Source organism: Ammodytes marinus (assembly GCF_949987685.1).
Source record: "Ammodytes marinus genome assembly, chromosome: 6".
NCBI classification, from domain to species: domain Eukaryota; kingdom Metazoa; phylum Chordata; class Actinopteri; order Uranoscopiformes; family Ammodytidae; genus Ammodytes; species Ammodytes marinus.
Window position 1 is genome coordinate 24,539,954 of NC_137235.1, and position 144,179 is coordinate 24,684,132.

At 42.0% G+C, this 144,179-nt stretch overlaps 8 protein-coding genes across 10 annotated transcripts in view; 3 read left to right on the forward strand and 5 right to left on the reverse strand.

The window, feature by feature from the left end:
• cpz (carboxypeptidase Z) overlaps nucleotides 1-8,493 on the reverse strand; it is an 11,168-nt gene extending 2,675 nt beyond the window's left edge. The window contains exons 1-11 of one of the 3 annotated variants that reach the window (XM_080028730.1): nucleotides 8,393-8,493; nucleotides 8,222-8,271; nucleotides 7,657-7,689; nucleotides 5,580-5,631; nucleotides 5,105-5,427; nucleotides 4,460-4,669; nucleotides 3,630-3,826; nucleotides 1,104-1,265; nucleotides 834-992; nucleotides 426-561; nucleotides 199-338 (exon numbers count right to left, since the gene is read on the reverse strand). In XM_080028730.1, coding sequence (XP_079884856.1) covers nucleotides 199-338; nucleotides 426-561; nucleotides 834-992; nucleotides 1,104-1,265; nucleotides 3,630-3,826; nucleotides 4,460-4,669; nucleotides 5,105-5,427; nucleotides 5,580-5,631; nucleotides 7,657-7,689; nucleotides 8,222-8,271; nucleotides 8,393-8,457 — 1,527 coding nt within the window. In that variant the 5' untranslated portion in view covers nucleotides 8,458-8,493. Of the gene's footprint in view, nucleotides 1-198; nucleotides 339-425; nucleotides 562-833; nucleotides 993-1,103; nucleotides 1,266-3,590; nucleotides 3,827-4,459; nucleotides 4,670-5,104; nucleotides 5,428-5,566; nucleotides 5,632-7,656; nucleotides 7,690-8,221; nucleotides 8,272-8,392 lie in introns of those variants that run through there. The other 2 variants (XM_080028729.1, XM_080028731.1) reach the window with 2 other exon arrangements.
• A 1,377-nt stretch (nucleotides 8,494-9,870) lies between these two features.
• On the reverse strand, nucleotides 9,871-12,133 carry LOC307252488 (G-protein coupled receptor 26-like; the record flags this gene model as incomplete). Its single annotated transcript, XM_080030162.1, has 3 exons — nucleotides 9,871-10,114; nucleotides 10,851-10,964; nucleotides 11,439-12,133. 3 exons carry the CDS (start codon nucleotides 12,131-12,133, stop codon nucleotides 9,871-9,873), a joined length of 1,053 nt encoding a protein of 350 aa, XP_079886288.1.
• Nucleotides 12,134-31,145: 19,012 nt separating this feature from the next.
• htra3a (HtrA serine peptidase 3a) lies at nucleotides 31,146-37,389 on the reverse strand (the record flags this gene model as incomplete). Its single annotated transcript, XM_080028860.1, has 10 exons — nucleotides 31,146-31,314; nucleotides 31,664-31,759; nucleotides 31,956-32,004; nucleotides 32,183-32,233; nucleotides 32,360-32,471; nucleotides 32,890-32,940; nucleotides 33,226-33,420; nucleotides 35,298-35,523; nucleotides 35,939-36,044; nucleotides 36,957-37,389. The coding sequence occupies 10 exons, from the start codon at nucleotides 37,387-37,389 to the stop codon at nucleotides 31,146-31,148; spliced, it is 1,488 nt and encodes a 495-aa protein (XP_079884986.1).
• A 2,225-nt stretch (nucleotides 37,390-39,614) lies between these two features.
• Nucleotides 39,615-54,044, reverse strand: pi4k2b (phosphatidylinositol 4-kinase type 2 beta). Its single transcript, XM_080030149.1, has 11 exons — nucleotides 53,506-54,044; nucleotides 48,395-48,543; nucleotides 47,780-47,860; nucleotides 47,534-47,653; nucleotides 46,525-46,656; nucleotides 45,656-45,809; nucleotides 43,968-44,056; nucleotides 43,205-43,307; nucleotides 42,567-42,700; nucleotides 42,367-42,426; nucleotides 39,615-40,984 (listed from the first exon to the last, which is right to left on the reverse strand). Exons 1-11 carry the CDS (start codon nucleotides 53,855-53,857, stop codon nucleotides 40,811-40,813), a joined length of 1,548 nt encoding a protein of 515 aa, XP_079886275.1. The 5' UTR covers nucleotides 53,858-54,044; the 3' UTR covers nucleotides 39,615-40,810.
• A 3,722-nt stretch (nucleotides 54,045-57,766) lies between these two features.
• LOC307252151 (cysteine-rich protein 1) lies at nucleotides 57,767-59,860 on the reverse strand. Its single transcript, XM_080029734.1, has 4 exons — nucleotides 59,681-59,860; nucleotides 58,365-58,459; nucleotides 58,200-58,254; nucleotides 57,767-57,990 (listed from the first exon to the last, which is right to left on the reverse strand). The coding sequence occupies exons 1-4, from the start codon at nucleotides 59,721-59,723 to the stop codon at nucleotides 57,980-57,982; spliced, it is 204 nt and encodes a 67-aa protein (XP_079885860.1). The 5' UTR covers nucleotides 59,724-59,860; the 3' UTR covers nucleotides 57,767-57,979.
• Nucleotides 59,861-68,769: 8,909 nt separating this feature from the next.
• Nucleotides 68,770-96,596, forward strand: rnf38 (ring finger protein 38). Its single transcript, XM_080028982.1, has 13 exons — nucleotides 68,770-68,873; nucleotides 69,852-70,554; nucleotides 85,035-85,096; nucleotides 89,625-89,827; nucleotides 90,285-90,690; nucleotides 91,098-91,262; nucleotides 91,602-91,772; nucleotides 92,233-92,418; nucleotides 92,750-92,853; nucleotides 92,970-93,054; nucleotides 93,193-93,314; nucleotides 93,427-93,526; nucleotides 94,022-96,596. The coding sequence occupies exons 2-13, from the start codon at nucleotides 69,945-69,947 to the stop codon at nucleotides 94,082-94,084; spliced, it is 2,277 nt and encodes a 758-aa protein (XP_079885108.1). The 5' UTR covers nucleotides 68,770-68,873; nucleotides 69,852-69,944; the 3' UTR covers nucleotides 94,085-96,596.
• A 676-nt stretch (nucleotides 96,597-97,272) lies between these two features.
• LOC307251494 (excitatory amino acid transporter 3-like) lies at nucleotides 97,273-105,868 on the forward strand (the record flags this gene model as incomplete). Its single annotated transcript, XM_080028861.1, has 11 exons — nucleotides 97,273-97,357; nucleotides 100,760-100,900; nucleotides 101,145-101,237; nucleotides 101,433-101,553; nucleotides 102,791-102,877; nucleotides 103,259-103,369; nucleotides 103,511-103,633; nucleotides 104,484-104,675; nucleotides 104,838-104,972; nucleotides 105,097-105,213; nucleotides 105,754-105,868. The coding sequence occupies 11 exons, from the start codon at nucleotides 97,273-97,275 to the stop codon at nucleotides 105,866-105,868; spliced, it is 1,320 nt and encodes a 439-aa protein (XP_079884987.1).
• An 11,552-nt stretch (nucleotides 105,869-117,420) lies between these two features.
• chrnb5a (cholinergic receptor, nicotinic, beta 5a) lies at nucleotides 117,421-130,993 on the forward strand (the record flags this gene model as incomplete). Its single annotated transcript, XM_080029598.1, has 7 exons — nucleotides 117,421-117,466; nucleotides 121,901-122,046; nucleotides 125,287-125,331; nucleotides 125,450-125,559; nucleotides 126,012-126,538; nucleotides 128,726-129,225; nucleotides 130,844-130,993. 7 exons carry the CDS (start codon nucleotides 117,421-117,423, stop codon nucleotides 130,991-130,993), a joined length of 1,524 nt encoding a protein of 507 aa, XP_079885724.1.
• Between the last annotated feature and the right edge of the window lie 13,186 nt (nucleotides 130,994-144,179).

Consider the following 144,179-nt stretch of genomic DNA (forward strand, 5'->3'; position numbering starts at 1 on the left):
CACCTACATGCATGTATAGTCCCTATGCTTATGGGGACACACATATTATATGTTGTTAACTATTTCTGTCCTTTCTTGTCTGTGTGTTCTAACCAGCAAATTTGACTTGGCAAGTGGCAATTATTTAAAATGATCATTCTCAATTATTCATCCTTCCACTATCACTTTCTCAAGTTAACAAGCCTTTCTAACACGTACAGACTCCAGGAAACTGAGCAGAGCTTCCTTATTCCTTTTCCATTCCGGGTAAAGATCAGCCACTGAGGGGAACTTGTCACAGCCGAGCTCCACAGTGATCTCCAGACAATTGGTGTGCAAGTAGTTGAAGTCCGACATACCTGCAAGCAAGATATGTGCAATGTGAGAGGGATCCAATACAATGCATGAATGGTTCTCTCTGTGATTCAAAATATGTTGTGTCTCACCACCAGCAAAGCTGTACCACGTTGCCCCATTGATGATGCCCCTGGTTCGGTAAAAGGAGGCTCCACACCTCTCAGTGTCATTGTTTGCCATGGTTGCATGGGCGTCTGCGTAGGTACGAGCCAGCTGCTTCAAGGCCTGAGTGTTGGGAGATGATCATGGTAAGTGTATACGGTTCAACATGTGCTGTAGACAATGGTTTGATGGAAAACCAATAACATTTGCAATAAATAAACTAAGTGACGATACTGCATTACAAGTTAACAACTTAAAAATATTATTTAAAGATGAAGAAAAAAAGATAAGCGTCGGCTGACGGGGAATATGCCAATCCAGCAGCACTGTCAACCCCAACCTTTTTATGCACCTTCGATGAGACATCCATCTATCCTCCCTCCCTCCCTCCCTACCTGCTCATCTGGAGTGGGTGAGAACATGCGCTCCTCATGCGGATGTCTAGAGAAGTCAAAGGGATAGGACACCACCAGCTCCCCTCCATGGAGACTGGCAGACTGGACGAATGGCAACGAGCGGATCCACTTCATCACTGCGTAGGTCTCTGGTGCCACCTACAGGCCAAAGGCAAGATTGGATTGATATGGTATTCAGGCTTAAACACAGCATCTTACCATGACACTTTTCCATAGATCTGATTATAATAGAAAAGCTATCCCCTTTACCTTCGTAAACCAGTAGGAGTCGGGGATGGGGATGTGGTCAATGCGGTAGTGCCTGCTGCGGCGGTTCCGGTAGAACATGGAGGTGAGGTCCGGGAAATTACGGTTGAGGTCAATATTCTGAGCGTTAGTCCGTCCATTGGTCCAACCATTCAACAAGTGGCCCTGAAACATTTAGGTTCAAACAGCAGAGAGCATTAAAGAGTGTTAAAAAATGTTACATTAAATATTCTGGACTGATAAAAAGAGATGTTAAAGATGATGTTTAGACAATAGCAGGAGCAGTGATTATGTCAGGAAAATATAGAGCAAATGATATGGACATTAGAGTAATTATAAGAAAGTACATATTAGACTATCTTTGTTAATTCTGTTGTTAACATGTAGACAAGACCACATATCCGTCATGAGAAAAGGTAGCAAATCAAATGACCAGGAAACCATTAGTCATTTACCTTAGAGGTGAGCAGAAAATAAATTGCACCTATAATTTATCCATCCAAACAATCATAAAGGGATATTTTTTTTGAATGATGTAAATTAGTATGCATATCATTTAATATAAACGCATATGTTGCCATATACATGACAAATATGGTAAAAATGTTGAGGTTTCAATTTAATATTAAACACACTAAGTACAATTGGAAAAAATACAGTGCATGCAATATACAGTATACTGTATGTAGATTAGAAAGAGAAAAAAAATGCATACATTTGAAATGTGATCTTATAAGTAAAAGGCTCAATATGATGCACACATTCATTAATGTTTGTCTGCCATGTATGTGTTGTGAATAGCCAACACCGGTGCATAAATGTCAAATGGTAAAATTGTAATCTGTAATCGTAACATTCAAATTAGTGCATGCCGTTGCTTATGCCCGTAAACATCTTAACACATGCATACAGTGTGTTATAGAATGCCTACCACAAGTCTTATAGGCTTCATACATTTTGGATTGCACATCACATGCATGGTTATAAATGATCTTCATAGTGTGAGTATACAGTATATGCATGCAGAGCTTGTCGGAGGCACAGCGACATAGCCAGAGACATAAGTTATTAAAAACACAACACACAGTATTGTTACACAGAGCATTAGAAGGCTCAAGAGACGCCATTGTAGAAGTCCCACTCTGTCTGCAGAAAATTGCTCTCAGTCGTATACACATCCTGCTACATAATAATGTAGAGTAGAATCAACATAGCAGAGGGACATCTACAATTGCTAAACTAACTCATGAAGTGATGATTAGTAAATGGATTAGTAGAATACGCTTGTTAGTAGAAAATAGAGTAGAAGGCTTGAGTACTCTAATTACATGATATAACCCTATAGATCTACCAGCAGATTCCAAAAATATAATATATAAATATAACCCTAGACATTACTGCTTGTCCTCTTGAGTAGATTATGTTCTTTAAAGGTGGAGACAGCGATTCTGGAGAAGGCTTGTTGAAAAAATCACCTTTTTAATTTTAAACACTAAAAAGACCAAAGCAATGTCCATAGATTTTAGAAAGTCACAACAATCCACTGACACTTTTATCAATGGGGAGACTATTCAGGTTGTTACAAACTACAAATACCTTGGCATTGTACTGGACAACAAGCTTAAATGGGACTCATGGACTGATCTTTTGCACACTAAGACACAGCAAAGGATGTACTTTCTAAAGAAAATGCTTGTTTTTAATGTCAATAACAAAATGCTCCAAATGTTTTATACTGCATTCATTGAAAGTGTTTTAACCTTCTGTATTGTCTGCTGGTTTGGAAATGCCACCGAGTCACAGAAAAAGACAATCAGAAACCACAAGCCATAAAAGCCTTAAATCAGTCAAAATAAGCTATGTCCAGCTGGCCTGGTCATGTCCAAAGGTGTATAGTGCATTGTAGTGTGTAATGTATGTTCTTCATGTTATGTCTGTCAGTGTCTGATGTATGGACTATCTGTTTGTGTCATTTGTCTGATGTTATGTCATGAAGTGTGACTGTGCCGCAAACCCAACTGCCCCACGGGGACAATAAAGTTTTCTACTACTTTTGTCAAAATAGACAAAAAGTGATCTGGACAACAAGCATTCTCCAGCATTGCTGACTCCACCTTTAATACTAAAAAAAAAATATTAAATTACCCTCGAATAGACTAAGTAAATTAAGTGTGATCTTAGAGCAGAGCAAAGGCTTTTTCTTTATCCTACAGCATTCAATGGACAGCCTGTGTGTTGTCCACAGTTAACACAGTCCACCACACAGTTAACTTACAACATTGTCATCGCGTTGCTCCATGGTGACCCATTTCACAACCCACAAACAACATTGTAAAAAAAATAAAAAATAAACTTTGCAATGCTCAATACTCCCCCTCAGCAGAGTACCTCATTCCTCCACCTCCACACAACAGACCGGGGACACAGACAGTGGGGTTGAGAACGGATACTAGGCGCTTTGTCTTTTTCCTATATGTTAACCATATTTACTTCCTGGTTGCTGAGCTCCGGGTCATTGTTATCCTCTACCTCTGAGGCGGCCAACTCATAGCCGTCTGGATTCATGGAGGCCAGGATGTGGACGCGGGTGGTGTTGACGATGGCCTGAATCCGTTGGTTCCCCAGGTTGTACTCTGAACACAGGTACTGGGCCAGGTAGATGAGCAGCTGGCGGCCCAGCACCTCATTGCCGTGCATGTTCCCCACTAGCTTGATCTCTGGCTCCACTAACAGTTTTACAGACACAAGCAAACATGGTTAACGCGGCATTAGTATTTTTATTTTTATTTTTTCCATGTGGGCATTTTTTTGTAGCAGAACAAGCTGTTAACAAATTCTACTCATTTTATCTCCTAGGAAAAGTTGTTGCCCTATTCACACATCTAGCAGACATGTAGCAACGTTAACCTGCATTTGGAGTTGTGTTTGTGTCCCCCAGATGAATATTAATTTTATTTATTTATTTATTGTTCTTTGTTTCTGTATATACTCCAGAGGGAAATATCTGGCGAAAAGTTGCTGCCAGTAGTAACAATACATTATAAAGGCCCTATGCCAGATCTCCAGAAACATGCATCAGGAAAACTAATGAATGTTAATGTTGCTCGGTCAGTATCTCCTGGATGTAAAAATATTTGAACATTAGAAGCTGGTATCTCAATGTTGTGTTTATAGCTATAGCTTACACTGCCTTCAAGTGGCCAAAAATCAGTTAATGCAGTTTTTTAAGCTCTTCTTTACTAAATCTAGGTTAGCAGATCATGAAGAAGAGATAAGTGGACATTGTATTACACTGGACTTACTTTACAATAAGGAAGAGGTTATCACAATACCACACAGGTGTTTTCCCTTATACTCACAAAGATCGTGCTGTCCTGGGTTTTTGCTGAACTCGATGGCCAGTAGATCCCTGCCTTCTGAGCTGCGTCCGATGCTGTAGACGTGGGAGATGTGGGAGCACTTGGCTGCCGTTCTCTTCAGCAAGCTGTACATCTGGGCGTTGGAGTAGTAGGTGAACTGGATGATGGTGCTGGGTTCTTCAGGTGTGGCCCTCTCCAGCTCCTGCCTGGCTGGAGGCGGGATACCCAGATTTATGGAACGAGAAAGATAATAAGTCGGTTTCATGGAGCAGTAGGTATGCATTGGTTTAGAGGTGGAGTCAAAATCAGTGAATATCTCCTCACCTGATACCTGATGTTACTTTGTGTGTGTGTGTGCTCCAGTGCTAATATATACAGCCTAGGCTCTGTAAACTGGTACATAAACAAAGGGTATGTAAACAATCGGGGCCCACCGTAGCTATAACACGTCCGTTTACAGAGCCTAGCCTGTTTATTAACACTGGATTTTTGTTTCAGCTCACAAACAGCTGCGGACAGGTAGCGGATCGTGAGGAGATATTCACTGATTTTTAAACAAAAAAGTGATTTTGATGGACAAGCCTTCTCCAGAAACTGCCGACTCCACTTTTTAAAAACAGTACACCACAACAGTGTGACCGTTACCTCTCAGCGCCGCCAGCGGGTCATAGCAGCCCTCGCGGTCGCTGGCGAAGAAGCGGTCACAATCCAGGAAGTAGGGCCAGGCCATTTCGATGGATTCAAAGGCGTGGCTGCAGTCCTTCCTCAGGGCCTCGCATGTGCTGCGGCAGGGTTTGATCATCTTGTCGTCCCGGCACGGCGAGGCGATCACAGAACAGCCTACCAGACGAATCTCGGGGGAGCACTCCCCGTTTAGCAAGCCATGGATGACACTCAGGAGGAGGTACTCGGCCCCGGACTCTGCCTCCATGTGGCTCCGGTGGCCAAGGATGTTGGGGTACATGGTCCTGGAACGGCAGCATTTTCTTTTTTACAGAAGTTGTTAAACATATCAGCTAAGAAGAGCTAAGTTTGAAATGTGTGTCCGGTACAAGTATTTCACTGGCCTGGCACTGATTGCCTCAGCCACATTAGTAGGCTACCAACCTCTACGACCCACCTAGAGTAGTCCATGTCATTGCAGTAGCCCAGGTTCAGCTCGGTGCAGGTAGCTGTGGGAGAGACAAGGCAGAGACAGCTGAGAACTTTTTTTCAAATTGAAACTTTTTCTTAACTCATATTTTGTAGGGGGCGCCCTTAGCTCAGTTGGTAGGGAGTCCCCCCATGGGCCTCGGCCAGCAGCGGACCCGGGTTCGATTCCAGCCCGCGGTAGTTCTCTGCATGTCACTCTCCTCTCTGCCCCATTTCAACTCTGTCTCTACACTATCAATAAAGCATACAATCTTTAAAAACATCTTTAAAAAATATATATATTATATTTTGTACATCTTGTGCAAGTTTACTGCTTGATCTAGAACTGGTTTTGATTTTCTCAATCTTGATCCTGAACTTGATCTAGGTTCATCGGACTCATATTCATCTTGTATTTTTATGGGCTGTGCTGAAAGATCTGACATCTTTTAGATGGGCATAAGTCATTTTAGAAAAACAGAAGAATGAAGAAGAAATAAGTCTATCCATCTATCTATCTATCTATCTATCTATCTATCTATCTATCTATCTATCTATCTATCTGTCTATCTGTCTGTCTGTCTGTCTGTCTGTCTGTCTGTCTGTCTGTCTGTCTGTCTGTCTGTCTGTCTGTCTGTCTGTCTGTCTGTCTGTCTGTCTGTCTGTCTGTCTGTCTATCTATCTATCTATCTATCTATCTATCTATCTATCTATCTATCTATCTATCTATCTATCTATGATGACACCTGGCTGGTACAACACCTGGTGTTAACAGCACCAGTGTGTTTTTTTAAAAAATGTTATGAGGAGAGGAGGCCTGTTGCATCTTGCAGTGGCTCTTGGTATTTCTAGCTTGCATATCCAGCCCTGAAGGTCATGTCTCAGATCACTGCCTGTACCTGTCATGTCACATCCTTTTCGTATGGGCCTATCTTACTGTTTTTCTCAGTCGCTTTGGTGCTTTTCTCACATCACTATTAACATTTGCACAGCAGTTAGTGCATTTCTCAAAACAATTAGTGCAAACTGCAAAACCTAGTGGATAACCTGCAAAAGTACGTCACTTGCTCAAAATGGATAGTCTATTCCTCAAAAGCAAGTATTCATGTCAATGAAACTGCCAGTGTCATCAAAATGAGAAGTCTTGACACATCGTTTATGAACAAGATAGTCAAATGGCTTTGTCATGTTTTCATTATGACAGTTTATTCTCTCAGTGTTTTCCAATGCAAAAAAAAGGTCAGAACTCGGTGACACTACCTGAAAATGCTCAAGACAGCACTATACACTACTTGTACAGCCATTTGAAAACTACAGTAAAGTTACACATTGCTGTGGTTAGGGGAGTAAGTGAGTACAAGACACTGAATACGTATGTTTCACATTTTTACTGTATATGCTCTTTGCAATTCTACAGCATTGTGCAAAAGAAAAATACACTTCAGTCACTTATTTAGAACAAACATAAAAAAACACCCTTTTGGTAGAGCTGTGCACAAATGTGAACAATATAACAGGACATATTGTAACTGAGCATATATAGGTAAATCATTCTGGCACATCCAGACGTTCCTGTCTGTCTGGCCACATATTTTCATCTAAATCACAACGGATATTATCCCTTGCAATGCAGCGAGAAAAGTATATGATAAAGAAAAGGTATACAATTTGCTTGACAGAATTTGATAACTAGTTCAACAATTTTGTATGTAATGACTCAAGCAATGAAATGAAGACTATTAGTTGTATTGGCAAAGACTATTCAGCATCCATAAGTATAGTTCATTTTGACTGACATGACATAAGCAAATGACAATGTTATAAAACAGCAGAGAAATGTATGAAAGCAACTGATACATGTCCAAAAGCATTTGCAATTTGTTCAGAGGAAGGAGAAATTGCTACTATGATGTGCTCAAATGACTAAATGTTGTACTAATAGTTATGAGAATTTTCGTTCTGATATGAGAAAAGCACCAAAGCAACTGAGAAAAACTGTAACTGTCCTATATATAATTTACTGTAAGGTTCTAAAGTGCACAATGTGAAATGAAATAGCCACCTACGTTTTTCTTCGAACACGTTGTTGCTGCATCTTCCTGCAAGAAAAGGCAAGTCGAACAACAGACGTTATGAACAGATGAGCGAGTCTCAAATAAAACGCTAGGAGGCGACATCTTCCAAATGAAGGGGACAAGCCACAGCACGGGATTCGCGTTATGACTGTTTATAAAAAGGCTAAGTGGTTCAAAAGCTGCAGGTGAGAATTTGTCTACGGAAGTCAACATGAAAGTATTTCATACGCAATAAAGCTTTTCAAGATTGAGGGTAATTATACTTCAAGAAAAAAAACAGCATTAGGCTACACAACAGCATTTAAATTAAAGTTAGTTTAAATTAGGGTGCGTGTTTAACGGTCAAAGTTCTGCACCTCATCTCTATCAGTTGTAGGCTATTGACAATGTGCGTCGAAGAGTTCAGTATAAGTCACAAATATTCCAAATTGCTCATTCAAACGAGTTAAAGTTGCGTCTTCCAACGCGTCAGCCCCCACACTTTGTAGCTTTGCTTTCCTACAGTAGCCTACGCATATTTCTATGAATCATTAGTTTAAAGTTGAAGTGACCTTACCCAGAAGCTCGTCTCCTGGATGACATGTCTGCTGCGGGGCGCACCAACAACTTTTCGCCAAGGAGAGAAACAGCAGCAAAAGTCCTAAATGCATGTTGTTGGGGTGCAGTAAGCTGCGCCGTGTGATGTGGCAGTGTGTGTGTGTTTGAAGCTGCAAACTTCTCCGCTCACCAGACAGGAGGATAATTACCACCCGCGCAGCACGGCAACCTCCTTCTTTTGTCTGCACCGAGCATCCCTGACCCGAAAAAATAAAAAAACGTGAGGCGCGCCAGGATTATGGCTCACTGCTGTGAGCTACGAGCGAGCGACGATCATATTTCACTGTGTGTGTGTGTGTGTGTGTGTGTGTGTGTGTGTGTGTGTGTGTGAGTGTGTGCGCGCGTGCATGTGTGTGTGTGGGAGCACGATAAGGAGGTAACGTGGCTTGTGGGGGTGGGAGTGAAGGAAGCTTTGGGTTTGTTTGACATAATAGGGCTCCTAAGCCTGATCATCATGCATTTCAATGCAATACTATTTATCTACATCATCAGCTTGCGAAACTTAGTCAACCTTGATGGCCTTGCTCTTTTATTTTTGTAATGATCTATTAATAAGACTATTACAGGGATGTATAATGTGAATGTAGAATTGGTTCACAACATATAGAGTCATAATAAATATGAAGGGTAACCACCAGGTCACTAAAGGTGGAGTCAGTGATTCAAGGAGAATACTTGTTGTCAAGATCACTTTTTGTCAAAATCAGTTAAGATCTCCTCTTAATCCGCTACCTGTCTGTACTGTGTGTGTGCTGAAAAGTATGGTGTTAATATACAGCCTATGCTCTGTAAATGGATATGTAAGCAAAGGGTATGTAAACAAAGGGGGCCCACCAAGCAACATGCCCATTTACAGGACCTATGCCGTGCATTAACACTGGATTTTTTTCTACACACACACACACACACACACACACACACACACACACACACACACACACACACACACACACACAGTATGGACAGATCGTGAGAAGATATTCACAGAATCGGGGTAAGAAATAAAATATCCCATAGTCTGTCTGTGGCAGTGGACTTTATTATTTAATCTGTGCTTTTGCTGTGATTTTACATCTTTAAATAATTGTACAGTCTTTGTGTTCAAAATGACTTCCATTTACACACATTTATCAGCTTCAAAACAGTCTTCAGAATGAACATTTCTCCCGTTTTTCCACTGAAACATTAAGACCACTTCCCAAAAACAAATTCAAAGTTACTTCAAACATACATTTACATTAATGATAGTAATAAACACAGTGTCATGGGCGTCATGTGGTGTATCCTTGGCAATTACTCAGCAGGAAAACTGACCCGCCCTATGGAAACAGCAGTCTGTAGAGTCTATGAAGGCCTTTGGCACACTTCAGGCTCCAGTGTAGTCTCATCCATCGTTAAAATACTTCTCCATTCTCCTAGCTGGACGACACTCTGGCTTAAATAGACCCGCGGTCCGCCCCTGGGCTAAAGTGCCCTTGAGCAAGACACTGACTCCCTTTGCATCTTCAAGGCTGCAGAGCTCTTCAGAGAACCTGACCTCTGGCCCTCCCACAGAAGGGATTCAGGTGCTGAATATTAATAACCATTTGAATGATTTGCACATGGAGCTCAGGTAATTCTGACAATGCCGTTGTCATCTGTGGTGTCTAGCGTGCTGCTGGTGCTGTGGACAGACAGAGAGTAATGGTCTTTCTTCAGGAAGCGGCTGATGATGCTGACCAGGACCTTCCTGTACTCCTGCCTCAGCAGACAGTAGACAAAGGGGTCGCTGGAGGTCTTGGCGTAGGACAGACATTTGACAGAGATTCCCCAGTACCGGGGAACGTGCACACAGGGCAACAACTCCACCAACCTGCAGGACAGATGCAAGCAGAAGACCGTCAATTCAGTTGGTCCTGACATAGTGAATATGGAAGCACATTTCTGTCCAACACACATTAACAATAACAAAAAAAACACTACATTCATATTTTAAAATGATTCGTTTATTTATGAGATAATAGGCCATAATAAGGAGTTAGTATTTAATCGTATGTAATCAGTTGTATTCTCTTTATTATGGGAAAACACTTGGAAAGAGACTTACTAGTAGTTGGCCTAAATGGGCTTCCATAGACATAGTTTGTGCATTAGCAATCTTTAATCCCGAAATATATATTTTAATTCAGCCTTTTACATTTTAGCTGATAACTTAAAAAAAAATGTATGTGCTAAGTGCCAATTGTCTATCAATTCAATGAATTGCAATTAATTAATCCGAATAACTGCAACTTCAACACTTGCTGCACTCTTTTGTATTGGGACATACGAAAATATTAGGAGTACTTTGCAATATTACAACATCTCAAATCTTAGAGACTTGAGCTTGAGGTCAAATTTCAAGGCTCTTGTAGTTAAATTATTTATTGGGTTTTTTTCACTCATTGTTGTATCATTGACTCGTCATCAGACACACCACAAGAGTGATGCGGTGAGACGTTTTTTAGGGCCGTTACGGTAAAAGCATCTAGAGCCGGATGAGTGTTGTGGGAAGTTATACAAGCCCTTATGATGAGAGAGAGACAGTTAGCTCCTGAGCAGTGTGTTACCTTGTTATGACATAGGGGGAGAAGCACAGGATGAAGGAGCCGATGAAGATGCCTATTTTCTTGGTGGCGCGCCGCCCCCTCTTTTTCTGCTCAGCTAGACACCTTTCCTTCACACTGACAAACAGACAGAAAAGAAAAATATTTACTCACGTGTGTTGACATGGCAGATGATATATTTATCCTTGATATAATTAGCTTTACAGAACAGGGTGTGCAGCCCTGAGTATTTTAAAGCTAAAGTGCGTAACTTCGGTCACCCCCATGAGGAATTCTGCGTATTTACAACAACAGGTCCAGGTTTTTTTCTTAGAAGTAGAATCAGCAACAAAAACATTTCTCAGGCACTTCTTCAGATTTTTCTGAGCTCCTGCGCCAGTGTCTGGGGGGCGACACCAGTTTGTAAACGATGACATACTGAGAAATACAGAGAGAGTTTTGTGGATCTGATAGGCCGCCTAACTCATTTGGCAATGGTTTGAATGTAACTGCCATTGAAAGAGTTACGCACTATAGCTTTAAGCTCCCCATTGAAACAAGTCAAACTGTAGAGGGCTCAACAACAGCATCGAGTTGTAGGCTATCTCTTACCTGGGGTGCATATCAACAAACAGAAGCAGGGCCTGCATTGTGATCACGTCAATCCTCTTGCAGTGAGACCGGGCCACTCTCAGAACTTTCAGGTAGGCGAAGCACAGCACGAGGAGGCAGAGCGCAAAGCTGCCGCAGTGGAACAGCGCCGTGAACGTCGCATAGGCGGCGAGCCGCTTCCCCCCCACCCCCACCCCAAGCCCCGTCTCCCCGTCCAGCTGAACGGTGCACGAGGCGTAAGTGTGGCTGTAACCTCCCCAGTCCATCAGCAGCTGTGTCAGGGCGAAGGTGAGCGCGTGCATCCAGGAGTACGCTACGATAATGAAGGCGTCCCGGTGGCGCATCTTGCTGGAGTAACTCAGGGGGAACACCACCGCTATCCACCTGTCCATGCTCAGCGCGGCCATGCTCAACATGGCATTAGTGGTGAGAAAAGTCTCGGCGAAACTCACGCCTTGACAGAACGGGTCCCCGAAGGGCTGTGCGCCTTTGGCCACTCCGAGGAACGTTGCGGGCATGTTGATGATGGTGAGGAGGATGTTGGAGAAGGAGAGGTTCAGGGTGAAGACGCCCGACACGTGGGATCTCAAGTCGGCGCTCTGGGTGAAACATAGCAGCACTGACAAGTTAGTCAACAGCGAGACGACAGCTATCACCACAATGGACATTTCCAGTAGGAACTCCGGTATGCTCATCTCTCAGAAGTTAACAGCAGCACACTGCTCCTGCCCCCCACCAGCTGTGATCGATGGTCATTTTCCCGGCACACATGCCAGAAAAAGAGACACTTGCGAGCTCGAGAGACGCGCGGAGAGAGCTGTCCAGTGCTGAAATGCCCCAAAACAAGCCTTTCCTATCAGTGGCAATTTAACCCCATTAGATGTTGCTTAACTCATCCAGTGATTAAATTAGTGTTGTTTTATTTCTCCAGTAGTAACCCCCCTTGTCGGTTAGTCCAAAGTGAAAAGCTGTGTAAATGAGGACTTCAGATTGCCAAGTGTGCTGTGTTTACTCTCGAACATGCGCACTCTCTTGCGCCGCCTCTCTCGCTGGGGATGCCGAGCACCCTGCACGTGCAGTGGGTTTCTGGCTCATGTGACGTTTGAACAATGTTCATGCGAGCAGGAGTTACATTCAGAGATGGGGGTGGGTGTCGTCATGTTTGCACAGAAGAAGAAGAAAAAGATGATGAGAGTGTTTTTTGTTCCTCCATAAAAGTGATGGCTTTGGAAATATAAAATTTAGCATCTGTACATCTTCAAATATTGTTGTGTGTGTGTGTGTGTGTGTGTGTGTGTGTGTGTGTGTGTGTGTGTGTGTGTGTGTGTGTGTGTGTGTGTGTGTGTGTGTGTGTGTGTGTGTGTGTGTGTGTGTATGTGTCTGTGACATTGAGTTACTCTTTGTGTCCTCTCTATGAAAAACAATGTATATGCCTTCCAGTTGACCAACATGAGCCACTGTTAAACTGTGACCACAGTGAAAGATTTAGTGCTCCCACCCACACACGCGCACCCACACACGCACACAAGCTCATCTCCATAGCAACACCAAATCTCTAGTTGCTTTAAAACTCTTTGAACTTGGTTTTCTTCGGCTCTGATTTGTGTTCTCCCCTCAAATGCCTGGAAGAAACCAATGGCCAGAGTGCGTTAGTGTAAACACAATCCTTGAACATAGCCGGGGCTGTCTATACTAATAATAATTTACATTACAAATGCAGTTTGAGTAGGGGACAAGGAAATAAATAATGCATTGAAGGGGGGACATGTGCAGGAAGGATAGATGGAGGGATGTTTGCCTGCACTTACCTCTCCAGAACAATCTAACAGACATTTTTATTCTCTTTCTCTTTCTATGCACCCTCTCTGAATTATAATGCAAATGTGTTCGTGATAATAATACGACAACAAGCCTTACAGTTATAGATATGTGCATGCTTTTGTGCATCAATGTGTAGGTTTTATCATAGACTCATTCCTAATGCCCAAATAGAAACAAAGTAAACAAAACACACATCATACAATGTTATATGTATGTCTTTTTAATCAATGCATCACACTCTTCCATAACTCAAGCAAAATGAAACAACGGATGTTGTCCCTATTCTTGGCAGGATAGCTTCATGTCATATTTATTACATATTGTATGTGCGTGTGTATGACTCATTTTGATTGAGCCATTTTACGTTTCCCACAGTGTTCACCTCTGCAAGCGATGCCAGCGTGTCAGAGCACGTGTGAGCCAATGCGTGGGCAGCTCTTCCCTCAGTTTGTGAACATTGTGTGTCTCTGTCTATGGGCATGAAGGTGGGCTGTGTTGCCTTTCTTTCCCTCAGCTCCCCAGATGTTGTTTATCCCTGCCGTACCCACCGGCTCCATTTATGCTTAATCATTAACGAGCTCTGTGAAATATGCACTAATATAATACGCCTAAAATGAGCTGTCTCATTCTCTGCTTTTTGTTTTGTTTTGTCATTCTGCTGTCCTCAGTGGTAACGCTGACCTTGAGAGTGTTGCCTTAATGGCTATAGTGCTGTGAAGGAAAAAAAACCTTTTTCTTGCTAAGAAGGCGAAAGAGAGAGAGAGAGACAGAGAGAGAGAGAGAGAGAGAAGAACGAGGGGGAAAAAGAGGGGGAAAAGAGGAAGAGAGGGAACAAGACATCGCCCTCCCAGCCAGAAAGGAACCCTCGCGGTGGGCACGTGTTTCCTCTGGAATCCCAGAGCTATGAAAGCTGTTACACAAGCAACAGAATGCTGATGGCAGAAGCACTTAAAGAAAGTCCAGTTATAGAAGGACATCAGGGGTCCATCCCACTTCCCCCCATCGCCACTGCCCCTGGCCTTATGACTCAGTGTGTGCACCATTACATGACATCACAATTCCCACGGTTGACAACGCAATGTGGAGCTCCCTCATTGCCTCTATTTATTTCCATTTGAGTTGGAAAATGATTTTACTCTCTGTCAACCAGTCCACGCATCCATCTGTCTTCGGCCCATGCCTTCCACTGCACGCAAGCCAACCGTGGTTCCCCTGTAGGAGAAGCTTGTAAAGAAGGTTTGCCATTTTTAAAGGAGAAGTAAGTGATATGGTCCTTTAAGCTAACTTCCTGTCAGTGGCCGCAGTCCCTCGTCCCTACGTCACCACCACATGCCCAGCCGTCTTTGTCAGATAATGCCGCGATGGAGAGCAGCGGGTCATCGTTCACGGGCACAGAGACCCGCCTCTTTATTGAGATCTGTTTCATGATTGGATAAAAAACAAGCGGAACACTCGACATTGTATCTGGCAATTACTGCAAAGCTGAATGACTGGGAGACCTGTGTTATGAACTGCCCATACTGTTTTAGTTATTGCTGTATGAATATAGAGTGATTTAACACGTATATTAACTAAAAATATCACTTACTTCTCCTTTAATCTGAAAATCAACATTTAAAATCACCCTTGGAGGTGGAATCAGCAATTCTGGAGGATGCGTTTGTCAAAGCCCCTTTTTATCAAAATCCCTGAATATCTCCTCACGATTTGCTATCTATACTGTGTGTGCACTGAAAAAAATCCAGTGTTAATACACTGCCCAGGCTTTACTGTTTACATACCAGTTTACAGAGCCTCAGCACACACACTGGTTGCATATCGCTAGTAGATATTAACACATTTTGACAAAAAGTGATTTTGACAACAAGCGTTCTCCAGAATAGATAACACAACCCAGCCTCTTCTCTTCTCTTCTCTTTCCTTTTTTTTTTTTTTTTTTTTTTTGCAGCAGGAGTGACCCTGATCTGTCCACTCAGTTCAAGTCAATTGTACTGTTGAAAGTCCTGAGAGCCAGGCATTTTGTGGAGGTGATGGGAGCACACCCCCTGCCAGCATGATACCTAACTAGGACCACGGAAATGAGAGGCGAATGAGTGATGTGATAAAAGATCAAGGGATGATGATAGGAAAATGCAAAGAAGAGAAAGAATGGAAACAAATGTGATGAGGGTGGTGGGAAGAGGAGTGTTTGTGGAGCATGGGAGTCCGGGTGTATAAATAGTTCTTAGCCCTGTGAGCTACTGAGCAGAAACGCTAACTCACACAGACGCTCACATGTCCACACACACACACATAGACTCACTTTCATCCACGTTCTCTGTCACTCTCAACCTCCCTCCCTGCCTGCCTGCCTCTCTCTCTCTCTCTCTCTCCTGTTTGATCTCACTCTCAGTCACGTGCTGACAGTATGGAGCTATGCTGGGGGATGAGCGTGTGCCAGTGTGTGTGTGATGCTATGAAGATGTGAGAGACTTTTGTTTTTCTCCACATCTTTGATTTGATGACATTAACAATAACTGTCAAACGTGAACATTCTAACAGCTTTGTTAAGGAAACATGGCTGATGGTCGACATACACACACACACACACACACACACACACACACACACAGAGAGATTAGCTCGACACTGAGAGGAATATTTCACTTTAGGCATGCACACCACGATATTTAAAAAATGACTTAAATCAATTATATGAATTTATTCTGGCTTTTTCCCCAGTAAAGTACATTAATTATGTATTTGAATGGAAAACATAATGAATTATATATGCTGTGGCTCAGCATGAATGTTTATTAAGTAAATGGAATTATTTGTATCAGTTCACACACACATGAAGGACATTCGTATATTCCATTAAAGGTGCAGAAATAAAAAGTTCTAGATTGCAACACTCCCTCGATAACCCCGCCCTTTCAAATAAATACAGAAGCTACAGTGGCCTTCAAGGACAAGAAACTAGTTACTCAAGATGGCATCATCCAACACTGCCTCAAGTCTTTCCACAATATCAAGTGAGGAGCAGAAAATCAATTTAGTTATTTATTCGATGGTACTTCTTCTTTATCTACCAACAGGTGCATTTCCCCAGGACACACACTAAAAAATGCATATGGCGTTAAGTATGTCCATTCTGTGCTACTGTACGGTCTCTGTGTAGGGTGCCTTACTCCTATGTAGATATAAAAGGCTCATTCTGAGGAAATAAAAGAAATAAAAACATTTATTTTCGAGCGATTATACACTAATTAAAACATACAAATAAATATTATATTCCATTTTAGTAGATTCTGAAAAATGCCAATACATTCTACACACTGCACCTTTAAGCAGGGCAGTTGAATTGAGTTGGTCTTGTTTGACTCCACAGCATAAATCTGGCCATTGTTTGTCGAGATATCTGACTCTTGTCCAAAAGGTTAACAGGAATTCTGAAAGACGGAGTGACTGATGGACCAACCAATCCACATCCCATCTTTTTACATCATTCCACCAGTGGGGGGGAAAAAACGGTGTTGTTTTTGTTTCTGCAAAAATTAAAACGGTCAAGAATAGTGTCAAACTCAATCTTTTTTTGTACGTGCAGAGTTAAGAGTTGATAGGCAGAGTTCCTCCAGTTCACTGTTCTGTGGGCTGATTTGGATCTGGGCAATCACAGAACATGTGGTTTCTACTTTGCAGTTATCTACTTTGCTAGTTAGTGTAAACATACAAGCCAGCCAAGGAAAGCTGAACTCTGTAATCTTGGAAATAAAGTTTTTTTGTTTTTTGGCTTTCCTTGGCTGGCTTGTTTTTTTTGTTATTTTCACAGATGTGGACTCCAGACATCTCCGTTTCTGCCGTGAAAAGGCGATTTCTGCCTATTTTTTTCCCACTTTGTGCTAATATGCACACCTGGCACTCCACCGGTGATGTTGGTGAAAAGTCAGCCTAGGCTAGAGAGTCAGGCCAAAGAAATAAATATTCCAACACTCAAGTTTAGAGGAACCTTTCCCAGCCGAACTTACGTAAATGCTGATATCCAAATGTGTGCTAACTCTACCCAGAGAATGCCAGGCTTTCAGCGAAGGCACAGCAGACATTATTCTCATTAAAAGACTACAACTACAGTAGCAGGCAATTATTCTGTTTCATTCAAACATTAAATAAACTGCACAGACGGGACAGCCGATTAAAACTGGTTACGCACATTACTATAACACACCCACACACACAATCTACGAACCTAACCAACTCAAATACATAAAAAAAATATGCCAGCACATGCACACAAACACACAAACACACACACACACACACACACACACACACACACACACACACACACACACAGAACACACACACACTCAGAGGTCATTAGATGAAGAAATGCAGCTGTGTCATTATGAATTCCAAAATAAATATCTCAGTAAGAAGGAAGAGGAGTGGAGGAAAAACTCTGCAGACTGGATTTATATTTAAAAAAAAAGAGACAGAGAAAAAGCATGAGTCAGCAGTCTGCCAGAAAGGGGGAGTTAAGAGACAGAGAAAGGGCTCACAGGATTCGGCTATCACTGGAGCCCTGACAAAATAATTTCTGTGCTCATTTTGCTGGGTTAGTGTGTGTGTGTGTGTGTGTGTGTGTGTGTGTGTGTGTGTGTGTGTGTGTGTGTGTGTGTGTGTGTGTGTGTGTGTGTGTGTGTGTGTGTGTGTGTGTGTGTGCGTGTGTGTGCAAACGTTTGTGAGTGTGTGTGTGTGTGTGTGTGTGTGTGTGTGTGTGTGTGTGTGTGTGCGTGTGCGTGTGTGTGCAAGCGTTTGTGAGTGAGTGTGTGTGTGTGTGTGTGTGTGTGTGTGTGTGTGTGTGTGTGTGTGTGTGTGTGATTTTACTCGGCATGGTGTATATGAGGCCATCCAGTCCTGAGGAATTTTGTGTTATACCACAGCAAAGCATTGGCTTCCGTCTGGCTTGAAAGAGATTTGTTCAACAGTTTTGCCCACAGCATGTCGGAAATACTTTAATCTCGAAAGAATAATTCAACATTTTGGGAAACTGGCTTTTTGACTTACTTGTCAGGATTTAGATGAGAAGATTGATACCTCTGTCTTGGTTGTGCTCCATTGAGCATTGGTCTGCAGCCAGCAGGCAGTTAGCCTATGGAAACAGCTAGCCTGAATTAAAAAAGGAAAAAAGAAGCCATCTAGAGCCTTCAAGTGCACTATTTAACATTAATAATACATATTCTCTATTTTATGTAATTAAATAAATAAGAAAAATCATATTCTTAGCTTCAGACCTTTGAATGCAAGGTCAAGGTTAGACAAATGCTTGAGGCTCTAGCTGAATTTTCATTGTATCACAGATATACAGATTAGTAGCACTTTTTACACATCCAGTAGCTTCAGATCACGTTAACATAATTGTGGAGTCACCTAACGATTGTAGCCTGAGTCAAATTTTAACCCCTCTTTTAGCTCTATTCCTTTTTTTTGTCTCCACCAACTCCTGGGGGAAATATCTGGCTGTTTAAATGCTCCACACTTCACATGCTAGCCACTAACTGTCTTTGAGGAGGAAGGGGCACATTCTCTTCCAACATGCTGCCATTGCTGACCATATTTTGTGGTTTTACTTCAATACTTTTACTTTTAAGGCTTAAGGTTAGAGATTGTGAAAGGAAACAGTGTAGATTCATTTTCCTTTTGAGAAAAAAAAGTATAATGAAAGAAGAGAGAGAACTGAGAGTACAGGAAAGGTTAGACAGACGGGGAGAGGAGCTAAAAAAGTGTGAAAAATATCTCCCAGTGCATAAAGTATTGTCCTCCCTTATTTGTATCATCATTCCTTTCTCTTTTTTTGACAAAACACTGCTTTGAATATACTAAAAGGACAAATAGAAAGAGAGACAGAGAGAGAGAGAGAGAGAGAGAGAGAGAGAGAGAGAGAGAGAGACAGTCAAAAAAGGAGAGGAGTCATCCAGTCCCTCACCTCAGTCCAATAAAAACCTGCAAATGACTGAGGATATACTGGAGTATTTCCAGTGGAAAACTCAATGAAAACAGACAATACCTTTGCCAGGAATGTCTGGAATTCAAGCCCTTGTGAAAAAATATATTTCGCCTTTGGAAAATGAAAGATTCAGCGTCTTTCATGAGTATACTCACGGACTATCCTTGCATACACAGCTTTGCATTGTTTATTTGATCACATTTTTGGGGGGCACATAATAGATTGCACACATAATACTCAACACAACAACATATGGTTCTACTTAGCTTTTTTCCAACACTAATTGTCTAGTTGTGGAGCCTCATTGTGTTAGAGACTTTGCCTTTAGCTGCTGTATGCTGAGGTTGTATGTGTATGTGTATGTGTATGTATGTGTGTGTGTGTGTGTGTGTGTGCGCGTGTGTGTGTGTGCGTGTGTGTGTGTGCGTGTGTGTGTGCGTGTGTGTGTGTGTGCGTGTGTGTGTGTGCGTGTGTGTGTGTGTGTGTGTGTGTGTGTGTGTGCGCATGTGCTCTGGCATATTATTTTATGTGTTTGAGTTGGTTAGGTTCGTAGATTGTGTGTGTGGGTGTGTTATAGTAATGTGTGTTACCAGTTTTATGTGTGTATGTGTATGTGTATGTGTATGTGTATGTGTATGTGTATGTGTATGTGTATGTGTATGTGTATGTGTATGTGTGTGCGTGCGTGCGTGCGTGTGTGTGTGTGTGTGTGTGTGTGTGTGCGTGTGCGTGCCGGTGGGTTGAAATGACTTTCTTCTCTTCTCATCTTTCATCACAGTGCAGTTGCCCACAGTTGTGTTTGGTCTGCAAGGCGGTGAGTCATCCAGTGGGAGTTGGATTTCAGACACATGGAAGTAGTTAGCAGTACAGGCAGTCCTACTGTAAGGCCACAGTTTAACACAGTTTTTTATTTTTTTGTATTGAGGCCAATGTGTCTATAGCTCTGCTGCCACGCCAGATGCCCCTTCGATATGCAGTCTGCGCCTCCAAACTTCCTCCAACTCTGAATGTAGGCTAGTATTGTCTGGTATAGTAACGCTGCTGGAGATTCCATTGAGCCCACATATTGTAAAATATTAACTTTTTTGGAAAATGTATTCTCCTTGGAAATCTTCCCAGTCTAGTGTTATTCACTCGATCCCTTGACCACAGGAAAACCCGCAGGCACACACACACACACACACACACACACACACACACACACACACACACACACACACACACACACACACACACATACACACACACACACACACACACACACACACACACACACACACACACACACACACACACACACACACACACACACACACACAGACTTTTAGCTGTAACACAGTTTGTGCCGAAATAATAGGAAGCGTCACAATCAAATTGCAAAAGTATTAGCATTAACATATACTTTAAGTACCAAAAGTAAAAGTATACGTAAATCTACATATAATTTAAATATAAATAACATTACTTGATTATGATTACTGATGCATTCATGTGTATTACCTTGAGGTTGCAGCCGGTAAATGTGGGGCTTATTACAACTCTATATAGCGCTGTGTATCTTAATCCATAATACTATATCACGATGTTTTACAATAATACTATATCACACTTTCTTTGTTGGGTTACTTCGCGCATACATTTTTCTCTTCTATATATAATTGTTGAAATGAGGCTGGTGTAATTGTTGTGCATATGACAAATTAACTGAATCTCGAATCTTGATTACAGTTTGCACTAATAATAAGAATCTGTTGAGAAACTGATAAATACAGCTGCAGTACAACTTGTCCATCTGAGATGCAGTCCAGCAGAAGGATGGAGTAGCATAACCTGATGGATTTATTTAAGTAAAATACTTGAGCATTACAGCAGAGCGCTTACATTAAGTAAAGGCCAAGGAGCTTTTTCTCTGTTATTACCAGCTCAATGTTTCAGCTAATAGCAGTGCGAGGGTAATTGGAGTGACATATAAAATGCATGTGTGTGTATGTGTGTTTGTTTGCAACCAGCAAGGAGATGAGACGGCAATTAGCATCCATCAATGGCGCTCAAAATGTCATCAGGCTCTGAGGTCACCGATGACACACACTTTGACACCATATATAGGGCATTATGAGTGTGTCCTCCTATATCATAAATGTCCCTCAGTGTTTATCTCTCTCCCTCTCTGAATGATAAACAAAGCATTATGAGAACATTTTGGCTGAGCTGAAGGTCCACTACCCCCCATTGTAATTAACTACATGAAAAATAGGAAGAGAAGGACTTTTGAATATGAACAATGATGCATGAAGTCCAAACAAATGAATGCGTTTGATCTCTACACCATTTTCCCTTCACATTTTGATAATAATAGTCATTCGGACACACTTTGGTGAAGGAGCTGACTATTAATAGCAAATGTTTAGACAGTAAGAGCTGATGGAAAAAAAAAATCTGCGGTTTGAGGGAGCTCTCAAAGAATCTGGGCAGCAACCAGGATCGTGCTTGGACAGTTAATCCCCCCTAATAACATTCAATCTTGGTTAAATCAACAATACAAAATAGCACAGGGGCAGAAGAAAACCGTGTTGGCATGGGTTAAATGAACAGAGTAAGCAGCATCTACTGTACACCATACATCTGGATTCTAGCTGGACAACTGGGAATGAGCCAATCGTTGTGAAGTATTATTGAAAACAGCTACAACCGCTAAATCAACCAAGACAAGCGTGACTTCGGTGCTGTGTTAACAAATGCTATCCTTCATTTGGTATCCAGAATGAATGATTCATTTTCAACCTTTCAAAACCAATAGTCTGAGCCTATCTGCCATGTCAGAATTTTAATTAAGGTGTTTTTGAATCCTGTTTGTTACACAGAAATACATGACATCACCTTGTTCCAACAGAGTCCCGCCCACTTCAAAACAGTGAGAAGGGGAGACCGGAAGTGACCTGCAAGCGCAATGGTCGGAGGACTCTAAGGCTCTCACGAACTATCCCTCATTTGACCAAATAAGTCAGGTTTTATACCCAGCACTAGCACTTTGCGAGTCAGTGAAATTAGCAGACATGTCGTGGAACAAAATGCAAAGTGGCACGCCGCCGAAAAATCCACCACTGAAGCGTAAACAAACGGAGAACATGTCCGCAGAAGCTAACGCCGTTAGCGAAGCCATCGAGCTAGCGTTAGCTAAACAACAAGATGGTCTCGAGGCAATTGTAAAGCGGGCAGTACACTGCGCTATGGAAGAGATGAAAAGCTCCGTGGATAAGCTACGTGAAAATATGGAGGCACATACGGAAGCAGTCAAGGGACTTGTTGGTAAAGTTGAACGTGTGCAGGCTGACACCAGAGCCCTGAAACGGGAGGTGACGAACAACAGCTCTGACTTGGAGAAAATGCGCTTTAAAATAGCTGCACTGGAGGATCAAGATCGGAGAAACAACGTGAGGATAACGGGGATTGCGGCCAAGAGAGAAGGAAATGATGCCGTTGCCTTCTTACATGATATGCTGCCAAAGTGGATTCCATCAATTGGCACCTCAAAAATACAGATAGAGCGGGCTCACAGGATTTACAACGCAAAGAACGACGGCCAGACCACAATGATCTTCAAGGTGCTCAGATACCAAGACCGCAATTCCATTTTACAAGGAGCTCGTGAAGCAAGGAAAAAGGCGCCCATCCAAGACGCGGGGAAGACAATACGATTCTACGCGGACTACAGCGCGTTCACCAACGAGCGACGTAAAGCATATGCCGGGGTGATGAAGGAGCTCCACGACAGAGGTATCCCAGGTTTCCTGATCTACCCGGCCACCCTAAGGATGACGTTCAATGGCGAGCAACGCGCATTTTCTTCAGCACAAGAGGCCGAGCAGTTCCTAAGAAAGGAGACGGGCGAGAGGACCGGAGCGACCAGCCGACGCCAGCTGTTTCTTGCCGCGGAGACCACGTCTCAGCACCGGGAGGACGAGGATGATATGGATCAGAATGATGCGTCAGCCCGACGCTGAAAATAAATGTTTTTTCCAACTACTAGAGGCCGAAGTTTTTGGTTTGGTTAGGCTATATAAGGCTGGAGGAATTCACACTAAGGTAATGCTGTGATGACTTTGCTATGTAGAGGAAATAACAATGCCAGAGCGGCTATAAAAAACTGTATTCTACTTGAAAGTTAATGTGAAAACAGGATTCGCACTGTTCGTTTAAAGGGTTGCAATATATGTGTGATGGTTTATAATTTCAGAGTTTACTGGTAACACACACAACCAATGCTATAGGTTTAAGCTATAGGATATTTTCTCTGTTTTCCTAATGGAGGGTAATGTTATGAACCCCCTTTTTCATGTGCATATTTTTGGTTATTTTTCGAGAACCTGACTATGGAAATATTTTATTTTTTGCTATATAAGAGGGATGGGTATGAGCTTAGGAGAACTTGCAGAACTGCGTTATGTGGATGTCATCCGTCGCAGAAACACCGTTCAGAGGGAGGGGAGGCGGCAGGGGAGGGGGGGAGGGACATTATCTCGGTGGTGCCTTTCATGTCAGAGAAATACCTTCTATATTTACATTTAAAGCTATAAGGACTGTGTTTGATAATGGTTAAATTATCAATTTTGAGCTATAATGTAAGGGGCCTAAACGCTAAAGTTAAAAGAACAAAATGCCTAGATTTTCTAGGTCGTAAACAGGTTGATATTGCACTTATTCAAGAAACTCACTTAAGAGCAGAAGATGTTCCCCGCTTCCAGAACAGAAGATACAAGGTGATTGCTTCTGATAGTGGTAGCTCTAACTCTAGGGGGACTATTATTCTAATAAGAAGGAACTTGAACTTTACTGTTGAAAAGATAAGTAAGGGAACATCTGGTCGCATTGCATACTTCTGCACATCCATTTATGGTAAGAAAATAGCATTTGTGTCAATTTATGCACCAGCAATCTTCGATTGCAACTTCTTTCCTGAGTTAACCAAGGAATTGCTATCGCTATCAGAATATGAGTTGATTATAGGTGGGGATATGAATGCAATGTGTGACTTAAACCTAGATAAATCTACTTTGCCAGCCTCTCATGGTCAAAAGTTAGCATCAGTGGCTCTAAACACTATGATTGAAAACCTAAATTTGCTCGACGTGTGGCGGATTCAGAACCCGGCCATTAAGGACTACACATGTTTTTCAGCTTGCCATAAATCCTACTCGAGGATTGATTACCTTCTGGCTTCTCGTAATTTGAGAGAATGCACAGACCCCATCCAAATTTTACCCGCAACTTTGTCCGACCATAATCCATTGATAATGACAGTAGATCTAAGCCATAGGTTTAAGAAGACACCTAGGTGGCGTTTTAATACAACATTGTTGCAAGATCAAGAGTTTAATACACAATTTAGGGGAAAGGCCATAGAATTTATAGAAAATAATAAAAACTCAGTGAAAGATCCCACATTTACATGGATGGCCACTAAAGGATTTATTAGAGATTTTACATCCTCCTATGCATCCCACCTTAAAAAAGAAAGGAATAAAAGGATCTGTGAGCTAGAAGGGAAGTGTCACTCTCTTGAAAAGCAGCTAAAAACCAAATACTCTGAATCAGTAAACAAAGATTTAAATGTAATTAAAGTAGAGCTTAACGACCTGTTGCGGAGGCGGGCGGAGTTCATCATGCATAGAGTCCGACAGAACTATTATTTTAATGGAAGCAAACCTAGTAAACTACTAGCCCTGAAACTAAAACAAAGCGAGTCCCGAGCATCAATAGATACAATTCGTTCACCCACTAAAGGGCTGACATCCAATCCGACAGAAATAAACGCAACATTCCACTCTTTCTATAATGATCTATACAAGTCGTCTCTCAGTTTTGAACCAGAGAAATGTAATAGCTTTTTGAACACTTTAAATTTGCCAACTCTTGAGGAGCACGAAGCAGCAGAGCTGGGCCGTCCTATATCCTTAAAGGAACTAGAGGTGGCATTAAAATTAACTAGGAAAGGGAAATCGCCTGGCCCAGATGGCATTCCACCAGAGTTCATGCTACATTTTTGGGATTTGTTAGGTCCAGTCTTACTAGAATCAATCAAATCTGCTGTGGAAAAGGGCTATTTTCACCCAAACACTAACAATGCTCTGATCTCTCTAATCCCCAAAAAAGGCAAGGACAACACTGATTGTGCCAATTACCGGCCTGTTTCTTTAATTGATTCGGATATGAAGTTATACTCCAAGATGCTAGCATTACGCTTAGAAAAATACATGGGGAAATTAATACACATGGATCAGACTGGCTTCATGAAAGACCGACTTGCCGCGGACAACATCCGTCGACTTATACACATTATCCATGAAACGCAGCAGCTAGATACCCCATGTGCCATACTTTCACTTGATGCCGAAAAGGCTTTTGACAGGCTCGAGTGGCAGTATCTGTGGGCGGTTCTTGAGAGGTTTAAACTGGGGAAAGACTTCATTAATATGATCCGCGTCTTATATACAAACCCCACAGCCATGGTATCTACTAACGGCATTCACTCCTGCCCTTTTCCCATCTCTCGTGGCACCCGCCAGGGATGCGGCCTTTCGCCGAGCCTCTTTATCCTCTCATTAGAACCGTTAGCTCAACACCTTCGACAGAACCAGATCGTAGCCCCTATTAAGATTAAATCCACATCACATACCATTTCGGCCTTTGCTGATGATATACTTATTTACTTAACGGATATTGAAACCTCAATAACATCCCTGCTGTCATTCTTTGAAGAATTTAAAGCCTTGTCTGGATACAAGATCAACTGGACGAAGTCGGCATTGATGTTGTTGAATGAGGCTGCCAAAAATGTGTCAGTATCGCATGATATCCCTATTAAAACAGAGATTACGTATCTAGGTGTCCAGATTAAAACGTCCCTTCATAATATAGTAAAAGCAAACTATGATAAAATCTTCAAAGAAGTACAGCGTGACATAGCTATATGGACAAAACTACCGGCATCTTTGCAGACTAGGATTGCTTCCATTAAAATGAATATATTGCCCCGTCTCAACTTTATGAGCATGATGATCCCACTTCCCCCTCCACAGGGTTATTGGAAAAATGTTGATAAATTATTGCGTTCATATATATGGAATGGTAAACATCCAAAAATTCGATTTTCTACCCTACAACGACCAAAACAGGATGGTGGATTGGCATTACCGAACCTCCTGCTATATCATAACTCTTTTCAACTACGCTCTCTCAGAACATGGTTTGATCGTTCTGCCCCAGTTGCCTGGAAGGCCATTGAAGATGTACTGGTATTCCCATATAAACTTGAAAGTGTATTATTCTCTGGTATTACTGACAATCAATGTATGCTGCGTTTTGGGCCTGTTATTTCAAATACAATCAGAAACTTCAGGTTGGTTGAAAAATGTCTGGGTGGTAATTGGAAATGGCACCAAAGCACCCCCTTGTGGAAGAACAGAAACATTATGTCGGGGGGTAAACCATTTGAGTCGACAGCATGGTCTTCAAGGGGAATAAATAGCCTTGGGGATATTTTCAGCCCAAGAGGACTTATGAGTTTTCAAGAACTATGCTCTCACTTCGATGTGTCAAAGACGGACTTTTTCTTGTATCTTCAATTACGGTCGGCACTACGCGCCTATGGAGTACCATGGAACAACAAACCACAAATACACCCGATTGTGCACTGGGTCACCGCACTTCCCGCCAGAGGACTTGTGTCTACCATATACTCACAGCTGGGAAAGCAAACACAGAAAGAGCTGCCTTTGATCAAGGCCTGGACTAAAGACCTCGCTAGCAGGAATGAAGTCATAAACTGGGAAACTGTGTGGGAGAACATTTTTCAGGCATCCAAGAATCCCAATCATCAGTTGATTCACTTCAAAATGTGTCAGAGAGCCTATCATACACCACTTGTGCGGTTTCATATGAAACAGATAGGTAGCCCAAACTGTGACTTGTGTAACCTCAATGTATCTGGAACTTTTAAACACATGATGTGGGATTGCCCCGAGGTATATGAGTTTTGGAGGAAAGTGGCTTTAACTTTGTCCGATATAATTGGCAAACCTATACCCCTAGAACCAATTACTCTTTTACTCAATGATGACTCACAAATTGAACTGAGTCAGAAACAAAGAAAGCTATGGCTTGCTGGATTAACAGCTGCCAAAAAACTTATAGTGCAGCGCTGGCTACCACCTCACAGACTGTACACCAAGAAATGGCTACAGTATTTCCAAGATGTGGTCATGCTAGAACTGTCCACAGCCCGGGTAAACAAAGCTAAGGCCACTACGTTGGAAATGTGGAAAGAGGCTGCCTCTGTTATAGCAGACCTACTTAAAAAGTAGAAATTACATAATTGTTAACATTTTAGTGTAAGGCTAAACCGAGGTAAAGGGGGGGAGGGGGGATAGGGGCCGCCAGCGGGAGGGGGGAAATGGGGTGGGGGGAGGGAAGAAAAGAGGGTAAAATGTTTATTACAATGTATTGTTTTGTGAATTTGAAATAAAAAACAATTGTTCACAAAAAAAAACAGTGAGAAGGAAAAAACAAACAGATAACTCTTACGTGAAATGATCACGACTGCTCCAACTTTGGCAGAACATTATGTGCTCACGTAGGACTCCAGCACTGATAGCAAGAAGCTGATTGAAAACAGGTTTTGCAGGGCCCCTTTAATCTCTGATACAGTATTAGCGGACTATTGATATTGCTCCTGTTCAAAGAGGATTTCTGACAAAGACAGAAAATACAACCTCAAAACAAACCAATATAGTATGCAGATAGTTATATGGATAAAGGGTAACTATTCAAAGTAGTATGACAACGAGTTGGCATTCCACCAATAAAATTGCAGCAGAAGCAAAGAAATTCTGACTTTTAGCCCACAGTACTGGTCAAACTCCCAAAAAATGCAGGATCCCACATTTTACTGGCAGATTAAGATGTACAAGTGTTTTCCAAGATTTAGAAATAGTCCGCATGACTGTTGAACTGACCTTTTACCCTAAGACTAAGCAGAGTTCCCATTTGGGTAAAAAGTATTTGGCAATCATAAATAGATGCTACAACATTTCCACAGTCTTCACACTAGATTACAAACTCATCACCTAATCTGCAACTACGCCTGGATATTATGGAATAATATTTAGTGTTAACATTTCGGGCTTTGTGAATACTGTCATTACAGGTCCCACCAGCAATAAATGTCACAGTCCACGTTATTCCTAAGTGTTATTTGTCATGCAATGGGGTAATCAGGACATCAGGTTATATCTATATAAGTGTTTCAATCTAACCAGTAACAGTAAACTATGCAGGACAAACCGTTTTTTTTATCACATAATGAGTCTTATGATTAATGAAATATTCTCCTTGTCTGATTTTAGTGATAGAGACAAGGGTTGACAGAACCATTGTCTGCAACTCATTACAACAAGAATTTGTTTTTGTTCAGGGAAGTGTTCCCTGCTGTGGATGCACACTGCTTGAATATAACATCCATGACTGTCCTTGGTGCGGTTTCAGACGTTTAACAGTGCCCTCTACTTTAGCTCCATTACCCAATTTGAAACCAGAGCTATATGTGAGGACTGCTTCTATACTTGACCTACAGTATGCAGTAGTCTTATACCATGAGCATCAGTTGCCACGTCAGGGGCAGATTGTTATACACAACACGCCATCTAGTGCTCTATTTGGGAATCGTAATTTGTTTCATTTAAACCAGACATGCTCAATGTGGCCTCTAGATGGCGATATATTCATTGGTCAATGGCTTGAACAGGGGCTGAACTCATCCAGAATGAGAACATAAAGGCCTTGTGGTAAAGATATTGTTTATATTGCATTGCACTTTGACAGAAAAATAGATTATTTTATTTTATTTTATGTATTTGATGCAGACATGTTACTCAATTTGGCACAGAACAAGGAAGTCCTTGTTGTCAAATTCAAGAGGGAGACGTTTAAATGTGGGATATATTTTCTGTATAAGGACAAACAGCTGTGTCCTCTTCTGTCCCACTACAGTAGTCTGGCGCTCTGCATCGACAAAATGTCCTGGCAGGACTTGAAAGCACTATGCACACACAAGTTGGCCTGCGACAAACACACACACACACACACAAACACACACACACACACACACACACACACACACACACACACACACACACACACACACACACACACACACACACACACACTGTAGCAGTGTAGTTCGAAAGCCCAAAGGAAAACACGTTAAAGGAGGACTCCTAGTGGGCGATATGGTTGTTAATCTGTCCACTGTGGTAGTCTGTCATTACACTCTATTAGACCGTGTTTCCCTTTTACTCTTGATCTCTCTCCCATTCTTTACTCTTTTTCTCCATCTTCCTTATGTCTGTCTCTTGTCTTTCACGGTGTTGCCAATAGTAACATGGCACAGTCTTATAAATAAACATAAAAAGGATTGTCTGTCTGGGTCCAGTATGAACCCAGCTGGGGGTCACTTTTAAGGTGACGGGAGGACATGTCACATCTGTCCCAAGATACTGTAGTACTGTAGAAGAGAGTTCCCATGATTGCAGTTTATTTTTATTTTAACGGATTAGTTCAACACTTTTTCTTTTTAGCTTTTTGCCTCACTCTCGGTTCAGGACAAGGTGACAGAAACCATTTCTCTAACTGTGTGTGCATTTTCGAAGAAGACATGAGCAAAGGTCTCTCATCGTTAGTTAGCTTAGCTGAAATACAGGTAGTCAATAGGAAGTATTAGCCTTCCTCCACCGACAGTCATGAGATAAACTTTAAAACATCACTAGACGGTCCTGTGTCCATGTTGGGATTTGTTTATTGACCTTTTTCATGCACAAACCACTGTGGATTATGCTTGTCGGTTGGTCAACAAAGTAAAACGTCTGTGTTTACGAGTAGATGCATGCACACCACGCGGTTTCCTTTTGGTATGTATTTGATTCTAAAATAACATAACTTGCAACAACAAAAAATACAGAGCTTCAAATATTGTGGCAAATAAACAAGTTTCAACCAGCACACATGACCGTTAATCGACGTTGTAAGTTTATTTTCTGACTGCCGTCAAAGGCAGCCTATTGACTACCAGTATTTTGGATGAGCTAATTAGTGATGAGAGATCTTTGCCCATGTCTCCTTTAAAAATGCACGCACAGTTAAAGGAATGGTTTCTGTCACCTTGTTCTGAACCTGTGAGTGAGCCAATGAGCTAAACATTTAAAAAATGAAACTATACCTTTAAGTAAATGCTAATAAAGCTGAGTGTTATCCTTAGTTTTAGGCTGAATTTAGATGATCTTAAACACCAAATAAGCAGTCCCGCAATCACTCTTTTTTTGTCCTTGATTTTAAGTTTCAGAAAATGTTATGCATGAGGGTTTCCATGACCAAAACAGGAGAGGATAAAAGTGACTTTTCCAGCTGCAAGACATTGCCCAGTGTCTCTGTGGGTTCTCAGTTTGTCTAGGTGTCGGCTTTGGTTTGTTTAAACTAGGTGAACCGCTTTCCAAGACAGACGGGACGTAAGAGGGTCCAGAAGACATAAACAAGGGGAGTGGAATCTGCCGTCTGCGCGGATGGACAACAGCTGCTGAACGGACTGGACTGACAAATACATACTTGAGTACAGTTCCTTGTTAGGAAGCTTTTATTGTGAAATTATTTGGGATTCATACCCAATGTACAATGTAAAATATAATTCCTCTGCAAAATTGTGAACATTTTGTAGTAAACTTACTGCTTTATCAAACAGAGTCTGCATGATAGAACATGCCCAACCATTCTGCTATAATCAGTGTGTTCGCATGTCGCCATAATATGCAGTATAGTGCAGTCATTCTTGAAACCTGACCCAACACTTCACTTCTTCAACGCATTATAACTTGCGGCTGGATGTTGAACAGTAAGTCGTCGTTGCCTCTGCGAATCTCCAGCAGGAGAGGCTGCTCACGCTTCAACACCTCGCGGATGTCTGCGGTGGCGTGGACTGCTTTTCCATTCACTTTCATTATGACGTCACCTTCCAAAAGCCCTCCACTGAAACACAGAGGGAAGAAGCTGTAGCATAATGGTTTGCTATAAAGGGTGACTGAGGTGCAATGGAGCTCCAAGTTGTAATGTAAAAAGTAGATGAAGTAACAAGTCATTTATCATTTCTATAAAATCAACTTTCCCATCTTAAATTAATAAAATACATTAAGGAAGCACTTTATGAGCCCAATGCATTTTTTGTTTTTGAGTCGACTTTGAGGAATGGTGTTCTATTCCCTAGAAAGGTTGTGTGTGTGGTTGTGTGTGTGTGTGTGTGTGTGTGTGTGTGTGTGTGTGTGTGTGTGTGTGTGTGTGTGTGTGTGTCTGCTTGGGTTTTTTGCATGTGTGAACATACTTTTGCGCAGGGGTGTCAGGCAGGACTTGGTGCACCAAAACTCCACTGCTGACATCTGGAAAGTCTGATATATGAAGTCTCAACTCTGCAACCAGACTGAGACACACACGCACACACAAACACACACACACACACACACACACACACACACACACACACAACACTGTCACTGTTATTGCTTCAACATAAACAAATATTAAAATATTCAGGCGGTACAATACAGAGTTACAATGTGTGTGTGTGTGTGTGTGTGTGTGTGTGTGTGTGAGTGTGTGTTGATGTTACAACTCACGGGTCGGTGAGAGTGAGCATCCTGATGCCCAAAAAGCATCTCTTCTCTTCTGAGAGATCTAAAAAAAAAACACAACAGAAGTATAAACTTGAACTCTGAGAAAACATGCCACAGCAAACACACACATACACACGCGCACACACACACACACACACACACACACACACACACACACACACACACACACACACACACACACACACACACACACACACACACACACTCACCGGCATCAGACTGCGGTTCCTCTGTCAGTTTTCTTTGCAACCTTGTCTTTTCTGTCACAACGACACAACAGCTGAGGATAATCTGCTTCATACATATCTACAGGTACTGGGATCTCAAAACAATAAAAACAATTGTATTTGAAATGTATAAGAGCTGTTTAAACCTTGACCCCTGACCTTCGTGTTTGCTCTGGGATTCTGTGAGGAAGCGACTGATTCTGTCGGAGGGTATGGCGAAAGAGATCCCCGCCGTCACCTTCAGAGTGTTGATACCTATCACCTCACCATCCTGGGAGAGAGAAACACACACACACACACACACACACACACACACACACACACACACACACACACACACACACACACACACACACACACACACACATGTACAAACACATGTGAGCAGCACACAGTCCATATTCCTCATGACTGGATGTCAGATGTTTGTCCTAATCTTGTTGCTCATCAATTATTAAAAGCTAAAGCAAATATACGAGTTCCTCCATTCCCTTGTAAATACAATTAAACTATATATGATTTTCCAAAGTCAGAAATCAACAAGACATTTTTCTAATGTGTTGGGTCAAGATAAATCTGAGGCCTATATCTCACAGGACACTTTTCTTTCCGGAAAATTACAAGATTCTGGACCTCCCACTGTCTCATTGACTAGTCATTCACATATAAGTCTTCACACCATAACTCACCAAGTTAATAAGGGGTCCTCCAGAATTTCCATACTTAATGGGAGATATGAGATGGACACAATTACATCAATTAATTTGACAGATAAGAAAACATATACAACAAAAAATGAATGTCAGAAACTCTGTGCATTCATCCTCCTGAACAAAAGGATGTGTGTGTGTGTGTGTGTTTGTGTGAGAGAGAGAGTGTGTGTGCATGTGCGTGTGTGTGTGTGTGTGTGTCTGTGTGTGTGTGTGTGTGTGTGTGTGTGTGTGTGTGTGTGTGTGTGTGCGTGTGTGTGCGTGCGTGTGTGTGTTTGTGCGAGTGTATGTGTGTGCGTAAGTGTCTGAGCCCACATTAATAATAGCATCAGTCTGGACATAGTCCATGTCTGAGTCCTTGATGCCCAGCTCCTTCCCGTCTCTCTGCGCGGTGCTGACGATGCCTGTGGTGACAGTGTTCTGCAGGGCGAAGGGGCTGCCAATAGCAACCACAAACTCCCCTGGCCTCAGATCAGCTGAACGGCCCAGAGGCAGCACAGGCAGCTTCTTCTGCTCCGATGTGGACGCACACATTGCACACAAGACAGACGAATGAGATGGGGACACACGGGGCAAAAGGGAATAAGGGTTTTAGTTTATTTATTGCACATAAGAAAAAATACATAAAAGATCAGCAAAAAATTAAGAAGATATATAGCCTACGGTTTATAGTTATTTGGAAGTAACAAATCCATAATAACTGAAATTTCCAGGAAAAAACAATAAGGGCTTGTAATGGTGGCCCATACAAGACATACAACAAATGCGTGACACGGCTAAATTAAATACATTATTAATCGGGTATTAAAATATGAATTGTGGATAAATTATGAAAAGTAATTTTTATAATGTTGCATTGCTTAACTGAACAAAATATTGATGAAAAACGTGTTTGCTTGTTGAGGTGATTTAGGGTAGTGCTGTTCTAAATATGACTTGGTTGCTCTTACAATTAAAACCTCGGTATGTCATGGGATATTGAAAATACAGTAGATGTCCTGAAGAAAGTAGAATGAAGATTTATTATCTGCTTTTGTTGCAGTGATGGATTTGGGAATTGTACTGAAATACATTTCGTAAACAGACTTTGAGTAAGTTGTGTGAATAGACTGAAAAACAAAAATACAGTCTAGGATACCTATTCGATCTTATAGGTATCCTACCTATTTAGATCGAAAATAGGTAGGATACTCAGTGACTGGAGTAAAGCCGTACAACTGGAAACTCTCCTGGAGAATGTTATCATTTCGATTGAGCGTTTTTTTGCATAGAGAAAATACAGTTGAGGTTGCTTTTAAAAGGTACTAGCCCGAACAATGTTACAATATGAGATATATGGATAGATCATTGTGTAATATAGATTGAGAAGGATTTTCCTTGATAACAGATGTTAAAAGTGTTATATGATTTTCCCAATTGAGATTTCCATCTATGAGAATTCCAAGAGATTTAGCGACTGTAACACTTAATATTATTGGAAATAATGTACGATAGTGACTGTTTAGTTGGCATGTAGGTTTCTAGGCACTGACATCATTTATGAACTTTTCTTTGTACTGAGCGATCATTTGTTTGTCGGTTTAGTTTGGAAGACGGAGAGCCGGAGATGAAGAGCTCGCGCTTACAAAACTGTCAAAGTATTTGAGCTATGGGTGTGAGAATACACACATCAGCGCTGCGCCTCTGAGTCACAGAGCTGCTGTTTAGGAAAGAGTTCCCGCTAGTCGTATGAATGTCTAGCATAAAACTGTCAGGATTTGGCGCATCAGAAACAGGATGTGGGTCCATGTGTAATAGTGCAGAATGTTTTTGGGATGAGAATGCGAGGAGGTTAATAATGACTAGATTACTATACCGTAATTTAAAAAAAGAGAAAAGGGTGAAGAGAGTTATTGTGAGCTTTGACCGGATATAAGGGGCGTGTAACAATACACATATTCGTACCGACACGTCACAATACAGGCACTTTCAGAGGTGAACCGCAATCCGTAATTATGGCGTAAATTGCCTTAGTATGGCGCAAATGTGCAAAAGGTACTTCCACTTTTATTTGAGAAGTATTTTATTTATCGGACAATTTGCAGCAGTATTCTTTTTACATTCTTTAAATATTTTTTATACATTTTATTTGAACGTTTCGTTTAATTTTGAAACACTTGCCGACTCACTGACAGCTAACAAATGTTAAACTGCCACTGTTTAACTTATTCAAACTCATTTCCTTTACAAGCAGCATTTTTCTCCCTTAACTAAGAACCAAACCAAACCGAACTGAACCGTGAGATCAAAACCCGAGATACGTACCCAATCGTGAGTTTATTGCACCGTTACACCCCTACCAGATGTGAGTGAACCAGTGAGTGCAGTAGTGTGGATGCTGCTCTAACCTGAGTGTTGACCTTGATGGTAGCGATGTCAGACTTCTTGTCCACGTCTCGCACCACGGCCTCGTACGAGTCTCCGTCGTGAAGCTCCACGCGCAGCTGGGGCCTCCCCGTCGCCATGACAGCAGCGGTGGTTACCACGTGAGCGTTGGTCACGATCACACCCGAGTGGGTCACTATGAAACCAGAGCCACTGGAGAGACGCACGTGACGCCCTAACAGAGGATGTCTATTTAATAGAGACAGAGAGCGCATGGGGAGATATAGGAAACATTAGAATAAAATAGCCCAAAATGTAACTTAAGGCAGCTCTTAGCAGACTGTGAACCTTCTGGCAGAAAGAGGTTTGAGTTAGAAGACCTTAATAACAAGAGGCTATGTAAGAGAACACCACAGGGAATTCTTAAAGTGGGAGTTTCAGGACATATATGCATGAAGACATAAGTATAATTTCAAACTATCAGTGAATTTACAATTAATCCCTCCTCATCACTCTCTGAACACACAAACACACTCACGCATGAACACTCATGCGTACACGTACACGTACACACACACACACACACACACACACACACACACACACACACACACACACACACACACACACACGCACACACACACACACACACACACACACACACCTTAGGAACAGCTCAATGTGGACAACAGCAGGTGCTATTTTCTCCACCACGTCAGCGATGAAGTTGTATTTGAAGCGAGGGCTGCTGGGTTGGAGCAGGGAACGACCTATACTGACAGGAAGAACACACTGCATTACCATGAATACACACACACACACACACAGCTACACTTCTTTTCAAGTTTTAATTACAATAGTGTGATCTATCTATCTATCTATCTATCTATCTATCTATCTATCTATCTATCTATCTATCTATCTATCTATCTATCTATCTATCTATCTATCTATCTATCTATTTAGCTATTGAATTCAAAGATGGCTGTTTGTTCTCTTAATAAAAAAAGAACAAATCCAGATTCATTTAAATATCCATTGTCAATCATTTAATTTTTTTAATGCTACAATTATTAGGTCAATTGTCCCAAAGTAACAGTAATTTGACTACATATAATAGTGTTAACTTCACCATAATGATAAAACTATAGAGCAGCAGGTCTTGATATTCAATAAGCTGAAATCAGATCATTTGGCAACACTGCTCATAGAAATGACTGAAACAATGAATGACCAAAGCAATAATAATAATAATCATTTATAATTGATGGATGAGTCATTGTTAATCAACATGTTTTATTTATGATTCATAAATCAAAATGTTATTTGTATTTCTGACGACCAATTCACTCATTAATTGACTATTTTTTGCAGCTCTAGGCCAGAATTTTTTTTGAGTGGCCAGCCTGCTGTATCAGGTGGATAATAATAATTAACAAAAAGTATTGTATACAAACATCCCAGCATCTTTGGTCTTTGTTTTGATTTGATGAGATGGTAGAGCAGTGTAAATGACTTAGGTTGTGTTCAGTGCAAGCTGCAGTATACGCAAATAAAACTAGCCTACTTCATCTCTGACACCATATGATAATATATTTAACCCCAAAAGGCTCATTTCCTTGCTCCAACCCCTCCAGAATACTACATCCCTCTGACCCCCCACAGTCATCAGCCCTACCTACCTGCGCCTGAGGGTGCACACGGTCCCTTGTGCGCTTGGCTCACTGCTGGTCTGTCCTTCTGCTCGGCTTTGCGGCTGGCTGCCCGCATCTTACACAAATTACCGTAGGTTTTCCCGTCGCTTCCGCACACTTCATGGTCCGTCTTACAGCGGCAGACCCCCTTGGAGCCCCGGTGCGTCCCCGCAGCGAGCAGCTTGCACTCCAGGCCTTCCCCGCAGGTCAGGTCTTCTGTGCGGCCGCAGGGGTCTCCCTCCCGCGGCGTGCACACCAGGCAGCAGTTACATCTGTCCGGGACGTAGCCGGCGGGACAGCTGGGGCTCGGGCACAAGCTCACCTCGCAGCGGGTGGCGCACTTGTCGTCAGAGCTCACGGCAGCTCCGATGAAGTCGTGCGTAAAGAGGACCGCTGCTGCTGCGAGTAAAAGGAACTGCATTGTGATCAGTTATGACAGCGTCTGGTTGGGTTAAAATGAATTATTGCATAGGCTAGTCATATTAAATGTTCCTCTCCAACAGCCGCGGTGTTACTCTGTGTTCAGATGGTCGGCCTACAATAAAAACAAAGAAGTAGCCTAGCCTATATCCACTCTCCAATGGTTACTTCACTCCACGGATCTATGGTGCAGTTTGGAAATGACCGGGCCTATAAAGCTCGTGCTGCAGCCTAAGCTCTGTGAGGATTGCACTCTGGACATTACCGAGTCACCAGTGTCTGCATATTTGACAGCCTTGTGACTGGACATTACACATCACGTTTTGGGAATCCAAAAGTTTGAGGCGCGCTGGAGCTGCTCATGTTAAATGAAACTGACACATTGCGCCATCTAGTGGAGACAGAAATACACTACAATTCAATTTAAAAGCAGCCCATCAGTAATAAGGACTTTAGGGCCCTTTTCTCCTTAAAGCTCCCATATTATACACTTTTCGGTACTATTATACACCATATTATATGGTCTTAGTGGTCCCTAATACGTTTTTCTTTAATTGTTTGCTGAAAAAAAACTTTCAGATAATTTATTGTACTATGCTGATGTTCAGCTAATCTCACAATGGCCTATTTTTTATAAAGAGCTGCAGCTCCCCTCGTAAATATACAATATTTGAGCTGCCCCCGCCCCCTGTCCGGAAGCGAAACCAGATACGCCTCGCCCTCTGTCTGTCAGGGCCGTGGACCAATAAGAAATAGGGGTGTGGGCTGCACAGTGGAAGCTTCTGGCTTCCAGTTTGTGAGGTCAGAAAAGGGGAAAAGTCTGACTGGAGTATATTGGGGGTTTCAGAAAGGGGGAGAGTGAGAAAAGGAGAGATTGTTATTTTTTAAAATATTTTGGCAGTCTCTAGGCACACCTTGGAAACTAAAAATACAGCAAAGGCAACAAAGGAGTGGCTCAAGAAGAAGCACATTAAGGTCATGGAGTGGCCTAGCCAGTCTCCGGACCTTAATCCAATAGATCTGTGGAGGGAACTGAAGCTCAAACTACAGCCTCGAAACCTTAAAGATTAGGAGAGGATCTGCAAAGAGGAGTGGTCCAAATATCCTCCTGAGCTGTGTGCAAACTGCAAACATGGTCATCAACTACAAGACACGTCTGACCTCTGTACTTGCCAACAAGGGTTTCTCCACCAAGTACTAAGCAATGTTTTGATAGGGGATCAAATACTTATTTCCTCAATGAAATGCAAAATAATTGATATATTTTTTTTATGTGATTTTCTGGATGTTCTTTTTGATATTCTGTCTATCACTGTTAAAATAAACCTAGCATTAAAATGATAGACCGTTCATTTCATTGTAAGTGGGAAAACTTACAAAATCAGTGAGGGATCAAATACTTAAATAATATAGGTAAATAATGTACGTCTCAAAATCACCATTTTTCTTAAAAATGCAGGTATAGTGCTGAAACAATTACACAATTCATGAATCGAGAGGCTTTTCTGCTTTGTCTTGGTTTTATATCAGTTATATCTTGAATATTCATGGTTTGTATGATTATTGTCTGAAGACAAGCTAATTGGACTCTGGGGAAATTGTGATGAGCATTTTTCAGTATTTTCTGATATTGTGTCAATTAAATTGTAACTCGAATAATTGAAAATATGACAGACAGATCAGATTAGTCATCTACACTAAGTTATGCATGATATGTTAGCGTGCAACAGCAACACAGATCCCAAAAGCAGTCTTGAAAGACCCATAATGCACTGCAGTATTTGCAGTGTTCTTCAAATACAGTAGAGCTGGCAGGAACACAGCAAGTACTAGTCTCTATGTTAGCTTAGAACATTGTTCGGACGGTGAATTGTTATTTTAACAAAGCGGGTAACTGCCTGCCGGTCTGTGATTAAAAGCTCACTTAAGATTGAACAATTACTGTTGATTACCATCACCGGTTAATCCTTAAGTCTACTGGTTGAATGGCCCTGTCACACGAGTATGGAAACTGTGACACCCAAGTCATCTTAGCCCTATTGGGAACAGCTCTGTCAACATTGTTTAAGGACATTAATTAATGAGGTGACAGGTGAGTAACTGTACACAGCAGTAATACTGTATGTAACATATTGCTATAATTTCATCTTAATTTATGCCATTACTATCACTTTTTTTGTTCAGTGAAACTATCACACAAATCTAATCAAAACAAAGACTCAAATTTCCCAAATTTTATTTTTCTTCTGTTAAATATACAACTTTTCTCATACAATCATTGAGTTGGAATAGAAATTTCAAGATGCATACATATAGGAAAACACAACGGCATCGAGCAAGTGTGAAATATCCTCCTCAGATTTTCTTTCGCCTCTTCAAATAATGAATTGCAAAAGGGAGGTTCCATCCCCCATGCCACAGCAGAAAGCTGCTTGCCAGCAATTAAATACATGTCAACCAACAAATACATTCATTCAATTGTAACGAGAAAATGTCTTTGTTTTTGACGCTAATCACGCGCGTTGAAATGTTTAGGAGTAACAATCTGTGTAGAAAACCGTAAACAGATTACATTCAAGCAATGTGTGTATAACTAGTCCTCCCTCCTCCAAATGTCATATTCAAGTTTCAACAATATCCTTCCCTTGAGGCCTTTAAATATACTTCCCCCTCCCCCCCAAACAGATTTTGGCAGTAGTGAGAGTTGAAGACACTGGGTTGCTGTTTGTCCAACAGATGAGGTTAAAGTTAAGAACTAACACTGGGTAAAGAGTGGTGTGACCCAGTTGTGTAGCACTAGTCAAACACTTCCAGCAGTGTGAGTGAAGTGCACATCTATATTTTAATAAGTAACCCTGCAAGGCAAAGCGCATATTGTATCCCAGACCGGGAAAAAGCGATGTCCCACATTTTGAAAAAAAAAAAAAAAAAATCCCTTTCTGGAGAGTTCTGTGAAAGCAGTCCTTTAAGATCCCCAAACACTACAGACCACAGATCTGTTAGCTTGTGGTTTGTAAGTGCTTGTTCTTTGGCCATTCGCCCCACTAAGAAAACTTGCAAGAGACTTCAGTAGGTACTTAAGGTGGGTAAAAAAAAATCTAAATAAAAAAGTTTCTGCTTCCTTACAATAGACAACCTCTATGGAAAGGCCCATTATCCAATCAATTCACCATGGTAACCACCAACAGCCCCCAAGGTCTCTAAGAGACACTGGTATCTATCCCGCTTGCTTGCTTCTCTACACAAAGTAATGACTGGCCCTAAAGCCCCATATTTCTTCTTTCTTAACTTCACTACCATTTATTTTCTTGCCTTGGAAATACGAGCAGCAGTCTTCGGTGAAATACTCCTCAGGAAAAAAACAAAAATAGATGTTTCAGAAGTGTCTCCATCGTGAGCTCTCTCCCTCCTCACCCATCTGACTACCAGGAGGAGAAGAAGGGCCGCTTGCAGTGGAAGGTCTGTGTGAAGGCGTTGCCCAGGGTGACCACGCGGCCATGTCCACCTGATCGGCTGCGCTCCACTATGACCCGGGGCATCTGCACCAGCTGGATGGGGCTCTTCCCGTCCTTCAGGGCCTGGGTCAGGTTCAACACCTGGGGGACGGCCATTTTTAAAAAGAGATGTGAGAAACCCTGCGTTCCAAATCTCATACTATTTATTTTTTTCTATTCTACATACTACATCTGACCATAAAAAGAATATAGTTAAGATGCAGTAGACATCCGGGTATTTCTAGCCATACTAAATATGGCCACAAGAATCCGGACATCCTAAATCTTTTTTTTCTACCATACTAAATAGTAGATAGTATCAAATATCCCATGAATTTTAAATCTCAGAACTATAAATATGGTTTAAATGCAGAAAAAAGGTCCAATGTTAAATGTGAAATATCTGGGTATCTGTCTGGACGAAAAACTAACTTTAAAAACCTCACATCTCTGAATTATCTGCAACACTGAAAGGGTAAAAAAAATAAAAATCTATAGAAACAGGACGTTTTTTATTTTTAATAATAGATTGTATAACATTTATTTTTTATCAGTATTGGACTATGCAGATGTGATGTACAGTACATGCATGTTGCTGCACAACCCCTCGAGCCCCTGGAGGCTTTGTACCACAGTTCTCTCAGGTTTATTACATGCGATAGTTACAAGACCCATCATTGTTCCTTGTATGAGAAGGTAGACGTAGGGAACAACACAGTCTTGTTTTTATTTACAAGCCTCCATTTTACTTATCATCCCTTTAAAAAGTTAGAATAGTGGGACACCACACTTGTGCTGACTGATTTGGGTAAAACTGTATTCAGATCTTTTTTAAGACATTTTACTGCATTGCAAAAATGTACTTATGTATAAACAGGGTACCATTGTAAATGAGAGCCTCACTCACAATAGTTTTTTCCCCCCGCCTCAATGAAGGTTATCTATCCATCCATCTATCTATTGGTTGCATTTGAGTGTGTCTGGGAGGTTGAGCACCTTGCAGCATGGATTATAAAAGTATAATCTAATCTGTTAAAAAGGGAATTCAATTAAACAATCAATAATTTTTTGTATGTATGTAATGTAAAACACTGGGCTGGGCACAGTATATTATGATTACAACAGGAGAAAAACTTCTTATGTGAAAGTTATGCAACTGTCTGCTGTCGTCCACTTTTATCATTATGCCATCAATACAGTCAGAAAGAGGCAAGAGAACAGCAGGGGTAGAGGTGAGGAGCGAACAGAAAGACAGGAAATGTGAGACAGGGAAGTAAACAGGGGTGGAGGGAGATAATCAGGTAAAGAAGGGTGGTGACGAGTGTACAGAGCAAACAATGAAAGTGACTGAAAGTAGGGCACGGAAAAGAGAAAAGAGAGAGGTGGTGGTGTATAAAAGGAAAGAACCGGAAATACCAAAATAGAGGACACAATGGAGAAAGAGAAAGGGCAGAGAGAGAAAGGAAATATATAGAAAAACTCACCTGTCCTCTCATAACAGACATCTGTCTCTCAAATATGGTTTGGTCAAAGCCTTTGTCCGTCTGATGAGAGAGAAAAACCCAGAGCTCTTGTTAGCAGGCGTCATTATGTGTCATTATCATTACATTCAAAAGTTCCCATGACTGCATCTATTTGAATCTGTATAGTAAAAGATGTGACGTTAAGCGTCGACTGCTTGTACCTTGAACATCTCATAGAGGTCCTCACAGAGGTCCTGGATGAAGTTCATGTCGGAGATGCGGGACAGCACCAGCTCTCTGGTCTCCTGGGAGAAGGGCACCTTGGACTGGGGCAGCCACGCCCAGTGGAACGGGTCTGATGGAAAGGACACCTCCACATGAGCTCTCACAACAACTACCTGCCACCACAGTCACAGCTGTGCTCTTTCACAGTCATCTCTCAATGGTACTACTTTATTTTCCTCCACACTTTATAGCTTCATGATGGGTGTGTTTACTGGTTGTAACTGGATTTTTACTGTTCTTATTCATTTGAACTTAAAAAGAAATACCTTGTTCAATTTGCCGTTTCTTCCTCTTTCTAGTCTTACTGCTAATCTAATCTAAGCTAATGTACAGGCATGAGAGTGGTATCGATCTCCTTGTCTTGTTTCAGCAAAACAGCAAATAAATACATTACGAAGTACACACATTGTCAAACTATTCCTTTACTGAGAATCATTTTTGCAGGCCTGATTAAGAACAGACATCGACTCAAAGAACAGAAAGAAACTGTTTAGTAACTAGGTGTTGACTGAGACAGCAAGTACTGTAGCAAAGACAGAACATGACAGATAAGAGGTGAAAGAGACCAACATACAGGCTCTCCATTCGTCTGGGTGTTTAAAGGGGAAGGCCAGGCCGTTGTCGATGGCCGCTATCTTGCTGCAGGAGTCTGAAGTACTCTCTGGCCATTCTGAATCCTACAGTGAAACAGGAGAAAATGATGAGAGAAGTCACCACCACTGAGTGATGAATGAGCACACACGCTAGTTATTGATCCCTGTCCAAAAGGCCCTGATTAATTGGACAGAGAGATGACAAGCTTTGCTCATTTATCAATACATAGCAAACAATGATTGATGATTCTCAGTCAGGGTCAGATAGTGCTCCTGTTGCTTTAACCAGCAAAGTACTGGGACTCTGGTTTGTTCTAGACCTGTAGTATCCGAGCTTTTGTCCGTCTATGTGGGCCTCTGTGTGTGAATGACTGACAGAGCATGGGTGTGTGTGTGTTCTTGTAGAGGCCTCCTTGTTAGGGCTAGTTTTAGCTTTCAACAATTTTTTAGTGAGTTAGTGAGCGAGTGAGTGAGTGAGTGAGTGAGTGAGTGAGTGAGTGAGTGAGTGAGTGAGTGAGTGAGTGAGTGAGTGAGTGAGTGAGTGAGTGAGTGAGTGAGTGAGTGAGTGAGTGAGTGAGTGAGTGAGTGAGTGCTCATACAGGCATCCTTGTCAGGACCAGTGTTAGCTTTTAACCTTTTGTGTGTGCGTGTTTTAACATGAGAAGTCCCCTACTTTGAAATTGTATCAACATTCCGGCAGTTTAATAAGGGTGACAATTTGCTCTTTGATCCATCTGAACACACCTTAAGTATTTCTTGGTCCGACCTCCCCTTTTGGCCCTCTCCTCCTCCTGGCTTCTCATACTTGATCAACCAGTTGTCGTTGCCTCGGTCTGCGGAGGGAGGCAAAATGAAAATAAAGGAGTGTAGTGTGAGAAGAAGACATTTTAACACGTATGTTGTTTAGTCGGGACAAAGGGCCGTGGCTGTTATGATGAGGGAAAAGTCAATGCGACGCGCTAATGAACTTGTAAACATGCAGACAAGCAACTAGGATGTGCAAGACAACACTGGTGACGATGGCCGTCAATGACTCATGTTTTAAAGTAATCTCTCTTAAGTCATTTGATGAATAGCATTTTTACCATTATCATTATACAGTAGTACATGTAGGAAAATGGATTTAAATTAGGCCTGTCAAAATTAACGCGTTAATGATTAATTTCTGGAATTATCGGCATACATTTTTTTAACGCATGCGCAGAATGATCCGCCCCCTGCATCCCACCGGCTCTGTACTACAATCACGCTAAGTTGTGGCTGACCCAGGTTCAGTAGCTGCGCTCAGCCAAACATAGCAGCACGTTAGCCCATGCCGTGTTTTAAACTGCTAACGGTCACGTCTGTGTCGGGGGCATATATAGTATAAAAACAACTGCCACGGGTGACAGTTGATGTCGAAGCAACAGGAGGAGAAACATTGTCCGCTCTGTTCAGAGCCCGCGAGGACACAAACGTCTGCAGTTTTCAGAGGTGTGTGTGAGTAGACAACATAACGTCGGCTTCCTGGCACACATGAACAGTCCCCTAGAACGTGGTCGTGGGTACACACACACACACACACACACACACACACACACACACACACACACACACACACACACACACACACACACACACACACACACACACACACACACACACACTAATCAAGTTGTATTTAAGAATGCACAACCTAAAGAAGCCTATCCTATATTTGCCCAAAGACATAATAAAGAGACGGACCAATTGAATTATGGTTTGGTAGGTAGGCCTATATATTTTAGTTTGATTTAAATTTATTTTCAGTATTAAAACCATTTGGATTTTCAATTAATAAACATAGTAATTTTAAATGTACATATCCACCTTCTGTCCTTTATCTTTCCGTTCATCCAACAATATACAGAGAAAATTCGAATTTTTCGGGCGTATTTCGAATGGTAAAATTAATCGTGATTAATCCACAGAATCCTGTGATTAATCTGATTAAAAATGTTAATCGTTTGACAGCCCTAATTTAAATATGTTGGTCGATGGACTGTTTTGCAATGCTGCCTTTAAGGCGAGACACTTCAGGGGAATATGGTAGCATTTGTAATCATGAAACTCTGCCATATGATTCCTTACATTAAAAAAAATATTTTTGATTAACAATTTTCATGAATGTTTGAATAAAATATTATGTACAAATGTAAAAACGCATTTTTGAAATGCTTAAAGATAAAGATCATTAATCACAAATTTTACAACTTATGAACAAATCCTTCTGTAATACTTTCCAGAATAGTGCTAAGAAATATTATGGACGGTTTAATTGATGTAAGTGCTGTAGAAGTTGAGCTTTTTGGTTCTGAGTATTAAAACAAAACTTATTTTGAAATATGCAAAAATATTTTTGCCTGCCATGTCTCCAATAAACAGTTAAAATGTCAACACAGAGGCAGCCGCACCTGTGTTCCTGATAACGTAGTCCAACACTACCAGCCGCTCAAACTGGGTCTGCAGCTGCTTCCTGATGTTCTCCGGCAGAGGCTCTGCCTCAAAGCGCCGCAGCCAGTAGTCTGCTTCACGGTAACCCTCCACAAACAGCTGAAATGAGCCCACCTGGAAACACACACACACAACAAGAAACACATCACATAACATAACAGTTTGTTCATATGGTAATGATGTGGTGTGGTGCCATGATGCAACAGGTCTAAATGTCAGCAGAGCGTTAACAGTTGAAATCTGAGGCAAACTTCCTCATACTGCTTCCTCAACACGTCATTTTTAGCCGTCTTTTCACAACAGCTGTACAACTAGAAATCATCAATGGGTCAACAACAGGGAGCAGCACAATACATTGTCATAGGTGTTTTTATGTAAATGGTCAAATTGGGACCGTGTGTGAATTGATTACACTATGAGAACGATATGGATTCCCAATCACTGTTTGATAGACCCATAGAAATGATAGAGGCAGAAATGAGGGCACTCAAGGTGTAGTGAGCGCCCGCCCATAGAGGCTCAGTCCTCAGAAGTAGAAGATCACAGGTTTAAATCCGGCCTGTGGTCTTTATTTGCATGTCATTTCTCTCTCTCTCTCCAAAACTATCCAATAAAAGCATGAAATACCAAGAAATAAACTTAACAAAAAGAAAAAAGCAGAGATGACGTTTATGCTTCCTCTGACCCGTTTAATTGAATAAACACTCTGATAACACAGAATAAAATGTAAAGTTAAGCTGAAGGGGTGTACCACACAGGAATGAACACGAGAAGAGTTTCCAGCCCAAGTGATTTCTCATACATGACAGCTAGGAGTTGTTCTCTGTACCTTTGGTGGCAGGCCCACTCTGTGGAAGCGTCGTCCCACCTTGGGAACTTTCTCTAAGGCGTATTTCTTCCCTCTGGATTTGGCTCTGTCGATGGCGTTGTAGTGGAAGGTTTCACTAGCCAGAAACACCACCTGATAGAAAGGAAGCAGCTCATTTAACACTGCTTTAGTTTTACCTTGTGAATACTGCTGCATAGTTTATCCTACTGCTATACAGCGATAACAATCACATCTACTTCTATATCTTGATGAAAGCCTTTCCTGGTTTCAAGTTATAAGTAGTATAGTTATATAAGTGTTGTGTATTCACTTAGGATTTTCTTTGTGAATGCCATAACAACTAAAACTCCTTTCACTTTCTTTAGTTCAGATACACACCCTTATCCAACGAGGCATGCAGCCGCTCGAGGTTGTTTTATTTCCCCTTACGCAAACAATCAAATCAGCTCAAAATTCAGTAACATACAGAGCAATGCTTGAATGGAACGTACTCCCAAATAATATTTATATAATATATTGAAAAATATTCCCTTCATAGAAACGTAAGTAGCCAATATTAATTATTTGTATTGTGCCGGTTATATGGGCTATTTTGTTTTCACTTATCCTTTAGATATAGATTCATTTAAGAGTTTTGTAATGTCTGTTTTTTATTTATGTTTGAGTCAAACATATTTTTGTTACTGTAAATGTGATGTATTGCGTGTAATGTCTAATGTTTGTGTATTTTGATTAATGTAATTATGTTAATTGTATTGTCACAAAGAAAACTGAAGGAACCCAGGACAAATAGCTTCTAGCTTATGCTCAAGCTAATTTGGATGCAACCAAACAAACAACCAACATACTTCCAGGTTTGTTCAGGTGTTGACTGAATATTCTATTTGAATATTGAATTTAGTGGAGTTCATTATTTAGTCTGATTTCAGGTGAACTGTGATGGCCTGTGGCAGATTCTAAATCTTTCACTTGTAATATAATCACACATGCACTCAGAGACCCTCCCTACCTTTGTTTTGGGCACCACTCCCAGGCCTAGCTTGGTATCGACCAGTGACGCTGCAGCCTCTGAGAGGTAACCCTGGTTAGGCACCAAGCAGCCTCGGCCAAAACAACACGGACAGCACAGCTAATGAGAGGGAACCAGAGGGAAAACGTGAGAAGGCATTTTTCTTTTTTAAATGTTAACCTGTTGTGACATGTTGTTCTGCTACACCAGCTGGTCTACACACAGACATTCATTGGACACGTTTACCTTGTGAAAATATTTGGTCCATTTGGGGTTCAGGTGACCGTAGGGCTCTTCTGACTTTGGTTTGAAAACACCAATGATTTTCTGTAGAAGGAAAAGAGAATGATAAACAAACAGTGTTACATCACAGACCATGGGGAAAATACAGCACACGCATGACAGAACTAACCCTTTTTGAATGTCATGGGACCTTTAAAGAACAAGACTAAAGAGCCCCGGCCAAGACACAAGCGATAAATGTTAAGTGACAGATATGCTGCTAACAAGTCACACATCAATATCCTTTGGCTCTGCGTTAAACGTGTTAATGTGATCCTAATCATGCACGCTGGCCATTTGTTATCGATGGGAGCATCGCTGGCTGCATTATTCAGCAAGTATCTTCTGGACAGTCTTCCTCCGGTTCAGTTATGTGACTTTGCTCAAGTGCAAAGAACCACCTTATTAGGGAGCTAAAGCTAAATGTCACAAACCTAGCAAGTTCAAGGTCTAAACTAGCTGGATCAATCTAAATGGGGTAGGTGAATATAATGCGGGTTTTAAACTTCAGTTAAGTTTGCAACTTCGCACTATGGCGCCTCCTCATATATCAGTGCCGTGGCTTTATTCCTCTCTTACCCCTTTTGGGTCTTTGACAAAGTAGCTCCCACTGGAACCCTGGGAAATCCTCTCTGGACAGACGCCATTCTCAATAGCTTGTTCCGCCCTTTGGATGATTTCGGCAAACACGGGATCCTCAGGGAAATGGTTGAAGTCTCCACTGTTACCTGGAGTAGGAAGGCGTTCGGGTTAATATTTAAATTCATTTTATGTGCACTCGGAATGTGCTACAGTAAATAGCATTGGCATTTCTTAAATAAATGGAACAATGATGTTGCATAATTTATGCCACTTCAAAAGGATAGCTTTACATGAATGCCCTGTGATTAACATACATAAAGTTGTGTATACTTCAGAACAAATCCTTATATATATCCATATTTCAAAATCCTCAGCATCACTGCAACACAGTTGTGGCTGACACACATTGATAACATTCCTAGTACCTAACCAACATATGATATTGGATGCTCAAACAAACAGTAAATACATTATGAATGGTTAAACTAAGCCACTTACAGTGGAGGAAATAAGTATTTGATCCCTCACCGATTTTGTAAGTTTGCCCACTTACAAAGAAAGGAGCAGTCTATCATTTTCAAGCTAGGTTTATTTTAACAGTGATAGACAGAATATCAAAAAGAATATCCAGGAAATCACATTAAAAAAATATATATATTATTTTGCATTTCATTGAGTGAAATAAGTATTTGATCCCCTACCAACCATAAAGAATTCTGGCTCCCACAGATTAGTCCTTGGGCTTTAACAAAGTATTCCTAATCTCAAGTAGTTTCCTGTATAAAACATACCAGTCTGAACTTGTTACCTGTATAAAATACACCTGTCCACAGAGTCAATAAATCAAACTCCAACCTCTCCATCATGGGCAAGACCAAAGAGCTGTCTAAGGACATCAGGGACAAGATTGTAGACCTGGGGCCTATCCGAATAGTCCAATCTCCTAACCTATAAGCCTCCTTTCCTATACCTTAACCCCTAAACGTCATCGGGGTTAAGGAGAGATGAAAGGTGCTTCCTATCGAACATAGGAAAAGACAGCACTGTTTCAAAAGAATTCGACTCCACTTTTCCTGACCGACGTCATTGCGCGACGGCGAGTATTGCTGACGTGAGTCACTAGCGTGAAACTACACTATTCTCCGAAAATGGACAACAACAAGCGCTCGTTTGATCCATGCGTTCTTTTCATATTGATTTTAATCAGGTTGTCGCCAACCGAGAGAATCACTTAGATCGGACTTGGCCAAGGGGAATATTTAAGGCCACTTGAATCCCAATTCACATGTGGAATAAAAAGAGGCTACACTTATGTTGAAATGAACTGCCCCCAGTAACTTCATTAAATGTGAAGTTGGTAATTTATTTTCTTATGGTGTAAATTATGAGCTATGAAAATAGCTATTATGATGTTGGTCTTTTATGAGTTCTTAATTATCTTTAGGGGGGAGGGAGGGTATTTTGTTTTAGCCGAGTTAAATCTTCCTCTCTTCTCCTCTCCTCTCTTCTGTTTTACCTCTCGTTCGTATTCGTGTAGAGTCGGTAAACTCCGTCGGTGGCCTGTTGCTTTAAATCTTGCCGCCGTAAAGGATTATGGGATACCACTATCTCCTTTCCTTTAGCATAGGTTGGTCCGGAGTAACCTATGCTAAAGGAGGGTTAAAGGATGAATCGAGGCTCCTTTCCTATGCCTTTCCTAAGCATTTTGAGAATTCGGATCACCTATCTGCCGAGAAAATGAAAGAAACAAAATGACCATCAATCTCCCTTGGTCTGGGGCTCCATGCAAGATCTCACCTTGTGCGGTATCAATGATCATGAGAAAGGTGATGGATCAGCCCAGATCTACACGGGAGGAGCCTGTTTATGATCCCAAAGCAGCTGGGACCACAGTCACCAAGAAAAACAATGGTAACACACTATGCCGTAATGGATTGAAATCCTGTAGTGCCCGTAGGGTCCCCCTGCTCAAGAAGGGACATGTACAAAACCGTCTGAAGTTTGCCAATGAACACCTGAACGACTCAGAGAATGCTTGGGAGAAGGTGATGTGGTCCTCCAGCACGCCAATGACCCTAAAAATACAGCAAAGGCAACAAAGGAGTGGCTCAAGAAGAAGCACATTAGGGTCATGGAGTGGCCTAGCCAGTCTCCGGACCTTAATCCAATAGATCTGTGGAGGGAACTGAAGCTCAAGCTACAGCCTCAAAACCTTAAAGATTAGGAGAGGATCTGCAAAGAGGAGTGGTCCAAATATCCTCCTGAGCTGTGTGCAAACCTGGTCATCAACTACAAGACACGTCTGACCTCTGTACTCTCCAACAAGGGTTTCTCCACCAAGTACTAAGCAATGTTTTGATAGGGGATCAAATACTTAATTCACTCAATGAAATGCAAAATAATTTATATATTTTTTTTATGTGATCTTCTGGATGTTCTTTTTGATATTCTGTCTATCACTGTTAAAATAAACCTTGCATTAAAATGATAGACCGTTCATTTCATTGCAAGTGGGCAAACTTACAAAATCAGTGAGACGAGCTAATTAAAAAGAGGACGACGCGGGCCTCCACGTACAGTCCATTCACATCCAGCTGAAAAACACCAACCTCAATAGCGCCACTATGTTTTTAAAAGGTCTGCTGGGCATGAGGTGCAACTTAAAGTAGCAAAAAGAAAAAGATTACCCAACACGTATATCTTGATTAGGAGGAATATACATGGTAAGAAGGAATCACATGGCAACAAGCATGAACAGTTCACACTATTTTGTACGTTCAAGTAATTATTGTGCATTGAACTGCAATTGGAGCAAAGATAGACATCGATAACTTGGAGATGAATGCCTCTCGTAACAACACAATGTCTCTGTGTACTGTACAACAGATTTGGCACAATATTTGATCTTCATCACTTAATTTCTAACAATAGATTCAGTGGGTTTATTCATCTGTTTTGCTTGAAGAAAGGTGTACAATAGCACTGGATTTAAGTGTTGGTAAAGTCTATGGTGAATGTCACTGTGTAGTGTGACTGCAGGAAGGAATGTCTCTGTCTCTCTCTTCCACTCTGCCCAAATCTGGAGTGAAAGTAAAATACACATACAGACCTCCTCTCTCCCAAATGTATTTCTTCTTTACCACCAACATCATAATCATCGTCCTCATGCACTGTACTGGACTACAGAGTGCTTGGCATGTCTTTCTGTGTGTGACGTGCATATGCATATTTGATGTGGGCCTCTCAGAGCCTTGGTCAGTTAATGCACCCACCAGAGCTGGCTCTCAGCTCCAGAGACCAGCTGACCTGCAGTGCACAGTGTGTGAGGTGTTGCAACACTGCACTCTAAAAAGGGTTACTGGTAGTGCGCCGTTTGGCCACACCGAAATATCTACTTTATATATTTCAGTCATTAAATAAGCTCATACACACTCAATCCATTAGTGCTTTTACATAATTCAAATGTTGTTGTGCTATGCTGTTAAGACTGTCAGTCAAGAAAGATTAAAATCATCCTAAATCATTATAATGTGAAACACTTTGTCAAATTCAGCAAATATCTTTTGGTGTCTTGTATTTCAATGGTATTCTAATGTTTTAAATGTGTCTTTAACTCCTCCCGGGAGAGGGGGTTGGGTGTTGTGTATGTATTGTATGTGTTTACTTATTCTGTTTGTCCATATGTAAAAAAAAAAAACATAAAACCACTCAAATAAAAGTAAAAAAAAATTAAATAAAAAAAAAAATAAAAAAATCAGCAAATATCTAGGCTACTCAAAAAAGTCAGGGATTTATACACAGCAGAGGCCCTGAAAATTGGCTGTGTAAACAGTCGGTATAGAGCCACACACTCATATTGTAGGGTCGTGTTCGGTGAGATATGTGTGTGGTAAAGCTTAACTGACAGAATTTGCAATGGAGATTGCCATGGCATTTTGATATCACACATGCAGCGACAGAGAGTAAAGACAGAAGCTCTTGGGAATATGTGTGACTTGTCATATTTCAATTCACTGAATAAAAACCATGTTGTAATTCTACACCTGAACACAGTTTTCCTAAGAGGAGGCCAGGAAAAGGAGGCCAGGAAATGGGACACACAGTGAACACCTGCAATTTCAGCCTGTGGCCTAGATTTCTGACCCTGATAAAACACGTCCAATAGATCCCCACAGAGAGAGAGACACCGGCAGATGAAGTGAATGTAGCAGTTAAAACAAATACTTAAAACTGACATTTCAAAGGAATAAAACGTGGGCGGTGTGAGGGGGAGTACTGTGTCAAATCCAATTAGCAGTAAAGTCAGATTATGTGCTGCTTCCATGGTAACTAGATCACCATCTAGTTATCTATCTATCTATCTATCTAAACAAAACAATACAGGGACAATACATAGATTCTCCCATTTGAGTCTCTATAGGCCTACACTATCAAGTCTCATACTAAAGGACACCTAAAAACCTGAACACGTGTATAATCTGAAAAATAAAAACACAGATGTCAATAACATGATGCAAGTGTAAGGTTGTTTACAGTGACGACATTGTACAAAGATTATTATTAACTGTACTTGTGGATGGACTTTCACATACTGTTCAGGTCACTAGGTGAAAGTGCCAGCATATCTCATCCAAACAGATGATAACATGCACCTAGGCTATTACATGATCAGCTGATTGTTAATAACACACCAACTCACGAACAGGCTATGACTGGACATGGTACACACACACACTCAAACTATGCAAACACAAGCCAGTGATAGTTTGCATAACATTCACACACAGTGGTCGGTTTTGTTATCGCCCTGGCACTTTTCCACTGTGTAGAGGTAACAACTTATTGTTATGCCATCAGTAGCCCATGTTTTAGTTCCCCAAATTAGACCGAAGGCCTTCCAGGGGCACTTGATAGGCCGCCAGGTGCGAGTACAATGGTTGAAATAAATAACCACGTTGCATACACAGTGGACTATTATCAGCCTGTGTAACATGTGTTACCTAGGACATAATGCTACCCTCATGGAACATGGGTTCCCTGCCATGCCTTTCCAGTTATCCGTCTGTACTCATTAGATCTCAAACGCATCGTTCAACACTAGCCATTACCTGGGGAGGCCAAGGCGTCCTTATCGGACGAAGAGCTGTGTCTGCTCCGCCTGCTTCGCTTCTCTCGTGAGCCCCGCGGTGACGACGAGCTTCCTGATAGGCACGGTAACAACAGCGTCTCTTCCCCGGAGCCGTCCGTCTCCAGCTCGGTCAGGACGCTTTCACAAGAGCCAGAAATACGAACGGCCGCCCCGGGGTTCGCCGAGAGCCCCAAACCTATCCCATTCCTGTCGAATAACACAGCCGGAGGGTCCAAGGCGAGAAAGTTACATTGTGAAGCTGACACCTCTGTTGCTCCTACAGCGTCCTGTATGGGCTCGCCGGTCTCTGTCGGGTCGCATTCTGACATCATTGTCGCTCAGTTTTTCTAATACAAACAATTACATGTAGCCTAACTTAAATTACATTGAATTCCCTTGAAGCGGTCAGTCTTCCATTTTAATGATCCATTCTTTCCACGAGTACGTGAACCCCCAAATTAATTGAGGGAAAGCAGCTGCTTTCGCTCACCGATACGTCCACACAATCCGTCGAGCTCGCCTGCGCCGCTTCCTTGTTGGTATATTGCGCATGCGCGCTATAAAAGACCGTCGTTGGCTGAAGTTGCCTTCAGGTGCTCGGTGTAAAGTCCGAAGCCCGGGAATGTGAAGACGTCAGCTATTCCTTTAATAAAGGCTAATATTAATAAACTGTTCTCTGACTGTTTTATTGTGCTCATACATATGCTCAATGAATGGAATAAATCTAATATCAACCTATGCTATGGCCTTTGAGTCAGTCAGTTAAGTTGAATTAGGATCACCTGTTGCTGTTTTGAAACTCTGTTTTGTGCTACAGACCTACAGACACTTTTCTGCTCCCTTTTCCTCCCTGCCCATGTTGCCTCTAGGCCTCTAGACTAGGGATACTTGCACTATGTAGGCCTACCCGTTGGACAATAAGACCATTGATTATTGTGGGCATGAACTTTTATCTTTTTTCAATCTTTTTTTTTATATAATTGAGGGTTCCATAACTCACAGACTGTTTCCCTAAATATTGACACAAATTAAAATTAGCAGCGAGGAGGTTTAGACTATTAAGGCAATTAAAATGTATTAATGAATATAAATTTACTCCGATTTTGACATTAAAAAGGCCTACATCTTAACACTACAAACTATTATAAACGTTCAAACACGTATAGTGATGCATTCACTGTCCACTGTTCATACATTTCACACATAGATAGTATATAGGCCTAAAGGGCCGGTTTCACAGACAGTGCCTAGATTAAGCCAGGAGTAGGCATGTGGACTAGTTAAACTGGGACATTTAAGTCACTTTCATGGATATGGCTTAAGTTTGGCTTAGTTAGTCTGAGACTATGAAGTCCAGTAAGGTAAGTAAGCCTGATTGTGAACACCTGCCTATGAGCACATGCTGCTGGTCCAACGGTGATCATAAAAACCCGGAGTGGAGCAGAAACACCATTGCTTGTGAGAAAAAAACAATGGCAGAGGCTAAAAAAATCCTGTCAATAAACTTTAATGAATTTGAATAATCTCTTAAAAAAATAGTTTGAAACCATCCGGTTATTGAATCTAAAAGCCATACTGCTGGGACTGAGCAAATAAATAGTTGGGCAGTAATTTGCAACAAATTCAATACTAATGAAAATGTTACTAAAAGAACAATACACCAACTTCAGGTCATCTTCATTATTATCGGTATTTCACATCTTTCTCATTTATAATTTTGACATTATATTTAATGATATCTGCACTGATAAACTCTGTAGAAAAACCCGAATCTCGCTTTCAAGAAGAGCTTGCCACAACCTTTCAACAAAGGACAAAAAAGATGACTAGCATGAAAGTTAGCCCGAGAATTCCATGAACAGAAAATGCATTATCTGAAGGAAGTATGACATGAAAATAAAAATTCTACAGGTGGAATTGGACATGAAGTTGGAAGAGAGAGCTATGATTCAAACAAGATACAGTAGTGAGACAATTGTGATTACTAATCACAGTCAAGATATAAGTATAAAATAAGAAGGTGTTCATGTTCTGTTTTGTCATTTTGTTATTCATGTGTGTCAGTATTTTAAATCACAACAACCACATTTGAAAACAGAATTGTTTTAGACACTCATTTTATTATGCTGAATACATCTTCAATTTAAATGCATCCATCCAATAAACTCAAGCAAAGTTGTTATTTTCAGTGCATTTTCCATAATTGAAAGTGGTCTCGAAATGTAAGTTCATCAAATACATGTTTTGGATAAGACCTATCCACAAGTAGCCTACAACTAGTACTACTTCTGGCTGGCCTCTGCAGTGGGAGTTGGTCTTCATTTAGATATTCCAAATGGTCCATGCTCTCTCACAAACACCACTAAACTGAAGTTAAACCTGCCTCTTTGGAGGATTAATTTAAGATCAAATTTAGAGTAGCTCTAGTCGTCCTTCTTGCAATTGGCTTTGTTTAATCCAGAATATCTTTAGTCTAGGACTATCTAAAACTGAGTCTGTGCAAGTAGCTTTGAATTAATCTAGCTCAAACAGGCATTTTAGTCTCGGACTAGGTTTAAGCCTTGTCTGTGAAACCGGCCCAAAAGGTTTCACAGCTGGCCCTTCCTTCGAAATTTGGCAGTAAAGATTATGGCCACTAGATGTCGACACTGATAAATAAAAAAGACTAGTAGGCCTACAAAGTGTTAACCATAGATAATATATAAAACTGGAACTGAAGACTTTTCCTGATAAACATACTTCATTCATGCTAATTTACTGTGATGTACGGCACAATACTGGTGCTCCTTATAGACCAGATTTAAGTTGTCTGTTCCCAAGAAAATGTCAACATTAAAGTCATTCCTGGCCTTCCCAATTCTAGGCCTTCCCCCTAAATTAAAAGTTGGGAGCACAAATGGTTCTTTTTCTGATGCAGCCTCCATCAGTAGGATATTGATACCTTTTTTCAAAAGTCCATTCTACCGTTATGACCCATGGTGGATTTATTGACTGATTGATTGATTAACTTTGCAAGGCTTAATGCAGCTTTTTTTCTTGACATTCCCATCTCTCTCTTTCTGTCACGCTTTCTCTCCCTTTTTTCTTTCAATTGTCATCGTGCCCCTAAATCACCCAGGTCTGCCTTCACCCCAGCCCCTACACCACCACCACCACCTACCTCCCTAATAAGGCTTGCTATAGCTGAAACACATGCAAATGAGCAGTCAGCCAGCTGGTATCACAGCAGTCATGTGATCTATCAAGGTAGGGGGTTAGAGGGTGAAGGAGACATGGGAAGAGAGGAGAGAGGGGAGGGGCAGAGAGGGGGGATGTGGTGGTGGTGGGGGGGGAGGCAAAGTAGGCGGACAGGTTCAAAGACATGCTGTAGAGACACAGGCATCTCTCTGCTATAGCTCTTTGCTGGATGTTCAATAATCCCATCAGCCCTTTCTCTCTCTCCTTCTCTCTCTCTCTTTGTCCACCAGCTTTCTCTATGCGGTTTCAGCCTTTTCTTCCTTTATCCTTTATGCTCTTTATAGCGGTTTCCCTCTATCCTTCAAGGGCAAATACCTTGACATGTCAGATGTGTGACACATGACACTTTGCAGGGAAGCACATCAGCACCCCCATCTCTTTCTCTGTGTGTGTGTGTGTGTGTGTGTGTGTGTGTGTGTGTGTGTGTGTGTGTGTGTGTGTGTGTGAGTGAGTGCGTGTGTGCGTGCGTGCATGTGTGTGTGTGTGTGTGTGTGTGTGTCAGACCTATGAACTTCACCCACCGCTGGGTGACAAGCCCCTGTAGCAGTGTGCCTTGCCTCTCTCTCTGTGTGTGTGTGTGTGTGTGCCAGAAGGAGAGAGATCCCTCACTGTAGAACCCATTGCAGCTGATTCTGCATAAGATCTGGTTCACTCTGCCAACAGCAACCACACTCATCCATTCCTCCTTCCTTCTTTCCCCTTCCCCCTGGTGACTGGCTGATGAGGCAGTGAGGGAGAACCCAATGGCTTAACTCATTTGTGTGTGTGTGTGTGTGTGTGTGTGTGTGTGTTTACTTTGATTAGAGTATCTGTTAGTTTGTGAGCAAATCCATCCACCCCGCAATGCCAAATGTGAGCATGCAGGCTTCCCTGATTGCATAGTACACCACAGAGGCTGAGACATCCACCAGGGTTCGCTGCTGGAATGTTTAAAAATGCATTTATTAATCTAACGACTTACAATTTTCTACATGCAAAATTAATTGACATTATAAGAGGGAACAATCAAACACACATGGCAGGCATCAAGTGGTCATCACACATAAATATTTAATTTCGTGGAGGTGGATGGGCCTGTTAGATATCTGTCTATCATTCATATTCGTTGATTCATTTTTCTCGTCTTTTGGCTGATGAACAGGCCCCGCTTGTGGTTTGCATGTGTCCATTCTGGCTGGAGTCTGTGAAGGAGCTGCACTGTGCCATGGTGACACCAGTCACCTGTTACCTGTCAGGAAGAGATTCACACACAGAGAGGACATTCAGAAATTGCATGCGGCTGCCAATGTGTGTGTGTGTGTGTGTGTGTATGTGTGCACGTGCGTACGTGCGTGTGTGTGTACGTGTGTGTGTGTGCGTACGTATGTGCGTGCATGTGTGTGTGTGTGTGTGTGTGTGTGTGTGTGTGTGTGTGTGTGTGTGTGAGAAAGGCAGTACCTCTTGGACCAAACATCTTCAGGTAGCAGTGAGAACAGTATGGCTTCTCATCGTACTGAAACACAATGAGCAGGACAAATTAACTGCACCATCCTACCTCATTCATCACCTTTTTATTTCTTTCACTATTCTTCTCCTGTGCTTCCATTCATTGTCCTCACATACCTCTGCATGTTGTCCAGCTGTGAGCTGTCTGTTGCACTTTTGACACTTCAGACATAGAGGGTGGTAGTCCCTACCTAAGGACCTTTTCTTCTCACCTGTTCAAAAGCAAAAATATAAGATATATCTTCACAGATATTTAACCAAAAAGACAGAGGAGTTTTGCAATAGAAATTTGATTCTCTCAAATGTGGGACAATCCCTTCAACTAAATCATAGTATGAGTCATTCAGTTAACAGGAAAAGTGTGATTCCTGGTTTAGAATATAGACAATGGCGTTGGAAGGAAAGGCATAAGCCGGGTCACATCAGAGCACTTGAACTTAGCAGGCACATGAATAGGAAAGAAAAACTACCAGTTAAAAAAATACTAAATATACTTTAAATCATTGGTTTAAGTGACGTTGTGCATCTCATATTGACGTCTGGGTGTGGGCGAGCCTTCAACTAGAAGAGACAGAAGGTACGGAGGAAACCCAGAGAGCAGCGTGCAAGCTTGTTTGGCTAGACCCACATCCTGTTGTTCTCATGGATACGTTTGACTGCACTTTTGTCTGTTCGAGAACAAGAAAGAGGGTATAAAAGATCTTCTTTTTGCCCACCCAAAAAAAGAGAATAGAGACGGATATATCAGCAAATAGATGCAGCAGAAGCACATGGTGGGACTCACGATGTAAAGACAATTCCGTTTAGTTGTGCATGTGTGCCAGTATATGCACAAGATCAGGGCCTCTCTACCGGTATATTTAAATTCATTCAACCTTTATTTATTCTCGAGAGATCAGTGATGGGTGACCCTCATTTCCAATGATGTCGAGTCACACAAAACAATGCAAAGCAAAAACAGCAACAGAAACACAATGTACAATGCAAGTAAATCAAATACACAACAAGCTGATAAAAAGAGCCGAAACCAATGAAACATTAGAACAGCGATGTAGAACAGTTGCAATCGCATACAGCCATCCTCAACATTATTAATTGCACTTGTGTTTTGCAGGTTATAATGTCGACTGTAAAGGCCTATTATTAAAATGATCAATGCATTTTCATCTGGTCCATTATTTTTCTTTTCTCCTATATAGACATAGGGGTTTGTTAAAAGTCCTGCGGTGAATGCAAAACCTTTATTTTTATTTGTTTTCATTCTTTTGTATTAATGTGTTTCCCTAATCGGGCCAAACTAGCCAAATAAAGACATTGACATAGAGCAAAAAAATAAATATCAAATAAATAGAGAACAGGAAAGAGAGACAATATGCCAGACAGACAGGAAGACAGACATAAGGTGCTAAACCAATGAAGGAGGTCAGACTCACCAAAGTAAACGGGCTTCCCACAGATTGGACAGTAGCCTACCATGATGGTGTTAAGTTATTAATCGTACAGTGTGCGGGTGTGTGCACTTTGGCTGGCGAGGAGGAGAAAGTATATCCTACCAGGGCATAAGTTTGTGAGCTCACAAAAATTGACAGGAAAACCGTTAAACTGCAGCCTTGTCGGCGTCTAGCGAACTCAAAACCAGGATGTGGTAAGCCAGACGTCACAGGAACAGAGAGAAGAAAAGTGATTTGAGAGTCAATGCTATCATCAGTGGAACAAAAGACACACAGCATCTCTAGTGGCATCTTCCATATATGGCAACACATATAATGTTGGGTAAATAGGCATCCTTTTTTATAGTAGTCACTTAGATTCACATGCTTTGGCAACCCTTCCATGACCCTGTAAAGAGAGAAGCAAAGAGAAGAGGGGGCGAGGAGAGAAGGGACAAATACAGCTGTCAGCGACTCGAATTCCCGGCTATCTTCTCCTCTTTCCTGACGTTTTCACCCTCTTTTCTAGATTAAAAACAAGGAGTTGATCCTTTCAATTGAAATGGGAAACCTGAAACTTGGGCCTTTCTTTCTCTCTCCCTTTATGTCTGTCGATCCTCTCTCTCTCTCTCCCTGTCCCATACTCACACACATGCACGTTCCCGCTCCCTGACTCACTAAGACACCATACACCCATTTATACTCAGACACATACACACAACACACACACACACACACACACACACACACACACACACACACACACACACACACACACACACACACACTCAACACACACATACACACACTCACACACACACACTCTCTCACACACACACACACACACACACACACACACACACACACACACACACACACACACACCAAAAAGGCTGTACTTCTCCTCAGTGACATCACATAAAAGAGGCTGCAGCCAAAGAGCAGAGGGAGAGGAAGGGTGAGGCCCAGTTTGGTTGGGTTGGGAGACAGTCTGGGGGGAGGTGTGTGGGTGTGTGGTTATGTGTGTGTGTGTGTGGTGTGTGTGTGTGTGTGTGTGTGTGTGTGTGTGTGTGTGTGTGTGTGTGTGTGTGTGTGTGTGTGTGTGTGTGTGTGTGTGTGTGTGTGTGTGTGTGTGTGTGTGTGTGTGTGTGTGTGTGTGTGTGTGTGTGTGTGTGTGTGGTGGCAGTTATCCCCTCGGGATAGCTGATGGAAGTTCTGTAGACCTGGGTGTATAGGGACAGACAGACAGAGGGGGGTGAGGAGAGATGAGCGAGACATGGATGGAGACAGTAGCCGGCCTCAGCTCAGCGGGGACAAAGCAGATGAACTCTGATGAACTTCTCAGAGCCGAGCGGGGCGGCTGAAGTCACTGTGTGGAGGAGACAGGCAAACGTCTGTGTGCACGGCCCGATCCCTATCACTGCTGGTGGGACTTGTTTCTGGCTTATGAAGGACTGAAAGAGGCGAACAACAGCAGTAAAACACATTTGGGGCGGGGGGGGGGGGGGGGGGGGTTGGGAGGGAAGTATTCATATATTCTATTCATGTAAAAGTAGCAACTAAAATGGCTATGAAGTAAAACTCTTACCAAGGTCATCATTTATTAAATGTATTTGCAGTATAAATTTGAACATGAGGCTAGATTAGCTTGAGCTACATTAATCGCTACTATCCAAAACGCCTGAATATTCCAAACTGTCGTTGACTGAGTAGCATTGTGGGTAATATAGGCATTGGCGCCATTGTTTTGACAGGGAAGAAGAACCCAATATCTCTGGTAAGAGGGACCAACACTATTTATCAAGAACCCACTGGTTATCAAATGTATGGCTCAAAAATGTGATTTGGTAAATCAGTACATATCAGCACAAATTAAGAGAAATAATCCAAAATCAGTTTAAAACAAGTGAAACACAATCCGGTTTCATAGCTTAAATAATACAATAAAACTAATCATTGTATGTATGTTCCAGATGTAGTAAGGAACTGAAAATGTATAGGAAATCTTGTAATAAATAAATATATTCAGTTTACTGATAACTGGATAGATGATATGTTGGCATTAGTGCAGTAGGAAAAGTCAAGCATTTTGTCTAGTGTTACTTTGATTGTAGGATAGGTGGTATTTTATTTATGTGTTTTTAGTTTCATTTAACAATGCACCATTTTCTATACGGACCCAAGTGTGAAATTTTGACCTTTAATCTAATTTGTAACTACAGCTGTCAGATGAATAAAAAAAAAAAATTAAAATTTCCTGTGAAGGCTGGTGGATTAGAAGTATACTTGTGCTTCATTCACATAAAACACAAGTATATTCAAGTATAGCATTTGAGTAAATGTACTTAGTTACTCTCCACCACTTAGAAAATACATATATACACACTTCCACCTTTATCTTAAAATATCACAAATACATCCGTGTATTATTTCTGTTGCTTATGAACTTCAGAAGGCTTTGTAATATATGAAGTATGTCTTCATTTGCATATTTGCCAGCATCCCTCTCTTGTGTGTCATGCTTTGCAGAGGGACAGAATACTAAGTAGCCATTTCATCTGACCAGCCCTCCCTACAGGATAACCTATCATGTCTCTCCATCAGCATTCATTGTGTGTGGACAGCACTAGCAGAGTTACATGCTGAATCTGAGGCCCACAGTATGCATGCACATCTTACAATGTTTTTTTTTTCAACGCAAACGATGTCATGATTTTCTAAAGAGAACAGATAGTCAATATACATTTGAGATTGGAGGATTTGAAGGATTTCCACAGGTTGAAATAGAGCAAAATGTAAATGAAAAAGAAAGAGGGACAAACTCGGGCGATCTCATTGTGAAATGGAGAAAGACAGGAAACAAGAGGAGAGAAGAGAGGGGGCGTTGGAACCACATTTCCCAGAGGATCTTTTGGTGAGGCATGAAGAAAAAACTGACAAAACTCTTAACAAACACACACATTCCCACACTGGTACGCACATATGCACAGTTCACTTTTGCCAATTCATTTGAGATACACCAACAACACACACTGGACAAGACAGAGTGATGTGGGAATATTTGTGTGTGTGTGTGTGTGTGTGTGTGTGTGTGTGTGTGTGTGTGTGTGTGTGTGTGTGTGTGTGTGTGTGTGTGTGTGTGTGTGTGTGTGTGTGTGTGTGAGAGAGAGAGAGAGTGGGAGAACAGGATTTATGGTATAACATTCAGAGAGTGGTGGACACAGGCAGGACTCAGAGGAGAGAGAGAGAGGTAGAGAAACACTGGCTCCAGTCCTCCGTCTCCTCTGGTGGGTTGATGTTGCCGAGGCCAAACCCTCCGACGCCGGCTTTGAGAATTGTGTGTGTGTGTGTGTGTGGGGGGGGGGGGGGGGGTGGGGGGGGGGTGACCAGGAAGGCTGAGGAAGAAAATAAACGTCTGGAATTGTTCCTCCTTCCCACACATAAATGAACTCTTGATCACATGTGCGTACACATGAAAGACTCACTCACACACACACACACACACACATAGGCAGCCACGCAGAGCCTTTTGGAAGGCTTCCTTTCCCCCCCCACACACACACACACTCTCACACACCCACTGGTCCTCACGTTTCAGCTCTTGGCATCCTCCTCTCTCCTCCAAGCCCAGAATATGACATGGCTTTGGGGTTGCATCTAAGCTGCATACACACAACCAGCCTTCCACAGTACAAGACATATGGCAAACAAAATCAAGCAGCAAACATTTGACATATGAAGATAAGCGTGGAAGACATGCTGTTGTACTTTATGATACCTTTTATTTTATTTTATACTTCTCTTTTGCTTTCCTCTGGTATTTTCATTTGTGGATGTATAAAAATATCAGTTTTCAGAATGACTTGCTTCTCTTGTAATGATTGGACGGTCAAAATAAGGGACACAGCACAAGCTCTTCTAACCTATCCCATAGAAATTTACCCTTTAAACTCATTTCGGAGCTCATTTGGCGCAGCCTGTTGGATATTTCGGTGTGCTGCTGAGTGCACCATGGTGTGGCGAGCCATTTCTGGGGTGTGTTTTCTACAAAATAACCCCCCGCGTGATGACCTTTCCAGAGTCAGACGATCTAAAGGCTATAATCCTCTACTTAGGGTATCAGCGAATAGAAAAGTCAGGCAAATAAGTCCTTGTTTTTCACTATTAATCTGGCAAAGCCTATAAGACCCCTCATGCCTCTATGTGGTGATATGATTATGGCGTGGTGACTATTATGACATTATTAGTAACTTTGAGTAGCTGGGTCAGTCAGATTGCATCATGGGATGTACACTGTTGTTTTGTATGGTCCATGCAATAACCAATGGAAAGGGATGACGTTGTTTATTACACAAGTGTTGGTGACACTGGCTCTTAATCCTCTATAGGGCTGATATGGTATCTCAATCCTTCAAACACCATAAGCGCGTGTGCGCACACACACACACACACACACACACACACACACACACACACACACACACAGGCAACAGACACCAAAACACGCTATGCCATACTAAGCCAACATTCTAGCATCCATTTGTTGTTGCGGTGGCATTTACGTCAGAAGCTGCTTAAAAAACAAGAGTACTGTAAACACAGTGAAATCTGGACTGAGATTTTTCATACATTCCAAACTGTCCACCAATTTGGACCAAAATGAAATACCTCTTCAACAACTATTAATTGGATGGCCATGCAATTTTACGCAGAGATGAATGATCCCCAGAAGATGAATCAAAATAATGTTCCTGTCCCCTGACCTTTCTACTATTGCCACCAAAAGTTTTCAGTGAAATGTCTTGACATTTATTGGATGGATTGCTGTTCAATCTGTTACTTTGTGGCATGTGGCAAAGCAGGGGTGCGGTTGTCCATAAATGGAGATTTGGTGGTTGGTTTGGTGGCTGATGGTTAGATTGCACCATGCGTGGTAGCTGCTGCCATTGGTGTGTGAGTGTGTGTGTGTGTGTGTGTGTTAGTGAATGAAAGCAAAAACAATGTAGTCCACAAAGAGTCTGAGAAAATCAGTGAAAAACGCTATTTGAGTGGAGTCCATTTACCATTCAACCTCTACCAAATGGCACAATTTATCTCTAAAGATATTCCCTGACATTGGAGATTTCCTGGTTTTACACAAGTAGGCTACCGTCATCAGGTCAGTTGTCTGGTGTGTGCAGTAGACTACTTTGGTTATGAAAATACCTGCTAAAATAATAGCATTGTACCCTCAGCATATGTTACTATGCTCACATATCGCTTAAGGTGTTGCACACAGTCAACACTAGACCTGCTAAAGGTCAACATGTTGCTATTGTGAGCGTTAGCATGCTGGTGTTAGCATTTAGCTCAAAACATCACAGCCTCACACAGGGCTGCTAGCTTGGCTCTACTCTTGTTTTAACCTAGCATTGCACTGACCCAAGGCATTTCCAAAGTGTGATAAATGATCAAAAAAGTTTTGGATAAAACAAAAAAAAGAAACTGCTGCTTGGCCAGTTGTTACCTCAGTCCCCCGCAGCCAAACACTGATCCAACCCATATAACTTTATATTAAATGGAGACTGCGAAGTGGACCCCAAACATGACTGAATTCTGTAAAGAGATGTGTATTGAATGAAGCAAAGGCCGAAAATAAATTATATTTGATTGAATGGTGTAGCCATAAAAAAACATGTCCTTACTGGGTTTAAATATTTTACTCATGTGCAGACATTATAAGGGTTGGAACAAGCTGATACAAAATACACAGCCTATGAGGAAGTGTGGATAGGATCATTTCAACAACCCTTACTGCTTCTTGAGATAAAAAACTAAAAAGAACAACTGTATAACAAGGGACTGACACACTCATTATACACGGTTGCAACGTTCCAGAGTGGACCCCTCAGTCCCTCAGCAGGGTCCTGACTGATAGCACATGGGTTCTCGCCACTGGTCCCACCTATTGTTTAGGTCTGCTCGGGGAAACAGAGAGAGGCAGGCAGAAGGAAAGAACCTAATGTGTTGCTTCTTGCCTGTGCATTCTTGGCATAGCTCTTTGCCCTTTTCATTTTTTTGACCGTGATTTTTTTCTTTCTTTTCTCCATCGCTTTAATAGTGGAGCCAAGGGTCCACAGCCAGCCAAGTCCCACCGCTCCAGTCTGGCTAAGCCACAGAAAGCTTGGCTTCCTCTACTCTCCCTCTCATTCTCCATGTGAGACTACAGTAGCATACGCGTCCTTCTCTCTTTTCTTTGTATGTATCTCTATGTAGCTACGTATTTCCTATTCGTCTCCTTCCTTTCTTTTTTATGTGTGTGTGTGTGCATTGGGCAATCTGCCTCTTTGTCTCAGTTTCTTTTGTAGCACACACACACACACACACACACACACACACACACACACACACACACACACACACACACACACACACAGCACCCTCTCTATTTCCCTGGCCTGTCAGTCTGTCACAACCAGCGGACTGGTTTCGCAGGCGGGGTTCAGCTGGGCTCCACAAACACATGGCTCTCAATCTGCCTTCTTGTGTGTGCTGGAATGGTATTCCTTTTATATGTGCTGTTCAAGCTTTTTATTTGATCTCCTTCTTAATCCTATGGACACGTAGACATTGCCCTGTATACGGCCATTGTGTTTCTTTTTCGATATGGTGAACTTTGTCTTCTTTATACTGAAGACTTTCAACCAGTAACTAAAATGTCTTTGCGATCACATGTAGCCATCAAAAACACATTGCATAACCATTAGGTAACGCTGGAAGTATTGAAGCAATGACGCCGCGTCATCTCAAATTCAGCTGCTGTGCTCCTTGAGAAGGCCTGTCTCTTTCTACACCATGCGAACAAATGCGAGTTTGAACGTATCCATGAGAGACAGTGTTGGCAATTTGCTCCTTTCTGTCTCTCAAGAGAAATTGAATTATAGATCAAGAAAGGCCCCTTTTTTGGTGCGCTGAAAACAGAATCCTCTGACTCAAACAAAAGCCAGCTCCCTCACTCTTCTAGCCATACTACTACGCCCATTTCTATCTGATCAGCACCATTCATTCATTCATTCCCCCACTTATGCAGGAATCTAATTAGACCAGAATATCAACATTAAAACACATATCTACCCCCCCCCCCCACCCTCCACACACACACACACCCTCCTCCCCTTGCCTCCTCTCCTCTCTTTGTTTCTCTGCTCTTCCCTACAGCTGGTGAGAGTATGGTTTGTGGCTGCCCCACCCCCCAGCGTTTGAACAAGCCAATAAGGGAGCACGTCAGCAAAATAACCCCTCCCCCTCCAAGCACAAGCACACACACACCATCTCTCCTTTTCCCTTACCACCCCATCCATTCCCTACCCCATCCCCCCCAGAGCCCTCTCTATACACCCCCATCCCCCTACCTCCCCCTAACCCACTTACTCATCCTGCCTCCACCCTCCCACACACCCACGAGACTTCCACACCCTCTGTACTTTCTCACCCTCCCCACTATAACCGCTGCCTCTTATGTCTTCTTCTTCTTCTTCTTCTTCTTCTTCTTCTTCTTCTTCTTCTTCCCATTTCCTATCGCTCTTGCTTCCCACTCACCCTCTTTCCTGGTCACCCTTTTTCACTCAAAACCCCCACTCTCCTTCATTACACCCACTCGCCATTTTTCCTTATCCCTATCTCTGCCGCTCCCCTTCCTTCCCCCACCTCTCTCTCTCTCTCTCTCTCTCCACTGTGGCCTTATCTTATGAATATCGGTAGCACACTGGGTGAAAAATTGATCCTCCCCGCCTGTCTGTGGACGCTGCCACAGCGCATTAGCCCTGTGTGTGATATGTGTGTGAGTGGATAGCCTACTTGCTGCTTGCGGGAGAGAGAGAGAGGGAGGGGGAATATTTGCATATCATCAAAGTAGGCAAAGGGAGCGTAATGAGGAGAGAATGTGTCTGTGTTGGGCGTATGTGTGGATTAGGAGTGGTGTTGATGGGTTGGGGTTGAGTGTGTGTGAAATGAAAATGAAAGAAGGAGAGACCAAGGGAATAGTTTATGGGAGGTAAGAGGATCTGGGATGGGTTTAGACGTGTGTGTGTGTGTGTGTGTGTGTGTGTGTGACGTGCAGGTGTGTGTGAGTGAGAAGACAGACATATCATACATATCATTCATAAGCCCCTCACGCAGCCTATAACACACATTCATATGCATAGAATAATAACATCACACATTATTTACAACTATTTATGTCGGAAAGGTTTCATACAGGCCATACATCTTGACCTTTGACACGACCGCCCTTGAATGTCACCACAGAAATGGTATTCCCTTACTAGCGTCACTGAATACTGGCAAAATACGAGGAAGTGCCAACTCATTTCACTATTGTATGAAAATGATGAGCTCTGTGTGTGTGTGTGTGTGTGTGTGTGTGTGTGTGTGTGTGTGTGTGTGTGTGTGTGTGTGTGTGTGTGTGTGTGTGTGTGATGAGGCATCATAATGGCACATGCACAAACCGGTTCTATCCCTAAAAAACTTCACACAAGAGGACTAATCTCCTTTAGCCTCGATGGTCATAAGGTTCAGTCATTTATTTTAGACGTGGGTTAGGCCTAAATATAACTATTAAAAAAATTCGTCCCTCAATATTCGTCCCGTCTCCCCGTCTTGTTTTTTAGCCACTGTAAAAATGCCATGCGACTTTTGCAAACACAGCGAATACTTGTTTGTAACGCGAACTTACGGCTCCAGTCGGAGGAAACAGCTGCAATGGGTAGGCTTGGTATTTGTAAATAAATAATTTAAATCCCCCTTCAGCTTGCCTCTCTGCTATCCACAGCTTCTGATTCAACAGGATACGTAATCGAGTACCGATCCTTGGTCGCTGTCGTATTACCGGTAAACTCGTGGTTCCAAAGCGAAGTGAGTAAAAACAAATCATATTGAACACTTTTTGAATGCTGTTTGGTGTCCCTTTGTTCTCCTTGAACATGTGGGAAAGCGGCGTGCTAAAGAGCGAACTACAGATGCTCTCTGTTTTCCGGTATCGATTGGTCAGGCCTTGTGAAAACCGACTTGAGCGTTGACGGTCTGTCACATTTCACGCTGACACCAAGCGAACACTGGGCGCACACACATACACATATTCACACACACTCAAACGCAGGGCTCACCATATTATCGACAGATCCGAGTCAGGAGTACAGTCGAGGACAGCAGATTGAAGGTAAATTGTTGTTAAAAACTACTCAGAGAAGGGAAATTAGACCGGGTTACAGAGGCGGGGTCATTCTTTAAGCTCGTGTTAATTTCAGCCGTGGTTCTTTCTTTGTAATTGTAGGTTGACTACTTTTTTTCAACCTTTCTCTGTGCGCTCTGCTGTTTGCCCCTTTCCATGGTGTGAAAACATTACTGGCTCACTCGTGCTCAACGAAATTACCTGGAATAAGTTCTTTTTAGAAAGCAGTTTTGTTTTGTTACCATTAACCAAGGAGTTTAAAGGGATTCGAGGCGTGGGTGGCTAGCTGCGGGATTTTTCTCTGTGTTGGTCGGTGGTGGAGGAGGGGTTGGTACGGCTCGGCAAGCTAGCGAACGACATCACGCAGACTGGCTAAACAAGTTTAAATGGTTCTTAAAGTGGACAAAGTCGCCTCAAACTCAGTTCAGGGAAAGGTACGTGTATAATACGGCAGTCATAATTGTTATCTAAGCTGTTGTAGGAATAGAAGAAGCATAATTTCGCTATCACCACAGTATGTTACCCGTACGAATGTTAGCACCCCCCCTCAGCTTTAGCCTCCTTTGAGCTAGCAAACCATGGCCGTGTTCACAGCTCCTGCTGTAAAGAACTAAACATCGCTGGTTAAAGATACGATCCATTGAAAGCAGTTTTATCATCTGAAACATACGCACTCGACCAGTGGCCACAGTTTAGTGTACTTAAGAAAACAGGCACCGATGCTATCTCGAATAGACGGCGTTGTTGAGTCGTTGGACCAGTTTGGGGGAATCACGCTGTGTTGAGCAACGTTACTTGGACAAACTTCGGGGAAAGTAAAGTCGCATCAGAGTTTCAAAACACACGCCTGTCATAATAAACAGTGGCAGTTGATTCACATGACGTGTTTGTGTACATCCTTAACGGAGAGCACCCCACCGCTCAGTTTAACTGTTAACCACTCTCCAACTTTGTATTTTTAAACAGTGACTATACGCAGCTGCTTCTGTGAGAGGAAACGAGAAGGAAAAAAACGCAGAAAAAAAAGAGAAAGAAACAGAGGAAATCCCCCGAAAGGAAATGCCAATCGCAGCCACTGGACAGCCAACGACTCAGGAGCCCAGAGTTTGCCCTCGGCGGCTGCCCTCCACCCCGGAGCCTGTCCCCAAAGGGGCTGATTTATTCGAAGAGGCGGGGGCCGCTGCGGAGTCGGCGGAGCGGACAGAGTACGGAGGGGGCGCGGAGGGGGGCAGACTAGTAGGGCTCGGGGGCTATAGTTACAGCCAGGGCGGCGGTGCTAGGGGGTTTCTAGTACAGCCCGGATCACCGCCGCAGTCCCCGGGAGCCGCGTCGTCCTCGTTTCTCTTCCACCCGCTTCATCATCCGCACCACCAAATAGCCATGGAGCCCCCAAGGACTCGATCGCGCTCTCGCTCTGGATATTACCAGTACGGTGGTGGGGGGAATGGGATCGGAATAACCGGCAGTGGAGTCATGGGATCTCACCATCCGCATCACCACCACCAGCAGCAACAACTCCATCCACAGCAGCAACAACACGGTGCCGCTTGCGCACCACATGGAGCTCAAGGCTCCGAGAGCCAGCTGCGAGCCCCCCCAGGAAGTAACGCCTCTCCCGGCATTCAGAGGCTTTCTTCGGTTCCCGGAGCGCACCACATCCAGGCAGCAGGTAAATGAATTGTCCTCACTTATCATTGCCACTGACTGCATGTGATAGTAGTGTTTACTGTACCCTAGCCTAGACCAAGATAGGCAAAGGAATTCCAGCTTTTTATACGACTTTACATAAGCACCAAGTTGAAGTGATTGAAGTTGAGGTGTACCATGGGGAACCAAATTGAGAGAATGGCCTGGGGGTGTGGGGCAGGAGGGGGGGGGGGTGTCCTGGTGTTGGCATGACAGAAGTGTCTGTGCATGTGTGAACACATTTGTTGTATTTTTTCTAATAAGACGGGGTGTTTTATGTGCCTGCCACAGAGCTGCAGTGTGGATGTGGTGCATACAGTAGTAGGTATGAACAGCAGCAGCCTGTGGTGCGGACCCTGGCATCCCCAAGGTTTATTGAACCGCTGTGCGTAGGTAGTTACCCAGACTGTGTTTCTTAAGGCACTGTGGCATGTCTACTCCTAGTCAACAACACAAATATTGACGTAGCTAGGTAACAAGCCATGCAAGCTAATCTTGGTCTAAACTAGGCATGCTTTATTCTTTGCTTTGACTCCCAAATGTAAAACCAAGGGAGTAACTAATGGCTAGATAACCCAGGGGTTTGACTTGGTGGGCTGCTAATGTGAAGAAGAAAAAAGAGAACATTCTGACATGTATTTCTTATGTTCATTTGAGGCAGGGTCTTGCATAGCTCAGTATGGCACTAACGATGCATTCACATACTTAAATCATAGTACTGTACATCTTCTGTAGTACGTTGGACAAGACAGTCAACTAAATGACATAGTAGTACGTGCAATGTTATATTAAAGAGAGACATAGCCTGTTTAACAGTCAGACAGTCTCCTAAGAGCTGGTTGGGCATATTAGGTGAGTCAATCTAGGAAAAAAAAGGGCTTAACCCCAAAAAAATTGATACAAAAGGTTTTTCAATGGATTCCAGTAGTATTTGGTGTGCTGAATAACATACTAAAAGTCTACCAAAATCTACCCCCCAGAAAGCCCTCATTTTCAAGATGGCGGCCGAAAAGGCGGCAGGGAGCTTGAAATGGCTATATCTCAAATTGAAAAAATGTTGCAAAGGAATTTTCAACTGATTTTGGTACCTCTGGACATGCTTACAAACATACTAAAAATCTAGGAAAATACACCTTCCGGAAAGGCTTCATTTTCAAGATGGCGTCCAAAATGGTGGCCGGCCAAGCTTAAAATGGCTATATATCTCAATAGAAAAATATTATTCAAATGATTTTTCACTTGATTCTGGTACCTGCAAATATGCTTATGAACATACTTACAATCTAGGAAAATATACCTCCCAGAAAGGCTTCATTTTCATAATGGCGTCCAAAATGGCGGCCGGGAGCGTAGAATGACTATATCTCAAATGGAAAATGTTACAAAAGAATGTTTCAACTGATTCTGGTACCTCTATACATTAAGAAAGTGCGACAAATCTAGGTAAATATAACTGCTAGAAAGGCGTCATTTTCAAAATGACTGCCTGTAAGCTTACATTGGTTAAATGGTTCAAATTGGTTACTATTCAAACTAGAAAGGTGGTGTTGTTGTTGAATAACATAAATGCCACACTTATTGTGGTCTTTATTCATCATCATCTTCGGGCTCCTCTGGAAGAAACTGGTTATGTGGATTTTCACATTCCTTAAGTTGACATGGTCCACAGACAGTAGTACAAGGTAGTCCATATTTTCTGCAAGAGCAGCGGAGTGTCTTGCAGGCAGTGGTACAGTTACAATGAATGACCTTCAAGAGACTGTCTGGAGCAACATTCGTTGTTGACATGAGTGGGACAAATCTATTGTCCTGCAGGCTCCACCCCCAGTTCAGGGCATCCATACCATCTTCTGTTCCCATCCAGACCATGACCTGGTAGTACGCTCTACGACAGTGAAATTTGGTCGCAGATTCAGTTGGTGGCAGACGTTCAGGCGTTACAGTTGATGAAGCTGAGACAACCTTCTTGCTGAAAATGTTATATTGCACTGCTGCAAGGGAATCTGTGACTTTCCACCAAAGAGGACAGGCATTACTTGGCACCCAAGGTCATCAATCACCTCTGTGGTCTGGTCTGGGACAATGAATGCATTGGCACAAGATTGAAGGACAGGATCCCCTTTTACAAGCTTCTGGAAAGCAGTCTTTTTGCCAACCCCGAAGATCCGAGAAGTTGTCACAGCCAGTGAGAGCATGGATGAACATCAACTGAGAACACACATCATGTCCAAGTACTTCTTTTAAATGGTTTACGGCATACACTTTAAAACTGCCATCAGCTTTTGACTTGTCTGATCTGAAATATACGCCCTTACTATCTCTCTCTGCATAGTGAAGTAGTAAGACAAGGAGATCTGTATCTTCTCCAATCAGCGTAGTGGTGTGAAGAAGAGATGATTCCACTGCGGCCCTTACGATGTCTACATCAGCATCTCCGATTGAATTGACCACAGTGCAACCCCTTTCTTTCAGTTCATCGCTTATCATTTGAATCAGCCTCTGTTTATTCAGATCTCTTGATAGGAACTCCTTTACCTGAGAACTCTGTCTCAGCAGTGAAGTTGACAATGGGATGAATATTGTTTCCTCTTCTTTGATGTGTGTTGTCTTTAATGGATGGCCCATCCCCATAGCCATCAAACACAATGGTTGTAACTGAGCCATAATGTTGGATGGTGAAGTCTGCATATGACTGCGCAATTTTACTATAGCTTTGTCCGTGCTTCCATGGTATTTGGTGAAGGAGTGAACCTCCATCAAGAACATAATGATCTTTTTCTGGTACAGAATCTAGGATTGCATCACTTGCATGATCACATATTGCGTGCGCAAGTTGTGGTTTATCAGCCTTGCGGAAGATGTGTCCAGCTTCAAAGAGGGCAGGAGGGAAAGGACTGAGTTCGTAACGCATAACCTCCTCCAATGATAGCTCTCCAGTTTGGGAGACAATCAGGAAACGTTGAAAAAGAAGTGCAGAATCAATTGTTCGATCAGGAGCAACCTTGATAGACGATTTTTGTCCAAGGGTTATGGCTTCATCCTTTCTACTAAATGAGAATGTGAATGCAGGCTGTCCAATCATTTTGTGCATGATATTGCGTCCAACAGAGTCATAATCATGCACGTTCACTCCGTCCTCAGCAACAACACCTGTAACAACATTCCTTAAAGAAGAGTCTGGAGAGAAAGGTGACCATATAGCAAGTTTTGAAGTGATCTTCTCCAGGTCAGCAGCATCCCTTTTCATCCTTGCCTCTGTTGAGTCCTTGTGCTGTTCTGATGTTGTGTATGTCTGGTTTGTGAACTCCTGCCTGCATTGCGGTGTTGTACTCTGATGTTATGCACTTTGACATGGTCCAAAGGGCTCTCTGATTGTCAGTCATTCCACTTTCATGCGTCATACCACCGGTAGTCTTCAATGACCTCACCAATGTCGTCTCGATGACAAGATCTGAGCTGAAGCCTTCCACATCAACAACGTTAACGGGCAGGATATCCCCGGTTCATTTTAGCCGTAAAGCCACAGGGCTTTTCTGTGCGGCGGCTCACACTGGCGAGGTGTCACTGTGAATGACACCGTTACCCACCGTCATGGAGTTTCAACTGGCAACTCGCTATTTCGCTCACGCAAGGCTTTTGTGTTTCGATTTAACATCAGTCTTGGGCGAGTACTTTAACTTTATGCTGAATAAACCATTGCATTGCAATCGCTGAAAGCGAAAGTGTTTGGGCGGGGGCACAGAAGGGTGCGCTGCATTTACCACACAAGACACGGCGTGCGACACAATAATCAATTTATTACGATCATCTTGTTTTCATGATCGAGGGACGCCAAAATCGTAATCGAAATTGAATTTCAATTAATCGCCCAGCCCTCCCCTATTCCATCAGGCAGTCATTTTGAAAATGACGCCTTTCTAGCAGTTATATTTACCTAGATTTGTCGCACTTTCTTAATGTATAGAGGTACCAGAATCAGTTGAAACATTCTTTTGTAACATTTTCCATTTGAGATATAGTCATTCTATGCTCCCGGCCGCCATTTTGGACGCCATCTTGAAAATGAAGCCTTTCCGGAAGGTGTATTTTCCTAGATTTTTAGTATGTTTGTAAGCATGTCCAGAGGTACCAAAATCAGTTGAAAATTCCTTTGCAACATTTTTTCAATTTGAGATATAGCCATTTCAAGCTCCCCGCCGCCATTTTGGCCGCCATCTTGGAAATGAGGGCTTTCTGGGGGGTAGATTTTGGTAGACTTTTAGTATGTTATTCAGCACACCAAATACTACTGGAATCCATTGAAAAACCTTTTGTATCAATTTTTTTGGGGTTAAGTCCTTTTTTTCCCTAGATTGACTCACCTATATTCTGTTTCAGGAGGAGAGAGCGAGTGTGGTTGAGGATCTCTAGAAGTTACTCTCTGGATAAGCAATGCTTTGATATTTGTTCTTCTTCACTGCAAAGCCAAACTGAGCCAGTTTGTGGACTGGTGCTGGGCGTAAAATACATGCGAAGGCACTCTAACACAGTGAGTGCAGTGAAGCACACAACATAGAAACAGCACAGCTAGAGTTTCACATTCAGCGAGGCCATGGGAAAGCTTTTCTTTCAGCGAACCTAACAGGCTTCTCGGGTTAGGAAAATGCTTGGTCGCTAGTTTTCTCCTAGGGAGCTTTTTGGGGATCATTTCTACGCGGCAATATCTTAATGAAACCAATTGGAAAGTTAACAATTATGTGCAATCACGAGATTTATTTATTTTGTATAACTTAGCATTAATGGTCAATCAAATGAACAAGCTAAAATGAAAGGACAAGCTTCCGATGCATTTCTTATAGTTTCTTATCCAAAACCTTACAGCATATCATTTGCTGTAAGGTATTCAATATGGAATTACATAACATGCCCTCATATGACTAACTGTTTAGTCATTTCTGTCTTTGAGCAACTCAACAGTGCAATGTATCCTAGGAAAGACAGAATCATTTTTTTTTTGGTAAATCTGTGTTTTTTTTTTTTGGGTTCCTAACTCAACTACACAGCAAAATACAACTCATTTGAATATACAAGCTCAAAACTTTATTCTACCAGTCCACATTCCTGTACTGTACCATAGGTCTGTGTCTTAACAGACAGCATTACATTTTTTGAATCTGCATTTGTGTGCACCCGAGAGGCTGAGCAACTGTGTATGGAGACTGGAATTACCTGTCTGGGAGAGTGAGAGTAAGAAAATAACAGCTGAATACACATACACAAACAAAGGCCCATCCTAAGCATCCTTCCTTCCTATATGTCGCCTTGCAAAGTGTGTGTTATGAAACAGTACGTTGTTTAGCCTTGTACAGGCTGGCTTGGTCAAATGAGCTCAGTGTGCGTATGTATGTGTTGGAACACAGGCAGAACTGTTACAAAGGAATGGATACCATGAGTACAAATACAGATTGGTGTTCCAACTCGCAACACATCACCACAGAAGTTTATTGGTCCACTGTGAGCTCTGACCCTGCTGCCTAGCTATGACATGCAGGATAGCACCAATCAATGGATAGAATGGCTGTATTGTATTTCCCTCCAAATGGATTTCGATCTAGCCAGGGAGGCACAGGCTAGAAATTCTATGGACACTCACTCATTCTCTGGATTAATTTCAATTAGACCTGAAAGATACAGCACACAAAAGAAGAGTTATTTGGAAAATGAACAGGTGTATGTGACGTGTGTATACATTTGTATTTGTAAGTAGCAGAAATATAATATAGTCTGACTGAAGCAAATGTGCAAAAACAGCCCAAGGTTGTCCTTTATAGCTGTGAAATATGTCAACTAAATCAGTTGCCTTATTTCAATAACTAACAAACAAACAGAAGCATTTGTCTAACTTTGAAATACAAAACAACCATTTCTTTTGTTTTTTGAGTGCCATTCACATTGTTAAATGAGACAGACAAAGCCTTGGTGCCAATTTATTCTTGAATATTCTCTTACACAAGCAAAGCAGCTGGCTAGCTGGACCTTTCCCAATGCTACACACCTTTTTATTAGAGCCTCTTTCCATTCCCAGAATGGCTCCTGCTTGTTGAGAGAGAAGGAGGGATACTCACTCCATTCTTCCCTTGCTAGTCACCTGCGTTGGGCATGAAAGCTAATGATATCCTGTGCTCTTCAATCCCTCGCTCTTCTCTCTTCTCTTCTCTATTCCAAATCTTTTGGCCTCCTTTCCCCCTTTGTGCCTTGTTCTTTCATTATTGTTTGAAACAATTTGTAGTGCTCACCTTTTTTGTTTTTCTTCTCTTTTTAACTACCATCTTTTGAACTGTTCCCATGACTTGTAAGGAAATAAATATGTGTTTTTTGAAGTGCAAAAGAAGAGAGGCACAGTAAATGTAGAAGTACTTAAGCAACGGGGCCTACCAAATGCTTAAAACTGCTGCCAAATTGGTCCAAGTGGATGAAAACATCCTCTGTAGCAGATTGATATCCTATCCTGTTTCTGACCCGCCTCTGTCACAGCCTGTCCTCTCTTAGCCACTTTTATCTCTCGCTCAGTCAACCCTTTCTGTACCCCTGCGGTCCACTTTCTCTGCCCCCCCACTCCCCTCCACATACACACACACCCATTTGTCTAATGGAGGGATCGTTTTAATGGACTGCCCAAAGCAGCAAGAGGGGCAGACACTCCTTCCACTCTACCTTTAGACCCCTCCACTCCACTCCTATCCTCTCCATCCTTCTATCTGGAGCAGAAGTGGAATCATGCACTTGTTTTTTTTTATTTATTTTTTCTTACTTTCCTTTGTCTTGTCGCCCAGGCAACCCCCCCCCCCCACCCCCCCTCTGGTTTGAAGGGAAACTCTTTCACTTGGATTGACCAAGTAGTAGCAGGGGCTCTCTTCTACTCCGTCACTCCATATAAACAACAAAAGCAGTCACTCTGGACAGCAAGAGACGATCCTGGATCCTGGGGGGTAGAGTAGAGGACAGGACAGGACAGGACAGGACAGGACAGGACAGTGACTTTAAGGGGCACTTTACACGGTGAAAACGTGAGTTTTCCCGTTTTTGGTTTAAAAAAAAAAACCCCGTTCAGACACAATTTATCTGACATCTTCACCCGTACACAAAGTTTTCAGAGGAAACGGGCCGAAATCGCTGAAGTAGCAGCCATGCCAAGCCAATAGTCAGCGGTGACACAGCCTAGTAGATAGCTCTTCCGGTACAATTTGATGCATACAACTTTACTGTAACCGAAAATTAATGCCACTAACGTTCATAAAGCGGTTGGTGTAAGCTTGGGGTTACAAATATTGTAAAAGACAAGCTTATTTCACCGCATTGAACTCGGAAAAACAGCAGACTTGCTGATAGTGAAGGGGCTTCGTGAGCAGTATACCTTCCTGTTAGGCGTACTTCAGAATAAAAGTCAACTCACGTGTGTCCAGCGAAATGCTATGAATGTTTAGCCAGTGAAATGCTTTTACTGTGAAGCCGTAGCCTGCTCCTTTTGTTGAACAGTAGCCTAACTTAACCGCTGCACGCTGATAGTGTTTTTTTAATGTAGAGAGAGCCGTGTCCCTGGCATATAGAAGTGACACACGTTTATTTAGCTAGAAAAACAGGCAGAGCACAACTCTTTCCCTATTTGCTTGTAGGAGCGATTGGTGGCACGATAACAAATTCATCAGCAACAGCACAACGTCCATGAGCACAATGAATACAGCTCGGTGATCCGCCATTGTTGTTGTTGTTTTCCAACTGGCGCACATGGACCTACAAAGACGGCGCATGCCTATTTATATCCAAACGCAATGCGCATGTGTGAGGGCGGAGCCGTGACGTCAGCGTTATCAGTGGAAATGGTTTCGTTGTTCACAGGAAACCAAAACCGTTAAGTTTTCCAAAAAATCCTCCCTCGGAGGTGATCTCAAAAATCTGCGGTTCATGCCTGCGTTTGCGTTTGCGTTTGCTGTTTTCCTGTAAATGATATAGTGCAACCGCAGAAATTTTTCTGCGTATGCACCGTTTTGCGTGGCCGTGTAAAGTGCCCCTAAATTAGCTTTAAAACCAAGGGATGGGCTCTGATATGGTTTGGGAAGAAAACAAAAAAAGATGTTATTAGAAGAGAGAATGCCAAAGGTCACTAGTAAATAGCCTTAAGTAAGGTCAATGTAAGGAGGAGAGAGGAGAGTGCAAACTTGAGCTTGAAACATGGGAGGAATAGGAAAGTCACCTTTTTTGAAAGAAGTATTAGGTTGGATATGGCATTTATGGGAGTTGATAGTGGGTGTTTAGGTGCAGAGAGAGGATGAGGAAGACTGGGTAGAAATGATTGGACTGGAATAAAGGGGAGAATAGCAAAAAAGGGGGTGTGGACAAGATTCATGCACTAAGCTAAGCTGTGGAGGAGACGCAGGACATCATGAGTGTTGTTGTGAGCAAAGCACAGGGAGCAGGAAGCATGCTTCACAGACGGCAGTGGAGTGTGAGGCATGGACACTGTGACTGGAGAGATAAAGATGGAAATAATTGTCTGGAGGGGCGGATTGAGGCACGGCACAGAGTGGGAGAGACTAAGGGTTGAGGCAGGAAGTCTGTGAGCATAGGCAGGGATGCACCGATCCACTATCTTTACCTTCCAATCCGATATCTGGGTTTTGGATATCGGCCGATACTGATGCTGTCCCATATCATTCATTATTATACATGTCTTTGTTGGTGGTGATGTTACTGTATGTGTAAGGTAAGGGAGGCTTAAGCAACACAGTCATTGATTCTAATTAAAAAGAGCAACAAATATACACAAATGCAAATAGGTTAATCTTAATAGCTATGAGCTGTTTGCATGCAGAACATCAGAACTCAACTTTTGAATGGCTAATTATAATACGATTGTGTGCTATATCACATAGCTATAGTCTTAAAATGTCAATTTCTTTCATAGTTAAATTATTACTTAACATTTTTTTTAATATCAGACTTGTCTTTCCGATATCCGATACGTTTAGTGCAGCCATATCGCACCCCGTACCGATATTGTATCGGATTGCCCCATCCACAAATATAGGTAAAGTGAGTGAAGGCATGATTTTAATGTTGAGCTAGTTAAGGACAGAGAGTGGGATGTATTTGCTTCTGTCAGCCTCCCATCCCTGTTGATACAACTGGGAATGTCCAGCGGATGTGGCCTGGCCTGGCCTGCTTGTGTCGTGGGTGCAAATCTGTGGTTCCAAAGTCCACTGGATGTCTTGATGTGTCCATGCAGCTGGATTTGTGTTTAGGTCTCTTTGTTGTCTTTCTCACTGACTGGACTGGAAATGTTTTATTGCCTTCAGTTTTTTCCTATTTCTGCCTCTGTTGAAACTGTTATGCAAAGTGAGTTGAAACTGTAGATACAGGCTGTACATATGTTTGATCAAGGTGTTGTGTGTAGACCTATAGTTTTGAAAAAAAAACGTCCTTTGTTTGTGTTATGGGTCTGTTTTGTTGACTGTTCTGCTGACCCAGTGGGCTCTGGCGCAGTTGGAAGGTTTGCTTCGGCACGGCACGGTTGCTCATGTACGTGCACGAGAAGAAGTAGTCATGATGTCGATTTATAAAATAAAACCTTTGTATTGGTCTGATGCCGAGACATACAAGAGTTACATTAATACAAGCCTTTTCCATTTGGCTTTTTCAGAATGTAGTTTCAAGCAGTTGATAGCGCTTAGTTTGTGTCGATAGTGTCTGGAGCTATGATGACAGAAGACAATTAAAACTGTCATCTTTCTCCGACTTTCTCACCATTGCTTTCTCTCCCAACACCTCGCGTCAGCTGGATTCTGTCTTTCATTGGAGGAGAGGGAGAGGACAGGAGGAGGAGTGAGAAACAGTAAGGAGTGTGAAGGAGTGGTGTTAGCTGTGTGTGTGTGTGTGTGTGTGTGTGTGTGTGTACACACACACGTGTACGCACGCCTTGTTTAGCTGCTGCCTGGGTGGGCTGGGAGCAGGAACAGGACTGTCAGAAACATATGCATACATACAGAATGAAATCAATGGAGAAACTTTGGCTACACTCAGTGAAAGTTGACAGAAGTAAAAGCAAGAAAGTAAAGGTAGATGGCATGTAAACCATGGCACGTAAGCGTGTTTACTAGGGACTAGGGACACTTATTTAGTCCATTCAGTGTCTGGCATGTGCACTGGCTTACAGTTTTCCACATCACACTTGCGTTAGCTGCAAAGTGGATTACTGTTGGCCTCCAGACCAGCTGTGAAATCCCCCAAAAACCGTCCTTGTAAATACACGTGTTCAACTCTGATCTGAGGCGGTAGAGCAACTTTTCCTTGAGCAGATGAATGTGAAAACAGACTCCTAGTGTCAAACTCTGCACGTGTGTCGTTCTGCACAGTGAAGGTCCAACACCTAAGTGAAATAACAGCGCCGACATAATGCATTTTTGAGTGTAGGGTGACTTTAATATTGTGGAGTTGTGACACTGGTTTTTCTAGGGTGGGAACTTTCTTAGAAGAGTCTAAGAAAAACAAGCCACTCGTAATACATTTGCTCAGCCTAATGATATTGATGACTAGCTTAGCCCTAAATAAATGTCTGTGTTATGAACCGCATACTACCAAAACGCTGCAGCAACCCCCAAGGGAAGTGCTGCACAGAAAGGGTTTCTGGCTAGCTGTAGCTCACGCAGCCTTGTAAATTAAATACCACGCTCGCCTTCAAAATTGTCTGCACTTTGTGTGTATTTGCCCTGCTGTGTGTATCACACCAGCTGTGATGGGTTGGTCAAGATAGGACAAAATATAGAAACATTTATTTTTGGAATGATTTAATTAGATTTGACTCTTTTTTTTTTAGGGTGGGAATTGTGTGTTTTTCTTTAACTTCCCGGTGCATTCTTTCTTAGGCCAAAGCAGTACAGCTGCCATATGCATACACAATAACTATATTTTACAGTGTGTTGAGTGCAAACACCTGACCACACTCGAGAAAATGTGCAAGATGGACGGGCATCCTCAAGGACTGCAAAAGACAGAAAGATAATGAGGGAGGAAATACCAATAAATAGATGGAGGAGGACAATGGAGTAGGAAAGAGGTAGACCCATTTCTACACACACACACACACACATACAGACGCACACCCACTTGCCATCAGGCCTGTGTGAAGCCGTGGTAGGCAGGTAATGGCTGGGCAGCAGGCGTTGCATGCCCGCCTATTTTTAAGCCTGTATGCCAGCTAGCTTAGCTTGTTACTTGACTGTGCTTTGCGCAAAGGTGTGAAGTGTGCTGTGACATGTGTTGAGGAGGCGGGGTGATGATAGGGAGAGGTGTGTGTGTAAGCGCGTGTGTGTGTGTTGGTGTTAGACATATGCTCAGGCTGACATCCTCTTTACTTTCCGAATATGTTCTATAAATTGCTACACAACGTTCTTTGGCAGTCGACAAGGTTTCCGTACCATTTTCCATTTTGTCGATCGGGTGATTTGTTAAGTAAGCCTGTCACTTATCCATCATCTTATCTTTCCAAGCACCATTTTCTACTACTCACCCACTTTCTCCAGGAAGAGGTATAGTTTAAGAAAGAGAGAGAGAGAGAGAGAGAGAGAGGGTGATGGACATCATGGACAGAGATGGTTTGATAGAGAAAAGGAAGGAAATGTGGATTCTGTGAGATAAGGCTGCAGGACTTATACAGGAGAGAGACAGGCCCAGGAGATAGGGGGAATAGATCGCTGGCAGGGAGGGAGGGAGGGTGATGAAGTGATGGATAGTGTGAGGAGGAGAAGAGGGTGTGGAGAGAGAGAGAGAGGGGGAGAGAGAGAGAGAGAGGTGGAGGTGGAGGAAATGGATAGAAATAGCCGATGCACTCTGAGGCTTACAGAAAATCAATAGCAGTCAAGAGGGGAAGCCACAACCCCCACCCTGATCCTCCTCCTCTCTCTCTCTCTCTCTCTCTCCCCCTCTCCCTCTCCACCAGACTTCTCATGTTTTTTTCCCCCTCCACTCCTTATCTTCTCCCATCTCCATTTCCTCCTCAGTGCCCTCACCCTTTCATGCGCATTTCCAACCTCTTCCTATATAGCAACACTTTGCCTTCTGCTTCTGGTCCCCTACCCCTGTTGTTTTCTCTCCTTCAGTACTGCCTCCCCTCAACCTCACCTCCCATCACTGTATTGCTGGCCTTGTCTCTTTCCACGCTATCCTTCTTTTCTTTTTCTGCAGCTTTCTGCATGCTTAAAGGTGCTACGAGGAACTTTTAAATATTTCTGAAACTGTCTCATTTTGCACCTAATAAAGATGGAACAACAGGGATCATGTAGTTCTGGTTGATGATTTAGATTTAACTTTACAAAACAAACATGTGACGTATTTTGTTGTGACTGTATGCTTGCTTGTTTTAACTCTAAGGTGTCATGAAAGGAGGCCATAAATAAAATGATTTCTTATTATTAAGTCAATGGGAATTCTCTGTAGCCGTCAGGACTTTGACAGGATTAAAGAAATTAAAAGTTGAGATAGTTGATTGTGTACTTTTAATTCAAAATATTCCATATAGACAGCAGAAGTAAGATGGTAAATCATGTAATATTTATCTCCATCATCCTGATAGAAGTCAGGGCGGTTGAGTAGGAAAAGTAACCTATCGAGCCATACACAAAATCTTCCCGGAAGTAAGTACTCATCCGGGCATTTCTCGCCTACACAAACTCGCATACACACAACCACAACATATTCAAATTGACGTCAAAATTAGTATGAGTAGGACGTTAGTAGGGCTTTTTCGAACACATTCCTACTCTTACAAAACAAAGACAACACACCAACAATAAATAAATCATAGCATTGACCCTGTCTTAGCAGTGGAGTGCTGACTCGTGTATATTGAACAGGAAGACCTTGTGCTCTTTGTCTGCAAAATCGCTGTATGCACAAAGGAAGTCCTACATTAGGACATTTTTCATCAAGTATATTATTCATTAAATCGCTCATTATAGCATTTTCCCGAAATTCCCTAAATATTCCAATTTGAAATTCATTCTGCAATCCTACTTTTCAACTTTCTCGGAGGCCCCACTTGTATAAAATGTGTGTGTGTGGTGCTGTGTGCAGTCTGTTAGTCCACTAGTGGGCATGATGTCATCAAGGCATTTTAAACCTGTTGGGTAGCTTCTGCATTGTGCGCCTCTGTAGAGTGACTGCCACTGAATGACTCGTCTCTGACTCAATTTACCGGACAATGTGCGAGTGAGCCAATGCTCTGGGAGGGGAGCTGGATTTTTGCCTATTGTGCTCGGTGAATGAGTGTGGTACAGAAGAGCGCTATATGCAGTAGTGCCATGAATGCTTCACCAGTAGTCTGTCCCAAATCATCTCGGGCAAAATACCCTTTTTTAGCTGCTTTTCACTACACTGAAGTAAGCTTTACCTAACCCAACCTTTTCAATCCATTTGTTTCGCCTGCTCTAGGGATTTGAGTATGAGAGAGGAATACATTTTTTTTAAGGATTCTTTGTTGTCAATCACAGCCTTTTTTTCAAAGATGGAGGTTGTGAACAGGAACAATCCCCACAAGCAAACAAACAGCCCCAGAGGTGAAGAATGATCTTCTAAAGGGCTTTCTCTGCACCGAGTCCCTTCTACTTTAGCGTTCTTCATCTCTATCATAAAGGTAGCCTTGTCTGGAGTGCCCTTGGGAGCACTTACCCTTGGTGTGTGCACCACTGCCACCATCTGTGGTGAGGACGTCCCCCGGCTGAAGACATGCCGCGTGAAGAAAGGGGGGGGGGGGGTAAAACAAAAGCCAGAATAAATAGAAAAGACAATAGAACGATGAAAGGATTGTTGTGGAAAAACAAAAGAGTAAAAGTCTTAGCCGGTGATGCAAGCTGGGGGTATCATCAGAAAGCTTCTCTAATCCAGGATTACTGTGTTTATTTTGTGTGTGTACGTACTGTCTGTGATCTGATCTGAGCATACCATATGTGTTTCGGTCACTTCTGTGCTGCTGTACACACGCGGTCAGCATTCCTACTCACAAACATGTTGTCATTGAGTTTTGCGGTTGTGTATTAAATCCAAGTTGCACAAGAACAATAACAAAAACAAAACCGGATTAAATGTACTGTACTGTAGATAAGCAGCAGGGGTCTTCCCACAATGCCCAGGCACAATTGTGCTATCAATTTCAACAAAAGGTATTACCAACATGTTTTCTACATTGCATTGTGAGCAATACACAATGCTGTGTTAACTAATACTGTAGCACTCACAGAGAGATACTTGCTTTAGTCTGAGGATCTGTGCAAGTGCCTGTGTGTAAATGTGGGAAGGTTTAGAGAAAAACGAATAAACTTGTTAGGGGATACCTGTTTGAGTATAACACTTTTAGCCAATATAAAGTGTTTGTAAGAGTCACCAGTATTTAGGAGAATGTATTTCTAACTGTGTGACCTTTCCTTCTCTGTGCAGGAGCCTCTGGCGGGCCCTACCACTGCCACCCAGATCATGCATATGGAGAGGAGAGTGATAAGGTGATAATATGCACCTTTTTTAATGGATATACCAACATAAGAACTGTATGGATGTTTTAAGTTGCATGCTATATTGTGTCGATATTTGATGATATTACAGATTACTATTTAATTATTCACTGCAGGTCGATACTGCTCTTAAGGATGTGAAGATATGATCTGATCCTCAAATTGTCTCTACTATTTTAAAATAGAACTTTTAAAGTAATGGAGTAAAAGTGAGACTTTAATTATTACAAATCGAATGTATTCACATTGATCTATTTTAAAATCAACACAACACATGAAAATGCATAAGGGAGGCAAATTTTTTTTCTCTCACTTTCTTTAAGCTGGAGCTTTTTAGTTAAAACGCTTGATGTTGTTCCTGTGTTCTCAGGCTGTTAATCAGGTTTGTTGTGTCCATGCGTTTACAGTGTTACCGCCTTGTCAAACATAAAGCACACCTCTGCTCTACGCTTCACTATACCTTATATACACATCAGACAAGTTTAGAGAGCCTGCTACAGTATGCCTCACAAGTATGGAGAATTGTGAAGTGTGCTTGTTGTTCATGCACATTCCTTGTCGACAAATGTGCTCACATTGCTCCTCACTTTTTAGTTTTTTCTCACTTAATCAGAGTGGCATATGTATGAGCAAACCGTGCTTTGAGGTAATCAGCTGATGGCCATTTTGGGAGACCTTTTTTTTTCTTCAAATGACTGGATGAAACAAATCTATGTCAAGCATCTAAACATATATATTTTCCATTACCATTCCGGGTGCTTATTCATTATAAGAAACGGGCAAACTTTAAATTCACAAGAGGAAGAAAATAAAATTGTATGTTTTCAACGTAGCATTACTGAATAATTTCAGCCATAGTATAATAAGTAAGTGTAAGTGCACTTCGGTAAATGATAGTCATCATCGTCACAAACAAAGGCCTGTGTAAGAGAGGCAAGCAGATGACGAAGAAGAAGGAGAAGAAGAGTGAAGGCAGGATGCTGAGGAAGGTGTTGTAGAAAGCAGGGAGGGAGAGACGACGAAAGGGAGGGGAGGCCCAAAACAAGGAGGGGGGTATTACTAATGATTTCACCTCCAGCTGTGGGACTGGGAGGCAGGGAGAGCAGGGAGGGAGGAACAGTGGCAGAGGAAACAAAATGAGCTTTGAAATCTTGTTGATGGAAAGAAAATGGGTGGGGGGAGGGAGGGAGACGTGTTCGGGGTGTCGGTAGAAGCATGTCTGCAAATATTAATGAATCTGTAAACTGCAAAAATGACCATGTTTGCTCAGTCAGTGTGGCCATTCTGGGCCATGAGAGGCCGGGGGAAAAAGAGAACCCTGCGTCGTAGTTGTGCGTCTTAGGTGTTTGCCTGCTCTCTGTGGGCCTCTCCCCTTTATTTTGGTTCTCAGCAATGACAGCGAAGTCACAACAGCTGCCGGCCACAGTTACTATATGTGTGTGGGTGTGCGCGTGTTTGGCGAGTGGATGCATGCATATCCCAAATGTGGACATAGCGATCTAGCACGCTGTAGGGTGTGTCTGTACTCGTGCTTCAGGATATCTGCCCCAGCCTGGTGTGTGCACACGCTGAATCTGGACACTGTGAAAGGAGTGTGTGTGTGTGTGTGTGTGTGTGTGTGTGTGCACTGCAGAATATACTGTAATATCAGGAGCAGTTCGCTGGGTTTCTGGGCCTTTGCTGGGAGTCACTGTGTATGCGTTTGTCTATGTGAGTGTTCTAAACATATGAAAGACAGCATGTTTTCTCTCCTTTAGTGGAAACTTGTCTGGGCCAGAAGTGTGTGTGTGAGTCGGTATGCTCAAAACAAGCACACTTTAAGAACATAAGGCCGTTATAAGGCATAACACACACACACACACACACACACACACACACACACACACACACACACACACACACACACACACCCCTTTGTCTGATACTGCTCCCCCTCCCAGTAACGCGGGTAGACAAGCCCATCAAACTTTCATACTAATGGGCAATAGGCTGCATGTGTTAAGACACAGTGTGTGTGTGTGTGTGTGTGTGTGTCCTGTCTAAGAACTTCTTGTCTTGTCCCCTTAGATTTTAGGCCCAGTTCTCAGACAGGGACAGACAGAGGAAAGAGGGGGAGGGAGTAAGAAGAAGAGGGGACTGTGGAGGGGTTCTTCTTATCTGATGGAAGGAAAGGGGAGGGGGGGAGAAAATGTCAGGCTCTGGATGGAGGCGGCTGGCTTAGATATGAAAATGGGCACAGTAGATGTCCCGAGGGTGTTTGTGTGGATGCTAGGGCTGGTAGAGAGGGTTTTGGGGTGTCTGGTAGAAAGAGGGGTGGGGGGGGGGGGTTAATGAGAGCTTTTTTTGGGGGGGGATGGGGTGGATCACTCCCTGGTGCCCTCCATCCTGTGTAGAATGGGGCATATATAGAATGTGCCTAATCTGCCCATATCACTTTTTGATGAAATAACCCATAGCAATTGGTATAGTTTACTTCAATTTGAACAAAGTGACATCTATGCACACTCCAAATTCTGTTTATCATATAACAATACTTGATCCTTCTTTTACCATTATATTTTTTTTAATTACATTTTTAATTAAAATTGTTAAGCCTCATGCAACACTTCAAATCTTAATTTCAAGTTATTTCTTTTTCACTGTGAAAGAGCCAACATTTTTGTGTCTGTCTTTCCTATCCCCAAAGACATGTTTGAAGTACCCTTTTTTTTGTTAGACAGAGATATATTTTTATTGAAAAGTGAGTCCAAAATTGATTAACCTTAATCTCAGTGAGTGGAGACTGCAACGTGTAGGAATTAAATTGCAACTGTGTGTGTTTTAGCACATATAGTGCTATGAAATAAGGAATGAACACAAAACCGAATAGCATTTTTCCTGTTATTTGAAAATGTGTTGGATCATTCAGCCCACTTTGCCAATGCATAATCCAAAATAACTGTATTGAATTATAGAAAGAACTGGTACAGGATGAGTGTAGCTATAATAACGCTTCAAAGGGGACTGGGGCAGGCTCGCTCATGCACCAGTCGGCTCAGAAGCACCATGTTCATGCACGGTGATCTACGCGGCTTATAAAAAATACAGGCAGACAGAGACAAGACGCCCTCAAAACCGTGGTGTAAGAACCCATCGCTACAACCTAAATTTGTTGTGTCATTTAGGGTCTGGTGCGCCCTTAGGCTCTCCACTAAGCTTTACCTCTCTCTTTCCTCTGTGCTTGTCTCATACACTCACACCATAGCCCCTTCCTTCTTTTACAGCGCGCTCCTATCAGACTAAATGAAGTCATTGTTATTGTTTGTCTTTCACATGAGCTACGGCTGGTCAGGCTCAGGTCATATCCAGTGCTAATGAGTAATACAGTTATGAGAGTGTACACACTGTACAGTGTGTTTGGCCCGACAGACAGACAGACAGTCCCCAATACGTTTTGTTCAGGTTAACACAAGAGCCCTGCCTCCTAAAAGAGAAGCGCTTCAAAGGGTATTGTTCTTTCTAGGCTGTGGAGCTCAAACAGTGGCAGCTGCCCATGTGTGAATGTGAATTTGCGCATGTCTGCAGGCGTTTCCATAACTGTGTGTGTGTGTGTTTCTGCCAGCCCGCTCTCCAGCTGTTTCCTGTTAGCTATCACACTGCTCTCAAGGTTGCTGAGCCCTGTGTGTGTGTGTGGGTGTGTGTGTGTGTGTAAAAAGTCACAGCCGCTGAGTCATTTTTATCACATTTTAACAACGCGTCTCTCCCACGAAGAGGGGAGGTGTAGGCAGGGATCAAGGAAAGTAGTAGAGAGGGGTAAAAAGGCGTTCAGATGTTAACTATGAGGAAATGTGTGTGTGTGTGTGTGTGTGTGTGTTTTCAGAGCACAGCTACGGCCTGCATAAGGGAGAATGACTAAGAAGAACTGACGCATAAACGTGTGTGTTCTTGCCTCACCAAGTGCCAAGTGTGAGAGTCATTTGCTTGACTGTAAGTGAAGTGACTCACAGATGAGTGGACAACATTATAACACTCGGTAGTCAGTGTAAACCCGGTCCACTACATGTTCAGCTATGTCACTGTTTTTTGTGTGCCACCCCCTTTTTTTTCTGACTCAGAAACTATTCGTCAAGCTATCCAGTTGAAGGTGTGTGTTCTTTCATCACACATGGGCCTGTGAGTGCTTGTCTTGCATTTACTCGCTCCAAGAGGAAGTGACTGAACCCTGTGGGCCTCAGAGCATGGTGTTGTAATATGCTCTCTTTCACACACACATAGAAGAACACACGCACACACACACACACAGACGCAGACACACACACACACAGAACAACACACTCTGGATCATACAGGAAATGCCTTGACTCACAAAGGAACCTAGTGTCTATGCGGCAGTATGGATTGCAGCCTGGGCCAGAGGGACTCTAATGCATGATGAAATTGATTTGATACGAGTGCTGTAGGTCACTAACCACACAGTAACCAACCTCTCTCTCCCACTCTCCTTCTCTTTCCTCCATTTTCCGACCCCCTCCCTGTGCAGAGTGAGGAAAGCCCCAGTCCAAAGCGCCAGCGGCTGTCCAGTCAGTCTGTGTTGGAACAGCTAACCTCATCCGTCCCCCCACCGTCCACCCCTTCTCCCCCCATCCGGCCCTGGGAGTCAGGACCATCGAGCCGGAGACAGCCTCACCCCCAGATCCACTACCACCAGGAGAGATGCCTCACTCCTGCTCGCCACAGACGCAGGTGAGGCGCCAAGTCCATTCCAGGCAACTTAAGCATTGTTTCCACTCGGCTCGGTGCGCTTCGGCACACATTTATTTGCGTTTCCACTGTCAAAAGTTGGTAAAGGTACCAAAATAAGCAAGTCGTAGCTGACTTGTTTTTGTTGCGCTTTCCGTGGGGTACCGAGCCGTCCCAAAGGGGCCATAAAGGGTGGAGCTACACACTGCAGTCAGTTGATTGGTCAACAGAATCATTTCCGTGTGAGAGATAAACCGCCGTGTAAAGTCAGCTCGGTTAGAGTGTCATTTCTCTAAACGCAAGATTCTGCAGAGTGCAGCTTTTTTAGTGTGTTGCGTTTTTCCCCTTCATTGAGTTAATCAGATCTATGATAACCTTGCTGTGCCGATACGAGGCCTTAGTTCTACTGCACTAAGGTTATCAAGGATCCCATATTTAAACCTTTCTCTCTCTGTCCCAGCCCGCCAGCCAGGCGTCAGCGCGGCCGTCTCTCCAGACCGGTCCGTCACTTACCTCCTCACCACCAGCCCCCTCCTCCTCCTCCTCCAGGCCCCCCACCCCGCCTGTCTCCTTCAGAGCACCAGGATGAAAACTACCAGCGCACCCCCCACCACCTCTCCACACACCAGACATACCCAGCCCACACGCCCAGTGCCTACGCTCAGCCGCTCACTGCTGGAGGCGGGGGGGCAATGATGGAGGAACCCCGAGCCTTCCACCCCCCAACCCTGTCGCCACGACTACTGCACCCGGCTGCTCACCACCACCACCCCCACCACCACCATCATCATCATCAACATCATCAGCAACAGCATCACGCAACCCAGCAGCAGCAAGGAGCCATGGTCATGGACCTGCATGAACAGGTTAGTCTGCTGATATTGATTCACATAAAGAAGCTTTTTCCATTACACGGTACCGGCTCTACTCTACTCACTTTTCTGGAAGACGTTTTTCATTACAAGATAGTGCCCCTTGATAGTACTGCCTATGTGTTTCTACTCAGTCTTGATCAGGGCGATTATTTGCACTCACTGTGCCGTGTCATAGCAGGCTGTCATTGTTTAAAATGTTGTTTTTTTTTCAACTTGTAGCTTCAACCAAAATGCATTCGTGCACCACAATCTCTTAAGACTTATCATTTTGGGGAAAGAAAATGCAATAGAGCTGGTATCATGCAATAATAATAAAAAAGTGCCATAAGATCACAAGGAGACAAAGCATGGTGAGTGAGGCTGCATATTAAAGTATGGTGTGTGTGGTTCCTCCCCAGCTGCAGCAGGCGAGTGTACCTGTCTCCTACACAGTGACCCCAGTCCCTCCACACGGCCTGGCAGCGCCTCTATGTAGTGGCCAGCATCTTCCCCCTACCTGCTCCTCACAACAACAAGTTCCTGCCTGCAGCGTGGTCTTCAGCACTGGACAACACTACCACCCAGTGAGTACAACCCACCACTGTGCTGTTTGTTAGGAGTGTGTATGTCTGTTTGTTCATACATAAATAAATAAAAAGTACACACTGCGCTCCTGGCCTCTCCTATGGGTCAACCAAAGAATAAGCAAAGTGCTCTGAAGAAAAGTGGGTAAAAAGAAGTAAAAACCTGCAGAACATGTCACTATTTGAAGGCGCTTTGTTTATTTCCCTAGGTCTTGGCTGCCCCCTTGTGGCAAGATTGGCCACATTACAACCACACCACAGTCAGAAAAACATTGAATGCATTTCAATTAAACTTCTGTCCTTTTCCTTTTCTCTTTCTTCACTCTGGCCCTCTCCCAGATGCTCCAGGCGTGTTCCATGCAGCATTTGCCGATGCCGTATGCCTTCCCCTCGCTGCTGTCCAGTGACCCTCAGTTCCTGCTGCCCCATCCATCCCACCTGTCTCACCACCCGGCCCACCTGCCCACACCCGCACAGTTTCTGCCTTTCCAGACGCAACAGCCACGATCGGTACGTACAATTATCTATGTTTCTATAGGTTACCCTGGTAAGAACCTGCAGATTTCTGTTCCCCAAAAAAAAAACTGACCTGCCTCGTCCTGCTAAATTGGCATATCTACATGATATATCTATATTTTTTTCCTCGATCAAGGTTTCTGTATTTCAAGATCCTATGACGATACTAATTCTAAATTTGTTATTTTTTTTTTAGTATTTGCAATATATTTCATCCCGTAATAACTGCAATGTACAACATTAATTGCACCGTTAAACCAATAATAAAAACCAATCATAAAATGTAACCCAACAAACAGTAGATCTCAATGTCAAACATTGCTATCATGGTTTTGCATAAGGGGTCCTACAAAGCTGCATGTACAGTACACTTCTTTGGCCCAGTTATAGTCCCACTATAAACACCTGTTGTGCATTGTTTCATGATGGATAACCCAGTGCGTTTCCCCTTTAGCCCTTGCAGAGGATAGAGAACGAGGTTGAGCTTCTTGGAGAGCAGCTGTCGGTAGGTGGGGGCTTCGGCTACGCCCACCATCACCACCACCACCACCCGCACCAGCCTCCCTCCGGCCTGCAGCCCTCCACACCGCTCCAGTTCCTCTCACACCATGACCCCCTGTCGCAGGAGCTCTTTACAGTGGTGAGTCTCATTTCACATCAGTAGCATTTGGCATGAAATCAAATTTAAAGTCCATGTCTTATTTATCTTCATTTAAGTGTTATTGTAATGTGAAGCTTGTAATGCATGTGCTTTTAAGGCAAGTCAACATTACCGGTGACAGCAAAATACATATTGAATTATAATTTTTTTAATCTATTTTAATAGAATCCTTTAATGGCAGGCGATGGGTATCGCAATTTTTACATGAATCAATTTTTTTCAACACACCTAGTTTTAATGTAAGATTATGTGAAACTGCCGCTTTTAGCTTTCTTTGGATAACAAAATGTTTATTTTTTTGTCCCAACAGCCCTATCCCCACTTTATGCCTCGCCGATTCACAAGCCGACGTTACCGCTCTCCGCAGGCCGTGCCCCCATCGCCCTACCACCCCAGCTTCCTGCCTTACTTCCTGTAAGTGTGATCCAATGCTCAAGTTTATGTTGGAACTATACAGGTGATACAGAAAGAGATTTGATTAGAGTACCGACCATTTACCTTTTTGCCCCGTTGTTTTCAACCACCCGCAGGTCCATGCTTCCTGTCCCCCCAAATGTGGCCCCCACTATCAGTCTAGAGCTGGATGTGGACGACGGAGAGGTGGAGAACTACGAGGTAGGGTCAACTGTGCCACAAGAAATGGTTTTTGAAATAGAAACGCCTGTAAAATGAACAAATATATATTCCTTTGTCTGCATATTCCACGGTGAACTTTGTCCATTAAACGTTGCCCTCCCTCTGTGAAACCTTCAGGCCCTGTTGAACCTGGCAGAGCGTCTAGGAGAGGCCAAGCCCCGCGGTCTAACCAAGGCAGATATAGAACAGCTTCCATCCTACAGGTTCAACCCCAACAACCATCAGTCTGAGCAAACGATGTGAGTACCGCTCACAAGTGTCGTGAGGAATTTGTCTGGTGTGTATGTGGCTGTTATGAGTTTGTACAAGATGCTGTTTTAACCGGTACCACCCTTTGCTCTTGTCTTTCAGGTGTGTGGTCTGCATGTGTGACTTTGAGTCTCGCCAGCTCCTAAGGGTCCTGCCTTGTAATCACGAGTTCCACGCCAAGTGTGTGGACAAGTGGCTTAAGGTGAGTCAAGACATTCAGCCGTTCAAATAACTGCTAATGTATCAGGTGTTTCCACTGTGACAAATACAATCCATGCGTCTTTGTAAAATAATTTGCTCTGGAAGCTTAGTTGCATAGTGTCTACTCACAGGACTACCTGGCAAACTTTAGATGTTGAGCAAACGGATAACACTTTAGCCAGCCAGAAGCATGCTAGTGCTAGTTTGTCATTATACCTCTCTGAACTTGTTATTTTTCTCAGTACTGGACTATTTCCCTGGCATTTTGTTTTTTCAGGACTTTAGATCAATAATTGAAGGGACGAATAAGGCCCTCTAAGCTAATGTCCTTGCTAACTGACAATAGCCTTTACCGTAAAAATAATATTCTTGCATCATTGGCAAACCATTCTTATTTCGTGCAGCAACCCTTTTATGCTGTGGTGTTTTTATAATCTATCTTTGGTATAATTTTTACTAACATATTCCGTACCTTTTTATTTTGTATTCCTTTCAGGCTAACCGAACATGTCCTATCTGCCGAGCCGATGCCTCTGAAGTCCAGCGGGATTCTGAGTGACCTTTGCGTGACCTCTACAAACAACACCCACAATAGTGACTCCTTCTTGAGCGCACCAACCAACCAATCAGTGAACTCCTCTCCTTCTATCATACGCCACGCTTCTCACGCAGTCTGCCACATAACTGGGACCAGTGCTCACTCTAGCTTCCCTCACTCTTTGTACACCCAGGACACTGAACAGAAATTCAGCAACCTTCTACTGACTCATGCTCACTTTCTCACTGGACTTGGTGGGCCTTGTGTTTTTTAGACTATAATGCCCCTACTACTCTTGCCTTCAGCTCATGGTTGACCCTTACTATGAATGGCCTTTGAAACACGTGCACGTATGTGCAGGTGGACACTTGTATTATTGTTTTTTTTTCTCACTCACTGAGCCCTTCCAAAAGGATATGACCTGTTCAGTCTTCAAAGCGATTGACAGAGAAAAGGACTTCTTTGAAAATCTTCTGTATCGTTGTACTAACAAACGGGAGAATTGGCAGTCCAAAGACTGGTCATTTCATTGTTATTATTCTGGTTATAATTAAGCATTCACATCTTTTGAACAGTGTCGGTCCATTTAAATTTGTCAGTGTGTGCATTGCATTCCTCGGCATGAGAGCAGTCTGTATGGGGTGAAACAAAGATACTGTGTGTCAAAGAGTGAGCTACTTTGAAACAGTGAAAAATAGACTTTATTTTCTCTATACGTGTGCTTGTGTGTGTGTGTGTGTGTGTTTCTGCTCCTGTGGTATTTATACAGTTCATGTGGTACAGTGCATTGACTTCCTCTTCCTGTTTTTTTTTTAAATTCCCACTCTACTTCAGATAGACTTAAACTTACTAAAGGTCAAGGTTATGTTCAGATATTAACTGACCAAAATGTGTTCATAAAATCAATGTAGGATGAGGAACACCTCCAGGGAAGTTAATGATGCTTTTTTTTTTACTCTTTTGTTTGTGTCATGTCATTAACTTGCTGTACAACTCTGACTCCATCACTCCATGTCGGCCCATATTTATTGTTCTCATCTGAAATGAGCAAAGGCTAAAAGGCACACCGTGTCCTAACCTTGAGGAAACATACCAGGTGTATTCATCTCTTTCTCAACATATTATCCACTAACCTCTCCCCACAAGGCAAATGCATATGTGAAAACAGTTGATTCTGACAGAAAACAAACAAGTAATGTCACCAAAACGTTCACACATGCTCAGTCTACTGGCTTTCTTAAGGGGATGAGGCCTTTGAAAACGGATCTGTATATCGCTCTTGGTGGTAACGGAGTGTTGGTAGATATAAGATGCATCCTCTTCTTTTTCTTTCTCCGTCATGGACAAGTTAGAAGTTTGAAGGGACTTCCACGGTCACAGCGAAATCTACTGTTTCACCAGATGGTGGATTTGACACTTCAGCACTTTAATATGTAGATTTAAGACCTACAAGCTTTTGTTTGTGTCATTCAGAACAAACCACTGATAATGTTTCACAGTCACGTGTGTGTGTGTTTGAGAACAAACATTTGAATGCATTAAAAACATATCTGTTCTCCAGTTCAAGTTCCATTCCCCACAGTATCAATCCCTCTATTATGTTTTCACTGCACATCTGCCCCCCCCCCCATATTACATCATAAAACTCCCATCTCTGTAAGGCCTATGTCAGCATGTGATGATGTAACCCAAAATATGTTCACCTCATGCACAGAGCAGGCTTTCTAATATAATGTATCACTATTTCTCACAATTGGTGTTTTGTGTCAGGATGACAACCTAATGTAGGCCTTTACAGAGATGGAGAAAAGTTGAGCCAGGCACCTGCAGTATCTTGCATCTGAGATGCCTTTTTCTTTTTTTCTATAAAGCTTAAATTTCCCCAGGTACAACTTGTATCTAACCAGTGTCACCACACAGTGTCAACACAAGTTCAAACCAACAGTATCTGCTAAGGTTTCTGAAACTCTTCTTCAGTGTTGTCAGTGTATAAAGTCATGTATTTTCCATGGGATTGGAGGGAAAATGTATTTTGTCATTATTGTTTTCTTTGGGGTCAAAAGTTTTTTTTTTTTGTGACTGTATGCATCCATTTTGTGTCTTAGGATTGTTTTATGTTGGACGGTTTCTTTTTTTCCGTTGCTTGGTACACTGGCAATTACCTCAGTCCCACTATTTATGTCTTTTCAGAAAAATGGCGCACACAGTATGATTAGTGCTTATCAATTCATTTTTGCTTATCGTTTCCGTGCAAGTTGTCCCGGTTGTTGAATATTTTTTTCCTTTTTAAACTATGAAACTCTATAATTAAAAACGGTGTCATAGTAGCTTCATTATGTATTATATCTGTAACCAAAATCATTTGAAGGCCTGTTATGATGATGATAATGATGATGATGAAATTTTTAACAAGCATTTGTACATTTTGTATGAGAGTTATTACTAGTAATACTTTATTAAGTAGTGCAATGATTTTTTTAATCCCTTACCCCGTCTTTTGGATTTCAAAAGCTGGTTCAATAATAAATGTATAACAACCTCTTCTAAAACGCTGTTTTCCAGTTATTTTTAACTCACCACCTCCCTTCCTATCTGTCCACTTTTAAATGTTTTATTCTTGCCTCTTGTTGTAAAAAATATGCAACTGATTTGTTTGTGGGACAGTCTGCTTTGTTGGAATTCCAGTTCTGCGACGCAAGACGTTTTGGTTTGAGCGTCACCACGCCCACACATGACTTCTGACCCTTTGTGACCTTTATCTACACTGCACTGTTCACATTTCTTCTCAGTCGATTACAATCAAATGCTGACAATATTTGGCAGGGCGGAACGTTTTTTTGTCCCACGCTGGCTGGCTATTTCATTGTTGCTATGGCGACAGGTCGGGAATGTGAGATTCTGTTTATTTTTGTATTGTTCCATCACCAACAATCAGTTGACTCGAACCAAATCAGGTGGAAATGGGCTGAGGCTCCGCTCTTTACGTTTTCCTCAACTTTTTCCAACTGTTTTTGTGAGTATTGTCAAACAAATACAGTTTATAGTATATCAACGTAGTCTTTACGTTGTAGTGTTAAAATGTTACATGTAATTGAATAATTGCATTTACCAACAATCACAGACATTAGTTTCAGTAATATGAACATGAACGTTGGCTGTTTAATTTCTCTTCGTAAGGGGTTTCTTTTAGGCCTTCTGAAGTGGCGATCATGGGCCTTTACGGAAGACTCCGGGGTTACTTCGGCAAGTGCCGGAACTTGTTAACCATTTCCAGCCTGATCGCCGTCTTTATGGGTAAGTAGCCTAATGCCCAGGATTTGATGCCATAGTTACGCAAGCTAATTACTTGGCAACTCGCTCCAACAGTTTAACCTGCTACAGTTAGCGCTAGCTGACCATAAAGTTTTAAGGCTAGGTTTGCCTTTTGAGACATTTCTGTCTCAACATTGTTGAGAAATAAACACTAACTTTAAATCTTCATAACAATCTAATTAAAAGACAAAAACACCTCATTCTATCTAGTGACTGCCATTACACATTGTAGGGCAACACATGGTGAACTATCAACCATAGATTGTAAGCGGTATACTGTAAACTGTCAACAGATTAATAAAACATCCAATCTTAATAAATGTAAAGTGTATAAATACCACCATCTATTGGACGGATTGAGTCATTGCACCACAGTAGGCCTCGTCTCGAGCAGCCTGACCAAACTACAGCAGTGATAATCAGACACACTTTGAACTGAACCTTTTAATTGCGACCCTTTGTCTTGTCTTGTCTTTGGTCGCTACTACTGTAACAGAGGAAATTTCCACAGCAATCAAAAATAAGAAATTCACAGGAGTATTCATAGACCTTAAAAAGGCATTTGACACAATAGATCATAGACACAATACTAATGAGAAAATTTGAAAGATATGTCATTAGAGGAGTAGCACACACATGGCTTGGTACAACCCGATCTCACGCCGAGGCGTCACTTCCAGACGCATGGACCGGCGGCTCTATTTCACGCCTTGCCTGACCAGGGCGGCTCTATTACACGCGCACCTCCGTAGTCAAAATGGCGGCCGCGGTTTTCCGTCAATGTTTTATCTATATTATAACCTCTCCCTGTCCCCTTGCCCTAACCCTAACCACCCAGGGGGCTGCAGCTAGATAGTATTGAAATGCTGGGAGAACATGTCGTGCTATTCCTGGGAGAACATGTCGGCCCCTGTTGGTGCTATTCCTCCGTTCATTTGGACGGCGGGAGGTGCGCGTGTAATAGAGCCGCCCTGGTCAGGCAAGGCGTGAAATAGAGCCGCCGGTCCATGCGTCTGGAAGTGACGCCTCGGCGTGATACCAGGTTGCTTGGTAACTATCTCTACAATAGAGAGCAGTACGTACACATACGAAATGACAAATCGGATTTAATGAAAGTAACATGTGGGGTTCCACAGGGATCAGTACTCGGACCCAAACTATTCTTACTGTACATAAATTAAATCCGTAATGTGTCAAAACTGTTATGTATCAAAATTGTTGAAATATTTGTTGTTTGCTGATGATACAAATTTATTTTGTTCTGGAGGGGATCTGAGGCAGCTTTTGGATACAGTGGAGAAAGAACTGAAAATCCTAAAACGATGGTTTGATATTAAAAAGTTGTCTCTAAAGTTAAAGGTGAAGTAAGCGGTTTATTTATGTTAATATAAGTGTTAAATCGCTCTTTATTCATACAGTGATCACTTACATAATGTGCGTGTTTCATAAAGCCGCAGTCAGCTGCTTTGCATGTAATCGGCAAATAAACTTATTGCAGTATCCCGAAACTTTTATCCAATCAGAAGAGAGAACGCTACAAACCGACACCCGTCTCACTCATACATACAATATACACTCCATGGTCTCACTGCCGGTGCACGCCAGAGCAACAGATGGGTGAATGTGTATGCGTAGGCCTACAATGGCGGAGCAGGTAAAAATCCTTCCCAATGTCTGTTTTGATGGTTTTTATCATGTTTTATCACACTTATGGATCTGAGATGATGCTAGATAACTCGCTGCTTGAAGACCGCTATGCATTAATGTGGTAGGGACGATTGAGGGGACTGCTAACTGCAGTAACTGACAGGAATAATAATAAAGTAATCATAGACCACAACTTATGCTGGAAACCACATATAAAACAAGTAAAAAGAAAAGTATCCATGTCCACTGCAATACTATATAAAACAAAAGATGTACTCAATTCAAAATCATTACACATGTTGTACTGTTCCTTAATTACCATACATTACATACTGTGTGGAAATGTGGGGAAACACGTACAAAACTGTTACCAACCCTATTTTTATTTTACAAAAGACGGCAATCAGAATCATTAAAGGAATACTTCACCCATACGGAACCGGCGTTCTATCATTATAAAATCACTATTATAATATAATGAATCAGGTTTTTCTTCCCTCAGTCTTCCCTAAGTCTTCCCTTGGCCCAGCTGTCCTGTTAATCCTAACCCTACTGTGATGTCACAAGAAGGAAACTGTAGTGTTAGACAGTGAGACCATAAAACACTCTTTCTGCCTTTTCTCAGGCTAGGATGATCCGATTAAATTTTAAATTTTTTTGCACATTTATACTAAATAGGATCTCCGAGTTCAATACACCTTCATGTTCCAACTGGTGAAGTCGGTCTTTAATAGAGCAGAATATCTTGAACCAACCAATACATTATTTATAAACTCATACACACTTAAATTCAGAGACTTAATGGAGTTCAAAACAATGCAAATAATGTATAAAGTCAAAAACAGGATACTGTAGTTCCAGACTGTATCCAGAAATTGTTTCAGATTAGACGGAGCAAGTATGAACTAAGGGGAATGTGCATGTTTACAAAGATAAAGACAAGAACAAATGCAAAACAAAGATGTATATCGGTAAAAGGAGTAAACGTGGAATGCCTTAGATGAAGAAATTAAAATGTGTAACACGGTGCAAAGATTAAAAAAAAAATACTGAAAAAGAAGATGCTTAACAGATATAAAAGTGAGGCATGAATGGCACTGTGAATATGTATTGTGGATTTATTTTGTCTTGTGTCATAACTTTACATGTATTATGTATAACCTATACAGGAATTAATTATAGCAATAATATTTACATTAACTACCATATATATATATATATGCATTGTAGAAATATATAGATCTATTGATTGTATATAGATATAGATATATGCATTGTAGAAATATATAAAATATGAAAAATCATAGTATATCAAGTTGTATACACGTATGAATTGTGAATATCAAATATAGTATCGCCAATTGTATAGATAGATTGTATAGAGATTATAAGGAATACAAGAAGCTATTATAATAAATATTATTTTTTTAACTATGGAAAAGGGTGAGGATTAAATAAGTTTATACTTCTTCCTACTCCTTTTCAGGCATATCATATCAATATATGTAATTTGTTTTCTTTTTGTGAATGATTTAAACATAATTTTTGTTTATTGTATTTTCATGCTTTTCATTTTGTTTTTGTATTGTTTTGATATGTCTGAATTCAATTCAATTCAATTCAATTCAATTCAATTCAATTCAATTCAATTCAATTCAATTCAATTCAATTCAATTCAATTCAATCCCCCTTTTTCTTGGATAAAGTAATAACATTTCCCCCGTGACTGTCTCACAGGCATTGGTTTGGGCAGGTTTCTGAGGGGATACGTCAGAATGTCACAGCTGGATAGACTATACATAGGCTTTCCAGGAGAAGTACTCATGCGGCTGCTTCAGTTGGTCACCGTGCCTCTCATTGTGGCGAGTGTGACAACAGGTAAGCCACGGGACACATAGCATTTTAAAAAGTTATAAAAAAGAATAATAATTTACACACAATGTGACATTTAAATTGGGTTTTGGCAGGTTAAAAAGAACATAGCTAAGCTCACTTGTCATTTGTAGATGTACAGTTGGCCTAACTTTTCACGACAGTACAACATTGTAACACTCATAAATGATTTAACTGACGCCGTAACCTTCAGTCTGAAGACCTCAGCTCATGCTCATATTTTTGATAGGAGTTGCCACGCTGAGTGCTGGCACCACCAGAAGAATCACCGTGCGGGCAATTGTGTACTTCATCGCAACCACTATTATATCTGTCGCTTTAGGTAAGAGAAATACCATACATTTGATCAATCTTTCCAGGCATATTGTTTAGCTGTAAAACCATTTCACCGGTCTTCTGAATTGTTTTTTACCTTTCCACTTTTCACATTATTTTTTTTTACCATGATAAAGTACTTCAGCTATGAATAGTGTATAATGTTGTATTCAGTCCCCCTGGATCGCGTATGTGCTTGTAGGAATAATACTGGTACTCATAGTCGAGCCTGGGTCCACATATATTGATGGTATACTTTTGACAAATGAGGACGAGGATGAGGAAACCTTCTCCACCATCGACGCCGTGTTAGATCTGATAAGGTGAGAATGGCAAAGTGTAAATTTGTATATTTCACTTTTCTGTCCAGCAATTTTTTATACATACATGTAAATTACCGGTAGTTTTTGGCGACTTTTTCAATTCAGAACAATCAGAATTCAAATCACTTGTCTTCCTTTCCAATTGCACGCTGGCATTTTCTTTTTCTTTTCCCTTTGTAGGAACATGGTGCCATCTAATTTTATTCGGGCCGCTTTTCAACAGGTATGTCTCGTTACTCAGCTTTCCCATGTAAGGCAAGCCACGAAGGAGACAAGTTAAAGGTCCCTATTATGCAAAATTTACTTTTTTATGGTTTTTCAACATTAGCTAATATGGACCCACAGTGAGACTACAGTCTCCCAAAGTATGAGAAAAATCCACCCTCTTTTTTACTCCACATGCACCATTCTAAAAACCCTTGTTGTTTTCCCCATATAGTGTCACAAGGGGAGAAGCCACACACCCCTCATTACCAACCTAAACTAGCAATACCTCCAACTGTGATAAGCACAACCCCAGATACCCCTAAATCTAACTGGCAGATAGATTCAAACTGGCAGTCAGACTCAGGTCCAATCAGAGCAGACCAAACTTAAAGAGACAGGCTCTAAAATGAGTGTTATAGCCCGGAAATCCAGACCCACATCTAGTACGATATAGGGTTTGGCCAAGATTATTAGACCTTCCCAACTCAAGAGGCGGCACCTACGTGTGCATATCAAATACCACTGCACGCAATTAGATAGCACCACAATCAATCAGAGCAATGACCAAGGTGACGTATTGAGTGCCGTCTTCCAAAATCGTTAAGTGTCGAGGCCAAAGCCGTTTCAAATTCAAACAACTTATCTGCATCTAGCTGCATCCATCTTTGTTTAACCTGAAAATTAGCATAAAATGTGACCTTTAATGTTGGTGGTGAAATTTTTTCTTTCTTTCATTTCTTTAGTACAAGACTCGGAAGGTGGACGTTGAACTTGATGAGGATGACGAAGATGAAAATTTTAATGCAAGCGCTGTGGCTGGTGAGGTAAACATGCCCCCTCCCCCCTTTTCAATACCAAGATTCTTTATGTGAAGTTGACGTTAACTGCGTTACCGGCCAAAACTGTTCTCACTGAGCTTTCCCGCCTTGATGCAGAAAGCAAAAGAAACGCGCCTGGTTGGGGAATACATTCAAGGACTCAACACTATGGGCCTGATTGTGTGGTCTATTATTCTTGGCTTGGCTCTCAGGAAGATGGGAGAGAAAGCGAAACTCTTTGTGGATCTCCTCAAAGCATTCAATGAGTCCACCAAGCACGTGGTTCGAATGATAATAGGGTGAGACCAAACAGCGTAATTGCTAAAATATTTATAAAACAATTTTTTTCATGTTTTAGCTAATACTGCCCTACAAATGAGAGCAGTAAAATAAACAAGTGAATCATATCTTGGACGCATCTTGGGATTTTTCTGAGCTCCTGCGCAAGTCGGGGAGCGCCACCAGTTTTTAAACACTGCCATACTGAGAAACACAGAGAGAGTTCTGTGGAGCTGATAGGCTTAATCAACTTTGTGTCAACTTGTTTGGCAATGGCTTGAATGTAACCCACATTCATTTCTATGAAAAAGTTACGTACTATAGCTTTAAATTGCTCTCCATTAACCAAGTCAATGATGTATTCCCCTAAACTTTCCCCTCTCGTTGTGTGTCCTCTCCAGGTTCTTGCCAGTAGGTGTTTTATTCATGACCGCAAGCTACGTTCTTGAGGTCGGGGACGACTTCGAAACCGTCCTAAAACTTGCAAAGTTCATGGGAGTGGTTCTTTGTGGGTGTGTTTTTTTTCTTTTGCACTTTTTGCACTATTGAATCTGCATGGTGAACGATAACTCTCTTTGCTTTAATATGGTGTATATCGTATGTATATATGTTTACAGTCACTGTTCAGTGTGTACTTCTCTGCTCCATTCCAGGCTTGCCATCCATGCAGTAGTGGTCCTTCCTGGGATCTATATCATCTGCGTGAGGAAAAACCCATTTGTATTCATTGAAGGCATTGCTCCTGCCTTAAGTAAGGCCCTGCTCATCTCCCGCAGGTAGATCTTTACATGTTTGTCTCAACCTTTGTAAGCAAAGTATCACAGTGCGGATGTAGATTGTCAAATGTACAGTATATAGTAGGGCTGTCAAGCGATTAAAAAAATCTAATTAATTACAGGCTCTGTGATTAATTAATCTAAATTAATCGCATACTTTTATGACACTTTTATACCTGTTTATAAACAGCTGTATAGCCTACTACAGTTTGTTTCTCTCTCTCTCTCTCTCGCTCTCTCTCTCTCCGTCTCTCGTAACTTCTGTCTCCACAACAGACAGCGCTGCACTGTCACAGATGCTTATGCCGATTCATTCACCATCGTCGTACTCATAGGCAAAAATATTGAGAGACACACACACACACACACACACACACACACACGCACACACACACACACACGTTTACGCGGACGACGAGACGCTAGCAAACAAAATTGAGACACGGGGAGAAAGATTGAGAGATACTGTTTTGAACCTAGCCTACATTGTTGCACCCACTAAATCAATAATGCACAGACACTGGCTGCGGAGAATAAAGTAATATGTCTTCCTACCTTCATGCTTATTAAACCGTCCATAGAGCCCTCGGCCCCCTGCTTCTCTCTTTACTTTTCTCCCTTTCACCCGCGCGGGCTGTGTCTGCTTCAGGTGCAGCTCGGTGCAGCTACACACCACTTTTGCACCGGGTCAAAGGGCATTATAGAAGTGCGATTAATCTGCGTTAATTTTTTTAATCGCGCTAATTTTTCTGTGATTAATTAATCGAAATTAACGCGTTAATTTGACAGCCCTAGTATATAGATGATGTAGATATGTAAGGACTAACAGGGGCTGCACTGTGTCTCCCAGCTTCGCCGCCATACTGACCTTCCGATGTTGCGAGGACGTCAACATGATCGACAAAAGGATCACTCGCTTCATGCTGCCACTCGGGATCAACATCAACATGGACGGAACGGCCCTTTACGAAGTGGTGGCGGTGGTTTTCATTGCCCAACTCAACCGCATCCAGCTGAACTGGAGTCAGCTGGTGACCTTGGGGTAGGTAGCAGGCAGCCATAGAATATTGATCTCATCCACTCCTTTCTGTTTGTCTTGTTGTTAAAGGCCCAGCTCAACCCAAATCTACCAAGTCCTTCTAACTTTATAATAAATTAAAGATATTGTAATTTTTGTTTTTGTTTTTTTGGCTTTCCTCTGCAGTGCGACAGTAGCAGTGTCCAGCATAGGAGAAGCGGGGATCCCGGCCACCGGAATGGTCACCACTCTCTTCATCCTGGCGGTCATTGGGATTCCTGCAAGAGACGCTTCCCTATTGTTGTCAATAGAATGGCTCCTGTAGGTTTAGTTTAACCTGTGTTTGTTTGTTTGTTTTTTTAACAGAGATTACCACACCCGATATTAAAATGACCATGCCATGAAGAGAAGAATCACACATCCCCCTTGTTCTTGTCTTTTTCAGAGATCGCTGCAACACCACCATCAACGTCCTGGGAGACTGCATCGGCGTGGCAGTGGTTGAGCATCTGTCAAAAACAGAACTGGATGCAATAGAGTGCACCGGAATAGAATTGCCCATGTGAGCGTTTTTTTTCTTCTTCTATTTATGTCTTTGTACTGCATCAAAGGTGGAGTCAGCGATTCTGGAGAACGCTTGTTGATAAAATCACTTTTATGTCAAAATCAGTGAATATCTCCTCATCATCCACAAACAGACCGTACTGTGTGCGCACTGAAACATAATAATAATATGGAGTTAATACACAGCCTAGGCACTGTAAATGGGTATGTAAACAAAGGGGGACATGCTCGTAACATAGCCTAGGAGGCTGTGTATTCATTCAGTGGATTTTATTTTAGCACACACACAGTACAGACTGGTAGTGGATCGTGAGGGGATTATTCACCAATTTTGACAAAAAGGGATTTTTTTTGACAATAAGCATTGTCACAATCAAAACAAACCCCACCAGAAACGCTGACTTCACCTTGTAAGGAAACATCTGCATACATTCAATTATTTAAGCTTTTATTCTTCTGCTCATTCATACAATAATCAACATTGTAGATGGAACACTATAATAGATTAAAATACAGTTGACTTGTTTATGATATTCAGAGAATGCTATGACCTGGATGACCCAGATCCGGTCGAGGTCAAGAAACGCAAAAAGCCAAAGAAGGCGCCAGAGAGAGGGCAGTTTGGGGATCCGCAGAGCAGCAACAGGGTCTGAGCATCGGCAGCACCACTACTCAGTGTTTCCCCTACCATTGTACAGGCGGGGCCGCCAGGCCAACGGGACCCCCCGCCAGGCCAACAGCAGCCTAACTTTAAAAAAAAATAATAATAAAAAAAAAAAATTATTATCAATTTTTCATTGATTCCGTAATAATAATATGCGAGCGTCTGCGCGGCACTGTCGGTCTACCCCTCGTGTGCGCCTGTCTTTACAACCTCTCGTTTGATCATCCCATCAGCTGATCTGTGTGTCTGCGTGTGTGTATGTGTGTCTGCGCGCGGCGCGATGCGCGTGTGTATTCGGTAAGGGTGCGCACTTGTTAAAACACGGAAGCCAATGAGCAGGAGCATGACTAGCAAGCAAACGTTGATCTAGTGGCGAAAATAAAACCAGCGCCTGCTCTATGGAGATACTAAGGACTCAGTAACAGGGACGTTGAACAGGAAAAAGTGCTGCGCAAAGTTTAGAAAGTTAAAATCGCTACGTCGCCGTGGCAACACAACCAATCTGTATCAACAGCTGAGACAGCGCTGAAAAAAACGGCATGCACTCGTTTCAGTAAGTTTACAGAAGTGCCACACTGCTACTGCCTTTGACATTCTTCTCAGAAAAGCATTCATTTATTTTCAAGGGACATATTAATTTATTTATTGTTTTAACTGTCAAGTTATCTTGAAAACAGCAGGCTATTGTAGGCCTACAAGCTTTATGTTTTTGTATTTTCAATGCTACTTTATTTGTATGTTTTAAATTGAGAAATAGGCTAGATGAAATATAATGGTCGGAATAGGGAATTTGCCTTATGTAGCACACATGTTGATAGGCTAATCATGATGTGTAGCCTATGTTAATTCATTTATTTTCAACAAGGCTATTTGCATTAAAAAAAATAAAGAACATTTTTCAATAGGCTAGCTTCAAGGTGAGGTGATTCAGATTATTCCAGAAATGAGTCTAAACAGGACCTGTCTATATTAGATCTTAGTGTTTATTGTTTTTTTATTGAAATCCATGTGTTTTTCTTCAATAGTTTACGTGGCTTGTGTCTCCAAATTATTACAGAAAATAGTTATAGGCAGGACATATGTTGTTTACAGAGCACAGAATTAATCAGATTTCGCCTCTCAAAGTGCACCAGATTGATGCATTTAACTTTAAAAAGGATAAGGTTTCTTCTGCAGGGGCATGCCCCCAGACCCCCCTAGAATGTCCATTCTCACCCAGCAGGATCTAAAAATCCTGTGAGAAACACCACATGTACAAACGTACTGAATGTGAAAGCATAACCCTATGCCCTCATTTTTAACAGGCTGTCAAAAGAGGCTCATCCCAAATGGGGTTCGTTTTGGTCAATTTCTTCTAGAAATTTGGTACACACGCGGCACGCATACTCTTTATCAGCTCTTACCACCGGGCCTAAAAAAAATTCTAGGGGAAACACTGACTACTGTTATGTTAATTACATTTTTTTCAAATTTTAATTTTGTCAACATCCTTTAAAATAACTATATTGGCCATATTTGGTTGACTTTGTGTATTTCCTTCTTGTTTCCCTATGTGTAGTTTATGCAGATGTCATTCTAATGAGCTAGAAAAAAGAAAATGTCCACTTACTCTTTATCCTTATTATTATTTCATTTGCTTGTTGTTTTTTTTTTGTTTTCATGTGATTTGTTACTGACATTTATTCAGAAAACCAAATTGGTCCCATTGTCAGTATTTTATTTAGTGCCTTGGCAGCACACACAGGGTTGACTTTAAGGGGACAGCTTCTCTTAGAATTTTTAATTTATTTCTTTTGCTGTCACATTTATTCCATATTTAGCATTTTCGATTTTGCCACTGCGCTTTTTAAATAGGCTAGCAATTATTTCTTGACTTCATTGATTTATTGATTTGAAAAGTAATTCTCAAGTACTTAAAAAAAACATTCAGTATATTCATATGGCATTCATTTCATTTTATTTCTTTATTTCTTGCCATCACATTTCCTGATTTTTGGTTTTGAATATACTTTCAATATTATACTGCTACATGCACATTTGTTTTTGTTAATTTGATATATTTGGAAACACATTCATCCCAGTTTGTATTTTATGTTTTATGCTTCAGCGGCATAAAGAGGGTCCACTAGAAAAGAATTGCAAAGTGAAAAAAGTGACTATAACTTCTTTGTTTGGTTTATTTCATTTATTTGCTGTCACATATTTGCACTTTTACTTTGAAAATGTTCCTTTAAATATGCCTTTTAGATGTGCTGACATGACATAATAAATACCAAAAAAAATTAAAAAACTGAGCTGTTGACTGTCCTGTATTTGCTCCTTGGTGAACAATGAAAAGGATAAAAAATAACACAGTTAATAAAAACAATACACGAGAAATAATAAATGATGGCTGATCGTGTAGGACACATGTTTGGCTGATTCATTACGTTCTGTCGTCATTGTACAACCAGCAGGAGAAAACTTTTTCTGATCCTTTCAGAAAAGTTCTATTATGCACGTACTTCTTTAGTACGTGCATAATAGAGGATTAAGTGATGTTTTTTTGGTTAATATGTTAAATCACTCTATATATTCATACAATCACTCTAACAGTATGCGCAGTTCATAACACAGGTCTCCCAGTCATTCCGCTTTGCATAAATTGCCAGTTAAAATTTAGAGTATTTTATCAAATCAGGAGACAGAGCGCTATAAAGAGGCAGGTCTCTGTGCCTGCGAACGATGATTCGCTGCTTTCCATCGCGGCACTATCTGATGAAGACGGCTGTGTGTTCATGTGGTGGCGACGTAGGGACGAGGGAGGGGACTGCTAACTGCGGTCACTGACAGGAAGTTTGCTAAAAGAACCATATCACTTACTTCTCCTTTAAAGAACATCTCGACACAGCCAGCAGCGACTTCAGGTTAAAGGCACTACGAGTAAGATGGCACGTTGGCGTCCCCTTTGGACAAAAGCGGTAGTATTTTTACGACGCCCGCTGTCGCAAATGCTCGTGCCAGGCGCGTGAGCGTGGATTGAGAAGGGCGCAATATAGTGCATGTCTGTGTGTTGAAAGTGTGAGGACTCTTTTCGGCTCTGTGAGAGTGGTTTTGACACTGCATCAACTAATGCCAGTCAGTGCTACACGCACCTGATTGCAATGAGTTGATGCAGCAGCGTCACCTAACTACTCTCTCTCACGGAGCTGAAAGACGTGTCCTCACAGAAAGCGAATGAACGAGAGATGGCAGTTAGTTAGAATGGATCACGATGAGGTAATGTGTTTGTAAATAATGACTATTTCAGATAATGGTTATCTGATGATGGTGAAGCAAAGCAAACTTTGTGTTAGTACCAACCGCTCATTCATTTAGGAGTAAACACTGCAGTCCAGTTTCGCTCTCGTGAAATTGTATACACGTTGCTTGGCAACGCCCTCCCGCCCGTCTATCACTCTCCCTTTTTCGCTTTTCTTCTCTTTTTTTTCTTTGATGGTTCAGCCCCGTTATCAGTAATTATGACGACAAATAACTGTCTCAAACAAGGCTCGCGCTCCCCTTCCCTCACCTCACCTTCCCTCACCTGGAGTGATAGGCTCTCAAATCGCGCTGCAGCGCCACACTGAAATCTGCGACCAATACGGATATGTGGCCATAGAGCCTGCACGAGCGAACCGAAAATCGGACTGGGTGTGCGACCAGACCAAAAGCAGTAATAAAAACTATATAAAAACGTCTTTCTTTGCACTGATGGTCTCGTTTGCTGTTAAAGGTAATTTATGATTATCAGAGGAAACATGAGGCTGTTTAAAAGATATTTAAATGTTACTCGTAGCCGCTTTAATGTCTTTGTCTTGGCTGCCGTCAGAGTGCTGCTCCACACAGAAGAATGGATGCTCCAGCACTTTAAAAGGTGTTATTCTCTCATTCTTGTCCACCAGCAGCATCTTTTTTAGGAGGTCCATAAAGTTATGCAGCTCGTTCTTCTCTGCCTGGTTCCAAAAACACATCACCTGGAACAACAGGAAGACATGTTTATCAAAAGGAGATATTAAACCTTATTGGTTCATAGCAGTGCTGTCAATGAATAAGGCTCCAAAGACATACACTGTAATCAAATATATTCATGTCAAAACCTTACATTAATGACTTATCAAAAGAGAGCAACTACCTCCTCCAAGGCATCCAGAGAGTTGAGGGGGAAAACAATGTATGTCTCTGAAATGATGCCCAGTTCGTCTGGCAAACTCCTCAGGCGACTCCAAAAAGACAATGTTGAAGTTTAGTTGAGGGACACAGACAGACAGACAGACAGACAAGAAGGTTGCTTGACACTCAGCTCCACTCTTTGCACTGTTCATATTCATCATGACAAAATAGGCCTGTATAGAAAAGTCTGTAAATAATTTCTTTATTTTTCTGAATTCTCTAATACATTAAATATTACTCATTTGAACTGATTATTTGCCTGTTTATTAGTGATAATCAGTCTGGGCCAAGTTGACCCACAGCATTCTTCTTAACATGATATAGGAAAGCTAAAAATGGTCAATATGTGATTTAACAGAGTGAAGGAAACAATAGAGTGAATGCTTTACGAGGTATCAGAAGAAATCAAACAAAACAGACAGCCATAAGTCATCACGTTAGTCCAAATCAATTTGGTGCATAACATGGATAACATGACTAACATGCCAGAAATGCAAGAATACTAGAGAACAGCAGTTTTAATGAACTAAAAAGGCATATCAAGCGAATTATAAAACTCAATTCAAAGTGCTTAAGATTAATTACATTTCTCCAGATTTGATCCAAATTTCAATAGCTGTCAAAATACTGTCAACTCTCTGACTATCTTCTGTTCATTGTTCTTTTGTTTGTCAGTTAAAAACCATAATTTGGCTTTAGACTGTAGTAGGGCTATACAATGGCCAGAACCCACCATTCCAGGGTCAATCATTAGGTTACTATTGCCATCTAGTGGTGAACATCATACAGTACATGCATGACCACTAAGACGAATTCAAAGACCTTTCATGTTTTGGAATGCTTAATTCCACCTGAAGAGTGCCTTAGAAAAATATGCACACACGCGCACGCACACGCACACACACACACACACACACACACACACACACACACACACACACACACACACACACACACACACACACACACACACACACACACACACACACACACACACACACACACACACACACACACACACACAAATACACAAACACACAAAACTGTAGAGACTGGCTGGTTAAACAGTGCCAAGCTCATGTTTGAAATGATTTTGAGATACCTTTTTGAGTGATTGTTTGAAACAGATCCAGACTGCCGTCATGATGTATCAGTGTGTGAGCTGTTTGCATCCAGAGTCAGCTAATCCTCCTGAACCCAGCCAAACATGAAGACATCGTGCCAGAAAAAGAAAATGACTGCATCTCATCAGGTGCAATTTTACAATTTTTCTGCATCATTTAGTCGAGCCAGAAGCCAAGCATACTGCTGAAGGTATTTGTTCACCAGTGAGTGGGGTGAGGGGTTGAGGTAAAATATCACCAGTAGTAGAACTCCCAGCTATGCTTAATAGTATAAGTACGAGCATTTCCACACTGGCCAGGCAGTAGCTTTGTGTGACATTTCTATTAGGCCTTTCACACCAAAATGAACCAAGAGTCAGTTCCAGGCTGGTGTTGGGGTCAGTTCAAAACTGGTTACAGCCTTATCCCAGTTATGAACCGGTTGGTTTCACATCGACCGGAGACAGCCATGGAGCCGGCAAGAGAGCAACGTCATGACGTCACTGTAAACGTGTGTGTACGTCACCCGACGCCGCTGCTCTTGTGGCTAACGCTAAAGCTACCGCTAGCTTTAAGCACAACAACAGCGGCGAATACGTCTTATTTTTACACTTGTTGGCTCTCGCTTTGCTTTCTTAAGCAAACAGGACCTATACAGCGTATTCTCGCCGGTCAATTTGGTCGCTACGTTCGGTAATTATGTTATGTTTACGTCTCGTAGTAGCGGTGTTTTTAAATATGGCGGGCATGAGGTTTGAGTTGCTCTGGTTGGTCAGGATAATCCCTCCCCCAACCGTTCGCGCAAGCAGTTCTTATCAAACCCTGCTCAATCCTGGGGTATGAGTTCCCCCGGTTTTTACGGCCCGGAGCAGGCTCTCTGGCGGTGTGAAACCAAAACACTGGCTCTAACTCCGAACAAGCCCAGAACTAGCTCCGATTTTGCGGCGGTGTGAAAGGCCTATATGTGGCCGCCCCAGCCCCCTTAAGCAAACTATTCTCCAGCTGTGAAAAAATAGGAAGTGTTTTTGCTAAAATAATCACACTCCCACAAAAGGTCAGATCAAGTCACATGTGTTGCGTAAGAAGCCCCATTTGGATGCACATGCACTCACTAAAAAACACTAATGTGATGATGAAAGACCACAGGAGCTTAAAGCTCTCGGGGCTTTGATGACTGTGACATGTTACACCTGTTACCCTTCTGTCTATATGTGTGTGTCAATGTGTGTGCCTTTTCACTAGACTTATGGTGCCACAAGGGTGATACTGTTGTTGTTAAACTTGTTGTTTCTACTATTTCTATGAATAATATTTGTACTTGCACTCTAGTATCTGTCATATTATGTCACTTCAATCTTAGTTGAGTTCAATCATCAGGGAAATGCAAAAAGGTGCGTGATAAAATAAATATATAAAAATTAAACAGAGGTTTGATCGTAGAGGTCTGGCGCAGGACACCAGGGATTTCTCTCTCCCACTCGGCTGTTTGCCAGTGAAGGCTGCAAGTAATACCATAAAAACAACAGTTTTGTGTGTTGACAAACAACACAAGATGCACACGGGGGAGCACCAATGCCCTCGGGGGGTCGGTTGTTTTGTTGCTGGATGTTGAACAGCTGCACTTCATCAGGTATGTGGACGAGAGAGCAGCGGACTCTCTGCAGGCCACACAGTCCTAGACTCTGGCTGTCTGCTCCTCGCTCCAGTTCATTTAGCCCTATCACATCAGCCCACACACACCTCCCATTACTACGCCAGTGGCTCTCCCATCTAATCGTCTCTCACAGCCTCAGAGCTGTTACACGTCTTGTACACCTCCAGCTCCAAATCACTCTCACGTTGATGGAGTGGCTTCTCCCACCCTCTCCCCTGGAACAGTCTGCCCTCTCAGGATCATCTTGGTCTGGGTTGAAAAAACCATGTGACATGACATGATCATCCTCACCAGCATCCAGTGCTTAGCTGCTGCTGCTGCTTCTGGTTTGAACTCAAAACGTTCCAACCATATGACTTTTACATCCGCTGGCTCACTGTGACATGCCATGCTTTGATGCACACCTTGGGTCATTCCCCGCCTTCTTGCTGTCCTCATGCATCCAGACAGACATCGGTATTGATTCAGTTGAGATGCGTTTCACTCCCTGCATGCATTGAGAGTACCATGATTTTTGCAGTAGCAGGTTTTTAGGAGGCATCTTTGATAGTTGAATATTACATCGCAGACATTTTAAATATAAGACCTGTCTTATATTTTAAATGTCTGATGGTCTTTTGTCTTGAGTAGTGGATATTTTCAGGCAATGTATACAAATAAATAATTGGCCTGCAGTGTTTTTTTTTCTGCCTTTCAAACCAATGTTGCTGCTGTTGGTCCAGCTGCGCTCTCCATTTATCTGACAGGATAACAATGCTCCACTGGAGATGCTCATTGGCTTTCATTAGCACACTAGTGTGAGCTCAGCCTGGTGTGTGTGAGTGCTTGTGTTCATGAACAGGAAAGGAGGCTGTTTGCTGGAGGCTCTGCCAATCTTTCATGCAAGTACGCACCTTACCTGGGTAAATTAACATTAAACACCAACAAGTACAGTGTAATCTTTTCTCTGTGTAAGCCTGTGTCCTGCCTATAAATACATAAATATGTCAGTTGTCATCAATGCACTTTTACTTAGCAGCCTGGACCTGCTGCCTGCCTGCCTGCCTGCCTGCCTGCCTGCCTGCATGAGAGGGAAAAGGTACAGTCCCGTAGCAGTTGAGTTAGAGATGGAGGGTATTGTGAATGACGGTGGAGCCAGTTAACTTGGCTGAAGCCGACACACACTTCCATTATGGCAGATTGAAATGTCCACTGGGCCGTGTAAGGGAGTAATATGTTAGTTATATGGCCTGGACTCTGAAGGATTTATGCACAGGCTAGGCCCCATCAATAATGGCACTGGAGTAAATCTCTCGGCACGTTTTTGTTTTGACGTCATTATTTCTGTTTTCCAGTGTGAGAAATGGAAGGGCGTATGCATGGATCCACTAGCTTCATCTGCGTGACAAAAAATCAACTGAAAAGAAGTGAAAAAAAAGGATTTTCCTGTAAATGATGAGAGTGTGATGTGATTTCATTAATATTCCATAGGGCTAAATGTTCTTTATATACCCTGCTTGTGCGTTGTATATTTGATTGTTTTATTGTCCATTTGTTTTATTACGAAATAAATTATTTTCAGTCCCCCCCCTGGCCAAAAGTAATCCATGCTTTGCGGCTGTTAGCCACCAAGGCTGCACTGGGTTATTCATGAGCGACAAGCAGAAACGTCTGAAAGAGGTGCAGTCGTCTCGTGTCTTCTCCTATTTACTGCTTTCACACCGTAGCCTTTCTCTCCTTTCCATGGGACTTCTGCTGCAGAGTGGCCCGCGACATGCCTCTCCTCTTAGTGGGGGGAGGTCAAATCATATAGCCATGTGCACCCAGTCTAACTGTTAAGAATAGTATATGGAATATAGAGTGTAGAGCCAACCCCCAGCCACACACACTCTCGCTCTCTCTCACACACACACACACACACACTCTCTCTCCCTCTCTCTCACACACACACACTCTCTCTCTCTCTCTCTCTCTCTCTCACACACACACACACACACACACACACACACACACACACACACACACACACACACACACACACACACACACACACACACACACACACACACACACACACACACACACACACACACACACACACTAATGTCCGCAATTTATCTGTGGACATTAGCTCCTTCAAAGTACAAAACTAACTCTCTCAATGAAAGTAGATTAACATGAATTATTGGTAAATACATAAAGGCATTTGTTGTTGTTGTGATTTCAACCTTGCTCTAAAGGGTGTTTTGCTTATTTTTGGTGTGACTGTGTGCAGAGAATCAACCTTCAAGTTGAACTGGAGTTCAATTTAAATGTCAGTTAAAATGTCACTGTGATTTCCACTAGTCATATTTGGTTGGGATTTCAACTCTGCTTCCAAAAATGTGTTTGCGTATTATTAGTGTCGCTGTGCAGAGTCTGGCACCAGTTCAAACTAAATGTCAGAAAGAAACATGCACAGATGAGCAGGATTTTGTGATATCACAACTAGTTTGGAAGCCAATCGAGGGTCCAGCATGCAACTAACACACATCTGCTACAAGGAGGAAACTTAATTAAAAGCATACAATATGGGCACATTAAGAATGGAATTCAGTTTTCAAATGAACAATACCTGCATATTCTAAGATCAGTGGATGACAGGATGCACATGCAATGCAAAGACATGGTTTCCATGCAATTTAACTTTTTTAGTGTGACAGATTTTTTTTAAAAACTTTTTTAGTGTGGAAACAAACACAAATTATTATCAAAGTGCATAGTGTGGAGCACTGTATGTGTGGAAAGCCTTGTGAACAGTCAAGTGGTTCTTAGTAAGAAGCTTGTACACAGCTCATTTTGGCAAACCCATTGGTAAACTCTGTATTATTGGATACCATTTGACTAGAATAGAGTCCATTTGTAACTGGAGTCAGTCATTGTCTTCATACATTGTTGATGTAGAGTCAATACAGTGGGGCTGTTAGGAGTACAATCTCCAACAAATAGGCCCACACATTATTCTGGCCTGTCAAATCATCAGGTAAAATACCCTGTATGAAATGATATGGTTCCAAAGGTAAGCATATTCCTAATATTTTTTAATCTCTTCTTTGATTTCTTGCCAGTATTGGTAATCCCCATCAGTGCTTAGCACATTTTGCTGACTACACTGAAAAAACAGCCTTAGGCCTACATCTTCCCATTTGTTTTTAAATCACATTTTGTATTCTCTGCTCCCTTTAAAGAAAAAAAAAATCCATTCCCAGTGCCCTTTTCACAAAGCAGTTGAAATAAATCCTCATAACGCCCTTACCCTCATTGTGTCAATATCTGGTCACAACTGGCACTCTACCGGCGTCTGCTATATTTCGAAACTGATTCCAGTGATCATAATGCTTATCTTCATATTAAACACACTTCGAGTGAACTTGGGTCCAACCAAACGCTTATAAAGAAGTCACGCTTCTTATAATGTCTGCTCATTTGCCAAAGCGAACTGATGATATCATATTTTAGTAGTCTACAAACTCCCAGAGTTGCGTTGTCTTCGAGTTTGGGTCGCATTTAGTGACACGTTGAAGTAGGTTATCAAAGCGCCACTGGCACAACACGGGCCATCTAAGGCAGGTGATCATCAGTGCGAGAGACTTGACGAGTGTTTTTTTCCCCCTCGCTCTGGTCCGGATCTCAAAGAGTACGCACACACACACACACACACACACACACACACACACACACACACACACACACACACACACACACACACACACACACACACACACACACACACACACACACACACACACACACACACACACACACACACCACCCCCCACCCCCTACACAGAAGCACACACACACACACACACACACCGACCCGACCCACAGACACACACCTACTGCTTCACCTTAGGGCAACACGGGCCTCTTTTTGGACTTTAACGCCTGGGAAACGTATCCCGAGGATCCGATGTAAGCCTACAACACGCGTCTTATTTGTGCGCCCGGCACTTTTTTTCAGCAGCTGCTCCGATTTCTTCCCTACGCACTAGAACGTGTCTGCGCTTCATCGGATGATAGCGAACTTAACTGTGGGCGGTTTTATTCATTCACCGAATAAGGAGATAAGTGAGGATTGTGTTTTCGGGCACATCAACAACAACAACCTCGCATTCGTTTTAGCGGTTGGATTGGGATGGAGATCGGTTTAAATGTCACCGTGGCTCTTTGGTTGTGGCTGAGGCGGCGGGCAGACCAAATATTTTTCAAATAGCCTATAATAATAATTTGAAAAAAAAAGACCAACATGCTGTTTACCCAACACTCGTTTTCTACAAATATCCGGTTGATAACAGTGGCCAAAGTTTCTTCTTGCGTCCATGTTTTTGCGCCGCTCAATATTCCGGCAGCAGAGGAGCGAGCGGAGCAGGTGTGTAGCAGCGAGCGCAGAGAAGAGGAGGGAGATGTAACAACAGAGGGAGGCTTACTGTATCGCGGCGGGATATAAACACAGCAGTGCACGGCCAGGGCGCTCCTTTCTTTCTACCTTCCTTCCATTCTTTCTTTTTTTAAATCTGGAGGACAATAGGAAAAAGTAGAGCAAGTTTGCCCACAGAGGGAAGCAGAGAGGACATGACTGCCAGCACGGTTCTCCTGCTCTCCATCCTCTCTCTCACAAGTAAGTTCTTTTTCGCATTCTTGACATTTCACAAAGTAGTATCTCTGAGTGCAGGCGACGCGACACGCTACATACTGTTCAGATCGAAACGTTTCGTCAAGATTCGAAAGTCAAGAGCCTTTTACGCTTTGATGCATTGTGACGCTGTCCATGGTGCTGAAATACACACACACACACACACACACACACACACACACACACACACACACACACACACACACACACACACACACAACTTTGCCATCGCGCAGAAATCTTTTAAGAATATCAGTGAACGAGTGTCACTCAGCAGAAGAGATAACTTGCCTCAAGATGAATTTAGTGACCTGTAGATAATCTGGTATATGTTATTCTTTATGGGAGAAACCTTAAAGCCGACTCGAGCTGAACGAACTGCTTCTTCTTCTTGGCATTGCATATGTCCGTATGCATTAGTCGTTCACTTACGTAATAACGCCATCTGCTGAGGCACATGTGACTGGAAATAAACAAGTTGGAGTTCAGCCTTTCAGGACTTGTTATGTTCTTCTATATCATTATATGTGTGTGCGTATCCTCTTGCTCATTGTCACTGTAAATGAGGGCAACATGCCTCAGTGTCTCTGGAGTTGATGTAAAGGTCATTGCATTGAATTGAATATTGTGTAATAAGCAGGAGGATGCATGGAATGGAAATTAGTCACAACACAATTAACTAAACATATCCATAAGTTCATGATTGCTATCCCTTAGCTCAGCTGTCTTTACACTGGAGGTCATCAGTATATAGCCAGGGCCCGGGGGTCAGGACTTTCAAAACACTGAAGGCACGAGATGAAGGATCTCCAAGGGGGAAAACAACTGATCTTAGCAATGTTGGAGGACAGTTGGCAAAAAAGGCTGACTCTAGTCTTTTTTTTTTCACATTTAATTATTCATTCGGCCGTTTTTTTTTTAATGGTTGAATGCTTTTCAAACTCTTCTCCACATGCCACGGATATCACTGCTTCAAATCACACTTATTTTTCTCTCAACAGAACAAAAGCCAAATTGTAAATTCTGAAATATCTTAAGTGCAAACGGAGGTCACAAACAGCTTTGAAGGAACCATCACCATGTTGTATGTTGTGTGTTCCTGTAGAGTGTAAATAACTCCCCGGTCGACTTTGAATCTGTAAATAGCATTTTTGACATAAACAGCCTCGGGTTTAGTTCACATTGCCTAGAGGAGCATTGTCTAATTGACCCGACACAGCCCGTCTTATATACAGTATGTGTGTATTCTGATTTACGTTATACCCCCGTGTCCCAAACATACACATGATGTAAGGCTCTGTTATGTCTTAACTAAACTCTTTGCAACAACTTCATCAGTCAGCCTCAGGGTTTTATATGTAGTGCCCATACTCTTAAAAATACTTGGACGTAAAAGCAGATGGGCCCTATGAATAATTTACACAGGGTTATTTTATACCTGCTACTGCCAAGACAGCACCGTCTTCTGTCTTTGGGGCAGAACACTTGAATGTGTCTTTCGCTGTCCACAAAGAAAAGCCACACTAACGTGACCTTGATTTAGGTTTTCTTCTATGGGCCGTCGAATTTTAGCATCTTTTCCCCATGGTGCTGTATTAGTTTATAGGCTAAAGGCTTTAGCATTAGACTTATCTTTCAACAGGGCTTTAAAAATAAAAGAACAAGACAATACATCTGAGACAATAATGTATATATCTGCCCTACAAAGATAAATGGACTCTGACAATGATCAGGTATGACAGGCACTATACTGTACCATCCATCAAGGAAAAGATACTCTGGAATTTAGGTCTAAATTATTGAAATGATGTAATACACCATGGAGGCATATAGCACTTCTCTGTGTCTCTCAGCATGTTGTTGTGAGTGTTTGCTTTTCCCCGGAGGCCTGGAGACTTGGCCTGGGCTTCGTACTATGGCAAAGATGTTCAGCACTAGTCCTCAGCCACTGCATCAGTGTTTCAACTGAAGCACACACAGTTCCAGGATAATAAAGAGTCATCTTACCCTCCCATGTTGCATTTGGACATCAATAATACAGCCCACAAGTTACAATGGTTGTGTTCCAATCCCCATACTTCCCTGCTATTTGGAATGACAGAAATATATTCAGGATGTCTCAATACATTTGGTCAGATGCAGTATGTCTAAAAATACCCAGTTGCCCAGGGGGGGGGGGCCTTATGGTGTAGCGGTTGGAGCCCCCCGCACCCTAATGAGGCTCAGTCCTCGTCACAGCAGACCCGGGTTCGAATCCAGGTCCATTGGACTTACACGATAATAGTGGTGGTGACCTCTCACTTAGAGGGGAACTCCACCCATTTACACAAGTCTGTTTGCTGGTGTTGGGCTTCGGTAACTGCATTTGTAGAAACAAAGTTATCTAACTTTTTTTTTTGCCCAAGAGGGAGCTTTGTGAAGTCTGATGTGTTGCTTTGCAGTAAGTCATGTCATGCAAGTCAGCATCAGTTGTTGCTGAAGACAAGTTTGAAAATGTAAACAAATCGGGGGGTGTAGAGTGGGGCCAGTACTAGTTTAACACATCGCAAACCATACTACAGATGTTTGAGTTGCATTGTGGGTAATACGGGCACAGAAAATTAATGTGGTTCAGCTGCATACATTTTGATACTTTTTAGAAAATGTGTTAAAAAAGTGTCATTAGAGTGCCATGCCAAATATTTGAAGTACACTTGGCTGTAAACTGGAATAACTCATGAATAAACACATAAAAAAGTATTCTATACTATACAGTACATCTCAATAAAGTTGGTTTTCTGGGACTAATTGCCAGGTAACCAGCATAGATTCTAGAAGTTAGTGGTCTTGGCCAAGTATCAGTTAAATTATGCCTCATAAAAATGCTAATTTTATGGGGGATATATGGGGGATTCATGCCCTGCTTGCCATTGTTTCCAGTCTTTCTGCTAAACTAAGCCATCTGGCTTTTGGCTCCTGCTTCTTACTTAACAGAGCGGAGAGTGGCATTATTCCTCTCAGCAATAAAGCAAATACGCAGGTTTCTTGTGAGTCCTGCCTCCCTACAGTAACAATCTAACTGTGCCCTGTAATAATTAATTGGCACTTCAAAATAAAAAATACCATTTGATTTCTAAATCTCTAAGATTTTTATCCCATTATACCCTAAGCCTTTGTCTTACATATTTCCTTTGTTTAGGTACTAATATATAAAACACTCTATACTAACTATATAATTAGACTTAGTAACTGCAGGCTGTAATCTAAAACACTGCCACTAATGTTCACACACAACATATAGGCCACACTTCTGCATGAAGGGCACTTCAGATAAAATGTAAATGGGATTAAGGCCTTGAACTATATGGATAACCCTCAATTTAACATATTTCTCCTGCAGAAAATACACTATTCAGGTTTTTCCTCAATGTTCAACTGCTTTATATTCTGAAAAGCTGTAGTTCCATTAGCTTCTCATAGATCCACTTGCCAATCTGGCTTAGACATAGCTGGAATCATTGGCGTTTGCTGTGACATGACGACACAACAGGGGGGCCTTTGACATAAAGAGGGACGCCCATGCTCACTCAGCCTTCCCAGCACGCAATGGTACAATGACAGCAAATTCATGCGGCACAGAGGGGGAGAAGCGTTGCAGATATTAAACGCTCTCCGCGCTGTTGTCACTCGGTTTGACAATGTGGACATAATGGCTGTGGATGCCAGGAGACCCGGGTCAAAAAGCATTCTGCCTCTGACTAATTCATACGATCGCTTTTACATAACCAATAATTTAGGGCTGAGGAGACACAAAGCTTCAGGGATCCTCTCACAGGGATGGATGGATGCATGGCTGGATATTTGTTTGTTCTCTTGCTCCAAAACCCAGCAGTAATGCACACACACACACACGCGCGCACACACACACACACACACACACACACACACACACACACACACACACACACACACACACACACACACACACACACACACACACACACACACACACACACACACACACACACACACACACACACACACACACACACACACACACACACGCACACACACACACTAGGGAACATGTGATTTAGCCTGGTTGCCCTTTGGTTAATTTACTTCATTTACAGCCAACTTGTTTATTGTTCATCATTCATGAGGACACTGACGTGAAGGCTTGCTGGCTTTGATAGATAGAGAGGATATCATGCATGGAACTGAAACACACGTTAGATGCTGACATTATATTTGATGTCACGATGAAAAGGGACACGCAATTCTCCCACGAACAGGGTTTATATCGTTTGCCAATAGGAAATACTTTGTTATTTTCAGAGCAGCACGGTTGCAATCAACTATATTGTTAATGTAGAAAACAATAACTAAGGAATTGATGATTCAAAGTGCTATGTGTTCTCTGTGTTGTGAATGATGCAGGCAGCAGGGCAGAGAATGCAGAGGAGCGGCTGGTGAACTACCTGTTGGGTCCTGAGCGCTACAACAAACTGATCAGACCGGCTGTCAATAAGAGCCAGCAGGTCACCATCTCCATACAGGTGTCTCTGTCTCAGCTCATCAGTGTAGTGAGTACATTTATATTACAAAAAACACACATTTGCACGCACGCACAAATGCAGATTATCACAGAATGTTCATTCTTCTCACATTGTTATTCAACAACAAAGACATCCTGACTCTTTCATAAACAATCGTTATTGCATTTTGTATAACAGTTTTATACTAACAAACATTTACACACTTCCATTCCCCCGCAACTATTACCTTAACCCAGTGCTTCTCAAATGGTGGGGCGCGCCCCCCTGGGGGGCGCCGTGAGTTGTCAGGGGGGGCGCGGACTGCCTTGATCAAGGCAATTTTATTTTTAATTTTTTTAGGTGCTAGCAAGCCCGATGTGTGCTTGTGTATGGTCATATCCGCGCGAAAGGTTGCGATTTGCAGTAAATAAATGTCCACATGTGTATCCAAGTGTCTCTGTAGGCTATTCAAAACGAAATCAAGCAAGTAGACTAATAATAACATTAATGAATTATAGGTTATCGCATCACAGAAGGCCTATTGGCCTATAATAATAAAAAACACCACCTTAACTATGTTTACAGTTTAAAAATGTTTTGAATGAAATGCAAACCTCACGAAAACATTTCGGTCCCCTAGGGGGGGCATGACAGAAAATAATTGAGAACCACTGCCTTAACCAATCCTTGGACAGATGATATTAATAATAATAAAAACAAGAATAGAATTAATACAAGAATGCTCATTAAATAATGACTTTTTTTCTTTGTGACATCCATACTCTGACACAATATTGATAGGTGCATAACCAAAACCCTTTTTGATGTGTTTTCATAAATCATATGTTTTGCTGAAAAATTCTAAACAAAGTCGATTCAGTATTAATATCACTGCAGCCTGGTCACAATGAATTCATTGCACCTCTGCTTCTTTATGCTAGATGTGTCTTGTCACCTAGACCTGACAACTTGAATTCATATCTTCTTAGGCTTCCGGCAATTCTTGTGCGTTGTCCTTTTTGAATGTCTTTTCAGATATTGAGGCTTTTTAAAAAAAATGAAGGCTGCCTGCTTTGCACTTTACTGTGAAAGAAGAATCACAACCTCTAACATGTATTCTACATTTTATTCCTAAACATGCAGTGTCATGGTCATCGATTAGCGCTATTGATATTAATATACTTCTCTATAACTAAAGGGGGTGAAACTGTTCAGTGTTTTGTTACTTTCTTCAGTACAGTGACTGGGCCCTGCCCACCTTAAATGCAACTTAGATAAAACAGCTGCATAAATATTATAACAGCACTGAATAAATAAGCGCACTTAAGAAATATGACATCATTATATGGGCTATAATAAAAGCGTTCTGATAATGCATCGTACTGCCGGTGTGGGGAAAGGAGGGGGGGGGGGGGCAGGTGTGGACCCAGGGGTGTCTGACAGTTATACCGAAGGGATAACCACTAAATCACAATTGCGATGGATGCGGAAGGGGTGAAAAAAAACCCAAAAAACTGTCAAGGGCCACCACAGGCTACCAATAAGAAATAAAGCACTTAAAGGAAAAACTGAACCACTGCTGCAGCTGGAATACACACAACTTACTAATATGTGTTTGTAGAAACCCTGACACTAGAGAAACCACAGAAAGAACCTCTCACTAGCTCTGAAGGTGAGACAATGAGCAGCACAGAGCACTGGGGGCCTCAGGGCATATATAGACTCCCCACACCTGGCCTCAATCAATGCCAATCAGTGACAATGTCACCTGATAGCAGTGAGTTGATGAAGTGTCACTAACCACTCTCACGGAGCCGAAAGATTCCCTGCCCTCACTGCCGGAGTCTTAAGTGCAGGCTAGGTGAACAGCTTAGAAACAATCGTCTGAATCTGTCTGTCTGTCTCTTTGAATGTAACATTGGGACAGATAGGTGACCGTCCAGCATGAGCACCACCTCACACCCAATGCATGCTGGGACGGACTGCACACTGATACAGTATATATAGTATGTCTTTTTTTAAGTGATCCATCTCTGGATTTTTATGTTTTTGGAATATTGTATGAAGATGAATAAATGTTATGTACCATAAACTCATAAACTAACATGCTTAAATTCAGCTACATCATTGAGCTGGCAAGATCTACACAAGATCTTATATGATGGTGGAATTTTTTATACAACATCATAACATTTTTGTCCCGAAGTTTTCACCTCATGGAATGGGCTTCTAAACACTAAAGTGCTTTCCAACTCCAATGCCTCCACACATAAGTCTCATTCTCTTTATTTAATGTTTTAGAACACTTTGGTTCAACAGTCAGAAAGACAACAGTTTGAAGACATTTCTAACCATTAACAGTTAGCTCTTCGTTAGCCACGGTGGCTGCACACAGCACTCCAGAAGGGTTCAAACACAGTCCAAATGCAGAACTAAACCAAGTAATTCCTAAGTCTATAGGCTTACCAATGGTGACCCGTTCAAGTGCTTGGAGGGCATATTCCCACTCCTCCGTATTAAGCTAGCCAACTTCCCCCAATGTCTGGTCCCTGTGCCAAGCTAGCAGGTGTAGCTACCATACTGAATACACAAATGAAAGTGATATCCACACTTCCATACAAACCCTTGTAAATAAAAAACAAGCATAATCAAACATGTCAAATAAACTCAGTGTCACTAGGGTTAGTAGGAGTGTTAAAATGACTGATCCTAGTTCGTTAAAATTAATTAATGTGAGAAGTGGATAAATAATGCATTACTTCCCAACACTGGAGACTGGGGCTGACTGACATATTCCTCATGTTCCTGTAAGCACAAGACAGCTTTTACTGCAGTCACATCAAACTTCACCTCCCATTCATTTAAAAGATAAGATGCTTTAGTTTAGTTTATGTGGCATTAAAGTTATGTTCGACATCTGAATTTATTCTAAATAGTGCAACAACATATAATTAATTAACTTTTGCCTGAAGATATTTACTCAAGGTGGACATTCCTGCTCAATAAAATGCAGAACAGCTCTGCAGTATATATAGCATGTAGCAAATATATCGTCCATACTTCAGCCCTATGCAACCCTTGTTGTGACATTTGCGAAGGTGTTGAAATGTTTGTCATAGTGTCCATTCCCTAAGGCAGAGCTTTGGTATTTGGGTTTGACCTTCAGTTTGCTTGCTAAAACCACTGCCAGCAGACAGCATTATATTCATTCAACCATTCCTATTGTAAAGTGAAACCTTATCGAAATGATGCTCATTGTATGACAACTTTGCTATTGCTTTCTCGCAGAATGAGAGAGAACAGATAATGACGACCAACTTGTGGCTGTTTCAGGTATAAAATACAATCTTTCTAACTGCCTATAGTGCACACACAGTGTTTGATATAAAGCCTGTGAACAATATGTGTGATTGTTTGCCAGTAAAAGAGCTCATAAACGCTCTCTCTGCAGGAGTGGAATGACTACAGGCTGAGATGGGACCCGGAGAAGTACGAGGGCATCAAGAAACTACGAATACCATCCAAACACATCTGGCTTCCGGATATAGTGCTGTACAACAAGTATGTGCATGTCTTCCCACTAAACAGAAGAACAATTAGTCAGTATTTAATTAAGCTGATCTGGTGCAGTGATGTTTTTCTACAGTGTATGTGTGTTGAGTGTGTGGTGGCCTCATATTAATGGTTTACAGTATGGTATTGATGGAGTTACAGTATATTATTCAACAGAGAAAAACAGATTTTCTAATATCACAGTTAAGTCATTACCAGCAAGAAAATCTGCTAAAATAAGCATGTTTTTCCAAAGGGGATTAAATGGGGCATTCTCTCTTTTCGAAGACGATTTCTTTTTTTGTGGAGAGAAGAGGATTAGTAAGAGGGAGTATTTGTGTTTGTCTGAGAACTATATCATCAGGCGAAAGCAGCACGGTCAACAGTGATCTGACAGCTGACACTTCCCAACATGTCTTATTGTATACTCTGAATCCATATACTTTCTCTAACTCTCACAGTGCTGACGGCGTGTACGAGGTGTCCTTCTATTGCAACGCGGTGGTCTCCAACACGGGAGACATCTTCTGGCTCCCGCCGGCCATATACAAGTCGGCCTGCGCCATCGAGGTGCAGCACTTCCCCTTCGACCAGCAGAACTGCACGCTCAAGTTCCGCTCCTGGACCTACGACCACACAGAACTGGACCTGATGCTCACCAGCGACTTCGCCAGCCGCGACGACTTCACGCCCAGCGGAGAGTGGGACATTGTCTCGCTCCCGGCGCGCAAAAACATTGACCCCAACGACATCACCTACCTGGATATCACTTATGATTTTGTGATCCAGAGGAAGCCGCTGTTTTACACCATTAACCTGATCATCCCATGTGTGCTGATCACCTCACTAGCTATCCTGGTGTTCTACCTGCCGTCAGATTGCGGGGAGAAGATGACGCTGTGTATCTCAGTGCTGCTGGCACTCACTGTGTTTCTGCTGCTGATCTCAAAGATAGTGCCACCTACCTCTCTCGCTGTGCCACTCATAGGTCAGTCGCAGTCACGCGTGTCTACATGCAACTGTGTAGACACATGTGATTGAGTTAGCAATTCAATAAATTGGAACCCCCCCCCCAAAAAAAAAAAAAACATAACAAAAAACAAATCTAAAACATGCCAGGTTCTCTGCTTATTTCTTTAAAATGGTCAAAAAACGCAAAATAACACTTTACAATAAGGGTACTTTAATTAACAGTTAGTTAAGGCTTAGTTACTGCTATAAAGGGTTAGTAAATGTATACTTAATGCATATACACCATTTCCCAAGCATTAATGCTTAGATACCTAATGCTTAGTTAAGCATTAACTAAGCATAGCTGCTTAGTTAACTAACTGTTCATGCTTTAAGTGGTTAGTTTATTCTTAGCTAATGCTTATTTAGCATTAATTAAGCCTTAACTAACTGTTGAGTAATGTAACTATATTGAAAAGTGTAACCAATGTTTTTTTATGGAAGTCACAGTTTAATATGTTCTCAAATAGAAAACAAAGTAAATAAACATATCCTTCAGTCAAATGTTGCTTAACTGAATTAAGAAAAATTGAAAGCATTAAGATTAGGTAGGATTAGGTTTTTTTTAAGCTTCATACTTACAGCATCAAGTTTCCAAATGGTGCCAAGGGCCATTATTCACTGTACAAGTAACGAGAATTAGGCCTTTATTAGAAAAGGGAGTTAATATTCCTATTATCTCTGATTTGTTTATTTCATTTTAAATCACACAGTTCCCAATTTTCTGATTGGTTCCCATTTCGATTTGCGAATCCATCAGTACAACAACAGTAATTGTAATGTAATCGTCACTACTTATCTGCTCTGAGTTTCTCTTTTTCACAGAAATACTGTTTTCACTCACTAATTTAGTGGCTCGTGATGAGAAATAACACTTCCTGCAGTGTTTCACATTTAAAAAAAAAAACTTACATTCCCTCTTTTCCAGGATTTTAATGTGAAACATGCAGGAAGAGCTGACTTTAATTAAAAAAAGAAAATTAACTAGCAAACAAGTATAAGCCATTGGAATGAGTAAACGAAAACAGTATTGAAATTGGAACGTCAGAGCAGCATGTTGGCGAGTAGGAGATTATTCTGTTGTTGCACTGATTGAATGAATAATGTGGCAATGAACCCCCTAAAGAAAGTGAACTTTTATTAGAGGCACCCCCCCCCCCCCCCAATGTAATATGATGGCAAAGAATGAGAAAGTCTCATCCTTAGTCATCATTCAGCAGGAGAAATACAGGGGAAGAAGTTACATTCTTTTTCCAAAGGTTGCTGACAGTGCTGATGACACAGAGCGCCAGAATGTAATTGACCACTGTACAGTCCCATATCATATGAATGTATGTGCCTGGAGACACAATGGGCAGTTAGGGGAGTGTTTTGGGGAAAACTTGTTGAGTTTCGCCGGGGTGAAATGTGTTCTCATGACACAAGGATGGTATATATTTTGATGGTTAGTGTTTCTCAAAGCAAGTTGAATGTTTGACCACACCCTGGACCACTTCATATTGAGAAGACCCAAGTCATTTTTCCAACTTCTACAACCTGCCAATTGTTGTGCTCTGGACTGAGTAATTAGAGAGTAGAGTTTGGATACAAGATTAAATTGAGTGACTGTGTATTGGGTGACTGTCCATATTAGAGCCCCAGACCAGCAAACTTCTAAGGCACTGAGAGCAGCATTACCTTGTAAATTAACGAAAAAAGGTATTGCCAGAAAGAATACAAGTTTTGTTTAATTCCTACAAATGCTTGGAGTCTTTTGCCTTGTGTAATGTCTGATAGTCTGACCAGCTGGGGAAGATATGGGCTTACCTGACCCTCCATTGTGACTGAGTAGTTATTGAACAAAGTAACATGCAAATTATATATATGAGAGACCGTCATTTGACCTATGGATAGTCAAACCAGCAGTGGATGAGCATTGACGAAACCAAACTCAACCAAACCGATTTCTTTGAGGGATATTGGAGATGTAAACAACATCTTCTAGGCGACGTGGTTTGACACAAGCTACTTCTATAGAGCGCCAGGAAGGAATTTATCACATCGGAGCAAAGCCATGTTCTCCATGCTAGCATCGTAAAAAGACCAGAAGTAAAAATGTCAAGTTTGATTCATTTGTTTGATGATGGCATTATCGTCTTTTCTCTCCAAAAACTCTCTATCCAAGGTAAATACTTGATGTTCACCATGTCGCTGGTGACTTTCTCCACTGTGTGCACCGTCTGCGTCCTCAACGTGCACCACCGCTCCCCCTCCACCCACCACATGCCCGACTGGGTCAAACGCCTCTTCCTGGTCAGCCTGCCAACCTTCCTCTTCATGAGACGTCCAGGGTCTTCCAATGGCCGCGATAAACTCCGCCGAAAGTATCCCAACCGCAGTAGCACCTCCGCCACCGGCAATAGCAAAACCACGAGCGGCAAAGAGAAGAAGCAATGCTCCAACATCAGACTGGGCGGTATCCGAACAGACGCAGACTCTTTCTACGTGAACGAGGACGTGGCGCCAAACTTCTGCTGGAAGGTGGGCGACCTCCCGGACGGGGGCGGCGGGTTCACGGACAACCGGAGGCGTGTGGCTACTCAGTGGGATGCAGACCTGGAGGAGGCGGTGGACGGAGTGAAATACATCTCTGAACACATGAAGACAGAAGATGATGATGAAGGGGTGAGGAGATTAAGCCGGTGTTATGGAAAAAAAAAACAAGATAAGTAATGACGGACAGGAAGAGATAGGATAAAGGGATGAAAGAACAGGAGGGCAGAACACATATTTGAGACAGAACGAGGGAAGGTAAGACCTATACAAGCAGATTACTCAGATTGGTGATGATGACAAAGATTCAAAAGGGAGAAATGAGGAGATTTGCACAAGGAATAAAGAGGTTATCAGGGCCAGATCAGAAATGGAACATGCCATGTCTTAAATTGTTTCAATTTTTGCTTTTGTCCTCCTGTGACGTTGTTCCAACCCATCACTCATATGTTTTTCTGAAAAGATCAGATATCCTCAGGAGACCTTGCAATTTCTCAACACAAACAAACTGAACTCAAAACTAACCCTTACCTATAGATTTGCAGCCTTCGGCTCTCCAAACGTACACAAAACTTCCACACTTAATAAATATTACAAACTTTTTATGCTGATGTAATTGCTCGTGGCAAATGTTTCATCAAGCTGCCACTCAAGCTCTCGGCGCTCCTGGCTGAAATGCAGGGAAAACATTACCGTGAAATACACTGGGTTTCCTTGAAGATTTATTGCCACAAACAGCAGTAGAAAATCAAACTCTGCTTAATACACTTTCTGAAAAGAGTCCAATTGACAGTTAATTAAGACTCACTCCATTTAGTCTCACTACACTTCCGTGAGTTGTTTAAACACCCTGGAAAAAATCAGATTTGACTGTCTCCAGCTTTTATTAATACAGAAACAAAATAATAAATCAGGGTGATATTAATTTGATATCTACATACATGATGCAGGCTATTGCTAAAATACTGTGGTTGAAGCTAAATGTCTCAGGCAACAAGTCACCATCCTCACTATTAACAAGGTAGCAGCATTGTTCTTGAACTGCAGTTGGCCTATACGTAGTAAAACATGTAAGATCGTTAATATCATTGGCGATTCAGCATACTGCTGTTTTTTTTATTTTCAATTTTAGGATGAAGTGCTTACATTACGCAAGGCTCTCTCAGGAAATGTTGGCGTTTGCAGTGTACTCTTTCAGGACACTGCTTCTAACATAAGGCCACTCCAAATTTTACAAACTGGGGAATACTACATAGGCTATACATAAAGCACATTAAGGCCAGGGGAAGATTAAAAGGGTTGATGCAAACGGGGGCAAAAAAACATAGTAATTTAGTTTTTTGAGAATATGAACTGCTGGACGTCTTCTATTGTTCCTGTATGTTTACTATGTTGCATTCTTCCTCTTCGTTACAATTAATTGGAGGGCTACACGGTGTTGCACTGCTATGATGTCACAATACTTGTGTAGCTGCCGCAGCTATTTCTGTTCCTTAGATACCAGTCCTACCAAGTAAAGATACTGACAGCAATGGAAACGCAAGCCAGATCTAGTCTTAATGTTCAGTACAAAACCGCACCGTAAACCACATAAGGCTTTAGAGACCCCTTACCAAGCTCATGTTCTTCTGACCCAAAGAGTTAAAACATTATGCTATACCAGATGATCTGCTCACCCGTGTCCATTATAGTCATTGTAAGACCCGGCTTAACGACCTTTAATATCCTAAACTTGGTGGTTTGGTTCCAGATCATAGAAGACTGGAAGTACGTAGCCATGGTGATAGACCGCCTGTTCCTGTGGATCTTCATCCTGGTGTGTGTGGTGGGAACTCTGGGGCTCTTCATGCAGCCGCTGTTCCAAAGCTACAACACACCAACCGCTGACGACACAGAGTGAGTCACATACACACACTGAAACACACATCAAAATGACTTACTTAACTAGTTACTTAGCTTGGCAAAGACTCTGTCATTTGAATGTCACTTCCAATAATCTGCTGACAAAAAACCCCAGCTAAATGTCATTATCATGTAGACCTATTTTTATGCACCAATTAATTAGTATTTACTTACATCTGGGCCCAAGGCTACACAGGAAGCTATAGCCGCTTCATATTAAAAGTCACGCTGAATGGAACACTTTAATTGTGAAGAAAGTGTTATCTTTTTAAACTGGATGAGAACGTAGCGTGTTTTCAACTTTGACTATTGTCAGATTTTTAATGAGATGATTGGGATAAGTGGACTCTTGCTTGTTATACGGTGAAGTAGAGTCATAAAATAGCTTGCCATGTATGACAATGCCTGTTAATGGCATCCCAAGTCTGATGGGGAAAAAAATAGATAATTATTTCACAATACAGTATGTCTTCATTTCTATTAACTATTTTGTGTTGTTTTCTTTTCATAGGTATGGAGATTTCTAGGATTTCTGTGACATTAGAATAGACATTAGAACTCATAGAAAGTATAACGAGGTGGCACCAGGGTTGGCTCTGATCTGCTACATGACCAGCCTAATCTATGCAGCCAGCTACGTTGATTGTCTGGGCCTTAAGTGAAGACAGAATAATACTGGAACATGTTTCTTTTACTGCATGGCTTCTATTTTCAACGGACTATGCCTCAATCCAAGCGCCGCCATCACCCCAGGCATGGCAATCTTGATATACTCTCGACAAGATGACACTGTCTTGGAGCCAAGATAGTGCTCGCGCACACTTTCTTTTGACACAACCTACAAGACAATTGCAGTCTACTTTCCCCAGCCTTAAACTTTCCCAATGTTTGTTGACTTTGTTTATTCTTTGGACTGGCTGTAGTGCTTATGTAAGAGTTGGAGCTCTTTACAGACCAGAGGGCAATGGGGGCACAATGGTTCAGTACACATTTCAGCTCCTATAGGACTATGCGGTCTGCTCTCTCTCCGAAGCATTGTTGATGTTGCATTATAAAACATTACACCAATTGTTCATGTTGGAGCATTCCAATGGCCCATTATTTCTCCCCTCTCTACACAAACCAAGCTTAATTGTAGCAAAGCGAGGATGCGTTGTCCTATCCACTTTTTGTCCTCATAACATATTAATGCATCATGTCTCTTGCTCTGTCCTGCTCTTGTTCTGCTTCAGAGCTTTGCTCCTCATCCTCCTCCCAAGTGTTGTTGTAATCATTAATGCATTGTCTTATTTTGAGGAATGTGTATGCCCCCCCCTGCTTTCCCTTTCGGTCTTTCCCTCACTTGCCTACTCTTTAATTGAATTGACTTTTGTGTACCATGTCACACCACAGTTGTAGCAGAACCAGGTTAAATACAGTATTAACAACAACAACAACAACAATACACTGACTGTATTATGAAACATGTTGAATAAAAAGCTGTGAATTTTATGTTTGCCCAGTGCTTTTCCCTTGGTCCACATTTTTCTAAGAGTCTTGTCTGAGATTTATTTACATACCAGTGGTTTTGCAAATTCAGTCCAGTAAATCATTACATTTACAACATAGCCCACATTACTGACAACCCTTTCCCAATTGATGCAAGTGGTGCTGTCCGATTAAAATGCATGTCTCTGGCCTTCCAGAAACCCATTGTTTATTGTTCATTTGAGTCCAATATCAAAGAGACCCCAAAGCTTACTGAACATAGCTTATGCATCATGACTAACTGAGTTTTACAATTGTAATAGTGTAGAATTCTCAGAGTGACCTATGAATCCTATTCCTGGTTGTTCATTCACATGCTAATGTAAAGATCTGATGATAGCGCGTCCTCCCACATAGCGTTGCATTCATAAGCTATGATGTTGGTAACAGGAAGTAGGAATATTTAATGAATACAAATGAATGCTAGACAAACTCTTAAATATGACCATTAGTTGCACTAAATGGCAACAATACTTTCCTGACTTTAGACTGGATAACAGCGTCAGCATTTTAAGGTTAAATTGCTCCGTGTGGGACTTTGTATTGCATCATTGGGTTGGAAGACGCTTTCGAAAAAAAAAAAAAAATGTCAGGCACAGGATAGCAAGATTATGAGCACAGACGTGAAGACAAACAGGCTTCTGCATAACAACTGTGGCATTACAAAGGATAAGCCTGACCGAGGGTATGCCAAGGAAGAAATGGTGCTGAGGAGAGCAGAGGGAGATGTGGATGGCGCAAAGAGGAGCGGACACTATCGCTACATCAACAAATCAACGTTTGGAGGTTGAGCCGTAACTCATGCCACACTATGCAAACCCACAACAGTGTTTTTAGATCAACTACACAGAAGGAATTTAAACAACTGGGCACCATATAAGAAAGCGTGTGTACTGTATGTGGCATCATCCTTTGGAAACAGCTGACTAAAATTCAAGGTAGACAGTAATAACAGGAGTTAAGGTTATGATCATGCATATTAATAGCTATAGTACAGTATGGTTTACTAACAATATTATTAATACCACAAATGACTGTGAGTTAAAGAAGGGTAGTGGCCACTCCTCGACCTATAGTTTTAGTCCACACACATCAAGATTGTAAGTGTGTATTCTTCTTTAATAGAAATTCTAATTTTGGCTTATTTTGTCTATGTTTTTTAAATTGCAACCATATTGCATGAAATTATTGAAACCATAATGAGTTCATCCTACAAACAAGTATTTCATGTCATTTCATATCTTATTCCTCTGCGCCATAAAGCTCCATTGTTGTCTGCAAGCTATTAAAAACACATTGGTGAAACACACTGATGCACTGTGTGACTTATGCCTTTATTAACGTGAGTACGGAACACTGTTTATCTTGGTTCGATCCCACAGACGCTGTCCTGCTGCTGAAAATATTCACCGGTACACCAAATGTGTATCAATCCAGTCCCTTTGAAGTAAAGTGTGCTACAGTCAACTGTGCTTTTATACAACATTACTGGGCTTTTTAAAATAATGAAACTATATTTGTCACTTGTTTTGAGAGATTTACAACTATGTTAAAAACAAGTATGATCAAGGTGGAGTTGGAAAAAGATAGGTGAGGTCAGAGAGAAAAAGAATGCATTTGTTAGTTTTGTTCTTTCTATGTAATTTGTTGGCCATAAAAAAGATGATCCTTTAAGTAGTAAACAATATGGGCAACACTTTAATGAGCAATCATTCATAAATGACCACCAGTAAGAGCAACTTTAAAAATGTAGCTCTTACATCATTATTATTTTAACACTAGTAAACAGAGGCCTCACACTATTTGACACCATACAAAAAAATAAAAATAAATAAAACTAACAATCAAGATTGAATGAAATGGAATGTAAAATTCCTCAACCAAACGAGTGTTGGAAAATGTTAGATGTTTTTGCACAACCTTTTTTTGTCTCATTGGTCATTCCATAGGCTCAGTGAAGGAAAGTGACATACTGTACAACAACTAACTGTGAAAAGTATTCCGTGCCTCATTCTAGAAGTTCTTTAAAATCCTGTCTTACTGTAATACACCTCATGTTATACAATGTAGCTGTCTGTCTTATCACTGAAAGCGAGAAAAGTTTGAACTTGATGGTAAATATAGTTGAACTGCTGGAATAGAACTCATTGAATTGCTGTTGTGCGGCAGAGATGAGTGACATACTGAACAGAGTCAGATGAGAGCTGACAGGACAAGAGAAAAGGAGGTGTTCAATATACTGTTGGAGACGGATGGGGTCGGCAGCAAGTGATACACTTATTTTTATACTTTTCAAACGTTGTTATGATGACAATGTTGTGTCATTTGTGATGTGTTTTATCTGGTTGACCTCAAATACATTTTGAACTCTGCTCAAACTTGTTTTCTTTATGTGTGTCGATCAAACAGCTTCAGTGGAGAGAGCACTCATTTAGTTGTGTGTGTGTGTGTGTGTGTGTGTGTGTGTGTGTGTATGTGACATTTTTGAATATGTGTAAGTGGTGCCCTGGCTGAGAAATACATATTCAAACAATGAATAATGTGACTATTGATTGCCAGGGATATTAGCGATATACAATGAAGCGCTGTGGCAATTTAGAGACTTATTTTGAGTGTACACACCATTAAACACACACACACACACACACACACACACACACACGCACACACACGCACACACACACACACACACACACACACACACACACACACACACACACACACACACACACACACACACACACACACACACACACACACACACACACACACACACACACACACACACACACACACACACACATACTTGAATTGAAACCCTCTTTAGGCTTTCACTCATGGTCAGCGGATCTATCTTAAGTGGAAAAAGGTTGAATCCACATTAATGGTTACATCCTGTTAATGGACTATCTTGTTGTTGTGTCTTTATGTGTTTGTACAAGAAAGCCTTCCTCAGTCTAACCAGGGGAAATGTGCATGACAGCGCTAATGTGCTTTTGTCCCACTGGAGGCCTGTGTGTATATGTGTGTGTGTGTGTGTGTGTGTGTGTGTGTGTGTGTGTGTGTGTGTGTGTGTGTGTGTGTGTGTGTGTGTGTGTGTGTGTGTGTGTGTGTGTGTGCAAGTGTGTGTGTGAGTGTACACGTACTTGCGAGCATACGTGCCAAAATTTGTGAGCTCCATCTGCCCACAAAAAGGTAATATAAGGTGAAAATAACATCACTTACCAACAGCCAGCAGCCTCTGTAGACGGAGCACACCGTTACTTTTTAATGTGCCGCCGCATGAACGGACACACACGGACCATGATAAGATTTAACTGGCCCCGAATCCTTTATCTCAGCAAAAGTGAAGCACTGATTTCTTAAAGTCGGCACGTCAGCGAAAAATACTATGAGCCTCTGCTGTGGTGGACAGCTATCGACAAAACCCCTATATTTACTGTGTCCCCCTCTGGTTTATGTGTGCGCGTGTGTTTGATATTTACCAGGTGTCCCACCCTATCAATATGAGATTGACTGGAGCATAAAGGTGACAGATGTGTTGTTGGTATGTCTAGGGGGTTAGGCAGAGGAGGACAGTGAAGGCCAGCTGTCATACTGTGGCATTAGATCTTGTTCTGTGCATCTTAGCTACAATACATCATGGACACAGCAGTACCAACGGCCTGTGAACGGGAGAGCCCTTGAATTTGAATGTAGTCATTTTACAGATAGATACGACAGAAAGGCTAACACATATGAAATGCCCTACACTTTGAATACGTAGGTCAATCTGCAGTTTGATGAGCATATAATACATGACAAAATGGGAATCTATGATGATGATACAGTACGTGCAGTTAATTAAAGAATACTGTTGCTCGTAGTCGCTTACTGTCATTCTGTGCGTCTGAAAACGGCAAGAGTTTATGAACACTTTTAACTCTCACTCATAAAGAGACACAGGGCTTGTGAGTGCATCCTTTACGATGCACATCATTTTTAATTCATACCTGTAAAATATGGGGTCAGAGTACAACCGTTTAAGACAGTAATTCCCAACCAAGGAGTGCTTGTAACCTTACATCAGGGTGTACTTTTGCTGTTGAAGAAAATACATTACGATGTACTACCAGTCAAAGTGCTCGTCAATGAATCATTTATGTGTCATTTTAATCATTATCAATTATGCATTATTGTGTTACAGTTTTTATGTGATGATGAATCAACGTTTAGTGTGCTACAAGTGTCTCCCGACTTACTACAACAACCAGCTCATTGAAATCAGTGCTTTCATTTCTCCTATATTGTGCGACTGATTTCTGAATGGTGCTTTAGAGAGCAGCACTTTTCCAGTACAGGGCTCTTTTGACTGATCTCTCTATCCATCTTTCCCTAACCCTTACCCATCTGATCTCTGCTGGCCTCCGCTGACCCACAGCAGTGTTCATTTATGTGAACCCGGGTTTGAATGTGTTTTTTGTTCGGACACACACACACACACACACACACACACACACACACACACACACACACACACACACACACACACACACACACACACACACACACACACACACACACACACACACACACACACACACACACACACACACACACACACACACACACACATGTACACACAGTGAGCCCCGACCATTGGTTTAGGTATTGCGGTGTCATCTTATTTTTTTTAAATGGCTCAAGCTCCCAGTCAATAACCAGTGTGCTGTCGTGCAATTTTGTATCTACATCTACATGTTGGAGAAATGATTGTCAATATGACTTGGGGCCTCAGCTAGATATTGGTTGCTTATAATCACTGGAGCCTCAGATAAAGGTATAGGATTTCTGCTAAAAAAGATTTGCTCGTCTGTCAACCTCAAGGTTCTGTTGTCAGTTTTGCTGTTGCTCTGATTCCATGGCAGGCGCCTCTCGTCAGATAAGATATTTTGAGGAAGCATTGGCGTAAAGGACTCTTTGACCTTAGGGGTGCCCACATGAATTCCTGTTGTCTCCTCTGTGTTGGTTTCCAATCTAACACATTTTGCGTGTTGTTTCTTACTGTTTAGGTTTCCGGTGTGATCTGTCTCTATATATTGTATATGCTGAGTACGAAGGGGAAACCTTTCTGATCAGATCTTCATATTACACTTTTATATTTCAAGAAAGGGTCACCAAAGCAGAAGTAGAGGTTTTCTCCATCAGGCTAAAATATCTGAAAGTTTCAAAATGAAAGACCTGATTAAATCCAAACAGAGGGGTCATGAATAGATGGAGAAGGCTTACTACGGAGATAGTTTGGGTTTAGCCCTGAGTGAGCCTATGAGCTGACCGTCTTTTTCAATCGATTCCACACTGGACCCTCAGCTGTCCCTGTCACCCCTCCCCAGTGATTTAGTCCATGGACTCACACTGTGTCCATCATCCATCAAAACCCACCCTGGACTTCAACACAGCCTCATCAAATTGGCTCCAGGGCAATTTAGCACTCTTTATTTGGGATAAAGAGTAGATCCGACCCCTCAGAGTGTCCAAGTCCTTGTCTTCTTCTTGTTTAAAAATACATTTAGTTTTGAGGCAAGCATTTATAAACGCTGTGAAAAAAGCATTTCTTTTTTCTGCTGGCCCCCTCTGTACAGTAGAATGCTGACTTCTGCTGCAGCGTTGTCTCCTCCAAACTTCTGATAGTAACTGCACTGACTGTCAGATTACTGTTAACGGATACTATGCGTATGTACCGTATACCCTCTTCAAAAATACTGAACTATCCCTTTAAAGCGAAATGGAATAATTCCTGTTGTAGCCCCTTACTGTTGTTTGATCTTGAACACCCATCTCCGGCAAAGCTGTCATTCTTTCCTAACATGTCATTGCATGTATGTATTCATAAAAACAAGGCATCCAACCTATGCTATTGTCAAATAAAGTTTACGTTTCCAACTTCAGTCTCCAGTCTGCGGCTCTGTCTTTTTCTTCATTTCACTTATCCACGTCACGTGATTGCCTTAGCACACAGCGCAGAAAACATCCCATTTTCTATTCTCATGCCCTGCTGTGACGTTTGCCATTGTGTTAACGGAGAGCTCTGCAGCACGGTGGAAAAGCTGACTGCCTGCGTTGGCTGAAGTTTTCCCGAGGTTGCTCTCTTAAATAAGCAGGGTCTGACGGGCAGCCTTGGAGTCACCCAGAGGCCTCGTTCTGCTCCGTCTACCCGCACTGGAGCCTGTGGGCGGACAGAAACACTGCTGCTCCTTCACACACACACACACACACACACACACACACACACACACACACGCACACACACACACGCACACACACACACACACACACACACACACACACACACACACACACACACACACACACACACACACACACACACACTCCACCAAACCTGGACACGTGCCAGGCTACTTCGCCGTGGCACAATCCTTCTCCTTCTATACCCATTATTAACCTCCATTTCTTTTCTTCCCCACCTCCTCCTCTCACCATTTTCTGCTCTCCCATTCCCTTACCCCCCTCCCCCCATCCCCCCTACACCCCTTTCAGTCTTTTGTCAATTGTGCGTGGAGGAACGGGAACTAAAAATACGCTGGAGATAAACCCAATTATCTGTCCTTTTTTCACGCTACACGCCCAAATAGCTTAATACATGGGACAGGCTGTGTGCCAGATACCAGCCCTACAGTGTGGAGCCCCTGTGTGTTTGCATGCCTCCACCGGAGTGTTGTGCTATTCAGTGAAGCTTTAACTGACTGTTGTGAACCACAGATCAACTGACCACAGCGTTTAAGGCCTAATACATTGTACTATAATTATAGTTGACTATAGTATTGTGTATTCTACGCTCCTCAGTAAAAAAGAAAACAGCCAATATAAAGTTGTACCAGTGCAGAAATAGGCCATCCCAAATGACCCTGCGGTATTATGCTTTGTGAGTTTCCACTGTGTCTTTGTGGCTCCTCTGGATATCGCCCGCTAAGCATGATGGCTTAAGTCAGCTTGTCCCACAGGATAACCCGCTTTTAGCAACACACAATATTTGATCACTCTGAGTCAGCCTGTGTCTGTGTGTGTGTGTGTGTGTGTGTGTGTGTGTGTGTGTGTGTGTGTGTGCGCGTGTGTGTGTGTTAGTCCAGCCTGCTCTCGCTGAAGATGACCAATAAAGACACAGGCCAGGCGCAGGAATGCAGCACTGGGGAAATGTGCTGTCCTATGAAGACATGTCAGAATGAACTTTGAATATTTCACATACTCGTCCTTTCAGAAATGTCACAGTCTTGACGTACTTGGCAGAGTTCCTTTATGGATATCCAATCCACGTAAAAACAGTCCCAGTGTTGACAGTACATTTGGTCTCTAATTAGACCTCCCTTCCCCTTCTGCCGCCACGTCGATGAATAAAAGATAGCCCTCTCTGCAGACAGTAATGAGTGTGATACTCTTAGACAGCACTTATCCTTTACTAACAGAGGTTTCAGCTTGTTTAAGTATTCCTCTGGCCTGGGGACCGAGTACGTATGAGTGTCAGACACTTCAGCCGTCCCTCGCTTTCACAAGCTGTAACAGTCAAAGTATTGCCAGACTGGTGAGCTGCCACATTTATTTCAGTTTTAACACTGAGACCTGTGGAGCTCAGTGATTCTTGCAAGTGTGTGTGTGTGTGTGAGAGTGCATGTGTGTGTGTGTTTGAGTGCATGTGCGTGTGGAGTTGATCAAAAGCCACACACTGGGACAGATTTCAGTGCTTTAAAAGTAGAAATCTGTGATTTTTATATAATATGGGGCAATTTATTTCATTGCAGTTGTAGTCAGCACAAGCTCACCCATTTTGGGACTACACACACCAGACCATATGACATGTATCGTCCCAGGGGAAACTAGTTTTGCAAAGCTAGCAAATGTGTGTTTCTGTGTGTATGTTCACTTCAGGCTCCAGTGTAAAGTATGGTACACACGGCTGATGTAAATCCTCCCTATGTACAGTAGCTGTACTGCATCCAGGTGTGTGTGAAGCTACACAACTGTACAGAGCTACAGTATCGATCAATGTGGTCAGATTCAATCAAATGATTGTGTTCCTTCATTACACAAATGAACGGATGTGTGTATTTTTGAACGTGTATGCGTGTGTGTGTGTGTGTGTGTGTGTGTGTGTGTGTGTGTGTGTGTGTGTGTGTGTGTGTGTGTGGGTGTGTTTGTGTGTTTGTGTGTGTGTGTGTGTGTGTGTGTGTGTGTGTGTGTGTGTGTGCGTGCGCTCTTCCACCTGCATTTATCTGGATGTGAGTGCATTAAGCTGATAATCCTACATTGAAAAACAAGATTGCTTCTGCAGACAGATTTCGTATAATTTGATGTTGACACATTTAGAACATATAAAGGCGGTTGAGTCAGCCACAAAACCGGTACGATTTGAGTTCCTCTGTATTTTTTAAGTGTATTTTAGGTATTGGATCACCCACATCTATTTTTTGAAGCTTTTTCTTATCAATTAAAAACCCCGTTTTAATAATATGTAAACCAAAAAAGAAATGACATACATTTTAGGTTATATCACAAATGATTGTTTTTTTCAGTTGAAATGACCTATTTTGTCATGTCCACCATGGTCTTCAAGTTTACTTGCAATATCACTTATAACATATGAAAAAAGATCACAAATGCTTCCATTCACATCAACTATGTGCGTTTTTACTAGTAATTATTATTTTTCTAAATAAATACATGATATTTCATTAAAATCCCAATATTTAGTGCAGTGCCCCATAACCCCTCAACCCCGTTACACAAATACCATACTATGCCATATACATGATATTAATGGTTAGTCTATGTGTAGTTAATGTTTTTTAAGTGTGAATTAACCATTTAAGTACATTGACAGGTAGTTAATGCTTAATAAGTACTACAATAAGCACTACACATTAACAAACTGGTAAAAGCATTAAGTTACAGTTAATTAATGTACCCTTATCTTACTTTACTGCAATCTAAATCTGTTGTCTTTCTTAAATGAAAATGAAATACAATGTTTATAGAATACCTTACAGTGAATTTGAGAGTAAAATACCTGTAATCTGTATTTGTCCCTCCAACCCCATTACCATTTTTTCAACACTGTTATCACTGTTACCCGTAACCCAGACACACCTACATTTATATTGATAATTTTTTTAAGCTTGTTGAAAAATGACTTAACGTTTGTTGAACTCTGTCTGAGATGCTGAGGCGAATCATACAAATGAAGATTTTAGTCCAAATTCAGAAGATAGACCACATTTATTTTTATTTTTTCAAAGAGCTTCCATTGTCCAGAATGGGGTTGACAAATAATAGTGCCCATGTATCATGATGGCCAATTATTTAAAAGCAATTGATGCCTGAGGTGGGGAAATATTTATTTCTGAAAGTTAAATATGTTCTTGATGTTGTAGGGTGTTCAGAAAAGTAATACATTTTGGTAACAAATCCCAAATTGGCAAAGTCTAAATCAGACCGGTTTCATGTAATGACTTAGTTGCCTCTCTTGGAATGAATATACAGTGAACTCTGTTGACTGCTTATATTTCTGTTTCAAATAATTGAAGAAAAAAAATTATATGTAGGATCACTTTTAGTTGAAGACTTTGTTCCTTCTACAAAAACATTGGGGTTCATTGTCTTCCTCAAGTTCAACATGTCGACATGGGGAGGAATGTACGGTGGCCCTTAAAGTGCAAATCAAAACAGAGGAAAAAATTGGAAAAATAACAAGAAATCACAGAAGACAACGGCAAATAGGAAAACACAACGACAAATCAGGAAACACAACGGCGAGTAGGAAATCACAAACGACAGCCATGCCAGGCCGTTTGTATGACAGACTGCTGTTCGCTGAGTCTAAATGATTGGATTTTTCCTGAACCTCTCTGGTAAGCATTCTACACCACGTCCACATTGCCACCCTGACCTCTTTACTGCACCACCACTGGAATGACATGACCCTGCCCCCCCCCCCCTCCCCATCCACCTATACAGTCCCAGCTTCCTGGAAGCTTCAAGAAGCCTCCAGATCACCTCCGCTCCATTAAACCCAACCTCAGTGAGACGATCATGCCAAAAAAGAAGAAAAAAAAAGGCCATCCAGATTTTATCACTTTGAGTTGAAAATAAAAAGCACTTCTCTCAGGGTCAGGCAGGCGATGTGGCGCAGATATGTGCACGTGAATAATTCAGGATGGTCTAAAAGTTCTGGCGAGGGAGATAGATCTTTTTATGTGTTTCTCTCGAGGCAGAAAGATGGCACTAGTGTACGTTATTTGAATGAGAGCAGGTGTTGGGCGAGGGGGGAAGGGGGGAGGCATGTTCGAGGTGAAAGCATGGAAAGCATATAGGAAGGAAATGTTTATAGCAAGTTAGGAAAATAGAGTAAAATAGAAACATTAAAATATGTAAAACAAGAAGGTTAGAGAGTGATTGATCAATAAAAGTCGTTGTATTGTTGGAACTGCACACAGAGGAAGTGAAAATGGAGATTGGAGATGACGGTGTGGAGAGAAAAGAGGATGGCACTAATGGATTTTTTGGGGGCTTTTACTAAAAACATGAATTAAACATTGCCCGAGGCAGAGCATGCAGGATAGGCCACGGTGCGTCACGCTAAACAATCCTGGCAGAAACACTGATTCTCACCTAGTTCCCCCTTCGCTAATGAGGCTGGCCAAGACAGGCGTGTCATGACGCCACACTGTGAGCTCAGCACTTGTCAGATGGCGACACCAGCAACAGCAAAAACACATTATCCCCAGTGTGCTCCCATTCCACTTCTCTTCTGCAGCCCCTTTTCTGCAGGGATTAGACTCTGTAAAGTCCCTCCAATAAATAAGAAGGATGGAAAGGAGACATGCACAATGTTTTGATGGCCGCACTCTTGTTGAAATAAGGGAGACACTGCTTGTTGTGACAATACTCAGACATTGTTGTGAAGGCTGATTGTGTTTATCCAATTATGTGTGTGTGTGTGTGTGTGTGTGTGTGTGTGTGTGTGTGTGTACATGTTTGTAAGCACTATTGTACACACACACACACACACACACACACACACACACACACACACACACACCTTACATTCAGAGCATATTTATCCCACACGCAACATCTGGAATATTTTCACCCGTGGCAAAGCATGCCCCGTTTAACGTTTTTACTAAAACATGGTAATTGTTTCATCCACTTTCATTTTGCGTTGTGTTAATTATCATGGCTATTACTTTAAAATACTATAGGTCTATTCAATTACACTTTTTTAAATAGGTATTATTATGGGCGTTTGTGTTACTGGATGTTTTGATATGCTACAAGGGGATGTTATACTGTATGTTAAAACACATCACCAAAACAAAGCTGGAACAAATGGCTTTTTTTGAATGAGAATAGGTCATAGTATTGAACAAAAAAGATCAAGAAACATGGAACCTCTACAGTGCTGTACAAAGTGTCTGTGCCCAGTGGTATTTTGTCTGATTGATTGTAATTCCAAAATGCAATGTTAATTAAATTATTAATTAACTTAATTGGGACTCCAAATTCCCAATCATGTTTCCAATTCATCAACAGAAGTACACTATGGATATGCATGTGTGTGTGTGTGTGTGTGTGTGTGTGTGTGTGTGTGTGTGGATTGGCACATA

What these genes read in the sequence shown, in the direction of transcription:
- LOC307252151 (XM_080029734.1), bottom strand. Translation starts at nt 59,723, where the DNA reads ATGGTAGGCTACTGTCCAATCTGTGGGAAGCCCGTTTACTTTG. An exon ending in TGGGAAGCCCGTTTACTTTG is followed by an intron (nt 58,460 to 59,680) that starts GTGAGTCTGACC and finishes GCTTTTGAACAG; the next exon opens with GTGAGAAGAAAAGGTCCTTA. An exon ending in CAGCTGGACAACATGCAGAG is followed by an intron (nt 58,255 to 58,364) that starts GTATGTGAGGAC and finishes ATTGTGTTTCAG; the next exon opens with TACGATGAGAAGCCATACTG.
- pi4k2b (XM_080030149.1), bottom strand. Translation starts at nt 53,857, where the DNA reads ATGATGTCAGAATGCGACCCGACAGAGACCGGCGAGCCCATACAGGAC. An exon ending in GGACGCCTTGGCCTCCCCAG is followed by an intron (nt 48,544 to 53,505) that starts GTAATGGCTAGT and finishes TTCCTACTCCAG; the next exon opens with GTAACAGTGGAGACTTCAAC. An exon ending in ACCTCTATGAGATGTTCAAG is followed by an intron (nt 42,427 to 42,566) that starts GTACAAGCAGTC and finishes CTCTCTCATCAG; the next exon opens with ACGGACAAAGGCTTTGACCA.
- rnf38 (XM_080028982.1), top strand. Translation starts at nt 69,945, where the DNA reads ATGCCAATCGCAGCCACTGGACAGCCAACGACTCAGGAGCCCAGAGTT. An exon ending in AGCTTCCTGCCTTACTTCCT is followed by an intron (nt 92,854 to 92,969) that starts GTAAGTGTGATC and finishes AACCACCCGCAG; the next exon opens with GTCCATGCTTCCTGTCCCCC. An exon ending in GTGTGGACAAGTGGCTTAAG is followed by an intron (nt 93,527 to 94,021) that starts GTGAGTCAAGAC and finishes TATTCCTTTCAG; the next exon opens with GCTAACCGAACATGTCCTAT.